At 40.9% G+C, this 109,183-nt stretch overlaps 2 protein-coding genes across 6 annotated transcripts; one reads left to right on the top strand and one right to left on the bottom strand.

Annotated features, from left to right (window-relative positions):
* Positions 1 to 2,351: 2,351 nt before the first annotated feature.
* Positions 2,352 to 61,869, bottom strand: LOC119740886. Of its 5 annotated transcripts, XM_038216349.1 has the most exons (55): positions 61,757 to 61,869; positions 59,422 to 59,661; positions 58,539 to 58,701; positions 57,229 to 57,350; positions 55,867 to 56,121; positions 55,648 to 55,761; positions 54,985 to 55,302; positions 54,400 to 54,705; positions 53,212 to 53,526; positions 51,748 to 52,041; positions 51,336 to 51,443; positions 49,818 to 50,132; positions 49,349 to 49,651; positions 48,961 to 49,071; positions 48,196 to 48,510; positions 46,731 to 47,033; positions 46,238 to 46,552; positions 42,226 to 42,528; positions 41,270 to 41,377; positions 39,585 to 39,899; positions 38,619 to 38,921; positions 38,081 to 38,395; positions 36,941 to 37,243; positions 36,376 to 36,483; positions 34,581 to 34,895; positions 33,862 to 34,164; positions 31,842 to 32,156; positions 30,959 to 31,261; positions 30,481 to 30,588; positions 30,001 to 30,315; positions 28,693 to 28,992; positions 27,683 to 27,997; positions 26,671 to 26,973; positions 25,607 to 25,717; positions 24,229 to 24,543; positions 22,414 to 22,716; positions 21,683 to 22,000; positions 20,875 to 21,174; positions 20,226 to 20,333; positions 19,309 to 19,623; positions 18,837 to 19,145; positions 18,335 to 18,526; positions 17,584 to 17,691; positions 16,668 to 16,850; positions 16,303 to 16,410; positions 15,846 to 15,953; positions 14,747 to 14,935; positions 14,227 to 14,334; positions 11,808 to 11,996; positions 10,729 to 10,836; positions 9,587 to 9,775; positions 8,226 to 8,333; positions 7,563 to 7,781; positions 5,970 to 6,060; positions 2,352 to 4,857 (listed from the first exon to the last, which is right to left on the bottom strand). In XM_038216349.1, exons 2-55 carry the CDS (start codon positions 59,606 to 59,608, stop codon positions 4,752 to 4,754), a joined length of 12,261 nt encoding a protein of 4,086 aa, XP_038072277.1. In that variant the 5' UTR covers positions 59,609 to 59,661; positions 61,757 to 61,869; the 3' UTR covers positions 2,352 to 4,751. The 5 variants fall into 5 exon arrangements, with proteins under 5 accessions (XP_038072277.1, XP_038072278.1, XP_038072279.1 ...); XM_038216350.1 differs by lacking the exon at positions 16,303 to 16,410; XM_038216351.1 differs by lacking the exon at positions 16,668 to 16,850.
* A 22,969-nt stretch (positions 61,870 to 84,838) lies between these two features.
* LOC119740214 (gamma-aminobutyric acid type B receptor subunit 2-like) lies at positions 84,839 to 107,673 on the top strand. Its single transcript, XM_038215429.1, has 15 exons — positions 84,839 to 85,004; positions 86,061 to 86,168; positions 93,765 to 93,830; positions 94,412 to 94,615; positions 95,543 to 95,770; positions 96,326 to 96,389; positions 97,927 to 98,010; positions 100,535 to 100,685; positions 101,012 to 101,144; positions 102,279 to 102,389; positions 103,426 to 103,548; positions 104,185 to 104,362; positions 105,332 to 105,495; positions 106,221 to 106,373; positions 107,183 to 107,673. The coding sequence occupies exons 1-15, from the start codon at positions 84,951 to 84,953 to the stop codon at positions 107,288 to 107,290; spliced, it is 1,929 nt and encodes a 642-aa protein (XP_038071357.1). The 5' UTR covers positions 84,839 to 84,950; the 3' UTR covers positions 107,291 to 107,673.
* Positions 107,674 to 109,183: the final 1,510 nt, after the last annotated feature.

The following is a 109,183-nucleotide window of genomic DNA, read 5'->3' as shown; positions in this document are numbered from 1 at the left end:
TTTACCTCCGTTTCAGATTCCGAATAATCTTTCACGATATCTTTGTCTTCATCTTGCGCAGATTCAGTTTCACAGTTTTCTCGAATCTTCAAATCTACGCTTTTTACAATCTGGTTCAGAATTATCCTCATCAAATTCCTCCACTCCTCAAGGCGTCCTTGAGATCGGTGAAGACAGCAAACAGGTGGCGGTTCTTACGCAACTTTCGGGCCTTCTCGAAGATGAGATGGAGGGCGGAGATACGGTCAGTAGTGGAGCGGCCGGACTTGTAGCTTGCCTGCTGAATAGTTTGCTTGGTATATGCGAATAATTTGCCCGGTACGGACAAGAGTGTAAGGCTCTGTTGTTGATACAGACGAGCTGGTCGCCTTTACGCTTCCAGCAGCGGAGGATTACTCCGTGTCAAGTCTACAGGTAGCTGTTCCGTAATCCACACTTGGTTAATGATACGTGTGAGCCACTGGATGAGCTGAGACAGTCCCACCCCTTCATTATCTCCGCAGTAACAGTGCAGATTCCAAATGGCTTTGCTGTTCTTCAGCTGTTTCAAAACAGCCGTCACCTCATATGGGGTAACACGGGTGGTGCTGATTCGATGACGTTGTGATGTGTGCTGTTGGTATCGGTGTTGGACCTGGAGATACTTGAGGATGGTTCCGTACCTGGCCGAAGCTGCTCCTTCAAGCGGCCCGGAAAGGCAACATCAATAGATAGACTGCATCAGTTGCTGTCCTTGCCAAGATTAAGAATATCTTGCGGTTGAGCTTTGGCCGTATCAGCATGCTGAACATCTATTTTTGGACCGATGATTTTGTGCAGCCGTCTCCACACGTCTTGCTTCGTCTTCCAAGTACTTCTCTCAGTCATTCGCAATTGTTACATTTTGTAGGCGGTTTAGGTAGCGGTACTCTTCCATGTCTCCTTGGAGGCAGGCATGCATGCCGGCGGTGTTGGATGATCTGAAGCGACGCCTGCGAGATCCATGGTTGTTTAATAGCTAGGGTCGATCTTCGGCGTCCTAGAGTCTCTGCGGCTGTCTTGCAGACTTCATAATAGTGCCGCAACTCGGTGGAGTCTTCTTCAGCCAAGACACTGAATTGGTTGGAGAATGTACTGGAGAATGCCGATCTGATGGCGGTCGAGGAATTAGCGAGATGGGTCTAGGCGGGGTTGATGCTTGGCAGATTGATCAGCCTTTAGTTTTAGTGTGAGCTGGGCAGCCAGAGGTCTGTGTTGCCGAGGTGTGCTCCCCTGTAGACACGACAGTTCGTAATGAGAGATCTCCAGCGGCGATATGTAATAATGTGATCGATAGCTAGCCTTGCGTGTCTTACCATCAGGGCTACACCATATTCAGGGGTGGATTTGTTTTCGGGGAAACCAGATGTCAATAACGCAGAGGTAGCTGTTGGAGTAGGCAGTCGCCATTATTGTTGGTGGTAGAGTAGATAAAGGTTGAGCCAGTAGCGTTGGTGGCCTATGTAAGGTAGCACGAGGCAGAAAACTGTATGCATATTGTCCTGTTTCGCTTTTCACACAGTTATCAAATCTGCAAGGTTGGAAAAAATCTTTCCCCGAATCCTACTGCAATGTGGTCTCAGTGTGCTTAAAATGCTGTTCAGACACTGTGACCGGGTTCATGTCATTTTAAGGTTCCACCTGTATAAAAACACTGGATAAAGAAAGGAAATAAGAAGAGATGTCGGCTCGACACTAAAGTAGCGGGATACTTGGGGACAGACATCGAGAGGGACACCATCTAATGGGGACGCTGTTCAAAGCTGATTTGACAATTATAAGTGGCGCTAATCGTTGCGACATGTATGCAGACCGTGGAAAAGACGTTTCCTTAGGTATGACGATTCGACGACAAAAACTGTTGAGGGTGGCCATGGTGAGCGCACCCCCCCCCCTTAGCGACGCCCTTAGATACGAACATTTGGTTTGTATTTTCTATTCTCAATCAAAAATCTGAATTGTTTCTGATAGCTCACAACTGACTGTAGGCCTATCCGAACAGCGCATCAATGTGTTTCGGACAAATTCTTACATTGACGTCAAAGTAACTGGATGGCGGATCAGCTTTTACGAACAGCCTTTGGATGTAAATGTTTCTGATTTGTATTATCTGTGCTCGATAAAGTTTGTACTTTTAATAGAAATCAAATACAGAATGAGAACGCTGGTTTCGACTTCACAACACCAACTGACAAAGAGTTTTCAAATTAGGGAACATAATTGGAATAATTGGAAATGATCATGCCGTTAATAGCGCAGTGTTGCTGTGCAATTTCCCTTGAAAAACTTTTTACAAGATTTTAATAAACGAAAAAAAAATCGAAACATGCTCATTGAATGCAAATAATCATTTAATACTCATTCTGAGTAAGCAACATTAGTGACTGAGTAAAATGACACATTTGCAGTTGTCTTACGTGTCATCCGATGAAATTCCATGCCAAACCTTAATATGACTCTTTTGTCCAACCTTCACCATTTCATAATAAGAAGTATTTAAAATCATATTACAGCATAAAATCATCTGTAAACCTACATTATGATCTACGACGACGAGGTGCGAGGTTTTAAGCTTTAGCGTCCTTGATATTCAGTCATTCGACAGCGACGAGGAGGAACATCGTTGGCTGTATAACAAGGAAAAAAAACGCGCTTTGTAGGCCTATATGTTCTTTTACATTGTCCTTATCTTGATATCAACTAATCATCATATACTCTGCAAGTCCATGTACGGAACCAATAGTTTAGGCCTACATTACATGTAGTTACAAAAAAAAAGTGCACACATAATTATAATACCAAACCAAATGTTTACGTGAAGGATAGTTCGAGCACTCGAACCTGCCCCGTGTCGGTGTGCAAAGGATAGACCATTGATCTCCATTAGTATATAGACCGATCCAGGCGAGCTGTCATTTCTATCACGAAGGCAATCTTCAATGGCGAAAGCATTGTGCTTACTACTGTTCAGATAATCCTTCACGTGGCAGCGTGGTGCAACAGCGTGGTGCTCAATTGATCTCTTCATTGAAGGGGGCCTTGTGAGTACATGTATAGTGTTTCGTAATTCACTATGGAGACGTGTATAATAGGAAACGAAAGATTGTATACGCCTCCACAGAGCAATTTCGTCTCCATAAGGTTATCGCGAAATAGAAAATGGATTTTACTCAAAACTAGGAATTTCCCAGGTGTGTTGATCTGTCGCAATTAAAGTATTTTATGTAAAGGATATTAAGTCCGACTTTCAGCCCAGGAAATTAATTCTGATTAAAATAGGAGCATTTTGAAACTACATTTTCAAACTCTAAAATATTAGTACACGAGAACAAAGAAATGACTCCACAAGGATACACATTCCAGTAAGGGTGATCGTGTGCCCGGATTCGTCTATGCCAAGCTGGGTGAAAACTTGCTTGCGGTCACTCTACTCTCTAAATTCCAGAGTGAAAATTCACTCTATTCCAGTGAAGATTCACTACCACAGTCGGAAACTAGGGACTAGACGTTTTAGAGTGACATTTCTTCCAATCGTAAAGATCGAGTTTTCACTCCAGCTTCGACTGAAGTAGTTCTTTTTTTCAGACTATTTCAATCGAAAGAAAGATTGAAATAGTTTTTTTGTTTTTTGTTTGGTTTTTGTTAATGATTGTAAAGCGCCTTGAACGTCAATTTGAAGGATTTGGCGCTATATAAGAATATAATTATTATTATTAAATTAGTTTCTAATTTCACTCTTTGGAATTTAGAGAGTAATGCAACATATCGTTGTATTTTTTAGGTGTCGCATTAAAACATAATTATCTATGTTAAGCTTTTTCAGATTGATGACATCGCTATACCATACTGTGATTTTGATTTGAATGAAATCACCGTGGATTTCTTTAGGTTACATTTCAAGTATGTATAAGGTTTACCAAAAGCTATGTTGTGTCGTCATTTGAACCTTTGTTGTAAGGTAATTTAACCGTTACGGCAGTTACTTACTTACTCCTGTGATCACCATCTTGATTATACATGTACATATTAAACACCAACTAAAGTTAATCACAATACAAATCGAATAATCATGCGAACACTCTCGGATAACACTCAAGACATAGATATAGCGTTCCCTTTCGACGGTTAGCTTCAATTTGAGGTTAACCGTTCCTTACTCACAACATATGTCCAAAGTGTAATAAGTCTGTTGACAGATTTTAATGAATAAAAAGCGCACTCTTTTACTGTAAAATATATATTACCTGTGTACACAACTATGGTAATTTTATCACCTTAAAATTATTTTCCCACATGACAAGTACTTAAAAATTCTTAATGCACATATAGTGTGAGTAAATTATGGATTTTCTGCTTAATACATAAGCTGTTCATTAATTACTGCATATCACTTTGTTGCTTACCACGTTATTTTATGCTTAGCTTACGTACGTTTGTTGACTTCATATGATTTTACACTTCTTGTAATGTATTTCACTCCTATTAATTGTCTAAGATTGTATATGCTGTTGTATTTTCTTTTTGAATACAGAAGTTTAAGTATGGAAACAAATGTGATATTGAAATGAAATGAATTGAATTGAAAGTTTTATTACGGAATCCAAGTACCTTGAATACAAAAAACCCCAATGCATATACGAAATTATACAACAAATAATATCTCATAACTGAGTATTGTCAGATATGACTGATATACATCATATTATTGGCGTAGTAACAAAGACCCGAGTAAATTACTCGGCAGATTTGGTGAACATGGGATTGCTGTATGTAGACAGACTCACATCATCGCCTTGGAGTCCCAGAAAAACCGGAGAGCCTGATTGATGACCTCTCCATCTTTACATAAATGAAGAAGAAAAATATACAGAGTGAAAACAAAACCATAACTCAAAGGTTAAGGGTGGCTTAGGAAAAAGAAACCGAAAAGGGAGGCTTTTCCAGGGTGGGGGGAAACAATTTACATTTCCTACTTCACTTCTTTGGCACTGACAAGCTTATTCTTTAGGCTGAATTTTAATTCGAAATTGTAAAGCGACACTTATTTTTAGTCTGTACATGTATCATTTTTATTTCATGTAGGCATATTCTGTCGCAGCAGGAAAAACATCAGTTTGGAAGCAAAGATTACCGTTTTATTTTGTCGTAGCTGAATTAAATCTTCGAATACCGATAACCTCTAAGGTGCAATTTCTCACTTCCAATCGAGTGATTGTTCTTTCCTCATGAACCCGGCAAGTTGTTTTATTTTGCCAGTTTTAAGTGTTTCATTATTAAAGCCAGAGTCCATTTGCAGCCATCCCAAAAGTAACTGGCGTAATTATTGTTGAAAAACATACTTGGTTGAAAGATAGTAAGGGGACTAAACTCCCTGTGAAATTATTCTTTCTGGCAAGCTGTCATTTTGAAGTAATCAACGAAAGAAGGCCTTTCAATTCCACGCACCGTAGGAAAATTTAAATAAGTAGTTCGTTTTATTGTTCGGCAAAGTGCGCGCAAGCATTGGCACGACGCACACGCGCCTGCGGTTTGCTATACTTTGTCGGATCAATGCGCGACATCGCGTATAGCTGCAATCGGCTCTATGAGAACGTGTCTCGGATGCTGAATTCAGGCCCAATTCAAAACATGATTCAGCAACTGTTGATTTGAAATTGAGATCCTAGAATGCTGTTTTTCTCGGAATATACAGCTGAGCTGAAACTTCATCAGGTTAGTTGCTCAGTATCCTTCATTAGATTTAGAACACTTTTGTTGCTTCAAACAAACAAAATGCACAAATTACAAATGATGGACTATATCTTTAAATAACCATGCGTTTCATGATTAAGTTCGTCGTTACATCTTGCCTTGCGGCTGCACAACATACTTATCCCGTAAAAAGGACTCAATGCCTTATTGTACTTTATTGTAACGAAGTCACTTGGGTTTGGATCATTCAATTGGCTTACTTCTTGATGAGGACGGCTGCAATCAAGACGAGGAGAATGAGCAGAATGATGCCGCCAACAACTCCACCGATAGTAGGCGCACTGATCCCAGCTGAAATTTTGAACAAAACTGAGTCTTGTAATTTACGTTCACTACAAAAGTAAACAAAATTATCATTTGAAAAACTGCAAAACAATCAGAATGGGGAATTTCGGACATGTCATTTAACTGTTTTAATATTTTTGTTTTCGAGTAGGGTAGAACCCAGTTTGTCTACTCTTCTAGTGTTTTCAAACAAAAGTAGCCATGCGTTGACATGCAAGGGTGGTTTGGGGTTAACCCTCTGTGGATTAAATTTATTCTCATCTATTTGGGGCCGTCATTTTTTTTGGTTAAATGACTTTACGTGAGCCAAGTTAAAATGTATATTTTTTTCTGAGCAGATATGAATGTGTCAGAAGAAATTAATGATTTTCGATCTCACTTTCAAATTTTGGACCACGGTGACCGCAACACGGGGGAGACTGGTACTTTTCTGATTTGAAGTAAATCGTTGGAAATCAGACATGCTTGGGATCAACTTGTGACCATCTGTTTATACTCGAATTACGTGACAATTCGTGCGGCTACGATAGTCGAGGATCTCATAATTATCCACGTCTTACAAATAATAATAATAATAACTGTATTTATATAGCGCTTTTTGCCAGAGGATACAAAGTGCTGGGGAGAGAATGCAACCAAGCCAGGTAAATGAAGTATATGAATATTATGAGACCCATAGTGTAGCACCTTATAAGGGTTTACAAGGTGCTGCGACGCATAATTGCTGCCACTGCCAGAAACACCGGGGCAAACCCCTTCTCTTAGCGACAAGTGTTACTGGGTTCTTTAACGTGCATTACACAACACACGGGACCTACGGCTTAACGTCCCATCCGAAGGACGAAGCAATAATGGTAAAGTGCCTTGCTCAAGAGCACAAGCACCATGTTCCCACGGTCAGGATTCGAACCTGTGTACCACGGCACACGAGTCGAACACCGTAACCATTGGACCACAGCGCCCCACATCTTAAAAAGACAGCAATCTTTGGATAGTCCTTTATTGTGTGTTTTGTTTTTGAAACTTGTGGGTTTTTTTTAAGGTCCCAAATTAAGAGCCGGCCAAATATCCTGTTTATATCTATCTCACTGAATCCCTGACTGACTGACTGACTCCCCATGAATGGTTGTACACTGGTGAAGAGCGGTGGGCAGTGCTATCGTATTGGATTACCCCATATATTGCCAATGAACGGGCCAATCCTTCCCAATTGCAGACCAGATACATGAAAATGCTTCCATTTGATGGAATGCTTTATCAATTGAGCAAAATCTTTTGTGCTCTGCATGGACGTGTCGTCTTTGTACCTATCTCACTGACTGACTAGTGAATTAGATTGGTCCGGGGCAAACTTTACTAGGTTTACCTATTTTTTCCCCTTTCTTATAACGGCAGAATCCTTAATTGCATGATCAGTGAACTGCTATATTTTCAGACATTGAATATCGGAGTGCATTAATTGGTATAACCACTAGGCCAGTGACCATTAAGAGAGGTATATACATTACCATTTGGACCTTTTGTAGACTCCGCTGGAATGCATTTCACTGGTTGACCGGACCAAGTCCCATTGGAGCGGCAGACACTCTTAACGGCCTGATCCTTTGATCCTTCGATCTCGTATCCCTTGTCGCAGGTGAGGGTGACCTCATCCCCGTATTTAAACCAGGGGTGGGTCTCACCCAACGTCATATTGCTTGATACAGAAGGAGGCGCGCACCCAGTTTCTGTGAGCGAAAAAAAAGACAAAAATGAACACAAGCACAGGAGCGAATCAGCTCCGGCTCAGGGGGTGTTTTATAGCCGTCAAGGTGGAGGATTATCAGGCATGTGCACCTTTGAGGCACAAATGCTGCACAATTTTGTGGCACAAAACTACACAAGTTTGCGGCACAAATGCTTCACAAGGGGGGGGGGGGGCGCTAGACCGCCTGCTGCCTCCCCACTGAAGACAAAGATACAGGCATAAAAGGAAACAAGTCTCCAGACTTAGGCCTGGATATTGTAGAATCTAGTAAAACGAAAGTTTTCAGTCCTCCATAAAAATGTCCATGCATGGATTATGGAATAATCAAGCTCACATTTGCGGACTCCAGTTTTTTTGGTTATAAACCCGTGTTATACATTCCCATAATCGGTTTATATCGAGCGACTGAAAATAAAATATCCACCGTCTGCACATGTTGATCCCCCGAAGCCGACCGGGCACCGGCAGGTGAGCTCGCCGAGGTTACTGGTGCAGTTTCCTCCGTTTGAACACGGTGAACTGTTACATGGATCTAAAACAGAACAAAACAGCTTGAAAAAAAATGAGCAGATACAACACAATTTTTGTTTTTTTTCACACGGGTGCAGATTATGCGTCAATGACTTTCTTCACCGTCCAGTTTTTCGACAAGCTAGCCCTTATGGCTGGATTGAAAACGGTTGGCTGTGGTAATAAAAAAGCAGAATTTTCCACAAAATTTCACCATAAAAAACGCAACAAATTATGTTGAAAGGGTTCTTGTTGGATGACAGTTTACATGACAGGGGATATAATCGGGACTTAACAGAGGGCATCTGAAAGCCGATTATAACTCCCAAGCATCCAGACCTGCAGACCATATCGTATACAATTTTGCAATCAAGCAAAGCGTGATATTTGACAGGTATTCAAGTACTGTTTGAGTCCGCGAAAATTAGTTAGTCTTGCGTTTTTAGCATCCTGAATTTATGGTCCTCCTTATTTCGTCACCGTTTTCACGAACACCAGCGCATTGTTTTTGCTTTTACGCGCGTAAAAGAGTATTGTTGGTTTTCACGAACTGAAACGGAAGCAAAGATTGGAAATACAATTCGGAGGAAAATGCTTTGAAAGTTTTGAGACGAACTCACTTCATCCGTATACTTGTGGGATTACAAAAACACTCCAACAAAAAAATCGTTTAACTGGCAAGACAAAAAAGTACCGAGCTAGTGTGGGCATGCAGTAGTTGGGTATCAGTTCGTGAAAACCAAAATTACGCGGTACTGTAGGGCGCATTCCAAACCAGTTCTCGTGTTGAATGAACACGAGAACTGGACACGATGAAGAACGTCAAGAACAAAGATGGCGGACTTAGGCCCCTACCAGAACTTGCGTTAGCTTTCATGTTTAAAATTGAAAACCCCCATTTAGTGCAGGAGCAGTAATGTTAAAAAATAAGATTGTACGTGCGCATAGAGTGGGCTTGTCAGCTTTGTCTTTGCCAATTTCTATAGCTGTTCCGAGATTCCAATTATTTTTGTAGTAATTTTATTAGTTGTCCCTTCTTTTCATTCGGCGTTTTAATACGGCGGCTGCCAGCTTTGGATTTTCAGTCTTCTGCACTCCTCACGCATTTGGGCGTTCGTAATCGGCAACCCGAGAACACTGTTCGCGGGTCACCTGAGCACAGGGTTTCAAATATGCCCCTTGTGTCACTTTGTGGTGTTGGTGACGAATCGTTGTAACGATGTTATTTAAAAATTGTATAATTGAATTGTTATTAATGTTTTTGTTTATTCGCACCTGCAATGCACTCAGCTGGCTTTCCCGACCAAGTGAAGTCTGTCTGGCAAATCCTGTTGGCGGACCCTCTCAGGTAATACCCATCTGGACAATCAAACTGAACCAGTTCACCAGGAAGGTATATATCCTGCTGGTCTGATACCACCACGAGGACACCAGATGGATCAAGGCTTACCACGCAGTGGACAACTACACAAAAAAAGAAAGGAAAGTTGATAATTTTCTTCATCGCTTCAATTCAAAGCCAATGGTTAGTCCCCTCTTTAGTCGCGCACAGGCCTATATGATTACAAATGCATGATTTTGATTCTACGTCACACGTATTTTACTTCGGATATGTGCTTTCTGTCTTAATATCCTCCGGGCAATAATTTAGTAACAATAATTTAGTAACAATAAGTTGTAATCACCTACTCAGACAAAAATTAATGAAATCTGTTATTAACCAAGTTCTTAGAGGCACGTACTTTTATAACTCTTACCGAATTCGTGTTAAAATAGATCAATAAAGATTTGATTTTAATGCATCTCATAAATCCTTCAATATGTCTCTCTCAAAGACGGCCATCTCTGTAGGAGAACTGCTACTGCGTATTTTACGCAATCAAGCACGCATTGCGCAGTGTTGAAAATGTTCCAAAAATGCACGCTTGTTGCATGTGGATGGTCCGTAGGAAATGACGTCATTCTACTTTTCCAGTGTCGTAAATATTCGGACTCCTATATATTTATATAAGTATGAAAGCCAGTGTCTTTGTCCGTTTTATTGAATGAACGTGAGGATTCTCACGTAGGCATGCGCAATACTACCAGTGAGTCATCACTTCATATAGTCCTAAATTGGCAATACATCAGCACTGCTGCGTTTGGCGCCACATCGCGCGCGCCAATCTCAATATAAGGAGTTGTTTGCGACTTTCACTAGATGGACGGACCATTACATAGCTAGAGGGCTGTTTCGAAAAAACAGGAAATAAAATCTTTGGAAATTTATAATTTGCGACTTGTTTTGACTTTTGGAAACAAAACGTATTTATGATTGGGAATAACATGTGCTTGGCAGATATTAAACAATATATTTAACATAGTGTTTAAAACCGGCCAAGCGCACATTTATTCCCTTCATATTGCAGAAAGTTTACCATTTCCACAGGTACGACCCTCGTAGCCATCTGGACATTGGCACGTGAACCCGTCAGTTGAACTGATGCATGTTCCCCCGACCAGACATGGTCCGCTATCGCAATTCTCTGAAAGAAAACATTAAACAAAGTCGAATGAATAGTCAATACAGCGTTAACATTTAAATAGTTTGGCCAATGCTTAGAACCTGCTCCGTCCGGTTTTTTTTTGAAAATATTTTTGCTTATGGTGAGTGCAGCGGGATTTGGGCATGGTCCCTTGCCATATGGCATATCGACTTTGTGACTAAATGCACAGAGTGCCAACATAGGGGTGGATAGCTCAGTTGGTGAGCAGCGAAATGATAATATCCGGAGGTTGCAGGTTCAAACCCCGCTCCAGTCAATTTCTCTGTTCAACCTTAAATTAATTACAATGCACTTACATGAAATCAGTTTCACTGTGTGGTTTGTTTAAAAAATTGTAAAAAAAGCTGTGTCCTCTCTGCGCGATTCCCGTTAACTATTTCCCAGGTTTGCAGCATTGTTTATGCTGCTAGCATCGTGACTTTGGGCGTGGTCCCTAGCTAGATGGCATATCGGGTTTTTGTCTTCCGACTCTAGCGCCTCTTGAACAAAGACGTTAACTAAATGGGGAGCCACTAACATGGTAGAGCACCGGACCGGTTATCTGCAGGTCGCAGGTTCAAAGCCCGCTCCAGTCAATTTCTTTGTTCAACCTTAAAACAGTTTTGAAAATGTTAGATTTTTTTGAGTGACAGTCTTTAAAATGCTGTCTTTGGTTTGGATATGCTGTATTGTTTTGTATGCTTTTTAACTTTAGAAGCAGTGCGAGAGGAAATTAATTTCTCAAAGTGACAATTAAACATAACAATGAACAATGACAAATAAATTGTCCCGAAACAAATTTCCCTTTTTGTTACAAAATAATTTTTCCTGTTGACCACTCAAAACATTGAAAGTTTATGCTTGGCTTCTTGCTACTCTTATTATCATCACCGTGTTTTTTCTCTATGTCTGATGTTCCACACTTGTTTGATTGGATATTCCTTTGTCTGTATCATAAGATTGATTGTTACCTTCAATGCATTGAGCTGGCCGCCCAGACCACATGAAATCAGACTGACAAAACCTGATGGCTGATCCGTCCAGATGATATCCGACGGGGCAGGCATACTGAACTGAGTCACCAGGAGTGTATACATCCTGCTGACCCGATAGCAGCATGAGGACGTCGGATGAATTATGACGAAGTAAGCACTGTGCGACTGATGGAGAAACAGAGGAGGATAAAAGTCAATCATTGCCACAGTTTTGTTGCATCAAGCCTGAGGCACGTTTTGGCGCTGTGACCGTAAACATGTTTCTGGTTCGCGGCCGTTTTGGCGCTTCGGTTACACTGAAATGACGTCATTGTTTCGACCAAAGTTGAACCGAAGTTTCTGGTCGGTTCACTTATGTTTCAAGATGGCGGAAAGGTAAACAAGCTTAGCAATAGCAGACGACGTTACTTTTTACCATAAATGGGGTTTAAATAGTGGGTTTTTACCTTCAATTGGTACGAAAGTTGATACAGAATATCAGGCCTACTCTTTTCAGAACTTTAGGGAAACGCTATAAAAAAACCTCCCACTTTTGCTTTGAATGTTATTGTTAATCATGTCCGGTCGCCGTGTGATTTTTTGGGGGGATTGTGTGCAGTCACGTAGGCAGTAACATGACGTCATGAACAATTTTCCAGTCAGTCGTTTTCGCGGTGCACAGGAAACATGTTTCACGTCACGGCTGTGACGTCAGAAACATGTTCCAGTTCAAGGGCCGCCAAAACGTGCTCCTGCTTTAAAGCTGGCTGGTTTTCAGTGATGATGTACAGTGGGCACAGAAATGTATCCGCATTCGAAAGTGACCCTGTTTCGCTAATTAAAATGTTTACAACCGGGACAGGACCGGGTGTTACTGCTATGGTAACAATTGTGAGGTGCTGACAACCTCTTTAGGGAACTTATTAGGACCAAACGTCGCTCTCCTTCCCACGCCATCTACACAGGCACAATAGAATGCCCAACGTCGTCCCCAGTGCTTACTTGATTTCCAACATCGTTTCCAATAGTAAGCTCTGGATAGGAAACTTTCTTCCTGTTGTCCTGATTCGATACTGCAATTGGCCAGAAATAGATTATATCGTGTACTTGGTGTTGGTATTCACAACGTGCAGTACGTGTTTTCGCAATCATTCGTCCATGCCTTCTCAAAATTATTTTCTTTCCAAATTGTTCATATCAATATAAAATGTGATACTGCATGTTGTCTCGACAAGATTGTAACAGTTTAATTAACACAAAATCATGTTTTCGTAACTCACGCCATGCTTGCGCTGTGACGAATTGACTCTGTTTTTATCCCAGACACCGCATACAAAAACAAACGCAAATGTAACGTACAGGCAGGCACCTGGTCCTCACTTGCATACGTGTTCAAAAATCTTGCACATGCAAATGATCCAATACCAGGGTGAGAGAGCAGGTAGTGGTGGGCGCGTACTGCTCGACACCCTGGGGACGAGGTTGCAGAATGCCCCATACAAATTGTGCAGCCGCAGCCAATGCTGGGTAAAGACCATACGGCATTTATTTAGAAATTGATGTCATGGTCCCTAATTACAATGACAACATCTATTGTTGGTAGCAATTACATATAGCCATATCAATTCATCCATTGTTCAGGGCCGATTTATTTGTTTGTGAAAAGTAAACAAACCAGAACAAATTAACTCCAGTCAACTCGACTTAATGCAAATGCATGCTTCGGAGCCCATTCCTCACAAACTTTGCTTCATTCTCGACCCCTCCGCAGTATCACCCATTTTCCATACTATTTGTTTGCTTGAACCATAGAGCTATTAAGTTACTAGAGCGCTAACTTCATGTACAAAGTGATGCCTGCTGGGCGCATCCATGTTTGCGCACAAACCTATGGAGACCTAGAAACTTTGTACGGCTTTTGTACGACTATTTGCATATCTGCGTTTGTATTCCAAACCGGTGGGTTATCGAAGCCAATACACCTAAAACCGAAACGCATGATCAGCAAATGAGTGTGTCATTTTGCTCTATGCAAACAGCGCAACGCGTTTGCGTATTCGCTGCAGATGCTTTTTGCATCAATGACGCGCTTAAGTTGTTTGCATATCTTGTACTTGTGCGTTGCATTTAGAATACACTTTCAAAATCAACCCATCTAATTTCATTTTGTTCTACAAACACGCACATGAATTCAAAATGTCTGCGCCCAGGACGGCTTCAAAGCGTCTCCGCGCGCAGAATGAGGAGTTAGCGCTCTAGTAATTTAATATAGCTCTATGGCTTGAACCTAGTTCTAAAACGTTTTACTGCTATTCTTCAAATAAGAGCATCATTGTCATTGAAATTTTGGTACTGTGGAAATATACTGAAACTAAAACATGATGTCATGTAATAATACCCACAAAAGCTAGCTTACCAGTTGCACAGGTACGACCCTCGTAGCCATATGAACAGTTGCAGGTGAACCCGTCGGGTGAACTCATACAAGAGCCCCCGTTAAGACAAGGCAAACTACCACAATTCTCTGTTGAGAATCAAGTAGTCAGAATCAAGTCATAAATCACACACTATTTTTTTCCCAATCAACTGAAGTCTAACATTATAATCGAATAGCATACTACAGGTGCACCAAATAGTCCCTTCGGCAGGAACTCATATATCACTGCCATCATGAAAGTTAAGCACATCGTAAAATTCAACAAAATACACACTCATAGATTTCTGCGCGAGATTATACGCCTACAGTGCTGATTATCAAATTCATTTTGTTAATACTTGCCACCAAAGAGTGCCTATATCTAAGTACTAGTGTTTTTCTATAAACTTTACATCTTCCCAACACAACTAAGCCCTGGAATCTCCCTCAGAGAACTACTTTAAATGGTAATTTCGCTTTGGCACATGGCAATGCATAATAAATACAAATGTTCATTTACCTTCAACGCACTGAGCTGGCCGCCCAGACCAAGTCAAATCAGACCGACAAATCCTGATGGCTGATCCGTCCAGATGATATCCGTCCGGGCAGGAATACTCAACTAGGTCACCGGGGAGATATACAGACTGCTCTTGGGATATCACCATGAGGACATCGGATGGGTCAAGGCTTACCACACAATGTGTAACTGCACGGGAGAAATCAAAATCTACTTTTTTAAACTACACCATAAACACCGCTTGAAAAATGTAAAGTTAATAACTGTTACCAATACCAGTACCAGTTCAAGTCACTGAACTTAGAGAATGACTAGCTCGATCCCTACTTGAACTTATGTAGAATAAGGGAATAAATGTGTGCTCGAGAGGTTTTAATCACTCTGTTTAAAGGCCGTTTAGAGTCTGGCTGCTGATAATTACCCTCGCCTCCGGCTCGGGTAATTATCAGCACCCAGACTCTAAGTGGTCTTAAACAGAGTGATTAATACCGACCGAGCACATATTTATTTCCATTCATAAATACCTTTTCGGTAAAAAAATATATGATATTTCGGTCAAAAAATCCCGATTTTGTTCAACAAGTTCACTTCATGCTTTTTGAAACATCCCTCTAGCTAAATAATGGAGTGTTCAGCTGGTGATTAAGATGTAAACAACCCTTTTATGGAGATTGACGCGCGCGTGGCACGTTCTGTGCGATGTCGCGCAGAACGCACCTGGGGCGTTGCGTGTTGAATTTAGAACTATAAAATTCTGACTCACTGGTAGTATTGCGCATGCCTACGTGAGGACTGTGAACGTTCAACCAATAAAATGGTAAGAGGCACTGGATTTTTAGGAGTCCACATTTTATGTGACACTGGAAAAGTGTTTAAGACCAGCTAGCCATGTCTTTATCATCCGTTTAAGACCGGCCACGTGACGGGCTGTCGACCAACAGGAATGGCTAAACTGTCCGAGGTATTTATGAATTATAGTTACAACTATGCACAAAAAAAGAAGATTATCGAGAAAGTGTTAAAAATTGTATCCAAGAATAAATTATTGGTAGTTGCAGCCAGGACTCTGACAGATTATGCTTATCCATTTTGTTTTTACCGTTTTCACATGCAGACCCATCGTACCCAGCAGGACATTGGCAAGTATACCCCTCAGTAACGCCGACGCAAGTTCCCCCATTCAAGCACGGTCCGCTGGCACAAACATCTGAAGAGAAAATTATTTTTAGCCGTTTATTTAGTTAGTCAAAACCATGTATTAATGTTTCAACCTGATAATCTCGTAAAGCTAGAATAATATTGTATATGTAGTTCCACGGACAAGCTGTCTTCTAAAGGCCAGTAGGCCAGTCCAAGCACCTCATTTGAATTTCTTGAGTGTAGGGAAAGCGTTCATTTTATTACACATAATGATTCAACTGTCTAAGTTCATGAATTCTCTGTTTATGCGTTGGTATTTGCTTTAAGCATGAATCTCAAGAAATAAAGCGTTAAAACCGATCAATTTGGTGATTGATTCTGAGAAGAAAAAGATATTAAAGGGCTTAATTTCTCACCAACATCACAATTTGATCCAATGAAACCAACAGTGCAAAGGCAACTGAAGCCGCTTGGTGTGCGGGTGCAAGTTCCTCCGTTCACACATGGTTCGTTAGTACAATGGTCTATGTCAAAACAAAGGAGAACGTATTAACTTATCCACAGAACGTATCCACACAGGATGCAACTTCACACTTCATCGATTTCGCTTTTGCTACTTAAGTATTTACTTTCTTACAGTTTAGGCACTCTCCTGAAGACGGTCAGAGCCTACTGACCGGAACATCATGTTTATACCTCTGGTTCTTTTCAGAACCATTCTCTTAGCTGAGAAATTATTGGCACATGGTGTTTCCGCAAACCTTTCATTATTTAAATCTACCTTCGCTGCATTCAGTTGGTAGACCGGACCACGTGGAGTCGGACTGACAAACCCGCCTATCAGACCCAAGGAGATGGTATCCGTCCGGGCAGGCAAACTGAACCCAGTCACCGGGAAGATACATAGCCTGCTGGCCTGATACCACTATGAGGATATCGGATATGTTCAGCAAGCAATGGGCAACTGCCAAAGATCAAAGAAAACAGTATCATATTAACCTTTGTTTCTTGCATTATAGCCAGAGTCCATCATTTACAGCTATCCAAAAAGTAAGTGGCGTAATTATTGTTGCAAAACATACTTGGTTGAAAGATAGTAAGGGAACTAAACTCCCTGTGAAATTATTCTTTGTGGGAAGCTGACATTTTGTAGAAATCAACGAAAGAAGGCCTTTCCAACGGTGCGTCTTAAGAAACACCGTTGCAAATTTCGGTTCGTAGATCGTTTTTTTTTTATTCGGCTAAGCGCGCGCAAGCGTTGACACGACGCACACGCGCGCGCGGTTGCTATAATTCATCGGATTGGTGCGCAACAACGCGTAGCTGCAATCCGCTAGTGAGAACGTGTCTCAGACGCTGATTTCAGGCCCAATTCAAAGCATGCTTCAGCAACTTTTGACTTGAAATCGATATCCTAAAATGCTGTTTTTCTCAGAATATTCAGCTGAAGCTGAGCTGAAACTTCATCAGGTTAGTTGTTCAGCACCCTTCTTTAGATTTGAACACTTTTGTTGCTTCAAACAAACAAAATGCACAAATTACAAATGATGGACTATACCTTTAAGACTGCGATTGCTAATTACATATGAATTTGAATAAGGAATTTTATTTAATTGTAACTAGACTTGTGAAATATCGCTTAGCCCTCGATGAGGCGGGATAAATACAGGCAGGTCAAACAATTGTTGAGGTCATACCCTCTGCACAAGTTGGTCCTTCGTAGCCATCAGGGCATAGGCACGTGAAGCCACTCGGCATACTGGTGCAAGTTCCCCTATTTCCACAAGGTCCACTGCCACAGGGATCTGAAATATAATTGATAACAACTTACAAAATGAGCATTAATAAAAACATCATCGAATCTAAAATTAGGAGGGAAAAAAAAGAAGAGAAATTCGAAGGGCCTGAAGTTATTTGTTAGCGAGTCCGCGTTAGAACTTTCACGTTACTCGCTGTCACAATTGGCTTCCTTTTGAGTAAACAAAAAGGCTCGAACCAATCACAAGTCAGAAAGTCTGATTTATGGCTTCTGACCAACGTTTGCATGGACCTTCCACCTCTTAGCACCTCAGACTTTCGTCCACACACGACCATTAGGTATGGGGCCTAATGCTGGTAACATCAGGTTCACTGTGGGAATGGGTTGAAACCTATCATGAAGCCAACCACGATGCCTACCATAGACATCGGAAGGAGACGACTGTAGTTATGGGATGAAACCTGATATGGGTATGGGATGAAAATTACCGTGGGCAGGATAAAACACTATACAACGGACACGTGATGAAACCAAGAGGGGACAAGGGATCTTGTCTTGGACATGGAATAAAACCTTCTGTTGGCATGGGATGATTCCTACCAGTTAAGGTAATAAGACCGACACTTGTTACAAACCAAGTATATTGGGTTTCCGTTTTTTTTTTAAAGTATCTTTATCAAAAGAATTACCCTGAATGCAATCAGCTGGTTGGCCAGACCAGGTCAGGTTTGACTGGCATATCCGCGTAGCGGATCCGCTGAGCAGGTATCCATCGGGGCAGAAATAGTTCACCGAGTCACCAGGAGAATAAGCCGTCATGTTGGATGATGCGATCATGACAACACTAGATGGCTCAGGAGCCTCTAACTGACAACCAACAACTGTCCATAGAAAAGAAACAGTGAATGAGAAAAAAGGATCAAGCTAATTGCTTCGATTATATTAATAAAGCATCACAAAGCAAACAAAAATTCCCTTTTGGCCTTCACGTTCAATCCCATTTTAAGGCTACTGTATTTCTTTAGGTATTTTTTGGTGGAAAGAAAATCAAGGAACTACTCTTCCAATGAACATAGCGAACTGGCATCAAATACTATTTACAAATCCTGTAAATCCAGCACTCAGTTATACCTGTACAGGTAACCGAACTTCCAGCAAACATATTTAATAGTAAAGCAATGTTAAACTTACTGCATCGGACACCTGCAATTTCCTCGGGGTAGCAGAATGAAGACTCAACTGAGAAGTCGCAATCAAAGATAGATCGTTCGTCTCCCTCACAGTGCAAACGGCTCAGTGACACGTCAAAAAAATAACCACCATCCATAGTCAGAGTGTGTAATGCGCCGGCGAAGCCAAGTTGCCGACAGACGACATTAGCAGCAGACAAATCCCATCCTGTGCCTGGTAGGAAGGCAGGGCTGCAGATGGACAACCACCCCCCATCAATGAACACCTCAACAAGCCCTTCTGCGGACGTCAGTCCATCTCTCAAACGAACTGAGGAACAAACAAAAAATAGAGATTTGAATTGTGTTAGTCAAAGCTAAAGTAGCATTTTTTTGTCATGTATACACATACAAAGATTATTTGTTTGCACTCTCAGCCTATATAAATATCATGAAAATGACTTGTAAACTTGGCAATTGCTGACAACGATTACCTGAGGGCGAACACACGATACCCACATCCTGGGTGTGATTACACCGATGCATTTCGTCTCTACTATACGGACAACTCTCCACGCTGTCCTCGAGTCCAGTGCATGTAACATTTCTGAGATGAATCGGTCCCATTCCGCTCCCGTAGGTGCCACCCCGGGTTGCCATGGAAGCATTAGGGAAGCCCAGCTGCCTGCAAGCCACCTGTGCATCATCTAGTCCCCAGGAGTCGTCACACACCGTACCCCATTCACCGTTGAGGAAGATCTCCAGCCGGCCCTCGTTATAGGTTCTGCCATCGGCGAGACGCGCATCAGCTGAAACAAACACATCAAAGTTCACTTGAATGCGTACATCTTCAAACGTACGACATATAGCTTGGGTGCATGTGTAAATTGAAATTTGGTGAAAAGGCCACCTCCCCCCTCCGGCGGAAAAAAGAATGCCGTCATGTTTTACCTTTTCAACAGAATGTAAAATTGTCATGGCCTCGGGCATATTCTTTGTATTAAGTTTTGAAATCATAATATTATTGAGTAAACACGTACTGTTTTTAAAAGAATTCTGATAGTGCTTGATGGTTAAATGTACGACACATATTTGCCCTGTAGCCACCTCGGTGGGGTGAGTGGGTATGCCCATACATTAAAACCGGACTGTTTCCGTGTTTACCTATTGAAACAGTTTGGATTTTGTAAGCATCAGTTTGACACATTGGTAAACTAATAATATATAAGAAGGCCTGTTTAAATAAATGAAGAAATTTAGCATTATCCCGACAGTTACATAATTAACAAAATGACATCTAAAAAGACAATAGGAACTTTGGGGTCGTTCGCTAGAACCCTCTCCTCCCCCGACCGCAACTCCCTCCCAAGACCCCCTGCGAGGTTGCACCTGACCAATCAGTGACAATTACCAATGTTACATGTTGTTCCAGTATACCCTTCGGAGCACTGACAAGTAAAACCGCTGCTCGTACTTGTGCAATTTCCACCGTTCCTGCATGGATTGTTGCCACAAGGTTCTGAAGAAAAGGGAAATTTCAAATACAAATTATGTGTATCTTTATTCACACAAGCAACAATAATAGCCTGATTTTGCAGCTAATGATACGTTTGGTAATATTTGAGAACATTTTTCTTCAAAAGGTTTAGGACCAGACCACGGTCTGTTAAAGAGAGCAATTAAACACAGTCTGTCTTGTGTTTATAAGTATTATGGAGCCCGTGTGTGGACATTGGTTAAGTTTCTGTAAAAACAAAAACGGGTAAATCTTCATCTGTACTCTCTCTGCACGAATATTGACATACGCTACTTTAGTAAGAACCTCGTAACCATTTCCTTGAACTAAAACAGGGGTTAAGAACATATCAAAGCTTCAAAAATGGATTAAAGAAAAACCTTAGAACAAATGGCAATCAGGCTGGCAATCAGAAAAGGGCGGAATTGGTTTGTTGTCTGCATGGCATTCTTGCAATTTAGATATACAAAAATATCACTAAAACATAATTCATCTGAAAAAAAAAATAGTAATGGGAAACTGAAAATATAAATGATTATCTTACCACATCTGACCCCGGCATCCTCGTAATGTCCGCAATTGTGGACTCCCACACCTCCGTGAGAGCAATCCAATATCGTCTCTTCGTAACCAGTACAGCCAACATTGTCTAGAAGTATCAGTCCGGTCCCTCCGCCGAAAAAAGCATTTCGTAATGCCTGAAGTGCTCGGGAGTAGCCTAGTTCACGACAGACGACATTGGCATCATTGGTTCCCCAGTAGTCATCACAAACTGTTCCCCAGGCACCATTCAAGAACACTTCTACACGACCTTCGTGGGGGTACGAACCGTCAACCAAGCGAACTGTCAATACAAAAGCGGGGCAGGAAAAATCCCTGTTACAGTAAGGACATTAGCAAGTTTAGTTATTAAGAGTCAGAATTGGAAAGAATCTAGTGCAGTTTTTTCCCTGAAAGTTTTTCAAAAAGATTTCAGTGTTTTTCGCATTTATTTTGCCGATTGAAAAAGGCATTTCTCCCCAAAACTTCAAGATATTCATTTATTGATATATCTATTCAAATATTTATGCCGCTACAATAAGTGTAATTGACTGGGCTCTCATGGAGACACAAAATGAATAATGACCATCATCGCAAGACGCTTTCATCGAATCCCAGAAAGTAAACCCCAAAGAATCAACAATGATTACAACAAACACCGAAAATCTCTTACAGGATGACTGAGTTACCAATCAAGCACAACCACGTACCAACAGAAAAAAGGAATAGGTAAAATTCGTAAAATAAAAAATCGACCAACAAAGACTTCTAGAACAAAGAAAATCTGGAAATCAGTTCAAGTATTATATTACCAACTGGAGTACAAATGATGCCTGCATCTTCACTGTGGTTGGTGCAAGTATTGACCCCAGTCCAGCTATACTGACAACCATTCAGCTCGTTTTCAGAACCAGTGCAGGTAACATTCTGGAGATGAATCGGCCCAGTTGCATTTCCAAATCCGTGGCCACGGGTAGCTTCAAGGGCACCAGGGAAGCCTAGCTGCCGGCAAGCTACCCCAGCTTCCACAAGTCCCCAGGAGTTGCCACAAATCGTTCCCCATTCCCCGTTCAGGAAGATTTGAAGCCGGCCTTCATAACGAGTGTTACCTCCAACGAGACGAAGTTCAGCTTGGAAAGGATAACAAAGACAACGCATACGAATCAGATTGCGAGGGTTCACTGAGAAATGCCGGAATGACAAGGCCTACTGCAAAATTTACGTTCCATGACATGATTGTCCCATACATGACAAGGACTCAAATTTCATCTCATGAACGCTCAAACAAAACGCCTAAACGTTTATGCAACAAGCACAGTTATTCCGTGTTAGCTGGGAATGATTGAACAACATCTTAATAGATTAGGTTTTACATATCTAAATCTGATGGGCTGGAAGACTTTTCAGTGGTGCATTTTAACAGTTGAGAAAGTGTTTTGCAACTGAATTTCGGGAAAAAAAATAATCACAACAGCTAGTGTCGGGGTCTTTGGCGACTCATTCTACATGGACAGCCCAACACTGAACACTTTGCACAACGTACCACATCGGACTCCAGCATCCTCGTAGTGAGAACAAGAGTGGATGCCCAACCCTCTATGCTGGCAGTCAAAGACCGTCTCCTCGTCACCAACACAAGCGACATTATCCAACAGTATCTCCAGACCAGAGCCCTGACCAAAGTAAGCCCTCGTCAGAGCTCCTACCGCTCCGCCGAGACCTAACTCACGACAGACTACAGCAGCGTCACGCAGGTCCCAGCCATCATCGCAGATAGTTCCCCAAGCACCACCAGAGTAGACCTCCACACGTCCCTCAGTGGTCGTGGAACCTCCTACTAGGCGGACTTTGAGGCAAACAGAAATTTCTCACTATATCATTAAAAGCTCTACATTCTTAGGCCTATCTGTATTTAGAAGTTCCACACATATATAAATTACTAAATAAGCATGGCTTAAATCAAAGTAAACATAAAACATAAATCTGAATATCATGTCAGGTTACGATGTTTGATTACAAATGTAGTCAAAATATGGATAGTTTTGGCTTGACAAATTAACCCTGTTCCGAATCTTCAATTTCAATACGATATTCATACACTCTAGGGAGTTAAGGTAGAATGGAAAAAAGCAATCAATATAAAACAGATATCCATTGGTATTATAACAATAGACTTTTATCATCCTGCCACCATTTCAGTCATGCTCCCTATCTCCATTAACAGTACTGAACGATAATGTTTTTTTGTGCAAAAAGAAACCAGATTATTTTTCTTTCCAGCTTCACTTTGTTTACGTTGATTTGAATCGGAAAAATCAAGATGGCCGCAACATGATAATTGTTTGTAATTATGAACCTCAATCCCGCTTTGCATGCAACTTTCAAGGGTATTATCGTTGTTTGAATTAGTTTCTATTGCAGTAAAAAAAATTGACAATCACATAGCCGCCAACTTTTCAAATCCCAATTAGTAATCAACTCGTGCGGTCATTTTCAACTGCTCGTTTTATCACAAGCTTTACCAACATTGAGTACAGGTACATGGTTTACATGTACACATACATGTGCATACCATTCTTGTTGTGAATAACAATGTAGGCCTACTGTAGGCCAAAAGATAATTTAAAAAAAAAAAAAAAAAATTTGTTTCAATGTCTGTATTTGTTTGTTGAAGTCAAATAAATAATAACAATAACAACATGTGCGCATATTTTTTTTGAGATGCATGCTATCGATGTGGAGTTTCGAGTTCGTATCAATGTTTTTTACACACAATGATTTAGGGCCACCGTATGCAATAGAAATATGCCGCCAACATACCTTGCAAACGCTTGCTGATTCATCTTTTCTGGACGTTGTGACAACTCAAACTCTATTACCAATTATTCCAAACATACACTTATTAAATTCCAAGATTAAAATCTTGCACTGATGGGTCTCATCCCGGCAATAAGTGACCAAATGTGCTCACGATCGTCACTGAAAAGTACTCACATACAGTACACACAACCACACATCCACGAGATGCACACAAATGACACACCATTGAAAAATAGTTTTAGTCTGGTCCTCAAGTACTCCACTGCACACACTGCATTGATGTCTACAGGTGCTTGACTGCATTCTTATTAGACTTGTCACCAGTCCATCCATTATCGCGACATTTCGCCAGAAGTTTTCGGTCAAAAACGATACTTTACAAGTATTTTTTTTCCCGTTAGGTAGAAAATGGGAAATTCGTAATGTTTTAGTGGCAAATCGTATTTTCGTAATTTAACAAACAATTCGTAATAATTACGAAAAATTTGTAACAGTTGGCAGCTATGCAATCATATAAATCTTCCATAGAGTATATTACCTGATGGAACACAGATGATACCAGCATCATTTGCATGATTGCAATTATGGACGCCGATCCCGCTGTGCGGACAACTTTCCAGATCGTTTTCTACACCGCTGCACATGAGATCATCCAGGTAAATCGGCCCAGTGCCGCTTCCAAAAGACCCTCCTCTAGCAGCCTCTGTGGCATCAGGGAAACCGAGCTGTCGGCAAGCGACTCGAGCGTCTTCTAGGCTCCAGAGGTCGCCACAAACTGTGCCCCATGTGCCGTTGAAGGATATCTCAAGCCGACCTTCGTAACGCGTGCTGCCGTTGACGAGGCGAAGTGCGGCTGAAGAAGGTTTCACAAAAATAAGGTTATAGAAACACTTGTCCGAATACCCTCATTTGTCACAAAAAATGGCCACAGAAGAGCAATTAGCTCAATGGGTATACGATGTGAACATCTTCATAATGTACACAAAATGCTGCGTTTGTTTATGGTATAAATCGAGGACGCACACGTGCACCATCCTCGATGAATCGAGGACTCCTGGGTTGGAAAACGTGTACAAAACCAATGAGAGCTGTTGCAAAAATGGTTAAGTATAAACAAAGGAAAAGGGATGAGGAACAATAGAAAATCCCCGATTTCCACCATAAACAAACGTGCTGGCACATGTGTGGCTCTGATGATAAAGATAAAGATTTAACGGTTGCATTAAACAATTTTCTTTTGCTTACACAAATGGCGGGAAGCACGAAAAACATTTTTGAAACGTTACTGTATAATGCAGATGGATTCAAAAGTCTAGTTCCGAAATGTTAGCAAATTCGGTGGATTTGTTTCAGGTCAGTATTTGTTTCAGATCTCAATAAAAGATATAATGGTGAGTTGAAGTGCATCAACCAAATACGGACAATCCGGTGATCAGAATCATCCACTCTTGTTTGGCATTAGGATCAATTATCACAAAAAGGAACATACTGAATGATTATCAAAAATCTACTTTGATTCAAGATCGTACTGTTATTCATCACCCCGTGAAATTATTCCGTCTGGCCTGCTTGTCACTGCCAACGAGTTAAGGATCCGTCGAATTACTGACTTTTGGCAATTAAAAAAAGTCTTGTCGACGGAATCGTATTTCGTGCGATCAACTGACTGTGCGTGATTCTTCAATGTTTTTTTCGAAAACGGCAGTGTCCACTGAGCTGACACTTCAACAGGTTAGATTTTGAATATTTATTTCTTTTGGAAGCGATAAAAATGCATAAAAAGCAAGTGATCCTTTATGCTTTTAAACTTACACTTTACACGCCGAGTTTTTCTTCATTAAAGACAAAGTTTTTTGATACTTTTTTTAATTTATCCGTAAAGCAAAAAGAAGCAATTTTTATTTTTTATATTTTACCAGAATCGCAGTTTATTCCGCTGAAACCCACTGGACAGAGACAGGTGTAAGATCCAGAAGATGTACTGTTGCATGTTCCTCCGTTCATGCATGGTCTACTGTCACATGGCTCTGAGAAGTGAAAATAATACATGTACACAGTATGGGCGTCGCCAGGATTTTTTTCCGGGGGGGGGGGGGGGGGGGGAGGCCAAAACACACTTCCCCCAATCTCAATTTATCATTTTTTCGAGGTTGGGCGGGGGACATTTAACCACCCCACCACCATTGCCACCCCTGCAGACGCCCATTTTGTTAAGTGTGTATTAAATGTAAGTTAAATGTATATTAAATGTAAATTAATAGCAAATATGACTTCACACCTCTTTCCCCCCTTTTTTCTCCTTTTCTCTCTCTCTCTTTTTTGCTCAGGGATCTGCGTGATCTGGGGGAAGGGGGTAAGTGCCCCCTTGCCCCCTCATGACGCCCATAGTAGACAGCTATTTGGTATTCAATCGATTACTTGCATGGTTGATACCAAGATTAAAGTGTGTGAAGGAAAATGTGCACGCAATGCAAGACATATACATGTAAAGTGATGATTTACCCGAGTAAAGTTTTATAGACATGATAGATGAACTTTCACGCTTTAGAATTATCGACTGTCAATTGCAATTCGGGCGTTTCACAATGCAGTGCGCCACCAAGAGTTTGCCATTTAGAGTCTATTTTTCAAGTTTACGGTCGACAAAACATGGCCCATTTGAATGAGTGTCAGTAGACAACTTGAGCTAATTTATTACAGGTTGGGGCATATCGTTCTGCCGCTTTTAAAACACCATATTGATAATAAGAAAAGAAAAGGACATACATACTCGAATCATACGCTTACGAAACTACTGACCGGAAAAACAAACAATTTCAAATGTCCCGCGCTGCGAATTTGTCAACTATTTCCCACAATGCATTGGGAGAAAAGGAACTCTCCGTGGCAAACTCTTGGTGGCGCACTGCATTATGAAATGCCGGAATCAAAGAAATGTGGCTTCACAGTTTGTTGGCACAAATAATTGCACGTAACTTACCGCATCGGACACCGGCATCCTCGTAATGACGACAATTGTGGTTCCCAAGCCCGTTGTGCTGGCAGTTAAACACGGTCTCTTCGTTACCAGTACATTGAACATTATCCAGAAATATGCTCAGCCCATAGTTCCCTCCGAAGGAACCGTCTGTTACGGCGCGTCTTGCTGTTGAGAAGCCCAATTCACGGCAGATGACCGTAGCGTCATTTATTCCCCAGTAATCGTTGCAGACTGTTCCCCATGCACCGTTCCAGAACACCTCCACACGACCTTCATTGGAGCTCGCACCGTCAACCAAACGAACTTTCAGATGAAACAGACACAGAAATCAATGGAACAGGCTTTTTTTTGCTACCCTCACGAAAATCTTTAACGGTAGTCTTTCTTCTAAAAGATTTTGTTACAAATGACTTATTTCATTTGAATTCTGCCTGTATTTTGTGAATTATTCAATAAACAAATAAGAAACTGGGGCTTGTCTAAACAAAACAAGGAATTTTCAGGTACAGTTGGTGTATACGTTCTTTTTCAAAATTCAGATTTTCTTTTCCGAACGAAATTTAAAGGAACATAATGTCCTGCAACAAATAAATTGGGTTGTTTATTTTTGCAGGCATTTATACAGTTTTAAATAGTAGTTTTAATGGCGTGCTTCAGTTCAGAAATTACGCACACTATTCAAAACGAATTAAGAGCGTCCCGCTCTTAATTTAAGAGTTGAAATTAATTCATTGATTGCTTGTCGAGGGCTGATTTTGTCGTGCGATGTCTCATTGGAAAGCTCATAACTAATGTAATGCTAGAAAATTATCAATTCAATTTGAAAAACTTTTTTTCAAGATGCCACACGCAAAAAGCACGTATACACCAACTTTAACGAAATTTACTTTTGGAAAAAGCACCTGCATCAGGCAGAAAGAAAAAAACCTGTTATTTATATAAAGATTATTTTGTGTACAGGTGTGAAGGTTGCTGTATAGCCCTTCGTCAAAGGAGTGCATTGGAAAATAACCTCTAGGAGTGCACTTGACGCCTGCATCTTGGTCGTGAGAACAATTATGGATACCGATCCCGGCGTGCTGGCAACTTCCAAGGTCTGTTTCAGAACCAGTACAAGCGAGGTCGTCAAAATGTATCGGCCCGCTGCCACTTCCAAAGGACCCTCCTAGGGTAACCTCACTAGCACCAGGGAAGCCGAGCTGCCTGCAAGCCACCTGGGCGTCCTCTAGTCCCCAGGAGTCGGCACACACCGTACCCCATTCACCATCGATGAAGATTTCTAGGCGACCCTCGCTATAGACGTTGCCACCAACAACACGGATATTTTCTGGAAAGAAATACAGTGGAAAGAACCATGGCATATCTGTTCCTCTGTGAAATGTCATTGATATTTGTTGCATATTAAGTCCAATGGGAAGTTGCATACAACTGCACATGCGAACAAGTCTCATAAGGCAGACAAGCAACATGTCTGCAAAATCAAAGGGCAACAAAGTAAAAAGATATGTATGTAAATGAACACATTTTCAAAAAATTCGGCCTCTACCATTTATCACAAATATATGATCCATCTTCAGTTCAAATATTATTTCACTCTTCTATTTCACTTGCTCCTTGGCCCGAATTATTATGTAGGATTTGTTACAAGAGCAGCTGGTGTTTTTAATCTTCAAAATTGCTGGTTCTGAAAGCTGGAAGAACACAGAAGTGTCAGGTTCAGGTAAATGACGTCGGTGGAGCTGCCTGCAGCTCGCGCATTGCTCAATATTCTCACTAATAAGTGAACATATTACTCCCAAATCAGGACATTCATATCAGATATTATCTTAAGAAGTTCAGACTCGGCTGACAGTCGACAGCAACGAGGTGATACTGGTCTCAATTTGGTACGGCCTTCTGACGGTTATTTTTGCCACACAATCGATGGACTTTAATATTTTAATACAGAAATGTTTTGAACGCCAATGCAAAGTTATATATATATATTTTTATCGAAACCAAATTTAAGCCCAGCTAGCTTACCACATCGGACTCCAGCGTCCTCATAGTGCCCACAATAGTGAACCCCGATTCCAAGGTGCGGACAATCAAACACCGTCTCTTCGTTACCGGTACAGGACAGACTAGCAAGTAGTATCGGTAGACCATCGCCCCTGCCAAAAGCAGCATTTGACAAAGCCTGTACTGCTTCTCCAAAGCCAAGCTCCCGGCAGATAACAGCAGCGTCATTCAGGCCCCAGCCATCATCGCATACGGTCCCCCAACCGTTGGAGTACACCTCCACACGTCCTTCTTTTGTGTTCGAACCATCTACCAGACGAACTTTGTGGCAAGAGAATGAATTCAAAAGATTAAACTCAGATCACATTCTCAGAATGTTAATCTCGCCAGTGATCTGTGGTGTAAAATCCCGATAATATTGAGTATTTATAAAGCGTACGTATCCACCAGTATTGATGCTCAAGGCTCTACATCATTATTACCCTGCTCATTGGGCAAATGAAACATTCCAAATGCCATCTCAGCTCCCTGGGGAGTATACAGCTCGATGCTGCCATTTCAGCGCAAAGCAGCTAATATCAACGACAATAACCATATCTGCCCTCACAGGTACCCATTTACTCCTGGGTGGAGAGAAGCAATGAGTGACAAAATGCATTGCCCAAGGGCACACGCACCATAGCCGAAAGCTGGACTCGAACCAACAACCTGCAGATTTAATCAAAGACTACGAATTTAATGCTCCTAAGGCCAAAAAAAAGTAGTCTCCGGTTTCTGGTAAGCGCGCGCGTCGCGGTAGCCATGCGCGTCGGCAAAATAAAAACTTTTTTTTTTTCAATGAAAGATGATGTCTCAAAACCGCCAAACTCACTGGTTTGACTGGAATCCTGCTGCTGCACAATTTTAACGTGTTTTTAGATGGGGTTATGATCGAGAATAAGCTTTATGTGGCCTCTCTGGACTCCCATATATTTGCACTAAGTTTAGTCGGGCACCATTTGCAGTCATCAGCCGACATTTGAAGCAAAAAGAACAGGTAAAAAAAAAAAAAGCCGCGTCGCCGCACCACTTTTTGGGCAAGCTTCATACCAGAAACCGCAGACTTTTTTTTTGTTTTGCCTAACCACGAGGCCACGGCACTCAAGAAGTGTAAGACAGTCCGAAACCGGCGTTATCGCTAATTGGATTTCATTAATAAACATTTTATTCGCTCAAAACCTTTACCTCCCTTTCACCACTGTTGAAAATTAGTCACCACGTCATCAGACATTCAATTTAGGATGATTCAGCAACTTGAAAATCTAGCTATTTTTTTTGCGGAAGTCCTACCTCGTGGTGAACAGATGATACCAGCGTCATTTGTGTGATTGCAATTATGAACTCCGATCCCGCTGTGCGTACAACTTTCCAGATTGCTTTCCTGGCCGTTGCACATGAGATCATCCAGGTAAATTGGCCCAGTGCCGCTTCCAAAAGACCCTCCTGCTGCAGCCTGCACCACAGCAGGGAAACCGAGCTGTCGGCAAGCGACTCGAGCGTCTTCTAGCCCCCAGAGGTCACCACACACCGTGCCCCACGTGCCGTTGAAGGACATCTCAAGCCGACCTTCATTACGCGTGCTGCCGTTGACGAGGCGAAGTTCCGCTGAAAGGGAATATTGACAGTTCGTTTAAGATCTAGCAGTTATAAGTCAAGTGTTTTTCATTTCAAATGTCTTAATTCCAACGTTAACGCGTGACGCCTGGGCATTATTTTGATTTTCAGATATACAGTGAAGTATTAAAAAAATATAAAGTAAACACTGTTTACCAAATGCACAGGTGGGTCCACCGTATCCTGAAGGGCAGCTGCACGTAAAACCGGTACTGGAACTAGAGCAAGTGCCACCATTCCTACAAGGCCCGCTGTCACAGGGCTCTATACAATCGGGGGAAAAAATGAAAATGATTTTTTTTTAAGTAATAATTCATAGCAATCTAAACTTTATTACCGCTTTGTCAGATGTCTACAGGTACTGTACTTACCACATCGGACACCAGCATCTTCATAATGTCCACAGTTGTGGATTCCAAGTCCTAAATATTATGGTACTCTACAAGAGGTAATGATAAGCACCTCCAACTAACCAATCACTGTGCGCATTTCAACCCAAATATACAACTTTCTTGAAATAGATAGAAAAAAAGCAATGTGCATTATCTGCACGCAATTCAGGTGTGTTATCTCTTAAAGCTGCTACTAATTACTTCCAAGAGTTTGGTAAAGACTATTTAAGCATTTTACTTACCACATCGAACACCAGCGTCTTCACTATGTCTACAATTGTGGTTTCCAAATCCATTGTGCCGACAGTCCAACACGGTCTCTTCGTTACCAGTGCATGCAACATTATCCAGCAGTATGCTGAGTCCATAGTTCCCTCCAAAGTAAGCACTTGCAAAGGACTGTAGTGCGCTAGAGTAGCCCAGCTGGCGGCAGATGACCCTAGCATCGTTCAGACCCCAGCTATCGTCACAAACGGTTCCCCAGGAACCAGTCACGAAAACCTCCACACGACCTTCGTTGGAACTTTCACCGTCCACCAAACGAACTACACGATACAACACAAGAAATGTAATTACTAATTAGTGTTCTACTGTTCACCAGGCGGCTTTAAAGACATTTCCCCCTTGGTTTTCACAAATCAGTACCACTTGAGGCTATCTGTGGTATTTTCGATGTTCACATGAAAATGATGTGCTTATAAAACTGCTTCATTTCTAGCAATACACAAGTTATTCACTACTGAATTACACATAGATCCAAAATATATCAGCCAAAGGTTGATTATAAAATATCAACTTCACAAACTGTGGAGTTGTTTGCGGCACTAGATTCTGATAATGCAGACTGGTGCCCGCCTCTATAAGAATTAACAAAGCATGGACCGGAAAGGTCAAAAAAGGCAAAAGCAATACACGATCTATATGGATTTGCAAAAGCAACGTAGGATGGCAGGAGTCAAAAAGAAAATAAGAATCAGAAATCTATCATACCAGATGAAAATTGGTAAAAAGAAAAACACATCTTGAGAATGTAGGCCTAATTTCCACAAAGGAAAGACTGCATGTATTTATCTCAACATTGACAAATCTTGTATTTGAGATCGACATGTACACGGAGTGTTTTACCTGATGGGCTACACGTGATGCCTGCATCCTGATTATGTGTGCAGTTATGAACCCCGATACCACCGTGTGGACAACTCTCCAGGTTATTTTCAGTACCAGTGCAAGCAACATCATCGAGGTGTATCGGACCAGAGCCACTTCCAAATGATCCTCCTTGGGTCGCCTCGATGGCACCAGGGAAGCCGAGCTGCCTGCAAGCCACCAGTGCATCATCTAGTCCCCAGGAGTCTTCACACACCGTACCCCATTCACCGTTCAGGAAGACCTCCAACCGGCCTTCGTTATGGGTGTCTCCGCCAACAAGCCGAGCTTTACCTATGGAAGTACGTAGGTCAATACTAAAATATGCCCTCGGTCATAAAGAGACATATTGTCATGGATAGCTAGGGTCAAACCAATAAACTGCAGAAATGCAATACATTTCCATATTCGTTTCAACTATTAAACTGGAATTAGGCAACACATTCATGGGTTACCCCACTTACTCCACCATACATGTATTAGAAAGTCGTAACGCTCACTCATCATTAATTCCATGAGAGTGTCACCATTAGATTTCGGGGGGGGGGGGGGGGGGAATGGGGGCTGTTATCGCCACCGATAAGATTTCTTTGCTCTTAGTTGATTACGCAATCATTGGAATTTTCTCGGGTCTTGAGTTGAATACTTTCTATAGTTAATTAGATTAAGCCCGCTACGGTGGGTCACGTGATAATTTGGTAGTCATTCATAATAAACGCAGCGAAGATTTGGGAATGCGAGTCGCTGCCACACCCTCGCCGAATAGGGACCGTCGTCCTTCTCAGTAGCCATTTCTGAGATGCTGTAACCCCAGAATACCCCTGCGACTCCCACCGTGTACACCCGTAGGCATTTGTTCCCGCATACGGCTTTTTTCACCAGCTCTGATCTTGGAGATGTGTGCAATAAAATGGGACATACATGTAGACAGCAACATCTAGTCTTCGTGTAGAGCTTATTTTGGTGTACGCGGTGACAGGGGCCATGTCCCCCGAACGATTTTTTCTTTCACTTTTTTGTCTCAAATTGTCAGGAAATGAATTATAACGTTGCGTATCTTCCTCGCCAGCTATTAGCTACAAATACCATTTTAGTTTTAATATTACAATGTGGAAAGGGTGCACAATACTATATACTTAATCCCCATCCCCTTAAAAATAGATTTGAGTCTGGATCCACCCTTGATTGCCACCAAAAAAAGTACAGTCGGTTAGCGACTATAATGATTATATTATAGATCCTCAAGGCTTTGCATTACACCTATCGGAACTTGGCCCGATGATGTGAACAGATATTGCAGAGTTCATACGGTGTTGTGATAATTTCAAAAGAGTGAAGCTATGGATCCAGATTATTAAGAGTGAAAGTAATTCTAATATTAGACTGAAAAAATGAATCAATTAGTGGAAATTCGAGTTAACACTCGAACTATGCGATTGAATGAATGTCACTCCAACTCGTCTGGTACTGGTTCCTAGTTTAAGCCGAGTATATATATAGCCTTCATTGCGAAGCTAGTCATCATCTCCAATTTCGCAACAAATGAAACAAAAGGAGTTTGAGTTTGCAAACCAATGCCGTTCGATGGATCACCAACAAAGTTCAATTCTTACTTAAATTGACATATTTGACGTTATTAACATGCACGTTGGCAACACCTACGAAGACTGTTCTTAGCACAGTTCAGCAAATAAGAATAGGATTTCCAAACTTGCGGTTTTGACCCATTTGAACAATTCCCAGGAGAAAATTCCATTTGGGTCCCATAAGGTCCCATTGCCACGGGATCTCAATATATCCCATTGATTCCCATTGTGTTCCAATATGATTCAACATGGAATTTGGGACATATTCAATGGAAACTCACTAAAATCAGTCAGATCCAATTAATTCCCATAAGGTCCTTTGGTGTCCCACTGAGTCCCATTAAGTCAACCTGGACACTGGAACGGGACTTAAAAGGACTCGATTGGAATTTTCTCCTGGGTTTCTGGCTTACCACATCGGACTCCGGCATCCTCAAAATGATAACAAGAGTGAACCCCCAAGCCTCTGTGCCGGCAGTCAAACACCGTCTCCTCGTCACCACTGCAAGCGACATTATCCAGCAGTATGTCCAGACCAGAGCCCTGACCAAAGACAGCCTGCGTCAAAGCTCCTACCGCTCCGCCGAGACCTAACTCACGACAGATGACAGCCGCGTCACGCAGGTCCCAGCCATCATCGCAGATAGTTCCCCAAGCACCACCAGAGTAGACCTCCACACGTCCTTCATTAGTAGTTGAACCTCCAACAAGGCGGACTTTAATTTGAAAGATGAACATTAAAGCTACTTAATTCACATTCAAATGTAACTTCAGCTGAAATCCATACCACCGATAAGTTTTTATAAAAAAAAAAAAATAATCGGGGACCCCTTTGACAGCAAAAGCGATACATGTGCTTTTTTGGAGATCTGTTTTTTTCGTTACGGTTTTTAATCTAAGAGTCCAAGAGTCTCTATACATCTCCGAAGTCCAGGTCAATTCAGTGGACAGCTGCAGTGTAAGGTTCACTGAAAACACAGCAAAACAAAATTGATAGTTTAGAGGATTTATGCAGGATTGTTTTAAGTGTTGTTATCTTTGTTGATTATCCTTGTTGAGGTTATTGTCAATGCAGTGAATGATAAAAACCCTGTAACATTCCTCATCTATCCGATCGTTATCAATATATTACCTGCTGGATCACATACGAGGGCAGCATCATTTGCATGATTACAATTATGGACGCCGATCCCGCTGTGCGGACAACTTTCCAGATTGCTTTCCTGACCGTTGCACATGAGATCATCCAGGTAAATTGGCCCAGTGCCGCTTCCAAAAGACCCTCCTGCTGCAGCCTGCACCACAGCAGGGAAACCAAGCTGTCGGCAAGCGACTTGAGCGTCTTCTAGGCCCCAGAGGTCACCACACACCGTGCCCCACGTGCCATTGAAGGATATCTCAAGCCGACCTTCATTACGCGCACTGCCGTTGACGAGGCGAAGTTCCGCTGAGGGCGAATATTGTCAGCAAGTTTAAATGACAAGGACAGTATTTTTTCATTTTCACATTTCATAATTAAATAAGCGTTATTCCCAACTCTTCAGTACCATATTGACTGAGTGACGAGGGCATGTACATATTCGCCAGCGCCAGGTTTTCTGAAGACTAACCTGAAGCAGACGCCTACGATGAAATGAATAACGCATCTGACAAAGGCAAATGTATTGTTTTGGTTAGAGTAACAGGATCTGTAAGACTATATCTGTTTCTGCCTAGTCTGAAGTATTGCTCTTAATATAAATGGCAACTGCTGACTCCGGTATGCGTCTGCACTTGCAAGCAGGAGGTCGTGAATACAGTCCCACCTGATCAAACAGCGACGAGTACATGTAACATCACCATATGATAACATATCATGTTTTAAATAACCTGTGGAAGTTTATGGGTTGACCTTCAAGGAACTGGACCATTTTCCTGGTAATGAGGCATGTCTAAGGAATGGCTAGTTGAACCACAAGGCCCTCCAGGGTGGACGCTGGGCTGGACCGTAAGGCCACATTGAATCAGCCCACTGCCCACGGACTTATAGGGAAGACCAATTGTTCCGTTAAAGGGAAAATACAACATTTGCAAACATCAAAAAATAAAACCACCAAATCATTTTGAAATACCTTGCCGGACTGTTAGTGAATGACAGTGTAAAGCATCCTGTAAAATCATGGCACCTGGTTTACTGTCATTTTCAAGAAAAGTGGTACTTTTGTATCAATTTCCAACGCTGGTCGGCCGACCAGCGTTGGAAAAAACTGGCTTTTTTTCAAACACTGGCCCCAATTGACCATCGCACTTGTTTGCAATCGATTACACACCTATGAACGGGTACAAGCCAGCTACACTGGTTCCCTGACCTTACAATTCCCCAATGTATGTAAACTGCTATGTTTCTTCTTATATGGAGTCAGGGAACCAGACTACAGGAAAATGATTGTTTTTCTTGGTTTTATAGCATTTTCGAACCCAAAACCTCAAAAAAGTCAGTGTAACTATATTTGCTATATATTTCCAACCCCCCAATTCCATCCATTTCGGAAAATTACAGCAAAAGCAAATGATGTATATTCCCTTTAATTTGCCTAACCCTGCCCCCAATAACAAGTGGACTAAACACCTTCAATCTTGAATTATTAATATTGAAAAGTTAGTGAACAATTTCTAATAAGGCAAGAAAACATGTATGGTAGCTGTAAGATTGGAATGTCCATTTAGTGTTTAAAAACCCAGTGGGATCTAGAAATCAGACAGAGAGCTTCACAGCCAACCAAATAAACCACATCAGCTCAAGTACAACTTGGTCTCTTACTGTCTTCCTTTGTCCGTGTAACCTGCTGGGTTATATTATACTGTAAAATAACATGTGCGTCGGAAAAATGGCAAAATCAATAATAAAACAAAAGATAAGTGCAGTATTTTGTGAAGATATATCTTACCATATTCACAGGTTGGTCCACTATAACCTGATGCACATCTGCAAGTAAAGCCAGCAGGGTAACTGGAACAAGTTCCACCGTTCATACAGGGTCTGCTGTCACAGGGCTCTGATAAACAGACAAATATAACAACAATTAAGATTAAGATTGTGATTTTTGTCCAAGAGCCATTTACACATAGACCAGTGGAATAAACCGAGCGGGGTTGGCGATAGGGCATGCGTATGAAGTAAAAATGTGATCAGCTGCTTGGAAGTGACTGGTCACAGGAGAGGGCGGAGGAAATTTTTCATTAACTTAAGTCGAGGAATGCCAACTGACGTCTGGGCCAACCTTATGGAATGACGTTACCAACAAACACTTGCACGCACTTCAAAACTTCCGCCTACTGGAATTAGGAAAACCAACAATGTCCCTCTCTTGTGGCTTCCATTTCTCAATAAATATTTAAACGTAAACTGTGTACAAGAAATTGATCAATATTTAAGGTTGATTCATATAAAAGAAAATTACTTTTAATACATGTGTGGTGTATTGAAGAAAAAGTCCCAGATATTCAACTTACCACATCGGACACCAGCATCTTCATAATGTCTACAATTGTGGTTTCCCAGTCCATTGTGCCGACAGTCCAACACGGTCTCTTCGATACCAGTGCATGCAACATTATCCAGCAGTATGTCGAGTCCATAGTTCCCTCCAAAGTAACCGCTTGTTAGAGCCCGTAGTGCGCTAGAGTAGCCCAGCTGGTGGCAGATGACCCTAGCATCATTCAGACCCCAGCTATCGTCACAAATGGTTCCCCAGGAACCATTCACAAAAACTTCCACACGACCTTCGTTGGAACTTGAACCGTCGACCAAACGAACTATATGATAAAAAGAAAACTCTTTTTTTTACCAAACTTAATCATTCGCACATGCAAAATGAATGAATAGTGAGCAGTATGCCAGTAACTAAATGATTTCATCAAAAATACAAGGCTCAGGATTTATTGAGTTCATTTTCGTTTGAGCTAGAACCGTTAACCAGTCGCACTTGAAAACAAAAAAAAGATTTTCTTTCAAAAACGAACGAGGAAATCACTTCTTGATCACACCCGGGGGAAACAAAACAATCCTATCCTTGCTAAAGATCATAACTTTGTTGTAAAAAAAAGTTTACAAAACAACAGATCACCCCGACATCTAAGCCAAATCACCGAAAATATCTTCTGTACTAAATCTTGCAGAATGATTCAAAACATCATTTAATCATATGAAACTGATTTTTTAAAAAAAATTGGAAAATATTCAGTGTGATGCGGGGACCGTCATATTTAGCAAGCAAACTTTTTTTCCCGTTTCCTGCATTTTTAGATTATCTCTATTGACCATTGATAAATACATATGGTAATTGCAGTGTACACTAGTCTTGTGCACTGTTCCTTTTGAATGTTTGACCATGCAATGCCCCATCCCAATCATGCACAAATTTTTGGCTGTTTGGATCTTGTAAACTGAGCATATCATAAACTTCAATTAAATTATCATAAACTTCAACTAAGCGCCTTGAACGTCATTTTGAAGGATTTGGCGCTATATAAGAATATCATTATTATTATTAAATGGTACTGAATAAATTTACATCAATGAGCAGGCCAACTTATGAATAATGTTTTCCTAACAAGTACACAAGTCTGGTCCTGTACTGGAAATGTTTGTACCTCGAGGTTCACACGTGATGCCTGCATCCTCGCTATGAGTGCAATTATTAACCCCGATACCACCATGTGGACAACTCTCCAGGTTATTTTCAGAACCAGTGCAAGCAACATCAACAAGGTGTATCGGATCAGAGCCACTTCCAAATGATCCTCCTTGGGTCGCCTCGATGGCACCAGGGAAGCCGAGCTGCCTGCAAGCCACCTGTGCGTCCTGCAGCCCCCAAGAGTCGTCACACACCGTACCCCATTCACTGTTGACGAAGACCTCTACGCGGCCTGCGTTTTCAATGTTGCCGTCAGCAAGACGAATTCGTCCTAGATTGAAACACAACAGAAGTTCATGACAATGTCAAAACATGTGATGGACGTTGGAGCTAATCTGATGGCGAAGTTATGAATCATAACTGAGTTAGACGTTTAAATGGAGCCAATTAATGCAGGATACATGGAAATGAACTTTTGAAGCACACATCATCATCTAGAGGTTTGGCCTCTATTTTACGCTGCAGATCAATGCAGATACAGAGAATCAACTCACCACATCGAACTCCTGCATCTTCAGCATGCCCGCAATTGTGACTCCCGATTCCCGCATGTCGGCAATCGAGAACCGTGTCTTCCTGCCCGGTGCAAGCAACGTTATCCAGCAGTATCGGCATCCCATTACCGTACCCAAAGACAGCCCTAGACAGAGCCTTCAGTGCGTCACCTAAACCCAATTCCCGGCAGACGACGGCGGCATTCGTCAAGTCCCAACGGTCATCACAGATGGTTCCCCATTCACCACCAGCGTAGACCTCTACACGCCCCTCATTTAGGGTAGCACCATTTACCAAACGGACTTCAAGGCGAAAAAGTATTAAAGAAAATGCAATGTTATTTCTTTCCACATTAAAGGTGAACTATGTAATGCAAATTCTTCCTCACTTTGAAAAGCAACTCCTGAGAGAAGTGTGTTTAATAACACTATGAATTCTATCTGTGCGCAAAAAAAGAAAAAGAATTAAGGCCAAATAAAAAAGTCTCCGGTTTCTGGTATGCGCGCACGTTGCCGTAGCCATGCGCGTCGGCAAAATGAAAAAGTTTTTTTTTCAATGAAAGATGACGTCTCAAAACCACCAAACTCACTGGTTTGACTGGAATCCTGCTGCTGCACAATTTCAACTTGTTTTTAGATGGGGTTATGATCGAGAATAAGCTTTATGTGGCCTCTCTGGTCTCCCATAATATTGGCACTAAGTTTAGTCGGGCACCATTTGCAGTCATCAGCCGACATTTGAAGCAAAAAAAATCAGGTAAAAAAAAAAAAAAAAAAAGACGCCTCGCCGCACCACTTTTTGGGCAAGCTCCATACCAGAAACCGGAGACTTTTTTGGGGGCCTAATGAGATGGAATGTTATAGCTGATTAGGGTTGTATTTTCTAATTTAACTTCTCTGTACACAGGTTCTGTAAACATATTTAATATACACTATGTGATGAAAAAAAGGTGATTCATTCTGTACCTGCGGGCTGGCATGTGACGCCGGCGTCGTTGGTATGGTTGCAGTTGTGGATTCCAATGCCGGCATGTCCACAACTCTCTAGGTTGATCTCGCGTCCATTACAGATGAGATCGTCGAGATAAATCGGCCCTGTTCCACTTCCGAATGATCCACCTTGCGAAGCTCGTATTACACCAGGGAAACCGAGCTGTCGGCATGCTACTTGGGCGTCTTCCAATCCCCAGAGGTCCCCACACACTGTACCCCACGTGCCGTTAAAAGAGATCTCCAGTCGGCCTTCGTAATGGTGGCTTCCGCCTACAAGGCGAAGTTCAGCTTAAAAAAGGGAAACAAGAATCAATGCAATTATTCTTTTATCCTATAGTATGCCAACTGTGGGAAGCTCTCAAGTGGGTTTTTTTCCAGGTTTTGACAATGAACTGCAAAAATAATTTATCAAGTCGTCAGCCAAAAAAAAAAATAGAATAATGAAAAATGTGATAAATATTATTATCTCAGGACGTCGACATTTTTCTGAGTCTCTCAGTAGGTCGTCAAGAGATGTCAGGACTTCCACATCAAGAATGACAAATCCATAGCTCCGCTTATGCTTAAACAGTGTCTTAAAAGATAAATATCCTTAAAGCTTTAGTCCATCATTTGCAGCCATCCGAAAAGTAACTGGCGTAATTATTGTTGAAAAACAAACTTGGTTGAAAGATAGTAAGGAAACTATCCTCCCTGTGAAATTATTCTTTCTGGGAAGCTGTCATTTTGAAGTAATTAACGAAAGAAGGCATTTCCAACGGTGATTCTTAAGAAGCACCGTAGGAAAATTTAAATTAGTAGTTCGTTTTGTTATTCAGCGCAGCGCGCACAAGCATTGGAACGACGCCCACGCGCGCGTGGTTGTTATAATTCGTCGGATCAGTGCGCTACGTCGCGTATAGCTGCAATTCAAAACAATTCAAAACATGATTCAGTAACTTTTGATTTGAAATTGAGATCTTAGAATGCTGTTTTTCTCGGAATGTACAGCTGAAGCTTAGCTGAAACTTCATCAGGTTAGTTGTTCAGTATCCTTCATTAGATATTGAACCCTTTTGTTGCTTCTAACAAACAAAATGCACAAATTACAAATGATGGACTATAGCTTTAAACAGTGTCTTAAAAGATAAATGTCCTTAAACATGCAACTTAAAACACTTGTATCAACATAATCCTTCATAAGTTATACAGTGTTCCTAAACAGAACCGTTCACGAAGTGTTTATAAGTGAAACTTTATATGCAATCTTCCTAAACAGAGCCGCTCACGAAGCGTTCATAAGATTAACACGAGTTAAACAGGAGGCTTTAAAATCTGAATAGTTGTATTTTTTTCCAGACAGTCAAATTTCAATACAAGCAGCTGCAAAACTTCATCCGGTTGTTTCAAGCTTTGTTTTTTTTTGTACATGGATACTTTCACAATGAATCAAAGTGGACCTAGGTCTTCTTCTGCATCTTCCCCTTGAACGCGTTACTGTGTTCAGAAAACAAATTAAACATTTACAGAGTGTTCAAAAGTAATTAAACTCTAGATTTTACATTTTACAAAAAACAAACAAACAAACATGTACATAACTGACGCGGTCTCCTGATTGTCTTTTAGGCTGTCATCTGATATTTGAAAGGTACAACAAAAACTGAATAATTCGAATTTACCATAGGCACACGTTTGGCCAGTGAAACCTGCGGGGCAGTTACAGGTGAAATTAGCACTGGAGCTCCTGCAGGTTCCTCCGTTCATGCATGGTCTGCTGTCACAGGGTTCTAAGTTAAAAAAAAAATAGTTCAATTTGAAAATCAAGTTTTCTCAAGTTTTGCAGTGATGATAAGTCATGATTGAACCGTATTGGATTAAAGAAATATGTCGCTGGTGAGGGAAATGCTCGTCCAGTGCAATAACATGGGTCTGTTTTTCAAAGGCCACCTCGGGGCTATTTTCTGGAGGCGCATGGTTTAGATTTTGTTCTAAATAATACAGAGCTGTGATAATTTTTTTCTCGAGATTCTGAGTGGAGGATACAGGAGGGGAAGATGCATCGAAAAGGGTGAGCTTCTTTACTGAGCTGAGGTTTCACGTAGTAGCCCCTATAAATGGGGAAGCCATAAGGCGAGAATTGAACACGCATTTCAAAATTAGCCAACAGGAGCTCTCATCATATGCATCGTAATGGATTCAGTGGGCGTGCAGATATCAACACATAGACGGACAGCCACTGAAAGCGACGCCACTGATAAGAGCCATAGGCATCATCAAAATAGACATAAAGGACTTAAATGACGTAAAACTTTGTTTTTATATGCACTTTAATTGTTATGGGCACTAGTGGTGGTCCGCGTCCCCATATGGCTCTCAAAGACAAAAACCGAATTTAAACAAAGCGTGACGTCACTATGTCTCAGGTCTAGTTTACGAAGTATGGACGTGGCTGCCATCAGTGTTCATGAGGCAACATCTGTTGTAGCCTACATGATTACAGTTCCTTCGCCACTCTGAACTTTTTTTCACCTATATACCTCTGTTCTAGTACCACTCCCTGTATATGTATCTGACCCTTTGCATGCGCCTTCAATGTTTGTTTTAGAAAAAGAATATTTACGGCATGATAACTTACCACACCGTACTCCTGCATACCCGTCACCGAAAATGCTGCAGAAGTCGAATCCCGGGTCACTATGTCTGCAAGCGAAAATCGTCTCTTCGTTTCCCGTACACCTTACATATGACAGCAGAGTGACAAGGCCGAAGCTTTGTCCAAAGGACAGAGCCCGCACGGCTCTCGAAAAGCCCAATTCTTTGCAAATAACTTCGGCTTCAATGATACTCCAAACATAATCACCACATATGTTTCCCCAGATGCCGTCCCAAAATATCTCCACTCTTCCCTCGTTAGAGCTGGACCCGCCAACCAAACGCACTTCAAAAAGAATTAAAAACATGTCTTGTTATTTCATACGTCTTTTTACCACAATGTAAATGATTTGTTTTACTCGCATGATATACATAATGCACCTTAATTTGTTTGATTGCAATCTGGCATATAAATTCTAACCTTTTACGCAAATCTTTCTGGTCATCTTGCCATATCAATGTGAATAAACAATTAACGTGATAGGATATCATGAATATTACGGTTGTTTGTAACAAAAAATGTTGTAAGAATAAGTTTCCCTTAGGGCCTAAAGTGCACCATTTTGTCTGTTTTTTGGGGTTCATTCCATGCATGGCGGCAATTCAAAATATCGAGAGGACTTTCCATTTAGTACAAACTGAAAAATGTAATCCTCTTTTTTTAGCCTTCATAATTGTTTTTAAGAGTCTCTGGCTTAAAATTACCATGTAAATAAGTCACAGTGATAGTGAATTAAGATATTTTGAATTAAAACAGACAGTGTTATCGACTAAAGGAGCACTTGAAGTGTCCCATGTTATCACAACGTTGTCTGTTTGAATACTGTATTTTCATTGGTCTAGAACGATCACGTGTTAAGTTTATATAAAGCCATGGTACACTCCCTGTGGTATATCATGTACGTGATACCGCTTGTATCGCTTGTATGGCCTGTATGTGTTAAAACGCTTGTATTGTTGGTACCCACGCTATTTTCACCATGTTTTCATATAATGAGAGGAAGCAGTGAACTAGGCGACGACCAGCTGTTTTCGAGCACGCGACATGCATGTGAGCAGGCGCGGATTTTTTTAGACGGGGGGCACACTGTTGGAGCAAAATTATTTGCTCCGAGAACTAATGCGAGCGCGGCGCGGAGCGCGAAGCCCTTACGGCGTGGGGTCCGGTGCCCGCTTAAGGGGCCCGAAAAAAAATTGGATTCTAGATGCTCTGTGGTGCAATCTGAGGCGATTCCTGGCTCCTTTCCCCTGAATTAGTTGAGCAAAAATGTTTAAGATTTTAAGGATTTTTTTAAAACATACCCTTACTTTTACAATTTTTAAGTTACTGTGTGCTTGAAAGTCGAAAACCATTTTACGTCTTTATATTTTCTTGCTTTTTATTTTGGAAAAGGAATTGTATTGACTTCGTTTTGTAAACTGTTGCAACGGTGCGTCGTGGCATTTGCTCCGAGGACTAATGCGAGGGCGGATCACGCCTGTCTTACGGCGTGGGGTCCGGGGCCCGCTTAAGGGCCCCGGAAAATTTAGAATTCTAGATGCTCTGTGGTGTATTCTGAGGGGATTCCCTTTTCCCCGGAGTTATTTGAGCAAAACGTTTTAAGATTATAAGGATGTTTTTCATTGGTTTATAATATACTCTTGCGTTTACAAGCCTTTTCAGTTTCTTCTGTTCTTCACTTGTATAACCAAACATTTTTGTCTGCATAGTTATTTCCGTGCTTATTTTTGAAAAGGAATTGTATCTTGCAAGGATGAGTATAGGGCATCTTTCCGAAGACCAATGCGGAGCGCGAACATCTTTCGGCGTGGGGTCCGGGGCCCGCTTAAGGGCCCAGGAAATTTTGGATTCTAGATGCTCTGTGGTGCAATCTGAGGCAATTCCCCGGAGTTATTTGAGTAAATTGTTTTAAGATTATAAGATTTTTTTCATTGATTAAAATATTCTCTTGCTTTTACAAGCCTTCTCAGTTTCTTATCACTTGATACCATGTATTTTCGTCTGCATGTGTCTTCGTGCATTATATTTTTGAAAAAGGAATTGTAAAAACTTAGTTTGTAAACTGGTGTAAGGATGCTTTCTAATGTTTTGTTTCAAGTTGAAACTTTCAGTTTATCAACAAGAAGAAACCGCTTGAACATGTTAATTGAATTCAAGTTTAAAATTAGTGTAATTTAATCAAACTAAAACAGAGGAGCAATTAGCCTGCATTGTAACTTCACAGCTCAGTTTTATCTCATGACTACAGAAATTAATCATACGGTCATCCAAGTTTCTCCCTCTTTTTTTGCATAATGTAAAATGCCAAAACATTTTAAAGAAATGTTCTTTTAATTCAGTCAAGTTTCAATTTCAAGAATAGGGCCTATTACACGTGCATGTATTTGTAAATAAACCATCGGCAGATCGGCGGCGCAGCAAGACAAATTGTGTGAGACACTGCGTCTGGTCTTTACATTATAATAGACATCGGGTCTTTCGGCGCCATGATTGCAATTTCCACATGGTACAATTTTGAAGGTGGATTCGTCATTTAGTTATGTAAAAAAAAATTACAGTAAATAATTGTTGATGATAACGTACGTTGAGAAATAAACATCAGGAATAGGTGTATACCTCCCGGTCCGGCACGGATGCCGGCCCGCGTCGCCACCGGCGAACTACGATCAAATTAATCTCGCTTGCAATTCAAAAAGCAACACACTTGCTTTCTGTCTAGCTTGCAAGAGCATGTCTCGAGTGCTAAAACTTGCCTTTGGGCAATAACTGCTGATTGTTTTCGTCCTCAGACAAACAGATCTCTTTTATGTACCAAACTTATCAGATTTGTATTTTCTGCAACGCGTAGTAACGTCAAAACCCAACTTTTGGATCTCAACTTTCTTCGTTAAAAAAACGTTTTATGGACGGATCCATGACCTTCAGGGGTGTTACAATTTTTTTCAGGGTTTTACATCGTTTCTCGAATAAAGTCTTTACGAAAATTATATGATGACGTGACGTTGAAGAAGTCAATTTAAAACAAGGTCATGTTTTGGACTCTGTGAAAATAGTATAATTTGTAATTCAAAAGCATGTGGAACTGCTGGCAAATTGTTCTTACTAAAACACACCCTTGATCAATGGTGTGGTCCAAAGAGCACTGCGGAACGTGTGTTTGTCGCGCACATAAAGCTGCATGTTCGTAGAGAATAAATCGTGTACGTTCGTATGAATCGCATGTAATAACGGTATATGCAGGGTAATACGTACGTACATGTACGTACGTACGGGGTACGTACGATGGGATCGCGGTTTATTTCGAAGCTTTTCGAGTCGAGTACGCAATGTTTGCAGGCTCATGTTTAATATCGGCGCCGGTATTTTTGTAAGGAGGTTCCCTCCTCCTTCCCTCACCTCCCCTCTTTTTCCCCCTTCTATTCCTTTTTTTTTTTTTTTTTTGGACTCAAATTTGACGGGGGGCACGTGCCCCCGCGGCCCTCCCCTGGATCCGCGCCTGGTGAGTTGACGTACGACTGTCGTTATTGTTGTGTTTGCTGTTGTTTGTAATCGTGATTTTTAACATCAAAATCCAAAGAATCCAAGACAAGGGTATAACAAAAACTTCGCCTCGGGTGCTATGCGCCCCGAGGGTGCTTAAAACGTCACATTCCACATCACAGCAGTCAACAATTGTTAAATATTGCACAGTGTGTTTGCAGGCGTAAAGATGATCTGTTCTCCACTCTTCAAATACACATTATTTTGAAAAAAAATGCCTTCATGTTAACAAACGCATGATTTTCACGATGGCTTGGGTTCGCAAAATTCTTATCTTTGTATCCATTTTCAAATTCAGAAAGTAGGTGGCCCAGACCGCTACCTGTACATGTATGAATGCAATACAAAGATAAATTTGCAACAATTATTGAGTTTCTATCTACGAGATGGAACCAATTTATGATCCATGACAATATTTATATTAAAAGGGTTTGCAAAGAGGTATTAAAGTTACCTGCAGTGGAGCAGATGACTCCAGCATCCTGAAAGTGAGTGCAGTTTCCGACTCCCATACCGCCTTGCGGACATCTGTCTAGACTCGATTCAGCACTGGTGCACATAAGGCCGGCCAAGTGAATTGGTCCCATTCCACTTGGAAAAGCACCGCCTTGGGTCGCCTCGATGGCATCAGGGAAGCCGAGCTGCCTGCAAGCCACCTGGGCATCAGGTAGTCCCCAGGAGTCCTCACACACCGTACCCCATTCACCGTTGAGGAAGACCTCAATACGACCCTCATTACGGATGTGGCCGTCTTCAAGACGAATATTGGCTGTATGAGTTGTTTGGGGGAAACAATCAAACAATATATAAAGCAGCTATAGGCTTAAAAACAAATTAACTAACATTAGAACTGTAAACAATTCCTTATGTGTCTCCTTATTACAAAGTTGACAATAAGCTGTAAACATATTGGGTAAAAATCGAGGAAAGATGAACTGCCGATTTACCACAACGGACACCAGCATCCTCATAATGACTGCAGTAACGACTTGCAGCCCCGCCATGCTCGCAATCAAACAACGTTTTCTCATTGCCATGACACATGAGATCATGCGGCAGTATCTCAAGATCATAATTTGAGCCGAAGAATGCATCTGAGAAAGCGAATGTTGCTTCGCCGAAACCCAGTTCTCGGCAGACGACAGTAGCATCGCTGGTGTCCCAACCATTGTCGCAGACGGTTCGCCACGCCCCATCATAAAACACTTCCACACGGCCTTCGATGGAGCTGGAACCATCGACCAAACGAACTACAAGACCAAAAAACACAGTGATTTCCATATAAATATAGGTGTTATGTCTGGATTAAGTCACGTTTTCTCAAACTGCAGGAGTTTCTGTCACTCACAAACCGTTTTACCATTGGTGCACTAAATGGAAAGGCACCCAGTTTGGTGCGCTCCATCCGCGTATGTCGGAGATTGTCACAAAAATTATGCAGGGGTGAGGATATCGTCACTGCAAAAGTGACAATCGACAGGTCTTGTGTGGGGCGGCCCGGGGGGGCTGCACAATTGATAGGCGCACAATGGCAAGGAAATCCTCCCGAAGGAGTTAAAAGTCTACACATACTGGTAGCACTTAAACAATTTGAAAATTCTTGCAAGATTTTCTGGATCTATTCAGTTCTATTAAAGACATTCACGAAAACTGATTGTGAATATTTAGTAGAGTCTTCAAGATGATGTTCCTTATTAGCCTAACTTTCGAAAATAATCTGTTCCTTGTTTCTAGAAAGTATAGTTTCGAGTTAAATAGAATATAAGAGTTTCATCGCTAAGCACTTGCAAGAATTAAAATACATTAGTCTTTGTTTTACACACCATTGGGCAAAGAATCAGATCCCTCTGAATTTTAAGCTATGGTATATATGGCTTATAAAAGTTCATCTAACAAATTCACATGCTGGAGACGGTTATTTAATTGGTAAACCTGCTGTCAGTCATTATTAACCCTGGGAGCAGCTTCGCAAAAAAAAATCACACGGAGTTACCATGTGGAGAATTTTATCACCACATGTGTTTCTAGGTCAATAACCCCCGCATGCCTGTACATACACAAGATATAGGTCATTCACATCGTCGGGGATTGTCTTCAACCTGTCTGAGCTCTGGGTGGCACGAGGGGTTGACACAAAGGGATCGGCGGCACAAAGGGTTTGGCTGCCATTTTCTCCAATTACCGCACAAAGGCATGAGCCGCAATCTTGGCTTCTGTCTTTCAACACTCCTTACTCCGGAGTGGCTAGGGTCTGGCCAATGGGAGTCTACAGGCTTGCGGCGTATAGTAGGGGTGAGGATTAGATGGAAGCTTGGCCTAATTGGCCAATCAAAAAAAAAATGCCCATATTTGGAAAATGTGGAGAATTTTATCACCGCTTCGCTGCTTGGAGGGTTCATTAAGCTGCATTACCTGCTGGAGAACAAACAACGGCAACATCCATTGTATGATTACAAGCATGGACCCCGACCCCGCTGTGCTGACAGCTCTCTAGGCTGTTGTCTGTACTACTGCACACAATATTGTCCAGGTGAATCGGCCCGCTCCCATTCCCGTAAGACTGGCTCGTTGTCGCTTCAACGACACCAGGAAATCCCAACTGTCGACAGGCCACCCGTGCTTCTTCCTGTCCCCAAGAGCTATCACAGAGTGTGCCCCATGTACCGTTGAGGAAGATCTCGATCCGGCCTTCGTTAGGGGTTCTGCCTCCGATGAGACGAAGTTCAGCTGCGAGAGGAGTTCAGATTGGATGACAAATTGATGTACACTTCCATTACATTGTAGACTTTTGTATATTATCCGCGCCAAAAATGAAATCAGGAGACTAAGTGGCCCAACATACATTTACAGACAATGAATCGTAACCTCATCACCACGTCATCTCATAATAAGTACCTTCGACACCACAAACTGTTGCATGGAAACAAATAAAGTCCACCGATACTTGCTTCATTGTTGCTTTAAAACATGTGAAATAATAACACCCGACAGTTATTCTAGAAATTTGAATATTACAAGTCAATCACGCATTGCAGGTTAATCCAAACAACAGGCCTACAAACTTAACCACAACTACCAGAAAAAAAAAATATAAGAACAATTTTTTTCACCAACATGTATAGCCTATAGTCACAGAACACTGCAAATACTGAAAACAAAGTGAAAAATAATCTGTACCATAATCGCACGTGCGTCCGCTGTATCCCTCGGGACAGAGGCAAGTTATGTTTCCCAATAGCGTACTGGTGCAAGTTCCTCCATTATTACACGGGTCGCTGTCGCACGGTTCTGTTCAGAACGGAAAGATAAATGGTTCAATGTTCGCGAAGTCTCCATTATTTTTACGAGAGCTTGTTTGAATGGCAATTACAATACCCATGGGCAGCAGGCCTAAGAACTTGATTTTCAAGTGAAAGTGTTTCTGTCGTGTGGTTCAGCTACAATCGGTGATTATGTCGGCTCAGCAAAAATTGTCATCTTATGGAGGAAAGGAAAAAAATCTGTCCACATCTACTAGGTGAGTGGTCGTCATATTATCAACTACTTTGCATTTCAAATTGCTTACCACATCGGACCCCAGCATCCTCATAATGTCGACAGTCGTGGAGACCCAAGCCGTTGTGAGGACAATCAAATATTGTATCTTCGTCACCACTGCACTGAACATTGTCGAGTAGTATGTCAAATTCGTCCCCTTGGCCGAATGCAGCATACCGCAGGGCCTGAACTGCTTGGGAGTAGCCTAATTCACGACAGACGACATTGGCGTTGATGATGTCCCAGTAATTATCGCAGACCGTCCCCCAAGCACCATTCCAGAACACTTCAACACGACCCTCGTTGGAGCTTTGACCGTCTGCCAAACGAACTGTAAGCACAGACAGCTTGTAATTTGATATGTATTGCAATATATTGAAATCACTTAATGTTATATCAATAATGCCCCGGTTTTGGCTGTTTGGGCTTAGTTAAGCCAGTTGAATTGTCCACCGTGGACAATCAACAATTCTATTTTTTTCTTTCTACAATCTTACCTTTTGGATTGCACACGATGCCTGCATCGTTGGCATGAGTGCAGTTATGTATCCCGATTCCGCTGTGGGTACAATTCTCAAGGTTGCTTTCTTGGCCGGAGCACATGATACCGCTTAGATGAATCGGCCCTGTTCCTCTCCCATAAGATCCACCTGGAGTAGCCTCCATACCACCAGGGAAGCCGAGCTGCCTGCAAGCCACCTGGGCGTCCTCCAGTCCCCAGGAGTCGGCACACACCGTACCCCATTCACCGTTCAGTAGTACCTCAAGCCGCCCCTCGCTGCTGACATTACCGCCAACAAGACGAAGTCCAGCTGAGAAAAGTATTCAATAAAAAAAATGAGTGCCTGCACAAAATTTAATTCAGAGTCAATCATACTATTCGCCCATCGTTGGTCGAATAATCAACCCATTTTACCCATTTTTTTTTGTTTTAATGTAAAAGTCAATGGGGTAAGACCAAGTTAATTAATTCGAAAGCCCGATATACTGGATCCGGGTTACCGTAAGGTCAGAGCCAAATTCTGCTAAATGCACATCCAAAATCTGTCAGATTTATCAAAATTCTGCCAAATTCCCCGGAATTACTCGAAATACACTATATACACTTAAAATCACATGCAGAGTGGTACTTTTGCCTAAATTAAGGTTCAAATTATATTATAAATAATTTATAGTCTCATAAAGATGTTGTGAAATTATCGCGTAAATTTCGGGCAAAACGCGGATCCGGCCATGGCGAAGTCCGTTTCCTGGTGAACCTCAGCACCTAGACCAGCCAACCTGTCCCTTTATGCAAGGGTTTGTTTGAAAGGATTGAAGCTTTTTTTAAACAAATGTATCATTTTTTGTTCAAATTTGCTGTTTTTCTGTCAAATAACCATTTTTGCAGAATTCTGCCAGAAATCTGCCAAAAAAATCCATTCTGTCAAATTTTCTGTTTTTTTAACCAAAATTCTGTAAAAGTTAGCCGAAAATCAGCTAAAACGGTCGCCCTGTACTGGATGTACCCTGCGGTGGAGTGCATGGATAGTAAACCTAGAAGTAAGACCATCAAGCCTAGGTTGCAAAAGTCGATTCTGGAACGTTGCTTTAAAGGTGAAATCGCCTGGTGCAGGATTTCACCATTTACGGATATCCTCCAGTTCGCTCTAAAAATGTTGGGTAAAACACTGTTGGCAATTTTTGCCCAAACTTGGTAGGAATTTGCCTTATTGTTGGTTAATTCGGGTAAACATTGACCAAAGAGAGCAGGCGGTTGGTATGTTGACCAACAGTGAGCAAAATACCAGCTGATTTGCTCTACATTTTTGTTTAGTGTTTGAGAATTTCGCATTTCTGAACGGGAAGGAAATTGCCGCAAAAAAGCAATGTCTTCCCATCATTTCCCACCCATTCCACGATCATGTTATTCGCTCAACTAAGACACGGAGACTCCAGGAGTGTTTATATTGACAGTTAGAATAGCGAAGAGAACAAAACTGAGTTTTGTATAATTGAAAGAAAATTATCTTTACCAAATTCACAAGAGGGTCCGCTATAACCTGATGGGCAATGGCATGAGATACCATTCGCAACAGTGTTGCAAGTGCCGCCATTTACACAGACGTCATTGCTACAAGCATCTAGAAAGAAAACATGATTTGATTAATTATTATTGATAAACACGAGGATATATCAGAAAATGGAAAAGTATTTAAAAAGCAGAATATAACTATATCTGAAACAAAATCCAGTTTCAAATCCTTGTGTAAAGTTTTGATGAAAGCAGGGATTGGAAGCTTACTGTAAAAATAATAGTTTTAGCTCGTCTTTAAGACAGAACAGAAAATGTTTTTTTTATAGAGACAGACATTTTAGGGTAACTGTTTTGGGAATAGGAAGGTTTAATTTGGAACAAAAAAAATTATTGTCTTGATTCAAACGTACCACATCGGACACCTGCATCCTGATAATAAGTACAACGGTGAATCCCAGGCCCATTGTGCCGACAGTCAAACAACGTCCACTCGTCACCGTCACAATCAAGATTATCCAGCAATATGTCCAATGCATAGTTCCTTCCGAAGGTTGGCGTTTCCACTGCTCTGGAGAAACCAAGTCCCTTGCAGACGACAGAAGCATCGATCAATCCCCAGGAGTAGCCGCAGACGGTTCCCCAGGCACCGCGGAAAAACACCTCAACGCGACCTTCAGTTGAGCTCAAACCACCCACCAAGCGCACTTTGATGCAAGAAAGTTATACATTATTTTAATTACGGCATCCCATTTTATTTCTTTGGTTTTCATTTCTGCCGACCCTATTTTGGGCTGTGTTATTTGAGAAGCTATTGAAAAATACCACATTTTTACGCCAACCAGTATGGCAACCAGTGGAGTTCAAGAAGATGTGGACGTTGCCTCTCATCATTTCGATCAGGTGTTTCCAGTGTACCTTTACTGTTATGCCATAGCTGCCATTACACGGCCAAAACGTTGAAGTGCTGCCGGGTGTGGATATCTACTTTATTAAAAGGCAACTTCACGTCTTGCCGAATATGATTATACGGGGGCGTAGCAATGTCATTTCTATGGAGGGGGTTAACAATTTCTTGAAATAAAGGGGCACTTGCACATCCGCGCTGACTTGTAGCACCTTTTTTCTCTGGAGACTTGTTCGGGGGGGGGGGGGGGGGGGGGGGGGGGGGGGGGGGGGGGGGGTACCATCTGTCAATGGGGGCGCTGCTCAAAACCGAAGATTATGCACACTAACTTAACAATCTATGGCGCTTTTCAGGGCGATAAATGCACAGTATTCAAACACTCGTAACGGCCGCTGGCTCAAAAAGGGCACACCCTTTTTTCCCTAAAGGGCACTTGTTCAGAAAAAAAGGACACTTGTTAAAAAAAGAAGGTCAATGTTTACAAATATTTGGGGTAAGTGCTGGTGAAAAAGGGCATTTAGATGGAAAAGAGCAAATCCCCTCCCCCCCCCCCCTGCTGGCTACGCCTATGTCTATTATTATTTAATTCAGTGATGGCAACTCATGATAAATCATTGCAATACACACAACTACAGACAATTCGTACTTGGCATCATTACATTTAGCCATCTATACGTGTGCAACTGCATTTATTTCCAGCGCTATATAAGACTCTGATATTAGTATATTATTTTTCTCCCGCCAGAGCGACCGTACTTCATAGACAAAAAAAATATGAGAACAAATGAAATGGAAAGGGACGCGCTTATGCTTGGAATAAATATTCAAGAGTATCGTTTTCTAAGGTGTTGGTCCCTTGTTCTACTTTCAGAATGACTTAGTTTCTAATTTGACATAGCTCCTTATTCATAAAAGAAACCTCAAGACCAGGAAGAATTCCTTGAAGGTACTAATTAATGATTGTATTTACCTGAAGGGCTACACACCATGCCTGCATCCTGACTATGAGTGCAATGAAGTGCCTCGCCGGTGCTGAGTTGACAATCTTGTAGCTTGGTGTCCTGGCCAGAGCACGTTACGTTACCAAAGTGAATTGGCCCGTGTCCAGTTCCAAAAGCTCCGCCTCGGGTAGCATTGATCACACCGGGGAAGCCAAGCTGGTGGCATGCAACTCCAGCGTCTACCACTCCCCAAGATTCGTCACACACTGTGCCCCACACACCCGCAACGAGGACCTCAAGCCGACCTTCGTTATGGGTTCTGCCGCCGACAAGACGGAGCTCGGCTGAAATAGGCAAGAATAATTGTAGCTCAGTAAATATTACAATGTATTTGGCCTCATTATACAATTATTCGACGCATTTAAAGAAAAATATTTCTGTCGAATTCATCGCAGTTTATCAAGTACCAGGAATGCCACCACCGTGACTCTTCGCGCAATCTTTTACTTACACCTTAATTCCAATCAGCTTCACTTTCTTTTAAAACTAAAAATCCATAGAGGAGGAACCGTCATTAAATAAGGGAATAAATGTGTGCTCCGGAGGTTTTTATCACTCGTTTAATACCGCTTTAGAGTCTGGGTGCTGATAATTACCCGAACCGGAGGCGAGGGTAATTATCAGCACCCAGACTCTAAGCGGTATTAAACGAGTGATAAATACCGACCGAGCACAAATTTATTCCCATTCATAAATACCTTATCCGTAAAAAAATTTCAAATAATTCGTTCAAAAAATCCCGATTTTGTTCAACAAGTTCACTTCATGCTTTTTGAAACATCCCTCTAGCAAAATAATGGAGTGTTCAGCTGGCAAGTAAGATGTAAACAACCCTTTTATGGAGATTGACGCACGCGTAACATGTTCTGCGCGATGTCACGCAGAACGCACCTGGGTCGTTGCGTTTTGAATTTAGAACTATAAAATTCTGACTCGCTTGTAGTGTTGCGCATGCCTACATGAGGATTGTGAACGTTCAACCAATGAAACGGTAAAAGACACTGGATTTTTAGGAGTCCACATTTTATTGTGACACTGGAAAAGTGCTTAAGACCAGCTAGCCATGTCTTTATCATCCGTTTAATACCGGCCACGTGACAGGCTCTCGACCAATAGGAATAGCTAAACTGTCTGAGGTATTTATGAATGCAACTTACCACAACGGACCCCTGCATCTTCTTGATGTACACAGTAATGACTCCCTATCCCTCTGTGCCCACATTCAAACACCGAGTCCTCGTCACCGACGCATCTGAGATCATCTAGCAATATCGGCAGCCCGTAGCCCTGACCGAACGCAGCAGCTGGGAAGGCCTCCACACGAGCTCCAACAAAGCCCAGCTGTCGGCAGACCACAGTAGCATCATCCACGTCCCAACCGTCATCACAGACAGTCCCCCACACACCCTTCCATAACACCTCCACACGACCTTCGTTGGGACTTGACCCGTTGACCAAACGAACTGCAGAAATAAGAAGTACCAATATTACTGATCGAAGATTTGACTAAATACTTTAAATAAATAATGAAAGACCTCTGGAAATGAACTTTAGTGGTTATAGACTGCTTGGATGAAACAAACAAAAAAGAAGGTATGAATTACAGCACTCTACAGAAACAAGTTGTCAGGGAGCCCTTGATGAAAATCATTCAAAATAAAAAGTACCTCCTTTTTCCCCCACAAAAATCTTAGTTAAAAATTATGGTAATCTGCACAGGTGGTCAGTCATTAGAAATATACCTGAGGGTGAACACCAAACACCTGCATCCTCATCATGGGTACAATTATGAACTCCATTCCCAACATGCTGGCAATGCTCCAAATAGTCTTCTTGACCTGTGCACGTCACATTGTCCACATGAATTGGTCCAGAACCCCCACCGTACATCGCGCCACTTGTAGCTGCATTGGCCCCTGCCGGGAAGCCAAGCTGCCGGCAAGCCACATCGGCATCCTCTTGTTCCCAGGAGTTATCGCACACCGTTCCCCATTCACCGTTGAGAAAGATTTCCAGACGTCCCTCACTGCGAGTTGTGTTACCGACCAGACGAAGAGCGGCTTTAAGACACAAATAATCATGCACAAGGCTGTTATGCCATGGTTTCCATTTCCCAGATAGGCTATTTGGTTTATCAATTCCCCCAACATCTTATCTGGAAGTAACAATTTAGTATGGCAGTACACAGACATTAATAAACTTCCTCCTCAATTTGATATCCGGATCTTGCATCTGGATCCAGCTTTAAAATCTAATCAATTCTACTGTAGTTCAAACATATTTTTTTACTTTGTTACTCAGGGTGATGATGGGCTAGCACTGAAACGAATGCTCAGATTTACTGGAACTGTAATTTGTCCCAAAGTGCTCATAATTTTTATGTTACCATAGAGCTAGGATTTTACCAAGTTCACAGGTTGGTCCGTCGTATCCCATTGGGCACAGACAAGAAAACCCGTTGATGACATCTACACAGGTGGCGTTTGAGCTACAAGGGGAACTGTCGCAGGAGTTATTCGCTGTGAACAAAATGTTCAAAGACAGTTAGACTTGAACTGATGGGGAAATTAAGGAGTGCATGCTCCCTTCTCTAACAAACCCGCAAAATTTAAATAGGTTCTAACCTTTCTCGATATGAAGACCCCAGGCCTGTGCGAGGACCGATGGGCCGATGGATCCTACTGTTCCATTTGGAAGGAGATGACCAACTGAATGATCATGCCAGTCGGTCCAGTACACCGAGTTATTGTATACGGCGACATCAAACGGATGAATCAGCCCGGAACGGGAGAGGTCGACGACAAGTGTCCGATTGTTTCCCGACAGGTCACTGCGCTCGATTTTGTCGAGATAAGCATCACACCAGTACAAGTAGTTTCCTGTGGAAACAAACATTTTTACATGATTATTAATGATCAACTCGTGAACGATCACACACGTTTGTTTATGGTGTTAATCGAGGATTATCTTTTGTTCCTCTTACCTTTTTCCTTTGTTTGTACTCTAACTTTTTCGCAATAGCTCTGATTGTTTTCGTACACGTTTTCTAATCGAGGTCGTCCTCGATTTGGTTCCTGTCCTCGATTCACCGACTTACTGCTTGTACTTTAACTTATTAGGAAGACATCCCATATGTTTTGTACACGATCGCCAAATTGGGGACCTTCGGGAACTGGGGACCCTCAGTTGTCCTCTAATTGTTCAAGTCCCCTATTGAATGCAGAAACAAACTCACGCAATTTACACAAGTGTGTCAGTTTGCCTGCAGTTGGGAACCCCCTGTTGTCTCTCTTTTGTTTGTACAGGGTGAGTACAAAAAAAGCGAATCCCAAATGTCGGGACCATTGTTTTAGTAAAGTTCTTCATGTAGCACTTTCAAAATTTTGGATATGAAAGCCCAATGCATTAGCTTTCTTTTAGTACAAAAAGCATTCAAATCACTCATGTACTTTTAAAGTTACGGGATTTTAAACACAACCACCGTTTTAAAGTTCTATCCATGGATCACAAGAAGTATGTTTTTTCAAATCACATAGGGATGTGTGTGAATTGCGTTCGTTTTGCTGAAAGAAGGCACACTTTTTTGTGATCCGTGGACAGAACTTTAAATCGGTGGTTTTGTTTAAAATTCTGCAACTTTAAAAGTAAATAAGTGATTTGAATGATTCTTGTACGAGAAAAAAGCTTATGAATGAGGCTTTTATATCCTAGATAAGATGTAAAAAGTGCTACATGCAGAACTTCACTAAAACAATAGTCCCAACATTTGGGTTTCACTTTTTTGACTTTCACCAAGTACTTTCACTTTTTAGGAAGACCTGTAGGTTTTGTACACTATCACCAAATTGGAGACTTTCGGGAATAGGAGACATATTGTCCTCTACTGTTCAACGTCCCCTATTGAATGCAGAAACAAACTCACATACATATTTGAACTGTATAGTGTAGCCGTGATAAGATTATTGCAGTTCAGTTGCACTACGTACCGTCCTTGGCGATACCATTAGGCCAGCGAAGATCATTGTTTATTATTTCTATCCTGTTATTGCCGTTTAAGTCTGCTCTCTCGATCTTTCCTGTTGATCCCCAGTCCGTCCAATAGATGTGTCTGAAGGCACAAACATAGAAGAGAAAGAGAAGAGACATTTATGACCTTTGGGAGAAATTTCCATCCAAAGATGATCACCCCTACAAGCAGTCCTGAAGACCATCGCCATTTTGAAAGTGGACGGCTATACGCTCCATTGCAAAATAGAGCCATTTAAGGGGTCTAATTTCATCCACATTTCACATAAATACGAGCTCACAGTCCTCTGCACGGCTTCCAACCTTCTTTTTTACAAACCATCAGGTTAACGGCCCTCAAAATGCTGCAATACCGGATAATTTGAGGGCATGCAAATCGTGATTTGGACGGCGTCGGCAATTTCGGACCGATTTACTGGCCCGCACCCCTAGAGCCTCCCACTAAACCCGTCTCTGTGTCTAGTTGCAAGAAAAGATACAGTTGCAGGTACTCATCATGACTGCAGCAGAGGGGGCGCTATTGGTAAAGTGCGAAAATAATGTTGTTCTTAAAAAACAAATAAAACGGTGCAACAGATTTTGACATTTAGGGCCTTTGCGATACAAATACAATACAAATTAATTGGATTTGTTTGTAAGCGAAGACAAAAAAACATAAAAGGTAGCCTATTGTCTTTCTGCACCGACTTAGCCTTTAGTCAAGTCCCACGTGCCTATACCCGGACCATCCGGACACGTAACGCACCCCGGATGCTGGCACGGAAGACTAGCACGAGCAGCGGAGCCGCGAGGGCCTTTACTATTGTGGAACTTATTGCTTATTCATTTATTCACGTAATATAAAACAAGCAATATAAACCAATCATCTAACGGTGGTTTGCGGTTACCAGCAACAGCACCCGCGCCATGGCGCGCGTGCTGTCTGGCGCCAGACGACGGCTGATTTATGTTAGTAATTCTGCATTTTCATTGGTCAATTCACAACGGGTAATGCATTATGCATGTCTACCAAATTGGTAGACAAATGTAAAGAAAAACATAAGCGTTCTCCACGAGATGGTAAAGGCCCTCGCGGCTTTGCTGCTCGTGCTAGTCTTTTTACGTGTCAGCATCCGGGGTGCGTCAGGTGTCCGGGTAAGCGCGTGGGACTTGATTAAAGGCTATACCGACTTGGGCAGAAATCCGAAAAACGCGAGGTCAAATCTGTGTATTTATGTTTAACTGTGACGTTTCAGAATAAATGTTCCCGTTTATCCTTGTTTACACTTACCCATTGTCGTGGTCAACTATAATAGCTCTTGGATGGTCCAGACTTTCCAGGATGATTTCTTTGCTTCCATTGCCGTCCATAGACGTTCGCCCCATGTGTCTCAGGCCATCGTCTGTCCAATACACCATCCTTGCCACAACATCAAGGGCCAATCCGTCCGGGACTGTTTCATACATATTAAATTAAACTTTTTCTTGAATCGAGATGTGAGACAATTACCAAATATGCACTGACAGATTGACTGTTCTCGTAGATATAAACAATTACATAATGTCACGGCAGGACAAAAAGTAGAGATGCTATCGATCACGGGGGCGCATACATGTACCTATGTTGCCCAACCCTAACCCTAACCCATTGGGAAACATCGGGTAGACCCCCAATCATGGGGGTGCATACCTATGTTGCCCAACCCTAATCCTAACCCTAATTCTACGGATTTCAGGGAACATATTGTGGAACATCGGGTAGACCCCCGATCGCGGAGGGTTGTATTAGTCCGGGAGTCCAGACGGGTTCAATCATATACAGTGCCAAAGTTTTAAGGGTGTTGAATGTGTAAAAGTGACAGAGACATCTGCAGAATGTGATTTCTGAAGAGTCTAGTCATGCGTGGTGCGTTGGGGAGGGGGGGGGGGGATCCCTTACATTTCAGTTAATCCCAAGTTTGATTTCTTCTCTTATTGATAGCCCACCATTCACTGACTAAGACTTCAGTATTTAGGAATAGGTTATTTGGTGTAGAGGCTAATTAAGAAAGTATCTATTTTAGTCATTTATGGTACAACAACAGATCATTACAGACCAAAAACTGCACACTTTGTGGAGAACATGACATTTTGAGCAAAAGTCTAATTAAGACGGTATTTCAAAAACTAATTACCTTCCAAACCGTCCACAATTGTTGTTTGGTTGCTCCCGTCGATATTTGCTCTGGAGATCTTAGGCGAAGGCTGACTGGATATGTCGGTCCAGTACACCATTTGTTCCCGTGGGTCGTAGTCAACGGAAACAGGACGTACGACCCCGTTGAAAGGGAGAGGAACCAAGTCATCCAAGGCCTGACCCATGGTACCCACGTAAATTGCTCCTCTATCGAGATCAGTCACAAGTGCAAAATCTCCTGTTGGGTGTAAGGACAGGTAGGTATTTAGGACATAGGGTAACGCTTCAATTGACCCGTATCACCGTTTGCAAGATAGCCAAGCCAATTAAACAATTCAAGAGGTTGTGGAATGCTGGGAGACATTTCCGTCATTTTTCGGGTATATGTAGCCTACGGTGTGATGAAATAAAAACGACTATTGTGTCTGTCATGAAATGAGTCCAAAAGGTACTTTTGAGGGCTGTTTTTCAAGTCCTAGCTGTTTCGACCCGAACGTGCAATTTGTGTAAAAGTCGTCGTTGGGGGCAGCAAACAAAACATAGTAAATCGTGACGTAATAAACAGGACTCGTTTATATTACGCTGCATCGGGAGTCCTGTAATCGAAACAGGACCTGAAAAAGCTCTCTCAAAAGTACCTTTTGTACTCATTTCATGACAGACACAGTAGTCGTTTTTATTTCATCACACTTTAGGCTACATATACCCGAAAAATTACGGAAATGTCTTCGAGCATTCCACAACCTCTCTAACCCTATGGAATTCTGCACGTTCACTTTCGTTTGACTGAATGTAGGGGGCGCTACAGGAGCCCTTCCAGGTGCAGGCCAGTAAAAAAGCTCAAAATTGCCTACGCCGGCCAAATCACGATTTGTGTGCACTCACATTATCCGCGGTACCGGTATAAGGCCAGACCGAAGTTCTGGAATTGATGCGGCGACGCATTTTTTTGGTTTTTTTGGTGGCTTTTTTTTTTTTTAGCTTGAATTGTACAGTCTTTACAGACAAGGTGGGTACTATTTTGCTTTTTTGTGTCCTCATTGTGTCCTCATTGGTGTCCTCCATAATTTGCCTTGAAGCCCTTTATCATTTGCCTTGGTGCAATTTCCCCATTCCTTGGTGCTTCTTGGTACAAACATTTGAGGAGGGGCGGCAATAGAGGGCGCTGTTGTAGCTTCCATGTTAATTTGAAGAAAAAATAAAAGGTTGACACCCATGATTAAAATCGACACGCGCGCTGACCAGAGACCGAGTATTTTTTTTTTGGCCCAAGAGCATTTTGAGGGCCATGAAGAAAACTGGAATCCGTGCCGAGGACTGTGAGCTAGTATTTCAGTGAAATTCAGAGGAAATTAGGCCCTAAAAGCATAGGGGTAAGGTTGTTTTTTACACCCCACAAATATATTGCAAAGACTGCCCTTTTCCATTCAAAAGTCTTTGTTGTCAAACTCCATTTCTTTCTTGTATTTGTTGCAAAGGCAAAATATTTCATAAGCGACTGAAAAGAATGTTGACAATAATTCAAAGTTCAAACAGCTAAAGGTTATGTATTACACTTTGAATTATAGAGCTGAACTTAAAGAGCACTTGTATTCCGATTCAGAAAATGCTATAATTGATAGCATAAAATAAAACATCTGACTGCCAAGTTAATTACAATTTTTAGAGGATTATGCATGTTAATGTTAAATTACTGAATACAAGTGTTCCAATAGTTATTTTATTTTGAACTTTGTATATATTAGAAACTTAGGACTCTTCAATTCGGGCGATTCACAATGCAGTGCGCCATCAAAAATTTGCCACGGAGAGTCCATAAACTCAATATGTGAAATACATGTATTTCACATATTGAGCTTTACATTATAATTGTTATTAAATATATACCTTGAGGTAAAAGGCTGAAGATATATATTTCGATTATTGTGTAGTTAATAAGTGTTGATAATGTAGCGGACTTTACCAGGCGGCGTCTGCCGCCGACTACATAATGGGCTATGGCCTCCACGACCAGCGATAACCGCAGAGGCCTGAGGGGCGGACTCGTTTAGGGGAACCTCCAGGCACCTAGGTCTGCACACCGCGCACACACGCTCACCACACCCAGGTAGACACGTCAAGGATTATGCACCACACCAGGCTTATATACTTCAACTGGTTGATTTATTTAAAGTAACTCACCTGTTATCATAGGCGCTGATTACCGTGATTCGTACACCGATGATGATTACCTCAGTCTTGGGGATTTTGTAATTTAGAATCAAACAATCACCAATCGGGTAATTAGTACCAATAGACATCGGGACCGATAAGCCTAAGATGCAGCTACTCACCTCGTAACTAGGGTTCACGGGGTGCAGCCTAATCCAAACAGCCAGCGACCAACGCCGGGCAGAGCGTACTTGCTTTCGCCTTCCTCCATGCTTTCGTCCGCACGGAGCAAAAGCAAGCGGCGGGAAGGCGCCCGCGATGCACGTGCAGCGCGCTTATATACACGGCTCGCAGAGCACCAGCGACGCGCACTGCCGCACGGAACGCAGCCCGCGCACAGTGGCACCAGCGCTCAGCAGCTACGGAAGCCCAGTGTGCGAAGCAATAATTATGTCGTTAAATACTAAGGCCAAAAAAAAAAGTCTCCGGTTTCTGGTATGCGCGCGCGTCGCCGTAGCCATGCGCGTCGGCAAAATGAAAAAGGTTTTTTTTCAATAAAAGATGATGTCTCAAAACCGCCAAACTCACTGGTTTGAGTTGACTGGAATTCTGCTACTGCACAATTTTAACGTGTTTTTAGATGGGGTTATGATCGAGAATAAGCTTTATGTGGCCTCTCTGGACTCCCATATACTTGCACTAAGTTTAGTCGGGCACCATTTGCAGTCATCAGCCGACATTTGAAGCCCCCCCCCCCAAAAAAAAAACCAGGTTAAAAAAAAAAAAAAAGCCGCGTCGCCGCACCACTTTTGGGGCAAGCTCCATACCAGAAACCAGAGACTTTTTTTTTTTGGCCTAAGCGGGTTTTTTTTTCCAGAAATGATGGGGTTGAATTTCTTTCTACAACTAAGGCCAAAAAAAAAAAATAAGTCGGTCTCTGGTCAGCGCGCGCGTCGATTTTATTCATGCGCGTCGATCTTTTTTTTTTCCAAAATGTTCCGCGGTAGCTCCAACAGCGCCCTCTATTTCCGCCCCTCCTCAATTTGTTTTACCAAAGAGTACCAAGGAGAGGGAAATTGCACCAAGGAAGATGATCGAAAGCACCAAGGCAAATTATGGAGGACACCAATGTACATGAGAACACCAAAAAAGCAAAATAGTACCCCACCTTGTCTGTACAATCCAAGCTTGAAGAAGAAAAAAAAAAGCAAAGAAAAAAAGAAAAGCCGCGCGTGGCCGCGTCAATTCTGACCAGAGACCAAATATTTTTGTTTTTGGCCTAAGCAACAAAATAGGAAAAAAGCCCAAATGCACTCATTGCACACAACACCCCGCGCCGTTATTCAGCTCACGAACCTACGAACTGAGCCTGAGCCCCAAGCCAAGCCCGAACCTGGCCCGCAGGCGAATTTTCTTTCCCCGTAATACCAACATCCGCATTACATGGTTGTTGAGCGCCCTCTACGATACCTTTATTGCACGTACGCAGGTATAATACCCTGAACAGGCGTGGTTCTAGGGTTGCAGACCAGTAAATCGGTCCGATTGCCTGCGCCGGCCAAATCACGATTTGCATGCCCTCAAAATATTCAGTATTTAAGCATGCTGTGGGCCATGAACTTGAGGGTTTGTAAAAAAATGGGTGGAAGCCGTGCACAGGACTGTGAGCTTGTAGTTCCGTTCAAAATTTTGGATTTTCTAAATAATGGGCACCCCCCCACCTTTCTCCAAAATGTGAACTTTTTTCAAACACTTGTTTACATTTTTGCTGTTGTTGGCGAGCATGCGAGTTCAGACTATTTTACAATCAGTCGCTTAAAACGTTCCATTATGGTTGGAATAGACACAATACATGTACAAATTACGTCATAGCCAGAACTCTTTTGGGTCCGACATCCAAACGATTCCTTAAACTTTGAAGTCTCGCACAACGAGTAGGTTTATAGTTCTGCTGCTTAAATTTTTCGTAGTTTAAAAGACAACTGATGCTCTGTGGACGGTTTCTAATATCAATAATTTCTGTCCGAAAAAAAAACCTTTCAGAAGCAAGAACGAGGTCACGATTGTTCGAAGGGTCATTGACTTATACACTGTAAAAAAGTCCATGGTCAGATTGACCCGTATGCGGGTTCCATTTTGGCTGATACTCTTCGGGGTCAAAATTAACAGTCAAAAAATGCATTTGTTTGATTCACCAAATTTACCAAAGTGACACTTCTCGGATTAAAATGACACTTCTCTGACTCACATTTTGACCCAGAAACCTTGGCAAGCAAGAAGTGTAATCCTTGTCCCAAAAGGTTTTGACTTTTTTTGGCGAAAAAAGAACCCTCAATATTCCTTGTCAAATATGCCAAGGGAGTTTTTAGAGTGCATGCAAACGTACAGGTATGCCCCTTTAGGACATAGGTACTACATTTTTCAACTCTTACAGAAAACTTACCCGCATTTGCAAAGCCGAATGCAGCCACTGCGAGCATCAGCTGAAGGTAGATCCGTAGCATCCCGCCCTCACCCCTTAAGTGACCCATGGAGGGTCACCTATATCGCAAGTAATCTGTGGCAAAATTTCGGCCCAGTAGAAAAAATTAACATTGACGTAAATGTTTTCTTTTTAATTTATGTCATTTAAAATTTAAACCATTTGCCCTTTTTCCCCTTCAAAACTCTAAAAACACCCGAATTCCGGGTTTTATTTGGCTCAACCCTTTTCTGAGTAAAAACTCAACACTTTTCCGGCTTATTTTAATGCACGGTTCCAAGCAGTCTAATCCACGTAACACAGCCTTCCTTCTAAAATATCAATATAAATTATTCAAAGATAAACTCCGCGGGTGAGATGAGATAAAAAAAAAATTTCGTCATGTTTTTCATTGCCGCCGTCATGTTTTTCCTGGTCTAAAGTTAGCAATAATTATGAATTAAAATCAACTACAGAAAGCAAAATGTTAAGCAAAACAAAGACATGCCAACAGGATGAAGTTATACCTTTTAAGGGAATGCACAACATTGGTTTTTGCTGCAATTTTCAGAAATAAGTGCATTTGGAGGATTTATATGTTTTAGCAAATATTGTTAAACAGACTTTTTTTCTGTTTTTGGCTTATAGAAGCTGGGGAAAACCAAGAAAATCAATAATATTCTTGTAGTCTGGTTCCCTAACCCTACTTTGATTAAATGGAGTAATTTATAGACTTTGGGGAATTGTACTGTCAGAGTATCAATTTAGCTGGCTTGTACCCGTTCACAGGTGAGTAATCAATTGCAAAGAAAATGTGGAATAACTAAATATAAGAAATATGGAGTAGTTTTTGAAAATAGCCAGTTTTCTCCAGCGCTGGTCGGCCGACCAGCGTTGGAAAAAATACAATTTTTCTTGAAAACGTCAGCACATCAGGAGCCACCATTTTACAGGATGCTTTAGATTTTCATTCCCTAACAATCTAGCAAGGTATTTCGTGATAATTGGATCAATTCGCGTTTTTCTATGTTTGCAAATGTTGTATCTTCCCTTTAACAAAATTGCTTAAAATGTTAAATGTTGACAGCGAAATTTAAATACCATTTGAAGATGTACCAGAACCAGTTATTTAAAAAAAAATATGGTTCATGAAAGTGAAAGAGTGGAAGTGCACTCTAAAAACATCAACATCAGGGTGACCCGGAATCCGCGTTCATTTGGCTCAACTCTTTTCAGGGTCAAAACTTGACAAAAAAGGACTCGAAGAAGTGTAATTTTTTTACCCGAAAAGAACCCGAATTCCGGATGTTTTTTTTTTTTTATCCTAAATGGGTATCCTGAGAACTGAGCGACTATGAACCTGTCCTGCTTTAGTCCTTTTTGTAACAATACTTCCATTGAACCGGGAATATCTGTTAAAAACACCCCGCAACTCAATGCTCTGTCCCAGTTTGGCTTAATGCCAGTGTATTATTATGTGCATTAATAACCCAACTGAACCTTTCGAAATCCTTGACACATTTGTCATCGAGGACCCTGAATGTGGGTTATTCTGAGGTAAACAAATCAACAAAGTGTTGCCTTCTTTCGAAGCTTAGTAGGCCTTTGTGATGGACCTGAAGCTTCGTATAAACCGGAGCCCTGCTTCACTCTTCGGTGACGTAAATGGACTTCTTTCCCACACATTTGCACATTTGGTCCCAAATTTCAAATCAAACAAATTCAAAACACGAGAATGAAAGTCACCAGATTCGACGTTTTCCATAACACGATCAGGTAATAACAATACTGCTCCCATACCATCCCAGTGTAAATTTAAGTTACAAATGATATTCAGTGAGCAGGGGCGGATCCAGGAATTTTCGAAGGGGGGGGGGGGGGGTTCATCAGCAAAAAAATATGAAAATACCATTTTTCAATAGGGGGCGCTGTTCAAATTCGACGATTATTAACACTAGATTACGGAATGGTGTCCCGTATTTTCAACAGGCAGAAATTATATATCCATTAACAATTTTATTGGGTGTCACATCGGGGGGGGGGGTGTTTCGACTTATTTTTTTAGGAATTTGTATGGACAATTTTTTTTTGAAAGAGCTGGGGGGGGGGGTTGACCCCCAACACCCCCCCCCCCCCCTGCCTCTGGATCCGCGCCTGAGTGAGTGAGATATAAGTATGCAGTCAAATTTACAAGTGGCAGTAAGTAAAGGAGATAATTGACAAGTCAGTCAGTAATTCAGTCAGGTACGAAGATGACTATAAGCTGGCCCATCTGGGACCAGCCAAAAAATTGAATATATCACAACATTTACATTTTCATAAACCAAAAACAACCAGCTTAGAGCCAATTATAATAATCTACCCTAGCTAGCCAAAGCCACATTAAGGTTGTGGAAGGTCCTGGAGTTGCAGAAGTGAGTGGTCAAATGAAATGATACAAAATGGCAAACTTCTGAATCGGTTCACCAGCCACTTTCGATGAAATGAATTTTAAAATCACTTTGCACTTCCAAATCAGCCCTTTGATAAAAAAGACTGGGATGTCACGTCTTTATGGTATCTTAAAGTGGCAAACCGAAAAATTGGGTTATGGGGTTGTCAACCCCATCATACACGCTTTGGTATTGTCTTGGAGTGATTGAGCACAATCCGATCGCTGTTTTAAAATTGTGTAAATACTTCTGTCTTTTTTCGTATGTTATTTTCCGCACAATAATTCTACGCGGGTTTTCCTTTAAACGGTTTGTCGTATAAACGTGTAACTTTGAACCAACATCAACCCTGATTGAAAGGTATGTATATTATTCTGACGTCGTGAGGACGTCATCATCGATCAAATCACACAAGCTTTCTGTTGAAAAAAGGACACATTTCTTTCACTTATAACTCTTGAACAAAATGGTAAATCATGTTCATACTTTGCAATCAGATAGATCATTAATTATTAATTTGTTTGCCTGTTCTGATTTATGCTCTGACAAAATATTCACAACTAGGCGATGTCCAATGGAATATGTTTTTTTTTTACTCGATCATTTAGCACATGTAACTCAATGCAAATCTCTAAAAAGTTATGAAGAAAATGTGCAGTGCGCCATTCAACAACATAGTATTGGAGGTTGCACCAACTTGTTTTACGGTAGAGGGTGAGAGTTTTGCGGTGCCCCTGTTTTTTATCCGATTGCAGTCCTTCTGTGGTTATTTAATAAAACTTCAGTTTCGATGCATTGTGTGACTATTTACAGAAATGACGGAATTGCCTTCTGCACTACGTTGCTGCAGGGCTTTCTTTTGCTCGGAACTATGCACTGGTGGTACGAAACCTTTTTCAGAGTTCTATTTTGCATAACAGAGAAAAAAATTGAACCATGGCGAGGACCTTTTCAAAGTGTAAAATTCGATGCATTGTGATTATTTTCCAGAAATGACGCATCGCCTTCTGCAAAAAGGCAGCAAAAAATCGCTCACTAGGTTTTCGGTTGTATAACAAGGCCTTTTCAAGGTTGTTCCATAATACAGCACAGGATCGAACCAGACGAGGAATTTTAAAGTGTAAAACTATTCAAAAGAATATAAAGCGGGTCAAATGCAGATTAAAATTCAGGTTGTTTTTTTTATCAGACTGTACACAGTACGCGTGAACTTCAGCATGTCCGGGTTAATTGGCTTTATAGCAACATGAAGATTTACTTACCAATATAACATCGGTCTCTTTAATAGGCCTTAAGGATTTTTCCACAAAATAAAGTGTACATGGGAAGTTTAGTGAAGTCAATTTATACTTGTCTTTAAGAACTTTAGCACAATTTATGCGGTCAAGGGATATAGGCAAACAATTCACATTCTATAGTGAAATAAATTCTACCACAGCTGAGTGCCATGCACACGTTCACGTTAACTACCTGGATGTACCTTATTGTACTCAAGAAGCTACCTGTTTGGAAATATATCCTAGATGTTCAAGGTTCCTGTAGATTATGTAGTGGTAAGGATTGTAATGCTAAACATGGCAATCTCATATTTGAACACTTTCATGATCATTTTCATTTTGTTTATGAAATGCATGTAAAACAAACATATTAAAACTGTAGCAATTTGCCGTATTGATGACATAATGATGAGTGTAAACCTAATATCAGTATCGACCATATGTTGAGTATCGACCTCTAATAAGTAAGCGACAGACCTGTAAAATGTGTTTCAAAAGTGTATAGTTCCCCATAAGGAAGCAACTGGAAGTGCAAAGGTATGTTGAAATGCCCAGTCTATATTCACGAGACGCAATTTATAAGTGAGTTTTCTTGATAAAACAGTGCAAGTTTGAATGGTTGAAGACTGACATTTAGGCCAATGGTATGTTGAAATTCGACATGCCTTGGCTTGAAAGTTACATCGAATCGAACTTGCGATCACTGCTCACTCAGAGTATATCACAGGCTAGCGCGGGTAATGGCCATGAACAAACAAAAACTGGATTCAGGAGAATGGGTCTGAATGTGAACAAGACCGTAAAGAAGTGCGGGGAGGTGGAACATTCTATTTTATCCGTGGCGTGGAAACTTCCATTTTATTGTGTGCGTCTGAAAGAATATTCGGAGCACCTTTGTAGAAAAACTGCAGAGTCACAGATGTGAAATGTGGCGTTGCGTTACCCTGGGCATGCTGCAAACCAAACAAAAACTGGTGAACAATTTGCAGTCTAGTACCTATGGGGGATACTATCGCGAAATGTACTATCACGATGTACTGAGTATCTAAGTCGGGCAAAAAATAGTTGCCAAGGCTGGTATAGAGGCAGAAATTGAATAAGGTGACTCTGCACTATATTTTCTTTGTAATAACTTGTTCTGTTTTACTTGTAAAGGGTTCTGACGAAGATTTAAAAAAAAATTCACACCATTTGACTGCGTGCTCAGTCTGCGAAATCTTTACATTTTTTTAGGCCGTTACTGTACTTATATAGCCAGTATTGTTGTTCTCGTATTCATGCTCCGGCGTACCCAAGTACATTTCTTATACTCGTATATACGCACTCGTACGTCTTCGCAGGAAAAATAATACCAGTGCTCACGGTACTCTGTACTCATGACATGTTCGTAATCGTGTTCTTGCAGATGTACTTCCGCAAGAATTAACACTTTTCAAGAGGTACATGTAGGAGAAGATTCAATCTTCTACTGTTGATCACGGAGCACTGGAGAGATAGAATGTAACAAATAAGGAGACTAAACAAGGAAAGTGCCGACGAAAAAGAAGTAGTATTGAACGTCATAAAAGTAATACTCCTCAGACTAAATTATGGTCAGTTTTTGCAGTTTTTGAGTAATGATTGAATTGGTCTTGTTTTTCAAGATCAGGTACGGTAGATCGTGTCATCACTTCTTAAAACTATTACTTCCGTGTATTTAGCGTGTTTATACAAGTTGGCGTTAATCTATATTTCAACACCAAGCGTGGTATAAAACCAAATGTTAATGGTTAAATGTACTATCCCCTGTTGGGAGAATACCTTTTAAAAAGTCAAGTTTGACATCCCAAGCTGCAATGAGGGAGACATTTCTTTTTATCAAATCACACAAGGGCCTATTAACAAGCAGGGACTGGTTCAGACTCTAACATTCACAATATCGCAGGAACAATGAAGCACCACAAAAACAAAGTAATTTGTCCAGCCTATACACACTCACGGTAGCGTGTCGAAAATATAGACCTCATAGAGTGTTGGTGTCTAAGAAAAGAGTATTGTTTGCTATTTTAATGTATTCACAATCAATGGAAAAAATGTTGACTCATACCTGTCCTTGCAATGCGAAACCTTTGCCCTCTAACTCCGCCTTATCAAAGCACGAGGTCTATTGTTAAATTTGCTTCAACATTAATTTCCAGTTCCTTGCATCATTGACATTTAGAATGTTTCTTTTGATTCGTCTTTCATGATCATGATGTTCTAGGTTTCCCCATGTCTTTTGGATGTGGTTGTTGGTTTATGATTGATGAATAAAAGACATGAATTTATGATATGGTTTGTGCGATACAAAATCACGGACAAAATAGGTTTTGGCCCCCTTTCGAAATGCCTGTAAATATACAAAATAACTTCCGCATACCATTTGTATTGCTCACCTACCCAACACATAGACCCTGGCCCTGGTGAAGCAAACCGTGCTTCATGATACGTAAACAGATTTGGCGATTATATATGCAATTAGACTGCGTATGACCTCGAGAAACTGACCAATCAGCAGACGCCTTCTATACGCACGTAATTGATCTCAGTCATTTGCAATGTCACGCGTTTTTCTATTTTCTCGTCCACACAACTGACAGCGAACGAAGGCCGTAAAAAGGGCTTCAGAAAAATATCAATTTTCACGGCAAACCACAACCGATCCAAAAAACAAAGTTATTTTAGGTAGTTAAAGACCTACTTCATCGCTTGACATCCATCAAGGTATTTCTTTCTAAAAAAAACATTATTTCACGGAGAAATCTGCTAAAAATTAGGTCATGAAATTTCCGGTTTTTTTGACGACAAAAGTCTCCCAAATGTTGAGGTAATCAAACGAAAGAATGAACCATCATCTTCAAAAAATCTTGTGAACGTGATGTCGTTAATATTTTAAGAATTTGATGTACACAGTGTTGTAGTACTTGTACTCGGTACTCGTACTCGAGTACTACTCGAGTACTTTTTTGGAGTACTCGTACTCGTACTCGAATGTCAAAGTACTCGTACTCGAAATGACGGTACTCGTACTCGGGCATGCAGCAAAGTACTCGTACTTGAATAGCAGTACTCGGGGGAAAAATGTTATAGCTTCACTTACCATGGCCTTATTTTATCGATACTTTCAGTCTGAAATGGTTGATTGGCTAATTGTTGGGAAATCGAGATTTCCTGATTTTCTTCTATGCAAGTCCGGACAAACACATTTAACAGTGGGTCTGTATAACGGTCTGACTGGGCCTGCGTCAATTACGCACAATGAACCATTTGCCGTATGCCCGTTCGTGAAATGCGACTCGTACTCGTACTCGGAAGTACAAGTACTCGTACTCAGAGACCCGTTCTTGTACTCGGAGGTACAAATTACTCGTACTCGTACTCGGCAATCTATAAGTACTCGGCAGTACTCGGTACTCGGAAAAAGTACTCGACTAGAACACAGGATGTACATGTACACCAAATGTTGCCAACAACTTCCATTTTCACAACGCGAAAAGATCGTCGCCATTGTGAAGCATAGAGCGAGGAACCCAAACACGGTGTGACCTTGTGACCCATACGCCTACTGATCGGTCGAGCTCGAGTATGGGCCTGCTTAACATTCATAAGTCGTTCATTGCGCGTTCGCACGTGCTATTCACAATGTTTCCAGGCCAACGTACATGTACATTTTGTACGTCGGCGCACTTGCATTCGTTTACACGCGTACATGTGATTGCAAATCATGAAATCTCGCAAAAGTCTTAATTTTTCAACCGGCGATTTGGACCAACCATTAGAAGTCTCCTGCACGTGTTTCACATGAAAATGAAGCGTATACTTTCCTCTATCTACTAATAAAGCCTTGCCATTTTTTGGGCCTTTTTTAAGAATCGAATGTACACCTAAAAACACTCGGCCTTCGATTTTGTAGATAAAAAATATGATTTTGTTTGACAGGCCATAACGACACTTTATATTTGTCAAAAGCAGTTATATTTGTTATCAAATTAAAGCACTCGTTTTCAACTTTTCACTTATTTAGCGATCTTGGCCAAACAGTGCATGTATTGAGGCACTTTTTGTGTTTTTCTGTAGCCTCAACTAAATCTCGTAAAATATCGCGTACGCTTTTTGGGCCATGCGTGCTTGACCTCGGGACGAGAAACTTAGGTCAAACTGGGCTGTGTGCGTGACACGGATACTGACTGCAGGACGCTGGGATACTCTGAGGGGGGGGGGGGGGTGGAACATTTCATGGCCGGGGTTTCATGTAGATCAATGATATTTTTTTAGAAACTCAAAATCTCAGTTGGGGGGGGGGGGCGACTGGGGGCGACAGGGTTTGGGCTGTCGCACCCCCCCGTGCCTACGCCACTGTGTGTAATGATTTTTAAGGCTTGAAAATTGACTACATGTATTCAGTAGTGAGATTAAGGCTATTCATAGGGAGAGGGTATGACTCTAAGGTACCACGGCTGCATTAAAAATGTACCTGTCATTTTCATACATGATGGTGTTAGGTAATGTTTTGTTCAATTAGAAACCGAACTTTAAAAATTAGACTGGCAATAACAACTCATTGGTACTTACCAGTAAAGTGGTGCGACTCCCGTGAGAATGTACTGATCCCAGGTTGAAAGTTGTTACTGAATAAGTTCAAGTTTTGTGAGTCCTTTATATATTGCTGGAAACCTGGAGAGCTATTTCCATATCAATACAAGTTTCATTGTCGGTTTTCACGAGAATATAGTTGTTTGGGAGTTCACGGCTCAGTTGGTGATCTGAATTGTACCCCTATTTTTGTTCCATTCAAATTTAAATGAGCAATGGTAGTTTTTTTCCATTGGTGTTCAGGAATCGGAGGTTATATTGGACACGAACTCGCGTTTTTTTCTGGTTTATGTTTTCCTTTTTTTTCTTTTAGATTGTTACTTGTCCCCCTCTGATCTCAGCTGTCCGTTACTGAGAAGTCCGTGAACGAACACTGTTTTCGTGAGAAATACGAGTCCATTTTTTGTTATACCTGATCAAGGGCGGATCCAGAAAACAATTTTTGGGGGGGCCAAAACAAAATTTTGTCCCCCCAAAAAGTGGGTCGAAAAAATTACGGCGTGGGGTTCGGGGCCCGCTTAAGGGCCCCGAAAAATTTTTGGATTCTAGATGCTCTGTGGTGCGATCTGAGGCAATTTCTGACCACTTTAACCATTTTTTTTTTGAGGAAAAGATGGTGGTGTACTCATTGCCTGCCTTTATTGCGATGTCACATAAAACAAAAAAAATTGGTTTCGTTTTTTTTTTTGGGGGGGGGGGGGGGGCATGGCCCCCTTTGGCCCCCCCTGGATCCGCCCTTGTACCTGATGTAAAACGTGAGGTACGGACCGAGATGACCCGGCATTCTAAGTGAGGGCGGTATTTCGCATCACTGACTTCTGAAATACAAATTACAAGCCATATTTTCACTATTTAACTTAAGTTGTTACGAACGTATTTTGAAAATTCTGTTATGCCCTTGTGATTGTTTTTATGTTCAATTTAATGGGCTTCGTGTTGTCAACATCGAGAGTGAGAATGTTCTCCACACTACACGACTACGTTGTTGCCGGCGCAGCCCGCATGTGATTCAGCACACAATTCAGTCGTGCTCTTGCGTACGGGCACAACGGACGAGTTGACTCTTCCAGTTAAACGCACAACGGTGGAGTTGGTTTAACGGTCGAGTTGGTTCGAGTCGAGTTGGCAAACTGTCGAGTTGACCTGACACCCTATTTTTGATTTTTGATTGTATTTTCTGAACAAAATGTCTCCCCAAAAATGAAGTGCTGGAACGAAGATTTTTTTTTTAGCATTAACAAGTAATGATTCCTTTAAATATAGAAAGTTTCGTATGTTGCACTTGTTTCACGCTCGAGCTGAATTTAGACGTGGCCCGAGTCGGATGTTGCGCTTGGCTTGTGCAGTTTGCGAGCACTCACACAACAAGGGTGTAAACACCTCAATCGTGGAGCCTTATCGTCCCTCTTTTGTTTTGTAACTATTTAGGAAGACTTCCAACAACGATCATCATCGTGGACCTTCGGGAATTGTGGACCCTATTTTCCGCTTTTGTTTTCAATGTCCCCCGTATGGAATGCAAAAACAAACCCACACACTGAAGTGGTACGTGGGTTAACATGTGGATCAGATATGTTGACTTAAGTCCGACTTAATTGACTCAAGTCTTAATTGAATGAGTGTTCCGTTCCTACCACATGTACAAAAGCTAAACTAAAAGTTTGATAATTTTAATAGTGTGGACCATTTAGATTTTCGGTCAATTTCTCAGGGAAGAGTTCCTAACTTTTGTCAAGCTAACAAAATAGTGTTCATTTCAAGTTTCAAATATATTTTTGTAAGGTGTCAAACCCAAAAGAACAAGAACCGTTTAAACGTGATTTCAAAAGAACACCGGAGTTAAGCAATGTGGTTGTCATTAGAGACGCAGGAATACAGGCTTGGAAAGAGAAACACAAACAAGGGAAATGGAGGGGGACAACTAGACAAGTGTGGGTGAAGGGAATGAAAGAACAAAGGAGTGTGATGAGAGTAATCAGAGCAGAAGGAATTGATGATGCGGGGAGGAGGGGGGGGGGTCTGGAAAAAAGGAGAACATTAGGGAATGTTGTGTTTGTGTAAAATGGGGGCAGAATAGGGTAATAATGGGGGGAAACACAGGTGGCTGGGGAAAGGGTAACATTGAAAGGGGGTGATAAACCCCAAGAGGGATCAAGGGCGGATCCAGGGGGGGGGGCAAAGGGGGCCATGGCCCCCACCCCCCCAAAAAAAACGAAACCATTTTTTTTTTTTTATGTGACATCGCAATAAAGGCAGGCAATGAGTACACCACCATCTTTTCCTCAAAAAAACATTGGTTAAAGTGGTCAGAAATTGCCTCAGATCGCACCACAGAGCATCTAGAATCCAAAAAAATTTCGGGGCCCTTAACCCCACGCCGTAATTGTTTGACCCACTTTTTTGGGGGACCAAATTTTTTTTTTGGGCCCCTCCCAAAATTGTGTTCTGGATCCGCCCTTGAGAGGGATGACCAGGATGCAAACTCGAGTCAACCGTGCTGTTTATAGTCAGGTGGCTTAGACCCAATTTTTTAAAATATAGTGGCCGACTGGTCAAAAGCACCAAACTTGACAGAATTCTCATAGCCCCAGAGAAGATATTTAGACACCTGACATGTAAGTTGAATCCCCAATATACACTTAAAAAAATAAAAAAATAAGCCCAAATATGGGAATAAATATATTACACGCAGGTATTGACGATTTATGCAACATTACATCCATTTGGATACATGACAGAATACCAATCATTTATGTGCCCTACGTCTTGACTTAAAGGGAATAAACAACGTTTGCAAACTACGAAAAACAAAACTACCAAATATTTACAAAATATCTTACTAGGATGTTGGTAAATGACGGTCTAAAGCATCCTGTAAAATTATGGCACCTGATGTGAAGTCATTTTATAGAAAAGTGCTATTTTGTGTAAATTTCCTATGGTGGTCGGCCGACCACCGTTGGAAAAACCTAACTATTTTTTAACTATACTGCTCCAAATGTACCATTTTTTTCAGTGCAAATTTTGTTTGCTATTGGTTACATGTTCATGAACGGGTGCAGGCCCGCGAGACTGTTACACTTACTTTACAATTTTCCGGCATATATAAATTGATCAATTTCATCTTTGGTGGAGTCAGGGAACCAGACTATTTGAACATATTTGTTTTTTCTTGGTTTTTTCAGCATTTTCAAACACAAAACTTCAAACTTGTCAGTGTAACAACATTTGATCTATTATACTAAACCCTCAAATAGTCCATTTCTGAAAATTACAGCAAAAGCCAATGATGTACATTCCCTTTAAAAATACCAAAGCTCAGACATTGCGCTTGGGTACCTAATCAGACCTTGTTTACCACATGTGCCTGATAGGCTACCACCCTTTTGTCTAGATGAGCACCTGCGCTTCCGACAGACAGCTTCAGCAGGACGAAAACATTCAGGCAAGTTATTCGGAGAGATAAGTGTACTGCCGAGATTCCGTTCTCAGGGTGACCGTAAGGCAATGGCAACATTCTGCTAGATGCACTTCAAAAATCTGCTAGTTTTAAAAAAATATGCTTAATCACCTGTTATTACACGAAATACATTATAAACACCTATACTGACATGTAGATGTTATACAATTTCCTTAAACAGACACACAAATCATAAAATGTTCTTTAAAAAAATAAAAAATACAAAATAAAAATTGCACGAGTCTTTGGCTTGCAATGGTCTGAAGTACTTTACCGTGTACGAATACACGTCAGGGAACCTCAAATTGAAGCTTTTTCAAAACTAATCGGCTATATTTTTCAAATCTGCCATATTTTTCTGTCAGATCACCAATTTACAGAATTTGCTAGAAATCTGCTAAAACAATTCATTCTGCTAAATTGTCTGTCAAACTCGGTTTTTTTCGAAACATTCTGTCAAATTTAGCCGAAATTCGGCTAAAACGGTCACACTGCCCGTTTTGCTTCACTCGTCCATCTAATTATATTTCTGCTTTGTTAAATATGCTAACAAATTGTATACGTGACTCCTTTGACCATTTCAATCCCACACGTCACGTGGTTCACGGAGTGTGAAACCTAACTCCGCCAATGAACCGCTGCGAACGTAGTCTGTTGGTTCATTTCTATATCTACAAAGTTACCTCTTTGTGATCAGATCTGCCCATCAATTTAAGAACACTGCGCCTGCCTCGACATTTATCAGTTAACGATGGAACGTTAGATGAGCAATGTAGATATTGCGAGAGGAAAAAAAAACAGTAGGCGCGTAATGTTAGCTTGCAAATTTGGCGCGATTTGTACCGTCTTTTACTTCACTGCGCTTTTCGCATGTGGAACATCGGACAGCGGACGAAATTCCACAGAAAATGACACGAAAGTGGTCGTACACATTGGTGGCTTTTTTGCCTTCCCGAACAACCCGGTGCTAGCCGCCCATCAAGCAGTAGCACAGACCGCCCTGGATCACGTGAACAGCTTGGACGGAATTCTGGACGGCTACCATCTGAACATGCGGTGGAACTGGACTGGTGTAAGTTAATTAATTTAACCTAAAATATCACCGAGTCTGAATCCAAGCAGACAAAAAATAATGAAAATATTTGCAACCCTTGTTGATCTTGTTTTTACGCGGGTTGAAAGTATTGTACTGCACCATGTACAGTAAATGGAACCCCCCCAAAAAACACGATGAATAGATATGATACATGTACCATGAAAAGAATTTCCTGCTAAATTCCCGTCATTGATGACCTTTTAGTGAACGTTTCTAACAAGCACATTTAAAGCGACTAAAATCGAAGTACATGTAATGTCTGCTTCACGTTTTGAACTACAGGTTATATCTGAAGATGAGGCTACACTCTAAAAAAAGCATTAGTCAGATTTGACTAGAAACCAGTTAAATTCTACTAGCCATTCAGGGTCAGCTGAGTGCAACTGAAAATCGGTCAATCTGACTACATTTTTCCAGTCAATTGACTTTGGAAAAATAGTTATGCAAACAACTGAAATTGGAGTCGAACCCAACTACCTTTTTAGTCATTATATGAAACTTGGTATGTTTAACTAAATCCTAGTCAATTGTCAATAACTAGGAAAACCAGTCAATATTTTGACGACGTTGTTTTTAGAGTGTGGTATTTGAGAAATTAGGGAAAGACTACGAACAGATATTGATCTCTCGGAGTTGTCTATTATTTGAACCTGAAAAAGCTTTCCAAAAGTACACAATCGGAGACATGTCACCTACGTTTTTGCAATACCCTGACCAGGTTTTTTGGCCTATTATTCAATTGTCAATTGTCAGAGGCTATTTGTTTCCCACCTTCTTTACAAAAAGAATCGGCAGACCCGTCCCCGCTCCCAGGCTTGTACTCGAGTCACGAAACATCGAGTCCAAGTCCGAGTCCGAGTCACATTTCTCGAGTCCAAGTCCGAGTCCCGAGTCCTCCAGGTCGAGTCTGAGTCCGAGTCACGAGTCACAAAGGTCGAGTCCAAGTCCGAGTCACCTTTAACATTGTATTGGAAAAACGTACATTTTAGGGAATTCAGAGATTCAGAGTCACCTTTGATATAGTATTGGAAATACGTACATTTCAGGCGGCTGTAAATTTTCATTTTCCCCACAGCTTGTCTCTAATTTTCTCTGGAAATGAGGAGCATGGGCGTCGCCAGGATTTTTTCTAGAGGGGGCAAAACATATTTTTCCCAAAATATTCTTGTATTTCTCTCAATTTATCAGTTTTAGAGGGGGCAGGGACATCCCCCCCCCCAACTCATTAAATTTACACCACTATGACTTCGCACCTCTTTTTCTTTGTTTTTTCTTCCTTTTTTTTTTTTTTTTTGGCTTTTCCGGGGGGGGGGGGGGCAAGCGCACCCATCCCCCCCCCCTCGCGACGCCCATGATGAGGAGTTCATTTGCAAAAACAGTTATAATCCAATTCAGACAAAACTGGTATTGGCCTAACGTTTGCATTTAAAATATTTGGAGTGGATGCCATCATGATCTACGTTGCAACTCGCATGTAACGTTACCGAAACGGGCAGATCAGCCGACTATTCATAACGCGTTATCGCGATGCGACAACAATACACGTGTGAACGACAGGACGTCTAGCAAGAAAAGTCTGATACCTTACCCTATCAGTCTTGCACCAATGCAGTATTACGTGCGGACGGCGGGGTACAAGTTTCGGTACATTGATTTCTTTAATCAATATATCGGTAACCGGCCACGGCCACGCACGCACCGCATCGAGCGCCCTGTACATGTATTGCACAGTAAAGAAAACGATCGACTACGTATGTGCGCGTGTGCAGTGCGGTAATTTCCGTCGAGTCACAAGTCAGTTCGAGTCCAAGTCCGAGTCCGTAGCCCCGAGTCCGTGTCCGAGTCGTAAGTCAAAGTGACTCGAGTCCGAGTCCGAGTCATTAAAAATGTGACTCGAGTCCGAGTCCGAGTCACGAGTCATACAAGTCTGCCCGCCCCATTCAATTTCCTCTGATATTTTCAACTCGCCAGTCCTTTCATCAGCCTTTATTATTTTTGTAAACTGATATCACGCAACAATTTTCACACCGAATTAAAAAAAAAACCAGACAAATAAAAAACAAAACTAAAAAAGACCCAGCGTAAGTGGGGTACCAACAAAATATACCGTCGTTTTTCATTGACCATTACAAGCCGTACTTATTGGACTGAATCGTCGAATTCATTATGTCCATAATTACAATTCCCTGCGTCTGTTTAAGTGACAAATTGCATATTTACTTAGCATGAATTCGTTGAGTAGTACACAAAATGAAGGAGAAAACAAATGCTATTTAAAGCTCGAAAATAAATGAAAAAGGTGGAAAGCGCCCCCGCCTGAAAAATAGCCAAAATCCGGACTCATAGGTTTAATACGTGTTTTTTAGGGCGTAATTCAATTCAATTCAATTCAATTCAACTTTAATGGTCCTACCATGGAGGAAAATTGCTATGCATACATGCAATACACGAAATAATTAATTAATTACACACAATCATAAATAAACTCCTGAAAATAAATTAGATTAATTAATCAAAAAACCACATAATAACCACAATGGAATCAAACTGAACCAACTGAACAACATCTTAGCAGAAAGTGAATAATGTAGTTAACGTCTGGGCACCCAAAAATTCGCACCCAAAAATTCGCACCCAAAAATTCGCACCCAAAATACCTGCAATTGACGTTTACCAAGATATATTAGCATAATCGACCTTGTCCGCTAGCTATCCACGCTAATAATAATAATAATAGCAGGTTCTTATAAAGCGCACATATCCTAACAATGCTATATAGATCAAGGCGCTTGACAAAAAATTACAAAAAAAATTAATTAATGAATTAATGAGCCCTGAATAGTTCTGTCTCCAAACGTTTCCGAAATGTTGTCACTGAGTCAGACTGGCGAATTTCTTGAGGGAGCTTGTTCCACAGATGGGGGCCAGAATAACCAAAGGCACCCTGACCGATCGATTTGTTCCATATGGGGGTTGTTAGTGTTGTTGAGTCTTGTAGTTTACGGAGTCGGCTGTCGCGGTGCTAGAAGGTGAGGAGATGGTTTAGGTAGACGGGTGCTGAGGAGACAAACATGTTCTTATTATGTAATAGGCTTGTGGTGGTACGAACCATTTCACACTTGGTTTTTTGTTATTGTTGCATTTAGTTTGTTAGTATAATCCCTGCCACATCAAATCTCCCATTACCGAGACCCCTTTCTATATGTTTTCCTCTTACCCGATAAAATGTAGGATTCTAAAATCACATTATCCTTCAGTTGAAATGCTAAAACCAACGGCAGATCGGAACAGAGCCGACGGACCGGCACCCGGGTAGATTCAGCGCTACATAATTATAACAGATATCAAAGGAAATGGCGACAAAGGCAAAAGCCCTATGTCCGGATGTTAGCATAAATTGAGAATTTTATCAAATCGCACAATTCCACGAGGTAAAATATAGGAAGATTGCTAGTAGACTATCTCAGGACATCCGGATACTTCTGTAATCCTGGTTTATACCCTTAAAAATTAACCAACATGCGTGTAGAATGTAACTCGTTTTGCGTGGTGCGTCGGACGGGGCTTGTATTTCACGATGATGTATCGTTGTCTCTTATTGTCATTGCCATCAGCGGCGCGCCTATGCGCGATTGATGAGTTTAAAGTATTTCCCACAATGTGGCGTTATCGGACCATTTCAAACATGCTGCCGTGAATCAGCGACAAGCAAGCAGCCGCTGGTAATATTTCTCGAAAATGACTTATTGAGGACTCTTTTTGAATGTGCAATCAAGGACCAATGGTTGACTGTAATATTGTTGATTCGTGAACAGTGTGCGCTCGTATTGAAGTGCGGAAGTCTTGAACGTAGCTCACTGCTGTACATCGACGCGCACTGGTATTGGCAAGAAGTATTTCGACCACTCCCTTTGCCGGGCTGGACCAAAGTAGTCCACCAGTCCAACAAATACTGACCGCGGACGTACGATCATATTAAACCGAACAGAGGTACACTGTGCCAACCCAAAGTCAACAAAGCTGTCCATTAAACTGTCTGTAATTATTATTTTCTTACGTTTGACAATAAGCATTTCCAAACTTTCGGTGTAAGCCTGCGAAAAAAAGTGTTATAGTTCTTGATCAAACTTGCTGTCTTTGTTCACTCATGCGGCACTGCACCTGCAGCTGAATCTTTCACGTCGTTGCTCTCAATTCCGTGCCCGGGGCTTCGTTACTTTCGACGGAATGACCCTTTGTAAAAATATTCAATTTTGCGCACGCCCAAATTCAACCTCTCCCGACAGATGTACCGGACACAATCCTGTAACGTTGCGACCTTTTTGACGGTTACTAAATAATTGGATAAACACAAACAGCACAAAGGGGGAAATGGCATATAAGCCTTGAATTGTCCATCTTGAAGAGCTTTGTTTTGACATAAAACAAAGTAAAAACATAAGGGATTTCTGTTAATGTTTGCAACTTTTTCCATGTTGATCTATTAACGTAAATAAAAAAAGGCAGTGGTGTTTTTTGGAAGCAATGAACATGTTTGGTGAAGAATTAACTGTACCATAATACAAACTGCATGGTTGCGTTACAAAAAAGAAATGCTATCCGCAAGGTGGACGGAAGCAGACTCCCAATCGTTGGGCTCTTACAGAAGTTTTCAGTTAAAAAGCAGAAGTGCTCTGGATATACTGCGGGACAAAGTGAACATTGAAAACATAAAGGTTTCATCGTTATTGCACGTTTTATTTTAAACGAAAAGAAATTCTATTCGTAGTTACCTTTAAGCGCCTAAAACCCTCTGGAAGAATATTTTGTATGATTACTTTTTGCACACAATAGATCGCCTTTGCCTTGAGTACACTGTTTCCCAGTCGATTGAAGTCGATAGTGGCGGGAACCAGTGTAACTTGCAAGAACTGAATTGTTGTCGGACCCAAAATAACGACCTCAAGTGTAGAAATTAAATATTCCATAATGCGGGCCTTTTCGTTTCGTTCGATGTATTGCTAGTCGAAAACAATCGGGTTATCTCGAAAATAGAACGGAGGGTACACTCTCAATTTAAAACCTTTCAAGAGTGTCACACAGGCAACAAGCAGTAGTGGCTTTTTGGGAAGAATAACAAAGACAAGGTTAATGTAGATGTATAGCATGTATCTTATTTACCGAACACGAGTCGTTGTCTTTTGGAATAGGCACTTTAGTAAGTAAAGTCCTTGCCTTTAAGGTTGTATCCTCTCCACGGTGAGTGTTGAACTGATAGGCCTAAGACGAGAAGTTTTTTTTCTTGTAAGACGTGAGCAAAAATAGGCATATGTGTCTCTGTCAGGGGTTTTGCAGTCAACTGCGTGGTATGTGGTTCGGTGCAGTGTGTGTTTCATTTTTGTCTCAACTGTCCTCCGAAGAACTGAACACAGCTTAACCAAGCATTAATTTTCCTCTTCCCTCCCCACTTGCCACGAGATACATCTCCGTAAAGTTGAGGGTATCAACAGATGTAAAATAGTTACATGTATGTTCTTAAAAGTCAGTGCAATTGGAGGTGTTGCGCGATAGCCTCGGGCCCCACTGGATGCTAGGGTGAAACAAATTACAACTGTTCTATTTTAATGAATGATTTTCTTAGCTGTAAGTTTTTTAAACATCAAAGAGCAAAATTGAAAACGTCAAATTGACTTGAGCAATAGAAGGCAGTTACGACTCACAAGTAAAGTATCTTTATGGTTTGAAAAAAAAACCAAAAAAAACCCCCCGTTTACCGTAATAATAGACAAACAATCACCTTATAATAAGAAGGGGAAAAAAAGATTTTCTTAGCCTTTGACAAGCATGTTATTTTTAAAATAGTGTCATACTTTAAACATACTTCAGATAAGTAAGATTTGAGGCTTTGCATGGTGGAGATACTAAATAATTAAAGGTTTGCGGAAACACCATGTGCGAATAACTTCTCAACTAAGAGAATGGTTCTGAAAAGAACCAGAGGTATAAACTCGACGTTCCGGTCAGTATGCTCTGACCGTCTTCAGGAGAGTGCCTAAACTCTAAGAAAGTGAATACTTAAGTAGCAAAAGGCGAAGTCAATGAAGTGAGAAGATACTTCAGATATTGAAACAGTTCGTCAGGGAACATGTGTGATTGGATGCTGTTTTAATGGCTGACCAACATTTAAAAAAAACCCGAATTTGCAAACTCTTTTGATAAATAGATTACGCACATATGCATATTACAATAGTAGACTCCTAAATCCAGAATTTAGATTTGTTGTAAAACGGCAGCGTTGTATTTCAGCCTGAGACTCGTAAATCTTTAAATAGATTCAATCAAGTCACAATCCAAGCCGACCTAATAAAAACGAAACTTTTAAATTTCTGGGTTAGGCTAATTCCATTTGGGAAAATACGATGACTGTTTTCTCTGTTTGACGTTTCTAGAGCAGGCAAATACCAGAACAAAAAAAAGGTAACAAAGTGAATGGTTTCAAAGCGACAGCAAAGGTTCCTTCTCTCTATAGTTCATAAATATTTTCCTTTGCAGCACCTATGGTACAATATGGGAGAGGGAATTATTTCTCCGTTCCGTATTGTTTGGACAAGTTAGAAATAAAGGGCCTAAACCTTGCCCTATAATCCATCGTCGCAAAATCCAAGAAACATACCTTCTTACGAGGTCCACGCTTGTTGATGCACCTCTGCGTGAACAAAGGTGCAGTTTTAAATATTTATGGTTCAAACAACATGAATTTGACCAATTTTAGTACTAAAGAAAGACGTGGGCGAATGCTGATACTCGATAATAGAACACTCTTCTGGCAGTATCATCAAGGAACATAAGGGCTCTAAGTGCTCCTCTTGAAAGTAATTGATATTATTCATCGGATAACATGATTCAAATTACCGTTGGGTGTACCAAACATACTGTCAGTGTCAAATGCTTAAACAGGTCATTTTACAGGTTGAACACCTGTTTCATAAATGCTTGCTTGATTCCAATAGAACGCTGATCCTGAGCAGGCGCTACGGGTTTTGTACAGCTTGGTGTCTACTGATCCTCCCGTTGTTCTCACAAGCGGTCCTCACCATTCGGGTGAGGCTACGGTCGTCAATCAGGTGGCGGCAAGATACAATATTGTCCAGGCAAGTTGTTATATATTCTCTCACGCATACGTACAGTGGGACCTCCTGTTCTTATCTTAAGCTAACATATGTACCTGAGGTGACTACCGTCTAATCAGCGTGCAAAATAGAAAAATAGCTCAGCAAATTGATGTGCTAATTCAAATTTGAGGAAAAGCAGAAATGAGCACAGGTCATTTAGACAGGTGCAATACATTTAGACTGGTGACCCCTTTTGCTTAGCAAATGCTTAGGAGTTTTCCTGTGTTAAACGTTTAGTAGCCCCATAAAACTGGCCCAATATAGTGGATACATTTTTCGAGTACTTTTTTTCCTGGTCATGCTTAAGTTGCGATGACTGAGCATCATTATTTGCCACGTGTGTTCAAATTTGTTTTATCAAATCAGAATCACTATGCAGCAATAGTTGCACAGCTTGAAGTCAAACAGAATCCTCAGTCTAATATAGCATGTAGCAGTCCCGATGATTGTTTTACAATATATTTTCAGAAAGCTGATTTTAGATTAATTGGAAATAATTGACATTGACGTGTTTATATTCACAAATAAGCCAATCTTATTTTATCCAAAAAAGTGGAAGTAAGATCGAAATAGTTTAAAAGGGGAACCATGAAAATCACATGGTTCAATAAATTCATGAACTTAATTCACTTTTGATGGATGGTGGAAGGAGAAATACATTCAATTGCGCAGTCATTTCATGATGTATTGCCTTTTTACAGACGTTAGAATGTACAATTGCAAACCACGTGACTTTTCCTAATAAGCACAGTTCATCCGATTGGTTGATAGGTTGGTTTGGCGTCACGTGATGACAGATTAGCAAACCGAACTAATTATCCGTACACTGTTCGAGCACATCCTACCTATGAGGCTCAGGTGTCTGCTGGGGCTGTCTTCCTTAGGTGGATGGGATGGAGGAGAATTGCCTTCATCTTTGAAGAAAGCGATGCCTTTCAAACGGTACGATTTGTCCATTTTATATATTTTTTTTCATGTCAACTTTAGATTTAGGACATGCACTATATATAAAGTATATGAGTATATCCGAATGAAACTGCGGGTCCAGAGTCGCGCTCATCGAAAATAAGTTAATGCGACATAAGTTGGACGCTTGAAACAGTAAGGAACAACTATGTAGAAAGATCGACTGTTGTATACTTTTGGATTTCTACTCAATTGAAACTGATGGTAGAAAAGTTACCAAAGTTTGAAACCACATTATATTTGGGTCATATTGAGTCACTCTAGAGTGCCCAAGGGCGGATCCAGGGGGGGGGGGCCAAAGGGGGCCATGGCCCCCCCCCCCAAAACGAAACCATTTTTTTTTTTAATGTAACATCGCAATTAAGGCAGGCAATGAGTACACCACTATCTTTTCCTCAAAAAAACATTGGTTTAAAGTGGTCAGAAATTGCCTCAGATCGCACCACAGAGCATTTAGAATCCAAAAAAAATTTCGGGGCCCTTAAGCGGGCCCCAAACCCCACGCCGTAATTTTTTTGACCCACTTTTTGGGGGGACCAAATTTTGTTTGGCCCCCCCCCCCTAAAATTGTGTTCTGGATCCGCCCTTGAGAGTGCCAGGCTGAAACGGGTATGAAGCACGATTACACTCAATTATATTCCCTTATTCTACATCTGGCGGCTTTTCTTTAAATCGTTAATGCATTCCGCACGTGCTTTTTACTCTCAATTCGGGAAAAAAAACCATATAAAATCGGTTTCCAGCCGCAACAGTCACTCGCATGCGTATGAAAAGCCCATTGTCTCTCTGTACACTGCTCTCATTCAATTCAAGCTGGAATCAGCCTATAATAGTTACAGCCATCGATGCTCATGGATTTTATAGATTTATAGAATTTATCGGGAAAAAACCTTTAAAGTAGAGTTTCCCGAATATCATCACGTTACATCGGTGGTTTTTCATCGCCGTAGTAATTGAAACTGTCACGTCTCCGACTTCTTAAATATTCAAATCTAAAAATTGACCATTTGAAACTGTTGACTTGTTTTGCAGCACATGAAGGAATTCCGATGGATTTTGGAAGCGCACGGCATTAACGTAGTAGTGTCTGAAGGGGTCAAAGACATTAATGACTTAGATGTGCATCTTCAAAATTTGAAGGTACGGGCAAGCAAGTATCTTCCTTTTTTTGGCAAGCACAATTACATACAGGTAAAAAGAATGAACAAAAGATTTGGAGATCAGTTTTAAATTTGGAGATCAGTGCCGTTCGAATTGATTATTAATGACTGGTGAGTGGTCTGTCATAGCTCTGTACTACTATTCAATTTGATATGTGTATATGTCACGGTTACGTGTAGGGTAAATGCTGCCTAATGTGGTGAGTCCGCTTTGGTGAGATAAATTAATAAATAAAAGTTGTCAGGAGTAAAGCGTACAAAAGTTGTCAAGGTTAATGGCACTGAACCCTGTAATATTTCACATCAGCTTAATATGACAGTGAGATAACATTACATGTGATGACTTCAGTATTTGTTAATGATTTCAGGGAATCTCAACGGTCTAGCAATAGTCTAGGTTACATACATCTCAAATAGTTAGGGTATGGTATAGACTAGTATTTAATGGGCTATATGGTATACATGTGGCACACTAGTAATTAGCAGCCTGAGCCTGAACCCGAGCCTGTGCCTGAGCTTAATTATGAGTAAAATCCCAATTATGAGTAAAATTAACTCTGAGCCTGAGCACTGTGCAAACCCGCTCTCTCCATGTATAGAATCAACCTGTGTAAACAACACACAGACCGAACACATAAATAGTCGTCGGAACGATACCTGAAACAGCCGTACGCTTCACGTAAAAGTCACGCGGTAATCTCACACAAACTTTCCACACACAAGGTAGCAGACCAGTAAATAAACTTCCATAGACCCCAATGGTAAATGCTCCCACTTCCAAAATTCGGGAAAAATACTCACAACTCTCCAAGGTGTTCGAGACACACATCAAATTAAAGCTTATTTTATCATCTTTCATTTTCTGTTCAATTTACGGGGGGTCAACTGATGACTTTTAGGAGAAATTTCAATCTGAAGACGATCACCCCTAAAAATAGTCCTGAAGCCCATCGCCATTTTGAAAAACGATGCCTACACTCCATTGCAAAATAGAACGCTTTTAGGGTCCAAATTACATCCAAATTACACAGAACTGCAAGCTCCCAGTCCTGTGCACGGCTTCCACCCATATTTTTTACAAACCCTCAAGTTCATGGCCCACAGCATGCTTAAATACAGAAGATTTTGAGGGCATGCAAATCGCGATTTGGCCGGCGCAGGCAATTTCGGACCGATTTACTGGTCTGCACCCACAAGAGTTTCCCGAGAATGGTACACAGAAAACTTGTCCAAAATGACAGATTCTGATTTTGGTTTGAGCCTACACTCGGTCCACGTGTTCTATGAACCTGCATTCATAGCATGGTTAGCTCAAAATGAGGTATTTCGGTGAATAAACTATGCAAAATAAGTGAGATTTCCAGAGAACGTGAAACTTACTTCCGTACGAAGTAAATTCCAGCGAGAGAGAGAGGACGGCTAGCGCCGTGTAGTACGTTCATCGAAGCACGTCGCGTAAGGTTAAAGCACTGGGCCTTCACTCGGCATAATACAAAAATTTACAAACATTGTTTCGCTATTATTATGACAGAAATATTCAAGTATAATGACCATGATTATACACAAATATTAATTATGTCTAATAATTTGTATGGAGATAGACCAACTACACAATGGGCCTATTTCACCCAAGCGTATGAACGGCATGGTGCAGTAATGTGGTCGTAGCGTTGTAAACTGTAGTGTTTACTGTTAACAGTAAACAATAGGCTTGTCTCAAGGCAGTATTTGAGTCTCGTTTCGAGTCAGATCACCACAAGTGCCCTGCTTTGGAACCTTCGCCCTCGAATTGTTCTTTCATGACCCAAAGATCCAATATATATATAACTACAATGTGTTACATCACCGCAAACATCACTGCGCATGTTTATAAGTGACAATACAACATAAGGTAAAATTACACTATGCTTCCTTGACATATTTTAAGCAAACACGGTGTTGTTCAGTGGTAAGGGGATCCCCCACACTCAACGAGCAAACCCCCGAGCAACACATGAAAAATTCAACAACTCTCCTCTCCAGACATTTGCAAAAGATATGAAATACAATGTATGTCTTAATGGGTCTTAATACAACACGTTACATAATACAAAATGTAATACAAGGTTAAACAATGTTTTCAGCAAGGTTAAGGTTCCATTTCGTGCATTACATTTGCACGACGTTTAATATTATTATTATTATTATTATTTATTCATGCCAATTCTTTTTCATCACATACAAGATGGGCATAGGAGAGGCAAAAGCGATAACAATCACTGTGGTCAAAGACCTGCCACTCCTCATCAAGTTGTGCACAGAGTAAATAAATATATATAAAAATACTAATATAAAAAGTATTGGAAGCCCAAAGTTAGAACTTAAAAATATTTAAATATAAAAAGAAAAGGAATTACTGGAAATGAATAAAGATAAAGTACGCAATTGAATATGAAATTAAATAAGTTACATGAATAAGCAATAAATGATAAAGACACATTAAATAAGTACATAATAAACACAAATTAACACATGTGTAAGAGAACAGTAGGTAAGTGTACAATAAATGTAATGAAAATCTAAAGGGTGATTGGCAAACCGGAGGCTGAAATAGTACTTAAAATGAGAAGAGACCTGCTGCTCCTCATTGAGGTATGAGTAAAGTAAATAAATAAATAAATAAATGTAAATAAGAATATATAAAAATAAAAATATTAAATCATATGAACATTTCGATATAAAAGAAATGAAAAGAGATGACTAACTGGAAATGAATAAAAGTGGAAAGGGGTAAAAATGATGTAGGAAATTGAATGAATTAAGTAAATAAGGAGTTAGCAATAACGGCACAATAAATACAAAAAAACACATGTGTAAGAGAAGAGGTGTATATAAATATATACAACAAATCTGATAAAAAGTAATTGATAATTGGCAGAGAGGAGGCTCAATTATTAATCTTACTTAAAAGAACATGTACATGCAACATAAATATGGGGTTGGGATTTATGAAAAGAGAACACTGTTTCGAAGAGAGGGAAGAAACGTTGAAAAAGGCTGTAAAACAATAGCATTGCGAACGTGTTCAGGGAGAGTTGACCAAGGCGAGGGAAAGCATGGAGACAAGATAAATGCAGGAATTGGGTCCTAGCTTGCCGGTGCTGAAACAAAACATCATGAACATGGCGGGAGTTAACAGAAACATTGTAAATATGCATATTCTATATCCCACAATGATAGATGGCTTCACGGATGCCTCTGCAATACTTGTGCATCCCTTCCACAGTTGGATTGCACCCATCTACAAGATATTTCGGATAATTTACTCGTCTCTGCGAGTACATCTCAATTGTATCAAACTTCAGCTATCATTCAGAAGTCAACTGTTATCTTTGATTTGACCATGTGATTGAATGTTGAACATGACAGTTGCCCGGCTCTAGATAATTGATCTCTTAAGAGCTTGTAAAGATAATGTGGCAAGCTATCAACAAATGCGGGCATGTGAAAGACCTGGATGACCTTTAAATATTGTAAAGTGATCGCTAAGACTCATCGATTCTGGTATTACCCTGATTGCCGAAGCAACCCAGCTGGGAGGGAGTGGCCAAAAAGGAACACCCTGGCTTTGTCTGACATGATTTAATATTAATCATAAAGATGAAAAATTCAATATATGTGATGCATGCTTAAAAAATTTCACAACTACAAAAACGTCTTGTTTTTAATGCTTATTGGGACCAGCGGGTATGAGGTGGTTGTCACCTAGCCTCGGAAGGCAGCCTCTGTACCGCTAAAGACTGGTAACGAATACAACAAGAAAACATTTAGAACATATTATGGCATATACATGTGTATAAAAACAGAACACTAACTTTTCTCTTTTCTGTTATGCTTTTCGTGCATATATGAGTGCATTACTTGCTTATTAGTTCAAGTAATGGCATTAGGCCAACCAGGTAGGCGCTTGAGGATCCATTCAGACTTTAGCTGCAAGCCCTCTATTACAGTTTGCTGTGGTGCATTATGATGTCGCACTACGGCATGACACTTGTCATCTGGAAGACCAGTGTCTGATTTTTCTGACCTATTCGGAATTTGTTCATCATCAGATACAGACAACACTAAATGAATGACCCCTGGTAAGTCATCCCTACATGGTTGGGCTACATGTACACAAGCAGGTAGCTCAGTGCATTGTGTTACTGAAGCAGTCACTTCAGCCTGGTATATTTTGGATACATTATCATCACACAAAGTTTGCCTCGAAATATCGAAATCTTCATTAGCTTCCGGATTCAATATGGGTGAATCTTGGGTCTTCCCTGCTTTTTCCTGTTCCTTAAGGCTAAATTCATGCAGAGAAGTTGCATTAGTTTCGACCCCTTTTTCAAACTTATGATTAGTTTTGTTGTCCCCTATTTCAATTTCAGTAGTGGGAGACTGTGCCAAAAGCTCTCTACAAAAATTATGTGCACTAAATATCATTTTCCATTACTTCAGAAGATTGAGTAACATTAGAATTGGGCTCTGTCACAACCTCTGCCGTATTGCCCTCTAGGACAGAGGTGTAGCTTTTCCCGAATTGGGTTGCGCACATGAGGAATTACTGGGGCTTGGGCTTGGCTTACCCAGGTTTGCATAGGGATCATGCGATTTTCGAGCCTCATCATTTTTCCGTCTGAAGCAATTTACGGACTCGTGGCCTCTCTTTGAGCAGTATTCGCATCTCAGATTTGATCTTCCCGAGAATGTGGGCCTAGTGTTGGACTGTCCAACAACCTTGACGAGGTCTTTTAATGCTTTATTTATTTTTTCTTGATTCGCACATATATTCTCCATCATTATAACAAGTTTGGCCTGTCCATCTATTAATTTTTGGATCTCACTACTCTGTTTGCTTGTGACAACTTTGTCTACTGATGCTTCACTACTCTCCACTGTCTTATCAAGGTCCTGGTATAATTTTAAGGATATGTCCCTAAACTCATAGAAACTGAGATCAGGATTGTCCATGTCAAGTTAACGCAACTCGCGCCTGACGTAAGGACGAGCAGCGCCCTTAACGAATTGTTCCCTTAATGCCTTTTCTCTTAATCAAGCAAGGGCTTCGGACTCTTGGGGACCAGCAGCGGCAGATTCTACTAGATTGTTGAATAATATCAGCGCGCGGCTGAATTCAACTTGGCTTTTACCTTCCTGCTGAGTTCTGGCATAAAAGGCAGCATTCAATGATTGCACTGATTCTTGTGGACCGAACCGTGCACGCAAAATGCCGACCAATTTATTGTAGTCCTCTCGATCACCGGGGGCACAGCACAGGACTTCCTCCTTGGCCACCCCTCCCAGATGGTCAAGAATTGCGGATACCTTATCATTACCCTCAAGGCTTAACTGCCTACCATAGGTATTCAGTTCTTCGACCCATTCATCAATGGTAGGGTCGCCTGATTTCTTCGGCCTACCGAAGAATTTTGCTAAGTTGGCCACAGGGGCACTCTGAAATGTCAAGTTCTGAAATGCTCCAGTCAAAGTTTCAACCAATGCCTTTTGTGACTGTACAATAAGTTGTGCTATGGCTTCTAGGTTTGCCATGTTCAACTGTCAACCACAGGTGTGTATTTAACAATGTATATTATATAACACAAATCACCTATATATGGTCAAGTTATTCTGCGGAACAATTATAATATGTGGACATGTACTAGTAGCTATGTACTATGCGCGTATGATACACCAAGGGCGGATCCAGGGGGGGGGGGGGGCCAAAGGGGGCCATGGCCCCCCCCCAAAACGAAACCAATTTTTTTTATTTTTTATGTGACATCGCAAAAAAAGGCAGGCAATGAGTACACCACCATCTTTTCCTCAAAAAAACATTGGTTAAAGTGGTCAGAAATTGCCTCAGATCGCACCACAGAGCATCTAGAATCCAAATTTTTTACATAGACCCAACAATTGTTTCTCAAAAATTATAGCTTTAATAGCCAAATAAAATCTATCCAGTCTACGACGCCAGAAAAGTTGTCAAGGAGTAGACAGCGTACACACATTATTCAAGTACGGTACTCGCTACATCCTGACAAGGCTGACACAGTGACAGTTATAACGGCCAAGAGAAATCTATCCTGTCTACGACGTCAAACGTTTTGACAAGGAGTAGACAGCGTACTCAAATTATCCAAGTACGGTACTCGCTACATCCTGACAAGGCTGACACAGTGACAGTTAGAAATCTATCCTGTGACGCCAGAAAAGTTGCCACGGTTACGTGTAGGGTAATTGCACCCTAACGTGGTAAGTCCGCTTAATGATTAATTAAGAACAGATCTCCTTGGCAATTAAAGGGGAAAAACAATCAGAAATGAGCACGAATTGAAGGCAATATTTACTGTCAAGATGTTTCTAATGATTGAATAAAACTTAATCTTGTTTGAGTAGATTGAAGACAATTGGTGAGATAAATTAATAAATAAAAGTTGTCAGGAGTAAAGCGTACAAAAGTTGTCAAGGTTAATGGCACTGAACCCTGCAATATTTCACATCAGCTTAATATGACAGTGAGATAACATTACATGTGATGACTTCAGTATTTGTTAATGACTTCAGTGAATCTCAATGGTCTAGCAATAGTCTAGGTTACATACATCTCAAATAGTTAAGGTATGGTATAGACTAGTATTTAATGGGCTATATGGTATACATGTGGTATACTAGTAGTGAGCAGCCTGAGCCTGAGCCTGAACCTGAGCCTGAGCCTCAGCCTCAGCCTCAGCCTCAGCCTGAGTAAAATATACTCTGAGCTTGAGCTTATGAGTAAAATCCCAATTATGAGTAAAATGAACGCTGAGCCTGAGCACTGTGCAAACCCGCTCTCTCCACGTATAGAAATAATAGAATCAACCTGTGTAAACAACACACAGACCGAATACATAAATAGACGTCGGAACGATACATGAAACAGCCGTACGCTTCACGTTAAAGTCGCGCGGTAATCTCACACAAACTTTCCACACACAAGAGTTTCCCGAGAATGGTACACAGAAAACCTGTCCAAAATGACAGATTCTGATTTTGGTTTGAGCCTACACTCGGTCCACATGTTCTATGAACCTGCATTCATAACATGGTTAGCTCAAACTGAGGTATTTCGGTGAATAAACCAGTGCAAAATAAGTGAGATTTCCAGAGAACGTGAAACTTACTTCCGTACGAAGTAAATTCCAGCGAGAGAGAGAGGACGGCTAGCGCCGTGTAGTACGTTCATCGAAGCACGTCGCGTAAGGTTAAAGCACTGGGCCTTCACTCGGCATAATACAAAAATTTACAAACATTGTTTCGTTATTATTATGACAGAAATATTCAAGTATAATGACCATGATTATACACAAATATTGATTATGTCTAAAAATTTGTATGGAGATAGATCAACTACATAATGGGCCTATTTCACCCAAGCGTATGCACGGCATGGTGCAGTAATGTGGTTGTAGCGTTGGAGACGCTGTAAACAGTAAACAATAGGCTTGTCTCAAGGCAGCATTTGAGTCTCGTTTCGAGTCAGATCACCACATATATCGTATTATTTCTCTAACAGCGGCAGGATGTAAGGATCATATACATCGGATTTTACCTCATAGAGACGCTGAAGCTTTACTGTCAGGTAAGGTATTGTCAAAACGAATGAGTTGGAATTTTAGAGGGGCGTGTCTTACACAGTGGGAGTCACGTAGGTGCACACATGTTTACGTTACATACCTAGTGTAGACATGTGAAAAAAAACGCAATTTACTCACACTGTGAAAACTCTTTCAACCTAATTATTTTTCCTAAGATTCCCCTCAGTGTTTCTCTTCAATTCACGACCGATAAACCTAACCCAAAATGCCTCTAAACCTGTTTTCCAGAGGGGGGGGGGAACCTTGTGTGGACGTATCTGAAAACTGGTTTGTGTGGGCATCTTTTGTTCGTAAGTCCACACAGTGAATGTAATGCTTGTACAGAAGTACCGTCCCTGCCTTCCTCTGTTACACCAGTTCGAATCTTACTGATACCGTCGTCCAACAATCTTCCATATTAACTTGTCTTTGTAAATTTTATCAGAATTCCGAGCTCCCGTTCTTGTATGTGAACAAACCTTTGGTTTCATAACGAAATGAAAATATTTATAAATAAGTACAATTAAGCCGTTGACTGCACGTTGGAATCTTATAACTAACTGAAGAAAGATTATATATGGTGCAGGCTTATCTGGCTGGGATGACAACTTCAAAATACGTCTGGATAGCGCCATACTGGGCAGGTTATGGAACGTGGTGGGTACACCCTCCGCCGTCATCCATCTTACCATGCACGAAGGAACAGATCGTCGATGCAGTCAACAGCTGCCTTCACTTTAGGGGACGTCAACGTCAGGCAAACTTAACAGACCTTGATTACAACGGTGTGGTACGTTTGATTACAGGACAGATATGGGTAGAGATAAACTATAATCGTGACAAATGCGGCATTAGAAACAGTGGCGTAAAGGGGATGGAGGAAGTCAACACCCTCCCCCATTCGAGGCCTGTGCCCCCCCCCCCCCCACTCCTTTACGGTGCCCCCTCCCGGTCAGAGTTTAAAGAAGGTATATTGAATTGTTTGAAACTACATGTATTAAGAAACTCATCGTGTGCCGCCTCTACAAAATGAGGCCCCTGCACACGGGACCCTATAGTTACGCTTCTGATACCATTTCGAAACTTACATAATACATGCAGTTTGTGCATAATACACAAAATGAGATTTTGTCATATGTATTTTGACAAAATGCATTATACTCGGGGAAGCATAGGTTTCCTGCTGCTCATGTTTATTTTATATCAGTTTATTTTGCCACTTTGTGTCAATTCCAACATCTAATGATGTGAATTGTATAAAATGCTCTGTTACAACGCTTAAATTGTCCACTTTGTTACCCTTGAAATACATGCAAACTTGAGTTTTCTGCAAATTCTGGGATTCTGAGAAGGATTCTGGCACTAATTACGCGTGGTTTGGACCAATCACAGCTAGGAGTTTTCACCAATCATGTTAGACCATTGGCCAAGATTGAACCAATCAGGACACAGCTGTGGAACACAGTGCTATTGCAGGACGAAAATGCACACGTGTATCTCATTTTGTCGCAGCTTTTTGTGCAAGCTGGATAAATCTAGCTGTGGCGAAGATGTACAAAAAATATTTCTTGAGTTTCATCCATCTGTGAGTCCGAGTATTACATAAACAGAAAAATATTTGCTGTCTTATTTACTTTTTGTGTTTTACTCATTTACCCTTTGTTTAGTGCATTATCAAAGTATAATCATGACTCTTGACGATTTGTGCTATTCGCAGAAACCGTTGCCAGAACATTACGACTACTTCAACAGAAACCAACTAGTAAGCGATATTGCGCGGACATACGATAATATCCTAGTCATAGCCCTAGCCCTGAATGCGTCTATAGCGGACCTTCAGCATCTCCGGCCGCCTCGGAGACTTGAAGATTTCAGATACTCCGACTCTGACATGGCCCGTGTGATTCTTGAGAATGCGGATAACATAAATTTTGTTGGACTACAGGTAGGTACGAATTAAGAACAAGGCAACCTACACCACTCCTTCATTTGATCTGATACTGAACATTTTCTGTATCATTGAAAACTATTGCGAAGCGAACTGGCAAAGCGAATTTCACGACAGGAAACTTTCACTGCAAAATTCGCCAGAGATTGAAATGTGTTAAACTTTTGCGAATTCGTAACGCAAATTCTCGCCATGACGTCACAAATTCGTGTTCGCCTCGCTTTCGAACTCACTGTGAACCGGCTGTTTAGCTTTGAATATATAACGCATTGCAGTTAAAAAACAATTATGCAGGTATATTGGTAACGTAATGGCTCAAGAGGCTTTCACGACCGGTCATGAACTGTTGTTATAGAATACAGAAAACTGGTTATTTTGCGATGCAATGAAAGCTCCACCAAGTAGCCGGCGAAGAAAATTATACTATGTAGAATGACCACAGAAAAGTTTTGTTTGTATGGAAAGCTATTGAATTGTAGGAGAGTCTTTTAGTTTGTTTAGCCCTGATCATAATGATTCAAAATCTAAAATTTGACTACTTTTCTTCCACAGGGCCCAGTGCTGATAAAGAATGGTCAACAAAACAGGGACATTGTCGAAATAGCGCAGGCTCAAAGTAAGGTTTGAGTAAAGGCAGTCTGCGCTCATGCAGGCAGTAAAGGCATGAAACCTATGGTCGTGCTTATTTAAAAGAGGATAGGACTTCATTGTAACAAACGACCTTTAATTAACTCTCTGGAAAATCTTAAAAGCGAACTGTAATCTACAAAATAATTATTCATCTTTTTTTTTTTAATTGTTAGGTTTGATGTCTCCCGTGGTTTTTACGACACGTGAAAACCGATCACATCACATTTTGGAAGAATAACAAACACAAATGGTTTCTCATTGAAAAAAAATGGGCGAAAATAATTCATACACATAACGAACTATAAGCTAATAGACTTTTTGGTGTCCCAATGTCGGTACAGAAGACAAAACTCTCTGTAGAAACTCAATGGCTTATTTCAGTTTACATTAGAAAAAGAAAATTGCCAAAAATATCGAGTTATATTGACGAAGAGCATTGTCTGTTGCCACTTGCAATTTCACTCCATTTTGCCTGTTCTCTTGTCGTTGAGGTCAAATAAAATAATTATTTTAATAATTATAAAAACCGTGACACATGAAAAACAAATGACCGCTAAAACGGGTGACGTTGAACACATAATAGGCTCAGGATTCAAAGCTGTTTGCCTTATTTATCTTGAAAAGCTACACTCTTACCTGATTAAAGGGGAAGAGTAACACATACATTTATCTATTATCTGCATGAAAGTGTCACAAATTTCAGTCAATCGTGTGGGGCTTTAAGGGGAGTATTATACAATGAACAAAAGCACTAACTATGGGTAACAAATCTCGATCGCTGTATTGATGCATGATACGGCGACTTATCTATAACGTAACATGAGCAGCGTTCCTATTTTTGTTGTTATAAGGCCTATACTCGTTAAGAAAGAAGACAAACCGAGTTGTGATTTTTCCTGTGAGGTTGTTCCTCGTCAGCAAGAGCTACGGCTACAAGTGTCACTACTCAGTCCCTGTGGATTACTCAACAAAGTCAGTCGCTTGCCCAGAGTAGACGCAATGATTAGTCGTATATAGGTTAAAAAATTAACAGCTGTGAAAACTTTCCACAAGGTAACTCATTTAACAAATACGGGATGTTGAATATCAAAGAAAATTCAATGAGGTATGTAGGGAACATTGGAAGCTTTTTGGTAATATTGTTTTTTTTGTTTTTAATAACGGACAATAATACGTTTTCTGCAGAGATAGTAAGCGATACGAACACTACGCCATCACAGTGATGTCCACAACATGTTTTGACTTTCGGTACGAAAATTGGCAGCTACAAATTACATCGTCCGGTACGAAAATTGGCAGCCACGAATTACAGTTTTATAGTGGTCTCCATAGCAGAGAGCCAGAGACTGTTAGCAGCAGTGATGTGATCAAACTAAAATCGAAAATACTATTTTCATTTCTTCCACAGATTCATAATTTGAGACTTCTATATGATGCTTGATTGTGATATACTTGTTTAAGTCAGTTTCCCATGTGCGTGTTTCATTTAGTTCCTCAAAAACTTGAACTTTGTTTTTTAACAGGAGAGGAGTTGAATGAGGTGATGATTTACAGGACGGAAGGACAATCTCTGGAAACTTCGGATGTTTCCAAGCTTAAATGGAAAGGTGAATTTTGTTATTTAATCAACACAGTGCTTTTTGGAATCCTTTCCTCACTGTTGTCCATTTTGTCCTTTGTCACTGTCTTTGTTTTTCTCGGTCATGTCCACTTGTCTGTCGATAGGTTAGGGTACAAAAGCGTGACGCTTCACCTTATACCTAAATGTTGTCGTTAATTTGTTCTAGTATTGATCCATGTACATTATTATACACGATTACATAATTCATTGCATTTTGCTCTGTATAATATGTTTACACGGCATTGTAACATTTCATTGTGTTGAAATGGCAACACTGAAATAAATGTTTCTACAAGTTACGCATTCTTCCAGTGCACGTTTGAATTGCAATCATGAACACAGCTGTTATTTGTGAAAATAGTACGTGCATGCCGTGACATTTTACCGCGGATCGAAATATAAATAAAATGAACTGACTTGCTTTTTTTTCTTTAGATCTTCTACTGACGGTTATTTTCCAAGGCAAATTACAATTACGTCAGAACCTTAAAGGTCTGTGTATCCGCCTTGGTTGTTGTATTTCGCAATATGAACAGCAACGCATAATATTAACACAATAATAACATCCCTAATGACATTTTAGAAACTTCCGCGAAGCTCTTTTAACGATTGAAATTTATATATTTGTTTCAAACAAAAGGTCTGAATTGCGATCCTGAAAACAGGAAAATTGAATGAGATTTTATTTTATTTTGTATTAAACTATAAATAGACCGGACGCCTCTTTGTAATGAATAGCGTTCGGTAAATAATTTGCAATCTTCGGCATGAACATCACGTGCCCTTTTATGCAGTTGTACTAAACCGTATGTTTTGAACACGAATTAGAAGGCTCCATAATATGAGTTTCCAAAGACGGTCGAAGTCACCTCAAAATTTCCAAGCATCCTTGAGAATAATATTAAATAAGGTATTGCATTCCGTCATAATTTCTGTCTTCTAGCGGAACGATGAAAGTTAAAAATTCATTGTAATATTCTTGTTGTGAAGTGTTACAGTTCAGTGGAAGCGGAAACAGATGGTTCATTTATTCAAATGTTGAACATGCATTATTCAGAAACAATTTGTTACGTATTTTTTCTTTGCGTAAGCTTGGTAACCTAGATATTCTAGTCAAAGATTATATTGCTATACCTCATACATAATTCATGATCGCGAGCCAAGGTTTCACTGGCTTCATTCACGATCACGTGTCAGCCGCTAGTTTTGCTGTTTACTAAGCGCGAACGCAAGGGTTGACGCACAGGTTAAATACGAATGCGTAGTAGACTTTCGCTTGTCTACTACGCATGCGCTTTACGAATGAATCGTGGAACTAGCCATAGATATTTTAAGTTCTATATCTATGGGAACCAGCGCATTAGGGGGTAGTGCGCACGCGCGAACATCGCCCTAGCAGCATGCAGCACCTACATGCAAAGACGAGGCACACGCAAAATAACATTTTGCCGAAAAACCTTACGCGTAACTTCATGAAATGTTTGTGAATATGAATGAGGTATAGTAAAACAAATAAAACATGGTTTAGTTCGGGTGGATAGTATATACATGTATTAGCTCCCCGAGGTATTGGATGGAAGTTGATAGACTAGTTCCCGAGGCAAAGCCGAGGGAGGTAGTCTGTCAAGTGTCAATAATCATGTTTTATTTGTAAACTGACCCTCATGAAAAAACAACATGTGAATCCTATTATAGAAAAGTATGTTGTTCTTTATTGTGGGGCGGGCCAGTGAACTCCGTGCGACAACGAAAGAGGAGGCCCTTTTACCTAGCAACGACGTCCCATGGGCGGGACACTTAGCTGGTAGACGCGCACCGTTACTTGTGTGTGACGCACGTAAACCAGGGGATGTGTACTATGTACACGCAGTGGTGGTACGGCCGCGCGCATCGCGGCAAATTATTGCAGTCAGGCAAGATGGCGGTCACCCCCAGCTGTACTTTCTTTGCCGGTGAGGGGGTACTTGTGAACGGAGCGGATATAGCTCTTTAAATTTCGTTCGGAAAAAATAATTGCAGTCATTCTCCCCCCCCCCCCCCCCCGGCAAGCCATGTACTTTGTGGCACAACAAGGAACACCTAAAATTATTTGCGAGGCTTCAAAGTGCTCGACCTTATCAAATCATTGGCATGTATTCAAATGTTCTCTTTCAAATAATTGTTTTAATAGCGATTTTTTTTGAGGGGGGTTGGTTGGATGGCTAATAACCTCACCCTCAACCGACTGATATTACGTATATTATTTACCAATCTCAAATGCCTTAAGTTCCCGATTTACGTGATCGGTTCCTGATTCATTGCCTCAGGCCTTTGGTCTTTTGACTTCAACTCATCATCTACCCCATACCGTGAACAAATATTGGACTTCGATCCATCCGACCCCATCCCCTTCCCCTTGGGAAACTCCATGATCCGCCACGCCACTGTACACGTGAACCCTTTTTACGACATTTGTGAGGCATCAGAACTGGTTTTGCCTTACTGATCAAGCAAACGGTTGTATTATTCAGGGGGCCATATTCCTGTGGACGGAATTACAACAAGGACAGTGATCCTGCAGGTTCCGCCAACAATCCGAGCCACTCTCTTCACTATCGCCTCCATCGGTGCAGTCATCGCATTGGCATTTCTGTTTCTTAACGTCAGATACAAACACAAGAGGTGACTTAAGCACGTATTGTATTAAAACAAATCCATCAATTCTTATATTGAAAAATGCCCTTGAAAAAATCAATTTCTCGTCGCCTAATTTGGAATGTATTTGAAGGAGAAGTTCACGATGACTAAACAGTCACTGGAATCAGACAATGATATGTCCATCGGTTTTACTGAAATGCCTCACATAAACATCGACGTATGCAGTTGCCATTCTATGTATATATTGGCACCGAATGTATTACAAACGGTGACTGTAAAAAGAGTAATAATCCTTATTTTTAGATGTAAATAACAATACCTGTTTAACATGGAACACATATCTTTCCTAGGGCCATTAAGATGTCGAGTCCTTCCCTTGGTAATCTGACTATAATCGGATGTCTGCTTCTCCACGCCTCTGTGATCGCCATGGGCTTGGACACAACGCAACTATCTGTTACCACTATTGTCATTAAATGCCATGTAAGTATCAACCTACAAATTCCTATTAGACTCGGCGATATTTCGAAAATTGTTACATGAAGAGGCATTTTGAGTAGAAGTTGGTAACATAGATATTTTACCTAATTTTGGGGTGCTGAATCCGAAAATTGTGGTTACCAAGCTGGGTGGAAATATACCTAATTTGCATAAATCTTTAATACCTGTAGTGTTTTAATGTATTTGTTCCCATATTTGGGTATTTTTTTTTAATATACCCAAATATGTGAACAAATGTGTTACACGACAAGTATTTAAGATTTATGCAAATTAGGCACATTTCAACTGAAAATCCAGCTTGATAACAATCAGTTTCGGATTCAGCACCGTGCCCCACATTGGGTAGCTGGGTTACCAACTTGTACTCAAAAATGCCTTTTCATGCCCTTAATAAGCCTTTTTTGTTAAATATTGCCTAGACTATATACTTTATACATAATGTAGCCTTAGACCTTTAATGAAATTATGATTATTACTTAATCAAACAACGGTTTGTTATTTTACCCCATCCTGCATTAACTTAGATTTTTGCGAAAGCGGTGGAGCAGTAATGTGAAACAAATTACCTAATTTCGAGTTATTTATGTTAAAAAAAAGGTCCGTGCCCCCTTTTTTAGGCCAAAACAAAAAGTCTCCGGTTTCTGGTATGGAGCTTGCCCAAAAAGTGGTGCGGCGACGCGGCTTTTTTTTTTTTACCTGATTTTTTTTGCCTCAAATGTCGGCTGATGACTGCAAATGGTGCCCGACTAAACTTAGTGCAAATATATGGGAGTCCAGAGAGGCCACATAAAGCTTATTCTCGATCATAACCCCATCCAAAAACACGTTAAAATTGTGCAGCAGCAGGATTCCAGTCAAACCAGTGAGTTTGGCGGTTTTGAGACATCATCTTTCATTGAAAAAAAAAACCTTTTTCATTTTGCCGACGCGCATGGCTACGGCGACGCGCGCGCATACCAGAAACCGGAGACTTTTATTTTTGGCCTTATGGACAACCTGTATTTAAATTCTTTATTAGATTTACTCTCGAACTAAAAACAAACCCTTTAAATTGCCTGTTCAGATTCGAGCCATGTTGTTTATTTCATTTCATGTTTTCTTTGTGTGATGATGAAGCTGGAGAGAGTCTTGATCTCTCTGGGGGTCTCCTGTGCATTCGGTTCTATCTTCATGAAGACCTACCGAATACATGCAATATTCACAGCTATTAAGCGATTCAAACGAATTGTAAGTACTCCTTTTTTACCAAGAGAACTCTTTTTTTTCTTTTTTTTCGGTTTATTTTGTTATTTTTTATTTTTGAATCCGTTGATTTCATTGTTAAAGATGAATGCAATGTCAAAGAGGTGTCTATAATTAGTAGATAAGCGAGAAAAAAATGAGCAGCCGTCCGTAACACAAATTCCAATGTATTAAAACAGCACCTCCCCTGCTTTCCAAAAAGTGTGAAAACTGCGGGATCGTCGCCTCCCAATTTACCACAAAATTGAAGCATTAAACATGTCACAACTATCATTCTGGGTTGATAAGAAAATGACGACCGTCCTATTTAGCAACGGGGGAGGTCTATCTTGATGTCAGCTCTCAATCCATGCTGATTAGTCTGGCAAAATACTGGGTGTATGAACAGAAGAATGACATCTTTTCTGTTTTTATGTGTTACTTGTTAAAAGTGTGTAGTGGGACAGCGTACGTACACTCTAAAATGTCCCTGGTCAGATTGACCCGGAATACGGGGTTACTTTTGGCCAGACACTTTTCAGAGTCAAACTTGATACTCTTCTGGATCAAAACGAGACTTCTCTCGCTCGTTTCCGGGTCATTTCGACCCTAAACCTTGGCAAAGGTGTCATTCCGACCCAGAAAAGTGAAAATGTTAACACTGAAGAGTGTCAGGCCAAGAACCCAGAATCCGGGTCAAATCTTACCGGTGGCTCTTAGAGTGTAAGAACGACACCTTTTTTCGCTCTCTTTTAAAAACCATTTTTCACTGCCGCACGGCACCGTTTTGGATGTATGCCCGTTTGTTCAACAGTCAGGCCAAAACGGGCTTCCAGAGCTACGGCTCCGACTATTGTCAGCGCGCGTCCCCGCGTATTTTTAATGGGCACAGACCTAGACCTAGACCTAGCTCTAGACAGCTGATTCGGATGCAGCCTGATAGGCATGAATATACCTCTTGTACAATTAAATTATCCCCTGCACCTCCAAGATGGCTGCTGAATGTAATCGATCTTTAGCGGCGTATAATTCTTCGTTGCAGGACTTGCCAGATTGGAAGCTCATTAGTGGAGTGTTGGTCATTGTTCTGACGGACTGCGTCATTTTTGCTGTGTGGATTGCTCTGGAAACAACGTCCGTTTACACATTGACTCTGGAACCTCGGGTACGACAGGGAGGATCTATGGTGGCCCTGAAGGGTCATCAAAGTTTTTTCACATGTTGAAAGTGATTTGCTGTCTTTTTAGGGTCACCTAAAGGATAATTTTAGTTCGATGCATTGTTTCTCACCTTTGTAGCATGAGTGTGGATTCTAGGGAAGGGGAATTTGTACAAATTCAATACATTTTGTGTGGTATTTTACCCCTAATGGACCACTTATCGCATGTTTTGGATGACAGATTCAAAATAACGTTTTTGTAACATCGAATTCTAGAACCAGTTAAATAACTCTAGAAATACACTGTTTGAAGTGTTTGAAGCTGTCGGAGATGTAAGATTCAAGTTGGTTAAAACTAATTTGGTACAAAACAGTCGAATGCTTTTTTTCGCTATCATGTCACTGTTAGTTTCTACCAAATTTAATTATACCAATAGTATTGCACGCACTCGATCCCACTTTACGTATGCCTTATTGTAGATGAAACTTCATTTGTATTGAAACAGAAATTAACAAAAAAATATCAAGCAAGCTGTGTTTGAACATGTTCGAACAGCTTGTGGCCCTATAGTTGTAGACCTACATCTTGTATACTCTCAAGGTGTTTATAGCTTTCTCGTTATCAGTGTACTTTCGTTGCAGCTTGACATGACAGAACCTGAGAAGGAAATCTTTGACGTCCCAGAGATACGGTATTGCAGCAGCAAACACGACGTGTATTTCATTGCAGCCCTCTACGGCGTCAAGGGGGTTCTGTTGACCTTTGGCCTCTTCTTAGCCTGGGAGACGAGAAATATTGCAGTTTCCCGACTCAGTGACAGTATGTCATCGTTCATTACTGAATACATTGTACATGGAAAGTCTCACCCAAATACTGCAAATGAAAGAAAATGTTTGTAGGGTAGGAACATGCATAACATGACAAGTTCTTTTCAGAACTAAATATCTCTACTGAGCAGTAGTAATTACCACATGGTATTACTGCAAACCGAAACGATACCGACACTTCACCATTCAAAGCCTTAAATCTTATAACATGCATAACACATTGTGTTTCATTGATAGACCTTTTTCTTGAGCGACTAGACGCTTTGTTGGAGTATAAACAGACATGAATAGATGTTTAGTGGTATACGTTATACTTGCTATGCTCATTGTTTTTAGAGAAATATTTTCAATTTTAAATTGTAAGTCAAGTTATTAAACTGCTTGATTAACTTTTTAGTTTTGGTAGCCAAAGCATCCTTAATAGCGCCGTTATTTGCACACAAAACAATTACCAATTAAAATGTTTTGTTCAAACTGATAAAATGTAGCGATGGGAATCATCAACATTGTAAAGATTGCACTGACTAAAAGAAATTTCATGGAATTTTCTTTTAAGAGTAGCTCATTTAAAGGCGAAAACGACAAGCCTTTTAAGTTAACTGAATGAACCGTTAAGAAAAGAGCTGTACGTGCCTCATTCACGAGTTGGCCATTTTTTGTCGAGTTCCCTGAATGTATTTTATTAATTGTTAACTGTTGAATGGGATGGCGCCAGACTATTTATTTCAGGCACAATGCAGCCTTATTTTACTGTCATTTTTTTTAAAAATCTGATGGCTTTAAATATTAGGGAATGCTTAATTACAAATTATAAATTATTAATTGAAGCAGACTGGAATTGATTATAAATTAACTTGCTTTCATTTCTCTTTGCAAGTTCCAAAATTAAGATTTTACCTAACTTTCGATTCAATATGGCCGACTCATGAATAAGGCCCATTTCAACTCTCCTGCTTTACAGGTAAATCCATCGCCGCATCAGTGTACATCGTGGCTCTCACCATTGTCCTGACTGTCCCTACTGTTGCCGTTCTGGATGAGGAAGTCAAGATGACGTATCTGCTTCCTGGAGTAGTGATCGTGGTTGTCAGCACATTTGTGCTGTGTCTTAACTTTGTTCCAAAGGTAGGACGAGTATAATTTAATAATTAAAATACTGCTTTTAGCGCTTTATCCTATAGGTTTCAAAACGCTTCATCATTATTACTCTGCTCGTTGGGCCAATGAAACATTCCAAATGCCATCTCAGCTCCTTGGGGTGTATACAGCTTGATGCTGCCATTTCGGTGCAAAGCAGCTTTAATATTTTACTCCTGGGTGGAGAGAAATACCTTGCCTAAGGGCACACGCACCATAGCCGCAAGCTGGACTCGAACCCCAAACCCGCAGAATTACACGCAGACCACAAATTCAATGCTCCAGACCACAATGCTCCAGACCACGAATCCAATCCCTCCATTATTATATTAACCTTTTTTTTTTTAAATTACATACTTTCGCCAGAAAATTGACACTTCCGTAATACATTAAGCGATATGATTCAAGCAAGCGTCAACATTTAACGTGTTCATATCTGGCATATAGGCACGTAGTTTAATACTTTCGCCAGAAAATTGACACTTCCGTATTACATTAAGCGATATGATTCAAACAAGCGTCAACATTTAACGTCTTCATGTCTGGCATATAGGCATGTTATGAAATTGGTCACACTCTATGTCCTGTTCCTTTTGGGTGAATAGCCCTTAAAAGTTATCGACCACTCTTTACAAATGATACAGTTATCTACTCTGCCAAATGTATCACTGGTAACTGTAAGATCTCATGCTTTCACGGACTATGCATATTAGGTGTATCTTCTGCTGACCATGCACGAGGAAGACATTACACTGAGTATGATGCAGTCTATGGGATACGGTGGATCTACGACAACTAACTCACATCTGCCATCCAGCACAGATGTCATCAGTAGCGTGGAACGACTGCACGTAAAACTCACCAAGGTAAAAGGACACAGTCCAAACACTGTTCGACTTTTCTTTCGCAACATAATGTACAGTATCAATATTATCTCCATGAATTAAATGGTCAATTTTAGTTGGTCGTAATGACGTGAGGAGAAAATTCACACTAAAAAAAAATGCCAATTTGAAACAAAGATCAATAATGAGTATTCAAATGAATTTATATCGCATTTCATTTTAAATTCATGATGTATTTGTTTTACGGAATAATTTGCAGTTGATATTATTAGATATTAATAATATTATTATTAGATATTATTAATTCAATTATGATACCATGGTGGTAATCTGATATCCAAAAATTCTGGGAGCTGAAGTTAAATCTTCAGCAGTCTGTCAGTTGAAATCTAGGTCATTCTATAAATTTAGCGTCCAAATTTGTCATTTTCTTTTGTCCTTATTACCCTGGTACATTGTAACTTGCTAATCGAGTAATCATTAAAAACGACTTCAAACGATAAGGCCCATTTTTTTTTTTACATTGGTAGTGCACTTTAATCTTGCAGGAAGACTGTATTAAGAATTAAACTGGGTCAGGAAATAATTTAAACTCAAATTTATATGAACCATCTATAAAATGCGTGTCCTTTCTCCAAGATTTGTTTGCCACGCATTTTGCACGCACTGTCATTAGTCATTCCAGATGTTAATGAAGTAACTTGGACTGACCTTTAAAGTGAAGATTTTTGTTATGCAAGCAAGGTAATATTAACCAAATCATGACTACTGTGTGATATGCAGTACATTAAGAATGTTCTTTTTGTTTGTTTGGATTATTATTATTACAGAAACAAGCAGTGCTGAAGCAATTGCTCAAGGAACTTCATCTCCTGTGTTTTGCAAGGACGGATGAGGGCGCTGTCAAGAATCTTTTAAAAGATCAGAGTCGTACATAGAGTTGCGTCAGTTATTGTCTCCTTTTCTGGACGTAGCCTATGGCATGGAGTCGTCTACCATTGGAAGTTTATAGTGTGATTTAGGAGGAGACTATATAATAGCGAAGTAATTAGACACGACGGGAGAAATGTCTCACATTTCTTTGAGGAACTATCGTCGTACAGTTTGTAAATCTTGGTTCATTGCTTTGTTCATCACGCGTGTTGACTTCGGAATCTCATCCATCCCTCTTCAAGAATACTGTAGACCAGCTCCTCATGCACCACCCCATATGCCAACGCAGTAATGCAGGCAATATTTTGTTGCCGTGAGTGCGTTCGATTACTTTCCCCGCGCTTCCCGTGCAAGCGCGACAGCGTTCGATTGACCTCTCACGTGACTTCTCGCGCTTACTCGAGCCTGGCCCAAGTAACCGACTCGCCGAGCCGGTTACTTGGGTAAGTACCCCATAAGGCCATGCAATAAACATGGCTGCCAACGTGACGTCCGGCGGGCACCGCGCCTCAGGCCGTGTCCGAAATGGGCTTCCAGAGCTACGGCTATACTTGTCAGCGCGTCTCTGCGTATTTTCTATGGGCGTGGACCTAGACTTAGCTCTAGACAGTCGATTCGGATGCAGCCTCAGTGTCATGTCAAAGTTCAACTTTCCATCTCTTGCACGAAAATTTACCCGAAACCATTCACGCGAGGAGCCAGGCGCGAGTAAGCTGGGGGAAGTAATCGAACGCACACATTGGCATGTGCGCTGGTGCATCATTTCGGGTCAAATGGTACGGTCGCCCAGTTATGACGGTAGGATGTCCACCATCCAGATATCCATTTTATGATTTGTGTTATACTTACATGGGAGAACTGCCAGACCCTGCAAGAAAGCACGCCTAATTTTCTGAAGTGCAAATAATGCGACTTCATCGGCAGGTGCCCAAAGAAATAAAAAGAGATGAGAATGAGGTCTTCTTATTCCGAAAACATTGACTAAAACATATTGTAAATTAGTCAAATAAGAAACAGAATTATTTTCAACAAGCTTTGAGTTTTAAAGTCTGAAACATTATTTCTTGTGCGATATCCGAAAAATAAGGCGACTTGTCACACAATAGCTTTGAATGTAAACCTCATGCATATTATTTATTCGCATGTAATTTTAACTCCAAATATTGTGTTCAAAGGCCTAAAGGGCCACTGGCAGCCTAATTTACAATCTTTTGTTTTTATACCTGAGGATATCTGGATCTAATTTATTCCAAATGTTTTGATGTGAACAGGAACCTAAAACAAATCAACATACTTTTGTCTGTACATCATTTTGTACGCAGTGCAGCATCACAACGTTGTATATATTTATATCAACCTGATTATTATCAATCTCGACGAATGTAAATTAAAACTTTCCCGATTATTTGAAATCGATAAAAAATTGCATTAAGTTAAAAATAAATAGTTTTAAAAGCCTGGAAGCGCACATTCCTTGCTTGTTACATCTTTTAATTTACATGTTGGTACAATGTATCGGCTTCCGGAATGTAAAGGTGTAAATTGTTGTTGTTGTTGTTGTTGTTTTTTTTTTTAAGAATCACAGTTTATATATAGTTCGTACAATTATTGATAGCCAGCAGTTAACTATGTTATCATTGTTATGTGTACCGTCACCAAAGGCTCACTGAGTTTCACGATGTAATTTTCGTAATACATTGCTTAGTTATTTGGGCTTATGGGTTTGCTCTTCAGAGGACATCACTAGTTTTCACCCGTCAATAGGCCCAACACATTTTGTATTTCGATGATTTAATTCGTGAATTTTACATGTCAATGGGTTTGTTTTTTTATCCAGTGCATATGTACGCTTTATTTTGCTGGTAACTTTTCGTTGTCATTCAATAGCGTTCTCATTC

This window comes from Patiria miniata, unplaced genomic scaffold (genome assembly GCF_015706575.1).
Source record: "Patiria miniata isolate m_02_andy unplaced genomic scaffold, ASM1570657v1 HiC_scaffold_5, whole genome shotgun sequence".
Lineage (NCBI taxonomy): Eukaryota > Metazoa > Echinodermata > Asteroidea > Valvatida > Asterinidae > Patiria > Patiria miniata.
The sequence above is the reverse complement of the archived record's forward strand: the minus strand, read 5'-3'. Positions and strand labels throughout refer to the sequence as shown.

What these genes read in the sequence shown, in the direction of transcription:
- LOC119740886 (XM_038216349.1), bottom strand. Translation starts at nt 59,608, where the DNA reads ATGGGTCAGGCCTTGGATGACTTGGTTCCTCTCCCTTTCAACGGGGTC. An exon ending in CGTCACATGCCAGCCCGCAG is followed by an intron (nt 38,922 to 39,584) that starts GTACAGAATGAA and finishes TTCGCCTTGAAG; the next exon opens with TCCGTTTGGTAAATGGTGCT. An exon ending in TGGGTCTGCATGTGAAAACG is followed by an intron (nt 14,936 to 15,845) that starts GTAAAAACAAAA and finishes TCTCCCGTGCAG; the next exon opens with TTACACATTGTGTGGTAAGC.
- LOC119740214 (XM_038215429.1), top strand. Translation starts at nt 84,951, where the DNA reads ATGGGATGGAGGAGAATTGCCTTCATCTTTGAAGAAAGCGATGCCTTT. An exon ending in CGCTGAAGCTTTACTGTCAG is followed by an intron (nt 93,831 to 94,411) that starts GTAAGGTATTGT and finishes TATATGGTGCAG; the next exon opens with GCTTATCTGGCTGGGATGAC. An exon ending in CATTGACTCTGGAACCTCGG is followed by an intron (nt 103,549 to 104,184) that starts GTACGACAGGGA and finishes CTTTCGTTGCAG; the next exon opens with CTTGACATGACAGAACCTGA.